Consider the following 121,829-nt stretch of genomic DNA (forward strand, 5'->3'; position numbering starts at 1 on the left):
ATGGGGTGTTATGCTTGGCACCTTCACGGCAACCCGTTCCACACTTACTGAGATTGGCCTTGCTCACTGTGCCTAGGGACCTAAATGAGTTTCCTGTATCCAGTAGCAACAGTTGGACCTGTTACTGGAAGTGAGGTGGTGGTTGAGCTGGTGGAGACTGGTACATGCTCCATGGTACTGCCTCAGAAATGCTTACAACTGGGGAAGCTGTGTTCTCTAACAGAAGTGTCTGAAGTGCTTAGTGTTACCTGTGTAAGAAGTGTTAATAGTGCCAGTTGCTGCTCACTCTGCCTTAAAGGAGAAGTTCACCTTCTGAACAAAAATAATAAATACACAGGTAAAAAAATGTGCATTTATTATTTTTGTCCAAAGGAGTCTGGAAAGCATTGCACCAGCGATCGGTAGATCATTGATTCCATGCAGGTCTCCTGCAGATCTGTCAAAATATCTGCTTGCAGTACAGGGTGTACAGGGTATACAGGGTGTGCAGGGTCCCCATGCCGCAAGTGTCCCTTCCTCCAGGGGGAGGTGCTGCCTCCCTGAAAAATGCTGCTCTAGGCAAATGCCTTGTTTGCCTTTTGGTAAATATGCCGCTGGGTGAAGAGCTTCTGTAGTTGGAGCACAAAGCAGTGACAAGGCTGAGTTTGGATAATTATGATAGTGGAGTAATGGCCTCTATGATGGATGACAGATCATTCTTTGAATGAGACTTTGTGTCACTGCTGTGGCCTTCACAAGTTCCATGATCTGTTTCATGTCATTGGTTGTCAGAGAACCAGAAAAACATCTGGGTAACCCATTCCAAAAGAGTTTGACTTTCAGCCAATATTCTGTATTTCCCCTGAAGGGGTATTTTGTTTGTCGAAAACAGATGCCTGTTATTCACATTTCACACCATTATGGGAAGAAACAGCTAGGACATCCTGTAGTCATCAGATGGAGGGGTACATCAAGCAGGTTTGCTGGGCTAAGGACTAAAGAGAACCTGTCACTTGAGGGAAAGCTCCCAATAAAGCACATACCGGTAATGAAGAGAACACGTAACTCTCCACATGCTCTTGCCATCGACCATCACTCTGTGCAAGAGAACTGCTTGTGGAAGTCTGTGAAGAAAATGACGTGTCTGGGAGTTATAATCTATTGTGTCCCCCCCTGTGCTCTGTGGTTTCTCCCAATGACCCCTATGTGAAAGATGTGTCCCCCTGCTATGTAGGAAGGAACCAATGAGAGTAGTAGAGGACCACTAGAGTGACACACCTAGAAGTGTCTGTTTTAGGGGAAATGCCATCCAGGGCTAATTCTTCAGTGGCGTGGTGTTCTACAATGAGAGCGACAGTAGAGGTAAGTAGCACTGTGTTCTTTTCAGGTAAGTGGTTTGTTGGGATTTTTAATTCATATAATAGAGTCATAATCCCTTCTGCAGAAGTAACAAAAATGTAGTAAAAGAAGAGTGCCATACCAAGCAATCAAAAGTACAAGTGTATTTATTTAATTATAAAACTTTAGATATCATTAACAAACCAACATGTTAAAAGTGTTCAGAAGGCTTCCCTTCATCTGGGCTACAAGAATATGGAGAGTACATGTGTATGATTATTCATATGGTAATATCCAGTGTATGGAGATGATTGATGTGGCCATGGGTGAACACCACCAACATTGCTGGGGGAAGGAGTGCTGCCTAGGAAAAAAAAGGGACAGAAGTACTGCCAAGGAAGACATAGAAAGAGGAGTACTCCAAAAGAGAACACAGGCAGAGGAGTGCTGTTGGGTAGGACTACTGTCGGGGAAGACACAGGGAGAGCAGTGTTGCTTGGGAGGACATAGGGAAAGGATTGCTGCTGGGAAGAACACAGGAAGAGGAGTACTGCCAGGGAGGAAATAAGGGGAAAGATTTCTGCCAGGGAGAACACACGGAAAGAATACTGCCAGGGGACACACAGGGGAAGGAGTACTGCCAGGGGGGACACAGGGGAAGGAGTACTGCCAGGGGGGACACAGGGGAAGGAGTACTGCCAGGGGGGACACAGGGGAAGGAGTACTGCCAGGGGGGACGCAGGTGAAGGAGTACTGCCAGGGGGGACACAGGGGAAGGAGTACTGCCAGGGGGGACGCAGGGGAAGGAGTACTGCCAGGGGACACAGGGGAAGGAGTACTGCCAGGGGACACACAGGGGAAGGAGTGCTGCCAGGGGGGACACACAGGGGAAAGAGTACTGCCAGAGGACACACAGGGGAAGGAGTACTGCCAGGGGGGACACAGGGGAAGGAGTACTGCCAGGGGGGACACAGGGGAAGGAGTACTGCCAGGGGGGACACAGGGGAAGGAGTGCTGCCAGGGGACACACAGGGGAAGGAGTGCTGCCAGGGGGAATACAGGGGAAGGAGTACTGCCAGGGGGAATACAGGGGAAGGAGTACTGTCGATGAGAACACAGGGGAAAGAGTACTGTCAAGGAGGACAAAGGGGAAGGAGTACTGCCAGGGGGGACACAGGGAAAGGAGTACTGCCAGGGGGGACACAGGGGAAGGAGTACTGCAGGGGAAAACACAGGGGAAAGAGTACTGCATGGGAAAACACAGGGGGAAGAGTACTGTCAGGGGGGGACACAGGGGAAGAGTACTGCAGGGGAAGACAGGTGAGGAAGATAGGTGTGATGAGCAGCCTACAGCATTCTAACATCTCCAGTAAGTCCGGTGCTGAGCACTCCCTGCCAGAGTTCCTGGCTCTGATCCTGCTAACCATAGTGTGTTCTCACTCCTGCTGAATTATTCAAAACAGAAAAGAAAATACTGAGCAGAGGAAATGGGAACCCTTCATAATGAGCACAGCAGGTGTGAAGACTTGATAACTGAGCACAGGGATAGTAAGAACCCCTCATAATATCCTCTCTAGGCTGCCTGGACCTTTGTGAGGTCCCTTTCAGCTCTCTTGTCTCTGTGGCTTCCTGTAGGGTCCCTTTCAGCTTTTAGGTCCTTTGAGGGGGCCTATTTGACCCTGATTGGGGCTCTTCAACCCTCCGTGGTTTTCATTTTGGTTCTATGGCCCTTGGTTGGGTTCCCTTTGGTTCTCTCTGAGGTTCTAGGAAATTAGTAAAATATTTTTTACTAATATCCCGTACTGTAAGGTTTCAAATCACCCATTCCATGCACCACTCTTTTCTCATACTGAATAAGTCCTTTATCTCACTGCACATTGGTATTCATCACGCGGTCATAATCCTCCAGTGTGGTGTTCTCTATCTACCCAAATGCTGTGATCCCCCCACAGTTCACAAGCACATCCAGCTGACCAAAGTGACTGACTGTCTCCTCTACAATCTGCTGGACGACCTTCTCATCTCTCAGATCTCCAGGGACCAGGAGGGGCTGCAGAAAAAGAGACATCACCTGACAACCAAGGGTGACACAGGACATAGTAGAGGGAAAGTTGAGGGTCACTAACAAAGGTGACACACAGGCAGGGCTGTCCTAACAGTATCATGGGGCCCTGGGCAAAATATTGCACTGGGGCCCCTACCAGCATGCCCACCTACTCTCAAGAATTTAAGGATTAATAGTTGATAGAATTAAAAATATATTTAGGAGTACTTTAAATAAAATCAATTTAAACAATAATAAAACATTCCCTAAATCAGAGACTAATCAGCACAAGTGCACAGTACAGGGGAGGCAGAAGAGCACAGTATGGGAGGGAGGGGGATCAGGAGGACACAATACTGGGATCAGGAGGACACAATACTGGGATCAGGAGGACACAATACTGGGATCAGGAGGACACAATACTGGGATCAGAAGGGCACAGTACAGGTTTTCGGGACACTGCCCAGAACGCGGCCATCCTGGGACAGCTTAGTTAAAAGCGTGACTGTCCCAGCAAATCAGGGACAGTTGGCAAGTATGATGTAATGCAAAATTATCATGGGGCCCCCATACATCTGGGGTGCCCATGCATTAAGACAACCTTGCACACAGAGGGAATTGATGAGAGGACACTATTGAAGAACACAGATGGAAAACATGCAGAGTACGTATGACATATCACTCCACCTTCATGCCAGAGATCTCTTCGCAGCGTTGGGCCGTCTCCTTCAGATTCTCCTGATTTCTTCCATTTAGGGCCAATCGGGCCCCGAGACCAGTGAAGAGGAGGATTCCAATCCCAGAGCTGGCTCTGGTCACCAGACACACCTTCCCCTGCAGGGACACCACCTGAGGATGAGAACAGAATGGAGCATTAACAGAAGAGGAACACAAAACCTGGCAACTGCTACAGACATTACCTTCATGTGTGGCTATGATGGGAGGACATATATTTCCATACACAGCACACTTTCTGTGCCATTGACTGCAGACATGAGACTAAGTCCCTGGTTCCCTGAGCACACAGCTGCTGGGGCCCCCTGATCTCAAGAGCCCAGAGACAGTCCCCCCCTCCTAATTGCTGTAGCTTGTGTATCCACCTTTGGACATGCTTCCACCCAATCAGGGCTTTTTTTCAGCGGGAACATGGGGGAATGCAGTTCTGGCATGTCCAGCACTGAATAGGGTGCTCAAGGGCCTATTGATACTGCCTACTGTGGGATCATTTGTTGCTGGAGAGGTCTATTGTTGCTGGTGTGGGATCTAGATCTGCAGGATATAGCTGTACTTAAATGAAGTTCCTCTTGGGTTGGGCTTCCTTCATAGAGATTTTCCTGATTAGATCCACATCTAATCATGGAAATGATAAAACGTAGGGCTTACACTGTTATTTTTTTTCAGCTGAACTAGAGAGGTGTTCAAGAACTGATGTCTGATGTCGTATTTTTAAATGAAAACTGATCAAAGTATAAAACAAATTAAGAATAACAAATGCTTTTTCTTTGGAAATGTGAGGTTATTTTTTTAACCACTTGAGCACCTGAGCATTTACCCCCCTTAATGACCACGCCTCTTTTTGCTACTGCACTAATTCAACTGATAATTGCGCGGTCATGCAATGCTGCACCCAAACAAAATTTACGTCCTTTTTTTCACACAAATAGAGCTTTCTTTTGGTGGTATTTGATCACCTGTGCGCTTTTTATTTTTCACGCTATAAACAAAAAAAGGCCAAAAATTTTTAAGAAAAACAATATTTTTTACTTTCAGCTATAAATAATATATAGTAAACTCAAAGTTAGTTATAAATTTAGGCCAAAATGTATTCTGCTTTTGGTATTGTATTCTGTATTTTGGTAAAAAAAATCCCAATAAGTGTATATTGATTGCTTTGTGTGGAAGTTATAGCGTCTACAAACTATGGTATAGATACTGCAATTTACGCCATTTTTCTGCTATACAGCGCTGCACTAGTTTAACGGACAATTGCGCGGTCATGCAATACGGTACATAAATGAAATTTACATTTTTTTTTCCCCACAAATTGAGCTTTCTTTTGGTGGTATTTGATCGCCTGTGCGGTTTTTATTTTTTGCGCTATAAAAAAAAGGCTGACAATTTTGAGGAAAAAAAAACAATATTTTGGACTTTTTGCTATAAAACATGTCCAGTAAAAAAAAATGCAAAAATCTAATTTAGTCATAAATTTCTGCCAAAATGCATTCTGCGACATGTCTTTGCTACAAAAAACCCAATACGTGTAAATTAATTGGTTTACATGAAAGTTATAGCGTTTACAAATGGCGGGAAAGATACTGGGATTTTTAATTTTTATTTATACTAACAATGGCGTCGATCAGCGACTTTTGGCGGCAATCAGCGACATATGGCGGCGACCAGCGACTTATGGCAGGACTGCGGGACAGCGGCGGACATTTTGACACTGGGGGGGAACTGACTTGGGGTCACTGACATCCCCAGTGACACCAATACAGTGATCAGTGAAAAAAAACCACTGAAACTGTACTAATGTCACTGGGGAGGAAGGGGTTAACATTTTTAGAATTTGGAGTGTAAGGGGAGTGTTTTACTAGGGGGCGGGGGTGTGTACTGGACAGGGGGGGGGGAGGGAGGGGGGAGCTGATCGAGGGAGAGAAACTCTGCAGCTTCTCACAAGCTGCCAGAGAACTGACACAGAACAGGGCTGTGTGTAAACAATGCAGCCCTGCTCTGTGTTAGCGACAGCGGCAATCACGGGAAAACGGCCGGTAAAAACATGCCATGACCCGTCGGCTGACACCCGCGCGCGCCCCCTACCTGTTTTGAAGGCAGCCGTTTTAAAATGTGCTTTTGCCTACGAGCGCCGCCCTGCCACCGTTTATATGCGGTGGCTGGGTGGCAAGTGGTTAAACAAAGTGCGGCAATAAAAGCAAATCATTTATGTCCACAAAATTGGCAACTCATAACAGTAGTAGTCAAATGAGCACTTGGCAAAATCGTGTCAACCGCTGTGCAACTCCTGGCTGGTCCCGCTGCAGGCAGGTCTCTAATGCACTGTCTCTGGCTGTGCTGGTGGTCCCCAGCCTGCAGCGGCCCTGTCCAGCTTTCCTAGAGTAGCCGCCTGTCTCCTGGAATCTCCTCTATGCTCTTGAGACTGTGCTGGGAGACACATCAAACCTTCTGGCAATGGCACGCATTGATGTGCCATCCTGGAGGAGTTGGGCTGCCTGTGCAACCTCTGTAGGGTCCAGGTATGGCCTCATGCTACCAGTAGTGACACTGACCCAAGCCAAATGCAAAACTAGTGAAAAACTGAAAAGATGAGTAGGGAAAAAATGTCACTGGCCTCCACCTGAAAACCATTCCTGTTTTGGGGGTCATCTCCTTGTTGCCCGTCTAGTGTACCTGTTGTTAATTTTATTAACACCAAAGCAGCTGAAACTGATGAACAACCCCTTCTGCTCCTTAACTGACCAGATCCATATCCCAGGAGTTTCATTGACTTGATGCTAGACTCTGATTACAAAGTCTTCATTTCATTTTTTGAGCAGTGTACAGTATATCCATTACCTTGCTTTTTTTGTCACTGGAGTACAGGTTTAAAAAGAAAGTGTCATGATAGAAATATGTGAGGTGTCATTGCTGAGCTATGTGCTCCAGAGCCATCATCCTCACTAAAGCATTTGGTGACTCCCTCCTGCCTAGAATGAGCATCTGCATATCAGATTCAATGGCTGCATGTATAGTACAGATCTGAGACTCATTAGCTAAGAATGTCAGCAGAAGAGCCTTGACATATAAGACAGTAATGGGAGCTCCCATACTACAGCCATGACAGGTCCCCTTTAAAAATAAGACCTCTGCGCTGAATAAAGTCATTGGTGACACTTTACACTTCAGGGGACACAATGCACACTGACACTCATACTGCACATAGATATACTACTCACCTGTTCTTGCTGTTCAGCCATATCTTCTCCAATCCAAGTCAGAACTCTGTTAACATTCAGCACTGACCAGCTCTGAAAGAATGTAGAAGCTCAGGATAAAATTGTTTCAAATTGCTTTAGCAAGGCAATTTCTGTGAATAGATAGCAGGAGAACCGGTTCTGCAAGTCTCCATTAGAAGATGCAAACTTACCCATGGGTCAGTCGTGGACATTTCTGGAAAATCAATTGTGGCCATAGGCAAAAGTCAAACAAAAGGCATGTGGAGCTGGGAACTACCATGGGGGATGTGTACCAATGAGAAAATAATTATAGAAAATATCACTGAGCGGGAAAGAGACCCTTCATTTTATGTGACTTGGAGCAGTGGTTCTCAACCTTCCTAATGCCGTGACCCTTTAATACAGTTCCTCATGTTGTGGTGACCCCCAACCATAAAATTATTTACCCAGTAATTATATTTCATGAAGTGTCATTTTACCTCCAATACTGCTGCTTTCAACACAGTAGCTGCTTTTAACAGAGTAGCTGCTTTCTACACAGTAGCTGCTCTTTACACATCGGAAATATGTGTTTTTGGATGGTCTTAGGGGACCCCTGTGAAAGGGTCGTTTGACCCCCAAAGGGGTCACGACCCACAGGTTGAGAACCACTGACTTGGAGGGTGATATGGGAAAAATGACAATTTTTCAGATTACATACTTCCGAGATGCCTTTAAGCTGTATGCAGTGTTATGGAGCAGCACAACGTCTCCGACAGTGTCACTGACACCATATTGTTACATGGCACACATTTCATGTGTTATCATTTATGTTTCTCCTACTCTTTGGCTTACAAACAGCAGCAGCACCCCAGTCTGAATAATTTCAACTTGGAGAAAACGTCTTTAATGAATAGTTTTTGCTGTGACCCTTGATTTTTTTTTATCTAGCAATAGTAGGGCAGAATTCAGCATTTGAAACACAACAAATCTAAAAGCTATTGGAAGGTTTGAACTCAATAAATAAATAAAGATAAACGCCTCAACTTCATAACAATTGTAGAGCACAGGTATACCAGTTTCATTGCAGTACCGCACTGTATTATATCTACAAACTTTAATAAAATGTCAACACACAGTGCATAAAAACACATCAAAAACAAAACCCCACATTTCCAGAGACATAGCATTCATTCTGCTGAATTTTGTAATACTTTGATCAGTTTTAATTAAAACAATATACATTTATTGTAGATACAAATGATAAACTTAATTTGTATTTGCACAATCTAACACAGGGGTGGCGAACAAGTTAGACACAAAGAGCCAAAATCTTAAACTGTGAAAGTCAGAGAGCCACACCACGCAGTGACCTGCCAAAACAGACAAACACTCACACAAAAACACATAATTAAAACCATATTATTCACCATAACACTTTCTTCCCCTTACAAAACAACAATGTGTTCATTTCAAGGTAAGTGTCCACCCTCAACACACACATCAAATCAACTTAGCCAGAGTTAACACATCAACTACCCTGGAGGTTGCTGTGGTACCTGTCTCTCTCTCACTCTAACACACAAGTATACAAAAAAAAATTCTGAACTAATGGACTGCAGACAAAGTACAGGAGATGACCAGAGACTGCAGACAAAGTACAGGAGATGACCAGAGACTGCAGACAAAGTACAGGAGATGACCAGAGACTGCAGACAAAGTACAGGAGATGACCAGAGACTGCGGACATAGTACAGGAGATGACCAGAGACTGCGGACACAGTACAGGAGTTGACCAGAGACTGCGGACATAGTACAGGAGATGACCAGAGACTGCGGACACAGTACAGGAGATGACCAGAGACTGCGGACATAGTACAGGAGATGACCAGAGACTGCGGACACAGTACAGGAGATGACCAGAGACTGCGGACAGTACAGGGATGACCAGAGACTGTGGACAGCACAGGGATGACCAGAGACTGCGGACAGCACAGGGATGACCAGAGACTGCGGACAGCACAGGGATGACCAGAGACTGCGGACAGCACAGGGATGACCAGAGACTGCGGACAGCACAGGGATGACCAGAGACTGCGGACAGCACAGGGATGACCAGAGACTGCGGACAGTACAGATGACTGCTGACCTTTGGGGAGGTGGGGAGCGGGTACCTGAATTTGACAGGTACCCGCTCTTACTTCCGCAGAGTTTTTGTTTGATCTTACCTGTTCCTCGATCCAGCCGCGCGCTGTCTTCCCGGCTTCTGTAATGGCGCTCGGCATGACAGCCAGGTGCCCAGTGCGCATGAGCGAGAAGCACTTGCGCTTTGTGATTGGTCCGGCGGCTTCTGGGATCTGTCATGTGTCCCAGGTACCGCCTTACCATTCACAAAAAGCACCGCTTCTTGCGCATGCGCACTTGGCACCCAGCTGTCATGCCCAGTGCCCACACTACAGAAGCCGGAAGACAGCGCGCCGCTGGATAGAGGAAAAGGTAAAAATAAGAGAAACATGAAACTTGGCAAAGAGCCACAGTATACAAAATATGATAAGAGGCAAAGAGTCGCATTCATTTTGGCCGGGAGCCGCACGCAGCTCGAGAGCCGCGTGTTCGCCACCCCTGATCTAACATAACAATAAATATATTAATATGGTACATAGCATTGCAAAAATATTTAAAAATGAAATAGAGGCTTTTTTTTCAATTTATTTTTTAATGTGATACTAAAAAAAATAAGAAACAAAATGAATAAATATAAAAACAAGTTTAAATATTAACGATGCAAAAATGGAAGTTTAAAAAAAAACAGTAGAAAAATAATAGTTAATGGAAGAAGGGGACATTGAAGTTAAGAGTGATTAGGAAAAATTTGAGGCCAATAAGGGGTTTAAAGAGCAACTTTTTTAAAAAAAACTTGTAATTTTGCTTTAGCTGACATCACATGCAGAAAATCTCCTATCTGAACAATGTTAATAAACACTGTTACTCTGTATCTCTATATCTTCTGTCTAAATGTTGTTACTTTGTATCTATCTCCCATCTGATCGATGTTTGTAAACAATGTTACTTTGTATCTCTCTTCCATCTGATCGATGTTTATAAACAGTGTTATTTTGTATCTCTCTATTGCCCATCTGGTCAAATATTTATTAAAAAAATGTTACTTTGTTTAAAAAAATAACCACATTTCAAAAGAAAAAGCATTTGTTATTCTTAATTTGTTTTATACTTTGATCAGTTTTCATTTAAAAATAAGACATCAGACATCAGTTCTTGAACACCTCTCTAGTTCAGCTAAAAAACAAAAAAATAACAGTGTAAGCCCTACGTTTTATCGTTTCCATGATTAGATGTAGATCTAATCAGGAAAATCTCTATGAAGGAAGCCCAACCCAAGAGGAACGTCATTTAAGTACAGCTATATCCTGCAGATCTAGACTTAGCTACATGCAACAAGCAAAGTCACACATGCTGCCATTCCATAGATCAATGTAAGACTTCCAGCTGAGGCCCCCGCTCCCATGACCCATTTACCACCCATTTCTTGCTAAAGGATTAGTCTGCACCATTACATACCTGTTGTCGTCAACTTTGAAAGCATCCCTTTTAATTGACTTTGGGGTCAGTGTCTGGGAGTCCCTATATTTTTTAAGGGGATTTCCAAATATCAATAAGCCCACTTCCCGCAGACCCCAACAATTCCTAGGCGAGGGCTGTGAGGAAAAGGCTCTTGAAATACATGTCTGATATAAGTTCCCCAAACCTAGCTTAACCTTGAAATATCGTCAAAGTCTTTTTAATAAGTTCCTTTGAATACTGTTAAAGACCTTCTTGACATCTGCCAGGAGGACCAGCACTTCCTTTCCTAAGTTTAATATAATAGTAGCCATTTACCACCAGGAGTTTGCAGATTTCTCAACGAGGAACACCCGGGTAAATCCTGTTTGGTTTTCATGTATCAGGTCTCCAGTTACTGTACATTCCCTAGACACTTTACCATGGCAAGCATCAAAAAGGTTTCATTTTCCTGAAACTATGCACGTCAGAAGAGTATAGTACAATTTTGGAATCAGGGAGTTGTTGTTGGACACATCATTTTTCACATATGTAACAAACAGAACACTATGCACTTAGAACTTTGAACGGATTCCTCATCACTAACCATGGACAGGAGGAAATGAATATTAGAAGAGAATGTGCAGAATACAGACTGACATGCAGCAGACATGGACGGTTATAAAGAGGAATTAAAGATTTATTGATTGCACATATAAACTCAGATGGCTTTATGATATTGTGGTTTTTGCTGTTATCTGTGGATTTATTATGGACAAATAGCATGGCGCCCACCATCCACAGGCATTTTCACTCCAGTGATAAAAGATGCTGCATCTGATGCCAGGAAAGTGATTGTCTGGGCCACTTCCTCCACTTTGCCAGGGCGTGTGCCTCCTGTGAGAGCTTCAGGAACTGAAAGAAAAGGAGGCAAGAAATGAATACCAAGACACAAGTAGAGAAGGAACCAAGAGATCAACGCCAAGACAGGAGGGGAGAAGGAGGAAAGAGATCAATGCCAAGGCATGAGGAGAGAAGGAACCGAGAGATCAACACCAAGACATGAAGAGAGAAAGAGGCGAGAGATTAATGCCAAGGCACAAGGAGAGAAGGAGGAGAGAGATCAATGCCAAGGCACGAGGAGAGAAGGAGGCCAGAAATCAACGCCAAGGCATGAGGAGAGAAAATGGTGAGAGATCAATGCCAAGGCACGAGGAGAGAAGGCAAGAGATCAATGCCAAGGCACGAGGAGAGAAGGCAAGAGATCAATGCCAAGGCACGAGGAGAGAAGGAGGCGAGAGATCAATGCCAAGGCACAAGGAGAGAAGGAGGTGAGAGATCAATGCCAAGACATGAGGAGAGAAGGAGGAGCGAGATCAATGCCAAGACATGAGGAGAGAAGGAGGCGAGAGATCAATGCCAAGGCACGAGGAGAGAAGGAGGCGAGAGATCAATGCCAAGGCACGAGGAGAGAAGGAGGCGAGAGATCAATGCCAAGACATGAGGAGAGAAGGAGGAGAGAGATCAATGCCAAGACATGAGGAGAGAAGGAGGCGAGGTATCAACGCCAAGGCATGAGGAGAGAAGGAGGCAAGAGATCAATGCCAAGGCATGAGGAGAGAAGGAGGCAAGAGATCAATGCCAAGGTACGAGGAGAGAAGGAGGCGAGATATCAACACCACAGCATGAGGAGAGAAGGAGGCAAGAGATCAATGCCAAGGCACGAGGAGAGAAGGAGGCGAGATATCAACACCACAGCATGAGGAGAGAAGGAGGCAAGAGATCAATGCCAAGGCACGAGGAGAGAAGGAGGCGAGAGATCAATGCCAAGGCACGAGGAGAGAAGGAGGTGAGAGATCAATGCCAAGACATGAGAAGAGAAGGAGGAGAGAGATCAATGCCAAGACATGAGGAGAGAAGGAGGCGAGGTATCAACGCCAAGGCATGAGGAGAGAAGGAGGCAAGAGATCAATGCCAAGGCATGAGGAGAGAAGGAGGTGAGATATCAACGCCAAGGCATGAGGAGAGAAGGAGGCGAGAGATCAATGCCAAGGTGCGAGGAGAGAAGGAGGTGAGATATCAACGCCAAGGCATGAGGAGAGAAGGAGGCGAGAGATCAATGCCAAGGTGCGAGGAGAGAAGGAGGTGAGATATCAACGCCAAGGCATGAGGAGAGAAGGAGGCGAGATATCAACGCCAAGGCATGAGGAGAGAAGGAGACAAGAGATCAACGCCAAGGCACGAGGAGAGAAGGAGACAAGAGATCAATGCCAAGGCACGAGGAGAGAAGGAGGAGAGAAGGAGGAGAGAGATCAATGTCAAGGTATGAAGAGAGAAGGAGACAAGAGATCAATGTCAAGGCACGAGGAGAGAAGGAGCCTGCTGGGTGTGCTTTCATACCTGTCTCAGATACATACATTATGCAGCGCTGTGTTCTGGCAGTAGGATGGAGACTTCCTGTCCCACGCTCCAAATAAAATACAGTTGGGCTGAGTCCTGCTCAGCCATTTGCAGTCAGTTTTGTATTCATTGGAATGAATACAAATCTTCCTCTGATTGGCTTAAGCGGAGATAGTGACATCATCTGTCCACCTCTCTGCCTCAGCCAATCAACTTAGAATGACTGAGAAGCACTCAGCCTGACTATTTTGCTCCAGGAGTGGGGCAGGAAGTTTCCTTCCCAATCTTCCTACTGCCGGGGCCCGCTGAGGATACATACAGTGAATACAGAGCACCCAGCAAGTGCAACTGTTAGCACAACAAATCGTTTGTTTGGCCCAGTTGGGTCCAAACAAACTATATAAAAAGGACATTAAACACAGCTTTAAAGCTGAACTCTAGACAAACAGCTAAGTACTCAGATGAAATACATCTTTGGAGACCATTATTCCCACTCTGCAGCTCTGTACTCATTAATATATCATTAAATGTATTTTTATAAATGCAAGAATCTAGAATTGACCTGGTATCAGCCTCTTGCAGTCCCTGTACAGCAGAGCTCAGACTAAGGGAGGCAGAAGGAGCCAATCAGGTGTGCTGCTTTGCTCACATGGTAACAAGGGTCATGCTGAGGGAGGAGCTCATCAGTGTGCTGCTTCTCCTTTAACTGTCCAATCACAGGTTGGGGGAGGGACAAGACCTGTAAGTGTTATTAAACTGCAGAGGATAAATCAGGTCTTCTCCTCAACCAGACAGGGCTGTACTATGCGACAAAGCTGTGTAAAGTGCAGGAGTGGATGAACAGAAATACAAATTCCTTGGCAAGTAGAAATGCTCCCATTATGTATTTCATGTGAGTATTTAGCTGTTTTCCTGAAGTTCAGGGTTAATGGCGCTCCAGGGCTATTATGTGGATGAGAAATGTACACCTAGAATGTCCTGGTTACATTTTGCTGAGGCATTTGGGGGTACTATGAAAAACTAGACGTGCAGAATGAAAAAAAAAAGTTTCAATTTGTTATTTAAATAATTTAATTTAGTTAAATTCATTTAATTTGTTTTCAGAATTCATTTTGTTGATTCAAATTTTCAGAATTTGGTTGAATTCAATTCAATTCAACCAAATTCATAAAATTTTAATTTATTCTGCTTGAAATTCGAATTTTGGAAGATGGTTATTTTCTAATTTATTGTATTCTATTGTTTTTCTAATCCTTTTGTTGTTTCTGTTCTCTTTTTTTGTTCTGTTCTACTCTATTCTTTTCTGTTATTTTATTCTCTATTCCATTTTTTTTCTATTCTATTCTGTTATTTTACTCTGTTATTTTGTATTCTGTTATTTTATTCTCTATTCTATACTTTTCTATTTTATTATTTTCCATTCTATTCTTTTCCATTTTGTTTATTTATTTTTTTTTTTTTATTCCACTCTGTTTTACTCTATTCTTTCCTATTCCATTTTTTTCGATTCTGTTCTTTTCTATTTTATTTTTTTTTTCAAATTCGATTTCATATTTGAATTTTGGGCGTAATTTTGTTTCTTTATTTTATATTAACATAATTTGTTACCATTGTAATATGGAAATTCAGAGACATCCGAATAACAAAAAATTTGTTTGAATTTCATTTCAGGATGAAACGAACCACACAGGTTTGTAAAAAATGTGATTCATGACAAAAGGGCTCCAAACACTTTACAAAAGACATAAGACAGACCAAATAAAATCAGAATGACAGCCCTGGATCCCATATTTTTATCAACAGGTCCCATATTTCTATCATCACAGTTTTTTTTCGTTACATTTCTCAGTCAAACAGAAAAACGGGGCCCAATCATGATTGCTGTCAAAAACTGGAGGCCACTTTCACCAACATGGTGAAGCAAATGATTCTCCCAACACCAATGTTTACAGACCCCATATATCTCAGTACTTTGTCGGACTGCCTCTATCTGAATTCTGATACAAGCTGTAATAATGTGCTCCCCAATCATCAATCTAAAAAAATGGGATGTTGGTCTCCCAGTATGCACAGGGCAAGCTCCTCCAGCTACGTACCTCCTGGTACTGCTCTCCACTCATCCCAGCCCCCTTCTGCAATTCAGTTATGATCACCCCCGGACCGGAAGAGAAGTGGAGGCATTGTCAGCTGGAGCACCAAGAGAAGAATGAACACCCTGTAATGTTACCTCATCTCTCACATACACTCAGGGGCTGACTGACAACTCATGGGGCCCCCAGGCAATAGGGGATCATGGGGCCCCTGTGTCCTTGCCCAAACTCAAAAAAGCCTATGAAAAAGGTACCAGGGGCATCTCATGGGGCCCCCTACTGACCCCGGGCCTTTGGGCAGTGCCCGAGTTTCCAAATGGTCAGTCCGCCCCTGCATACACTATATAGTTAGGTTTTGGTCATTCTACTCACCATAGGATATTGACTCGGACTTGCTTAATGGTCAACTCTAGAGAACAACAAAAACACAGTGAATGTATTTGCCCACATTAACACTTTGTTTGGTATCATTAGTTGTATAGTTTTTTTTTTTCTGTTGATCCTGTCTGCTTTAATAGCTCCTATTACAGGCTGTCATTGCCAAGTTGCTGCCAATCAACTAACAACAGTGTTGTCTGTGCAGACTTTGGGGTTACATACACTTTTCATTAATTCAATGATTACATGCAAGCTGGGCTGCTGTTAGAAACCACGGGGGTCCCATACAGCCAACCTGACAGGGGCCCCCTTAAAAAATACAACAAAAAAAACACAGTTTACTATGCTTCAGTTATGAATGGAGGAAAGGAAGGGGCTGGTTAATGTGAAATATTTATCAGACCCTTCCCCCAATCTCCATCCTGAAGGATCCAATTGTGTGCTTGCAGCTGCCAGTGGGAAGGATAGGAGGGAAGCCGGCACTGTGTGGGCCCAGGCAGCTGGGTGAATCAGATGTGCCCAGGGAGGGTGATCGGTATTGTGGGCAGGGGGGTCCCCTGTATCGCTTTCTCTGCAGCAGCTGAACACCAACAGGAGAAGAATCCAGCTTTCAGATGCTGCAGAAAGAGCCATACAGGGCATCGGTTCCAGTAATTGCACCCCCACCATGCTGATCAGCCTCCCTGTCCACATCCAATTCACCCAGCTCCCTGGGCCCCCTTGTTGTCTGGGCCCCATACAGGAGAACTGGTGGTACCCCCTTATCCACGGCCCTGCATGCAAGAGTAGAGGTGTCTCTACAACTCATGGGGGCCAGTAGCAAAATTTTGACGAAGACCCCCTCTGTGACAACAGACAGTTTCATTTGGGACAATAGTGCAACCGATCGTAACATCAAGGATAAGCATCAGGAGAGTGGTTAACAGTCTAGATCGGGGTGTAATAATTCAATTCAATTGCAGACCATGTAACGGAACCAGAACCCGACCACTCTTGGGTATATTCTGTTATACCGCAACTTCCCTGTCCGAACACCATCCACGGACCACACCCTTGAAATCACTCAGGAAATAGACAGCACCCAGCTCTTCTTAAAACAGGAAGCCAACTCTTTTATTTTACATACACAACAACTTATATACACAGGGCAGAGAAACACAACCAGGAACAGGAAACACATCATCACCCCTCCCCATCCAACCAAGACACAGAACAATGGGCTGCAGCACATGGAAAAGGACATTAGACAGCCATGTGGCGGAGAACAAAGGGCAACACATCAATATACAATAGACATTCACATACACACCCTGTACCCTAACAGGCACAGGGTCACTTAAACGTAAGAATTTGGGGAGATGATACAGAGGTCCCCCCACACCCAAAAGTCACTCCCGTCACAGACCGCATTGCAATATGGTTGCCCCCAAAGAGCACCCCCCCTTTACATCAGATATCAAGAGCCCCTCACCATCAGAACTCAAGAGTCCCCCCACTTTCCCTTACATCATCACAGTGCACCCCTCTTACCTTGTGCTGCTGCCGCAAAGAAGCTGGGGGTGGAGCTGGCAAACAGAAAAATTACAGGGTCTGGAAGAGGACCAGAGGAGGCTGGAGTCAGTAGCCAGGGTCTACTGAATGCTGAGATGAGGGGATGCTGCGGCTGCACCATAGAGAGGAGCGACTTCTGTAGGAGGAGCTCTGTCCTCCTCTTTGCTGCCAATTGGTGAAACAGGGAAGGGGCAGAGACAAATCTCTCTGTAGCTGCATGGAGAACCCCAGGATCTGTAGGAGGTGTTTTGTGTTTAATGGTCTAGTTCAAAATTTGAAAAGAAGGTGTAGTATAGAAGTAGTAGCAGCAGCACACCAGAAGCAATGTTCTATCGTGCATTGCAATGACTCAGAAGACAAATAAAAGATTATGCCACCCTTATCTATAGAGCACAAGAAAACACTCCCTGGTCTGAGACCTAAGGCGCTGGATACGTTGACAACATTTCCTTTGGTCTTGATGAGATGAGGCACCGCCAGTCGAGTGAGATAGAAAAGAGACCTGGAAAAGTCCAGAGATGAGGAGATTATTTTACAATTACACTCACTTCTCAAAAAAATCTAAAAAGGAATAAAAAAAAACACAAGGGGTGTCAGGGCTCCAGGGTATGACCAGAGGTATGTGAACTGATGCAGGGAAACGCAGGCTTCAGATATGTTATAAATAAGACAATTTATGAAAGACTAACAATACAAACGCAGTGCAATACTAAAACATAACACAGTGCAAACGAACCAAACCAAACCACCCACAGATAACAATACATACAATGCAAGCGTCGTCAGGCAGGCCGGGTCAATAACAATCGCGCAGGTAGGAACAGGAGGAGCAGGCAGAGAGTAGTCAGGTCACGAGCCGGGTACAGCAACTAACGGGCAGGTAGGTACAGGGGGTCAGGCAGAGAATGGTCGGGGTCACAAACCAGGGATCAAACAGGAGAAGTCAGCAGAGGTCCGGATCAGGCAGGGTCAGCAACGAATCAGTCAGACAGGGACAGGGACAGGGATGCAGGTAACAAGATACAGGGGCCCATAGAAAAACACACACCAAGGCACAGACTGCAGGTCTGGCCTTCCCTTAAATACACCTGCATAATCAGCTTCAGGTGTTTGGCTGGCTGCAGGGTTGAGTCTCTGATTGCTGGGAGCACCCGCTGGCCAGCCCTGGTACTGCAGCCCACAAGGCAGGTGAGTCCCACCATTACTGGCAAGTCCATTCCTGACAAGGGGAGCTTAATAAACCCAGTCCGCTGGTCTAAGGAAACAAATACCCAGTGACAGGGGCGGACTGACAACTCATGGGGCCCCCGGGCAATAGGGGATCATGGGGCCCCTGTGTCCTTGTCCAAACTCAAAAAAGCCTATGAAAAAGGTACCAGGGGCATCTCATGGGGCCCCCTACCGACCCCAGGCCCTCGGGCAGTGCCCGAGCTTCCAAATGGTCAGTCCGCCCCTGCCCAGTGATGAATGCATTTTAAAACCTTACAGCATTAGAAAATTGTTCATGTAAATGAAATGAGCACAACCCCAATAACAGAAACAACCTTTGTTAGGATGTGACTCTGTGCAGTGCCACTAGTGTAATGACAAACATAGGCTGAGGCTTGTTTAGATATGTAGCCCATATACTGCTTATCACAAATAATTCTGGAACCAGTGTGGATTCTGGTGGAAACTGGGTTTCCCTCACCTGCACATGCTGGTGCCCTTAAAATTGGTGCTGCTGTGCGGGGCATGGCTTTTACTGCTGCAATATTCATTCACAGGGATCTGTGAATGGATAAACTACAAGTCCCATCTGTCACCATGGCAGGCAGACTTGTAGTTCTCAATGGACTTTGCGGGCACTAGGGTTCACCCAGCTGCCTGGGCCCTGCACAGGAGGACTGGTGGTACCCTAGGGTTGCCATCTCATCCCTTTAAACCCAAACACATAATAATGACACAGGTTCTGAGGGTCATTAAATGCAGATAGGGCACTAAGCGAGTTGAATTACCACCTTAATCAGCCCCAGAACCTGTGTCATTAATGGGTTCAGTTTTAAATTGATGAGGTGGCCACCCTAGCAGGCACTGATGAGCACCCTCTTAGTCCACTGACACTTCTTCCAACTTTCTAACACAAAGCTCATACAGAGGTATGGGGAGCAAGTTGGAGGACGTGTCTGCAAGAGCCTGACATTGCACCCAGGATCTCGGAAGCAATGCTCTGCAGGTTCCTAGTTGAAAAAAGTTGTTTTGCAAAAATATGAGCTTTTTTTGTTTTTTTTCCTAAACGTGACCCTACACCCCCGCCCTGCCCAGAATAGGCATCTGCATGTTAGATTCAATGGCTGCATGCTTGTTATAGATTAGTGACTTATTAGGTAACAAAGCTCAGACTGACAGAAATGGGAGCTCCTATATTACAGCCATGACAGGTCCCCTTTAAAAATAAGACATCTGTTCTGAATAAAGTCATTGGTGACACATTAGACATTCGGGGACACAGCTCACTTGTTCCTGCTGGGCAGCCATCTCTGCTCCAATCCAGGTCAGAAGTTTTTATTTTGGTGGGGGTGGGGGTGGGGGGACTTTATTAGTACTCAGCACTAACTTGCTGGAATTTTAATTGTTTCCTGCTAAAAGAATGCAGAATCTCAGGACGGACAAAGGTTTGTTTCTCCATGCTTCCTCTGGGAGGGTTCTGTGAATGGGCAGCTGGAGAACCTGTCTGGGAAGTCTCTGTCAGAAGCTGAAAACTTATGGAGCGCCTCATCCCCAACCTGAACTTAGAGATCAAACTACGCTTTTTAACCCCTCGCCTACCGGGCACTTTCACCCCCTTCCTGCCCAGGACAATTTTCAGCTTTCAGCGCTGTCACACTTTAAATGACAATTGCGTGGTCATGCAACACTGTACCCATATTAATTTTTATCATTTTTTTCACACAAATAGAGCTTTTTTTTAATGGTATTTCATCGCCGAGGGGGTTATTTTTTGCGTTATAAACAAATTATTATCTATTATAAAATTTTGCTAACAGGTAATTTTTCTCCTTCACTGATGTGCACTGATGAGGCTGCACTGATAGGCAGCACTGATGGGCACTGATAGGCAGCACTGATGAAGTGGCACAGATAAGCAGCACTGATAGGCAGCACTGATGGGTGGCACTGACTGATGGCACTGATGGGCACTGATAGGCAGCACTGATGGGCACTGATAGGCAGCACTGATGAAGTGGCACAGATAAGCAGCACTGATAGGCATCACTGATGGGTGGCACGGACTGATGGCACTGCTGGGCACTGATAGGCAGCACTGATGGGCACTGATAGGCAGCACTGATGAAGTGGCACAGATAAGCAGCACTGATAGGCATCACTGATGGGTGGCACGGACTGGTGGCACTGCTGGGCACTGATAGGCAGCACTGATGGGCACTGATAGGCAGCACTGATGAAGTGGCACAGATAAGCAGCACTGATAGGCAGCACTGATGGGTGGCACTGACTGTTGGTTGGGAACAGTGTGAAACTGGATTAATCCGACCATATTACAGTCTTCCATTGATTGACAGTCCATGAATTATGGGTGTAGCACCACTCTCTCCTCTTCTGAGCATTGATATCAGTCATTGGAGTCTTTTGGCTGTTGTAGGGGGGCTGGGGGATATCATCATCTGGAGAAAAAAATTTGTAAGATCTTAAAAAAAAAAAAGTAGCACAAATTATATTTTTTATGGCACAAAACAGCACAAACCTAACACTAACAAATGATATATTTCTTTTCAAGATTTATTAACATGGGGTGTGAAGTGGGTGGGGTTTGATCAAATAAAAACAAACTGTTATAACTAAAAACCATAACAGCGCAAATAAAAATGTTAGCAGCACAAACGCGGCACTAACCAACCAGCCCAGTTTTGTATCTTTTGGCTGTTGTAGGGGGGCTGGGTGACCTTTGGTGACCTTTAATAAATCATTAAGAATGCAAAAACGATAAATGATAGAACGGAGATTTAAACGGCACAAACCAGCACAAAACGCGGCACTAACCAACCAACCCGGTTTCATGTCCTTTGGCTGTTGTAGGGGGGCTGGGTGACCTTTGGTGACCTTTAATAAATCGTTAAGAATGCAAAAATGATAAAATATAGAACGGAGTTTTAAACAGCACAAACGCGGCGCTAACCAACCAGACTGGTTTTGTGTCTTTCGGCTGTTGTAGGGGGGCTGGGTGATGTCATCATCTGGAAAAAAAATGTATAATGTCCCAAAAATAAAAGCACAAATGAAATTTTGTACGTCACAAACCAGCACAAACGTAGCACTAAAGAAGCACGTTGGAGTTGTTATTTGTGCTGATCGCAGGGGGGGGGGGCAGCTTTGCTGAGCTGTCAATGTTCTGCACTGTGTGCCTCTCCCTTCCTCCACATTCTTTCTGAATATACTTTCACTTTCACTCTCTGCACTTGCCACCCTCCCCTTTCCTTCCATTCTACAGACGCAGAGAGTGCTGTCCAGACCGCCGTCCAGGCAGGAAGGGGTTACAGAAGGGTATCCAGGTATGATAATGTACGACATACATGTCACCGACATACGTGTCACTTATCGCCAGGTGAAAGCAAAAGAGAGAGAAGAAAAGGGGTGACAGCAGTGTGAGATCCAGACAGAGGAAAAAACCCCAACAGATGAGAGACAGCAGAGAGCTGAAGAGGAAGAGACTGCTGTGGGTAAGAGACAGCAGAAGGCAGGATGGGGTGAGATGATAAGAGAGAGCACAGAGCCAGGAAAGAGACATCCTGCAGGTAGGAGAGAGGAGAGAGCCAGCAGAGGGCAGGAGAGTGACACCCTGCAGGTAGGACAGAATAGAAGACCAACAAAGAGACATCCCACAGGAAGGAAAGAACAGAGAGACAGCAGATGGTCAAAAAGTGAGATCCTCCAGAAAACAAAGTTAGCAGAGTAGCAGCAGAGGGCCAGGAAAGTGAAAGCCTGCAGGGAGGAGAGAGGGGAGACAGCAGAGGGCCAGGGAAGTGAAACCCTGCAGGGAGGGGAGAGAGAGCAGAGGGCCAAGAGAGTGACCTCCTGCAGGGAGGAGAGAGAGAGCAGAGGGCCAAGAGAGTGACCTCCTGCAGGGAGGAGAGAGAGAGCAGAGGGCCAGGAGAATGACCTCCTGCAGGGAGGAGAGAGGGGAGACAGCAGAATGCCAGGAGTGTGACCCCCTCTAGGGAGGAGAGAGGGGAGAGAGAGCAGAAGGCCAGGAGAGTGACCCCCCTCTAGGGAGGAGAGAGGGAAGAGAGAGCAGAGGACCAGGAAAACGACCTCCTCTAGGGAGGAGAGAGGGGGAGAGAGAGCAGAAGGCCAGAAGAGTGACCTCCTCTAGGCAGGAGAGAGGGGAGAGAGAGCAGTGGGCCAGGAAAGTGACATCCTGCAGGGAGGGGAGAGAGAGCTGAGGGCCACAAGAGTGACCTCCTGCAGGGAAGAGAGAGGAAAGAGAGCAGAGAGCCAGGAGAGTGACCCCCTATAGGGAGGAGAGAGGGGAGAGAGAGCAGAGGGCCAGGAAAGTGACATCCTGCAGGGAGGGGAGAGAGAGCTGAGGGCCACAAGAGTGACCTCCTGCAGGGAAGAGAGAGGGGAGAGAGCAGAGAGCCAGGAGAGTGACCTGCAGGGAGGAGAGAGGGGAGAGAGAGCAGAAGGCCAGAAGAGTGACCTCCTCTAGGGAGGAGAGAGCAGAGGGCCAGGGGAATGACCTCCTGCAGGGAGGAGAGAGCAGAGGGCCAGGAGAGTGACCTCCTGCAGGGAGGAGAGAGGGGAGAGAGAGCAGAGGGCCAGGAGAGTGACCTCCTCTAGGGAGGAGAGAGGGGAGAGAGAGCAGAGGGCCAGGAGAGTGACATCCTGCAGGGATGAGAGAGCAGATAGATAGCAAAGAGTCAGGAAAGAGACACCCTGCGTGTAGGGGAGAGCAGAGAGACAGCAGAGGGCCAGGAGAGTGACATCCTGCAGGTAGGCGAGAGACAGTAGAGACCAAGGACTGCAACGTCCTGAAGAGAGGAGAGAGCAGGGGAAAAGCATAGGATCAGAAAAGTGACACCCTGCAGGAAGGGGAGAGCAGAGAGACAGCAGATCGCCAAAAAAGAAAATAAGACAGTAAAGTGACAGCAGAGGGACAGAAAAGAGACATCCTGCAGGAACGAGAGAACAGAGAATAGCAAAGAATCATGAAAGAGACATCCTGCATGCAGGGGAGAGCAGGGAGACAGTGGAGGGCCTGGAGAGTGACATACCACAGGGACAAGAGAGACAGCAAAAGCCCAGGAAAGAGATATCCTGCTGATAGAGGTAAACAGAGAGACAGCAGAGTGCAAGGAGACAGATCCAGCAGGGAAGAGAGAGCAGAAGGCAAAGAAAGTGACATCCTTCTTGTAGCAGAGAGGAGAGACCACAGAGGACCAGGACCAGGAAAGAGATACCCTGCAGAAAAGGGAGAGCAGAGACACAGCAGAAAGACAGAAATAAGATATCCTGAAGGCAGCAGAGAGCAGACTGGCAGTGCAAAGCCAGGAAAGTGATATTCTGAAGGTAGGAGAGAGCAGAGAGACATCAAAGGGCCAAGAAAAAAGTGTCCTGTTGGTAGGAAGGTGAAGGCAGACAGTAGAAAGCCAGGAAAGGGACATCCTGTATGGAGGAGAGAGCAGAGAGAGACAGCAGAGAACCAGGAAAGGGACATCCTGCATGGAGGAGAGAGCAGAGAGACAGCAGAGAACCAGGAAAGAGACATCCTGTATGGAGGAGAGAGCAGAGAGACAGAAGAGAGCTACGAAAGGGACATCCGCATGGAGGAGAAAGCAGAGACAGCAGAGAGCCAGGCAAGGGACATCGTGCATGGAGGAGAGAGCAGAGTGGCAGCAGAGGACATGGAACACGATATCCTATATGGAGGAGAGAGCAAAGAGACAGCAGAGAGGCAGGAAAGAGACATTCTGCATGGAGGAGAGAGCAGAGAGACAGCAGAGAACCAGGAAAGAGACATCCTGAATGGAGGAGAGAGCAGAGAGACAGCAGAGAGCCAAGAAAGAGACATCCTACATGGAGGAGAGAGCAGAGAGACAGCAGAGGACATGGAACACGATATCCTATATGGAGGAGAGAGCAAAGAGGCAGCGAATGGCCAAAGTAATACAGACTATACAGAGCACAGCTAAGTGTCTGCCTGTTGATTGGGAAATATATTAGATTGGCTGTAATATTTCCATCTGTCCTTGAGGATTCTCGTGTTCCTCGGTCTCATCTGATCATCATTCTGCTACAGGAAGAGGAAACCACTTTACCTGACCACACAGAGTGCACTTCCTCCAGGCTGATATGTGATAAAGTACAGCAAAGTGCTACAACCCGCCACAACTACAGACTCCAATAAGAAACAAGATCAGTCATTTCTGATTGGTTGTTATGGTTTACTACACTTTGCACCACTGCTGCACTCTGCACTCCCCTTATAAGATGTGTGGTATATGATAGATTTGTGTGTACTTTAATCTACATGTCTGTTTGTGTTTTGCAGGACAAAACATTTTAAATAGTTACCCTGTATAAGGTGAGATACCCCGAGATGTACATTGTACACACATTGTAAGGACTTGGGGATTCATAGCATAAACCATTCCGGGTGCAATCATACAGTAGATTCCTCATCACCCTCTATGTATGGGGCCTCATCCTCAGCCTGTAGACATCTTGGGTATAGTAGGCCCAGGAAAACCAATTCTATGGCATTTATACATATCGTTGGTCTCCCCTATAGATGGGTCCAATCTTCGATAAGGATATGGGTGCCCACTGGCCCAGCATGAACTGTATTGGGGGCAGTCATAGATTTCTCACCATTGTTTTCCCCTATGAATATGGTCTAATCTGCAGCCTGTAGAGATCTGAGGGTTCTATAGGTCCAGTAGGAGCTGTACTGGGGGCAATCATAGATTTCCCACCATTGTTTTCCCTTATGAATATGGTCTTATCTGCAGCCTGTAATGATCTGAGGGTCCTATATGTCCATCAGGAGCTGTACTGGGGGCAATCATAGATTTCCCACCATTGTTTTCCCCTATGAATATGGTCTGATCTGCAGCCTTTAGGTATCTGAGGGTCCTAAAGGTCCAGTAGGAGCTGTACTGGGGGCAATCATAGATTTCTCACCATTGTTTTCCCCTATGAATATGGTCTAATCTGCAGCCTGTAGGGATCTGAGGGTCCTATAGGTCCAGTAGGAGCTGTACTGGGGGCAATCATAGATTTCCCACCATTGTTTTCCCTTATGAATATGGTCTTATCTGCAGCCTGTAATGATCTGAGGGTCCTATATGTCCATCAGGAGCTGTACTGGGGGCAATCATAGATTTCCCACCATTGTTTTCCCCTATGAATATGGTCTGATCTGCAGCCTTTAGGTATCTGAGGGTCCTAAAGGTCCAGTAGGAGCTGTACTGGGGGCAATCATAGATTTCTCACCATTGTTTTCCCCCCTATGAATATGGTCTAATCCGCAGCCTGTAGGTATCTGAGGGTCCTAAAGGTCCAGTAGGAGCTGTACTGGGGGCAATCATAGATTTCTCACCATTGTTTTCCCCTATGAATATGGTCTAATCTGCAGCCTGTAGGGATCTGAGGGTTCTATAGGTCCAGTAGGAGCTGTACTGGGGGCAATCATAGATTTCTCACCATTGTTTCCCCTATGAATATGGTCAAATCTACAGGTCGTAGGGATCTGGGGTTCTGAGAATGAACTAAACATAGATTTTTCTTCATTGATCTCCCCTTATGGATGGGGTCCGATCTGAAGACTATAGGGAACTGGGGGTCCACTAAGCCCAGCATGAACTGTACCAGGAGCAATCATAAATCTCTCATTGTTCACCCCAGGAGGTGGGGTCTAATCTACAGACTGTAGGGAACTGGGGGGTCTGAGCATGAACTGTTCCAGGGGCAATCGTAGATTTTTATCAGTGTTCTTTCCTATGGATAGAGTCTACTCTGCAGTGTGCAGGGAACTGGGGGTCCAATAGGCCAGTATGAACCGTACCGGGGCAATCATACATTTCCCATTGTTGATCCCTGTGGGTGGGATCTAATCTTCAGACTGTAGGGATCTGGGAGTCAGAGCATGAACTGTACTGGACTAAGCAGCACATATCACCTTGTACATTATTATTGGCTTCCCATGTGTCTTAAAAGCTGTACATCTAAGCAGGTACGTTGTCCAAGCCCAGCCTTCGATCTTTGATAATCTGTGAATTGCAGGTCCTGGGACAGGTCAGAGGGGGCGTTTTTTCCCAGATATGTTTTTATTGTTTTTTGTTATTATTAATGAACATATACAACATGCAAAAACATGTCTGGTCTACATCTCCTGGTATCAAGGATACAATGCTGAATAGGGATGAGTTGTGCATGCCTGGGTTTGGTTTGAGCAGGACCTGGTGACTAAAGTTCATGTGCTGAATCTGAACCTCATTGAAGTCAACATGAGCTGAATGTTTTAAAACAGTATTGCCCATTTTACAAGCTCATAGGCAATAGAGTGCCAAACAAATGGCATGGGGGGGCTGGTCACTGCCATGGATTACATGCTAACCCCCCCCCCCCTTGCCTTGCCAGTTTGCATGCTCAAATAAGGGTCTGGTATGGATTTTTGAAGGGGGGTCCATGCTTTTTTTTTTGCCTAATTTTTGCATGGGGTCCCCCATTAAAGTTCATACTTGACCCAAATGGCCTGGTATGATTTTAGGAGGAATCCCATACCATGCTTTTTTACCTATCCCCACCCCTTTGCCTACATGGGTGGGAATTCCTGGCCTTGTAAGTGAATGGGACTGCTGATGCACCTGGTTGTTGAGGATTCGGCAGTGCCTGCACCCACTGGTGTCCTTAGCATCCACTGAGTGCAGAAAGCAAAAATAAGACCACTATTATATATGATGTTCAGCTCCCACTGAATGGGTAAATGGATGAATGGGTAAAAGTGACTGTATTAAATCACATGGTACAAAGCAGAGCAACCTACCAAATATCGTTGTAGTCAAGAGATAAAATGTTTCTCTGCTTGTCATACAACCTTTAGTAGATAAAACTCATCCATAGAGAACTTGTATGAACTCAAAATTATATTTCCGTCTTAAAGTCTAACATCTAACCACTACCCATAGCAAGGCTTGTATAGATAATAGCTCGGAATTACAGGATCATAATGTGTTGTCGGTTTGGACAGCATTATATAATTAAAACATTTTTATTGATCTCTAGTTCATTTTGGGCATTTTATCACTGATATCTGGAGCTCCTCATGGATCAGTTCATCAAAGGTCTGTGATGATATTTTTATTTTAGAAATTGTTTTATTACTTACTTTAGTATCATTATTTTATTTTGTGTTTATTTCTTTATTTTATTATAATGATTCTTGAGAGTATTTATATTATTCTTCTTCTTCTTCTCTTCTTCTTCTTCTTCTTCTTATTATTATTATTATTAATAATAATAATAGCAGTAGTAGTAGTAGTATTATTATTTGATAATTACAAATATTATTTATTATTTACTGTATATTGAATAATATGCATTAGTGTATTTTTATTTGCATTATTATTGTTATTAATATTATTATTATTATTAATCTGTATGTTTGGGTCAAACAATAGGTCTTTAGTAACTAGAGTTTCTGTCTTTGATTCGGAGAAAGTAAAAGGTGTTGCAGTCACTTTTTTATTATTAAGATTTATGTACCCCCAACCAGTTAAAATAAAAAGGCAGAACAGGCTGTCATATTCACTGTCAATCTGAAGTTTCCCCTGCTGCATTGTGTCCTCCAGTCTTTCAGGTTTCATGACTCTGGGAATACTGAGAACACACTATGGGGGTCAATTTACTAAAACTGGAGCTCCCAGAATCTGGTGCAGCTGCACATGGCAGCCAATCAGCTTCTAACCTCAGCTTGTTATACAGAGAGAGAGGGAGTGGTGAAGGAGACAAGCCGGGCAAATGGGAAAGAGAGACAGAGAAAGGTGGAGAGTGAGCGAGGAAGACATAGAGAGTCAGGAGTGGGGAGAGAGCAAGGAAGAGAGAGGGAAAGGAAGGGTGAGGCTTAAAGAGGTAGAGAGCAATAAAGCAACAAAAAAAGAGAGAATGAGAAAAAGGGAGCAAGAAAGAGAGGGATAAAGAGGAAGAGAGATGGTGGGGAGAGAGGGGGGAAGAAAGAGGGTGATGGAGAGAAAGAGAGCAAGGGAAAAGAAGACAGAGAGAGACGAGGGTGAAGGGGGACAGAGATTAGAAAGAGAAGGCGTGAGCGAGAGAGAGAGAGAGAGAGAGAGAGAGAGAGAGATGGAAACAGAGTGAGAGAGAGCGAAGAAGAAGGAAAAGAGATGGAGAGAGGGAGAAAATGAGATTGTGAGGGAGAGGAAAAGTGAGAGAGCACAAGGGGGAGAAAGAGAGCAACAGCATGAGGAGGAGGGCTAGAGAGAGAAAGAGAGCAAGAGCATGAAGAAGAGGGCTAGAGAAAGAAAGAGAGAGAGCGTGAGGAAGAGGGATAGAGAGAGAAATAGAGAGAGAGAGAGCGTGATGAAGAGGGATAGAGAGAGAAAGAGAGAGAGAGTGTGAGGAGGAGGGCTAGAGAGAGAAAGAGAGCAAGATCATGAGGAGGAGGGCGAGAGAGAGAAAGAGAGAGAGAGCGTGAGGAAGAGGGATAGAGAGAGAAAGAGAGCAAGGGCATGAGGAGGAGGGATAAAGAGAGAAAGAGAAAGCGTGCAGAAGAGGGATAGAGAGAGAGAAAGAGACAGGGATAGCATGAGCAGGAGGGATAGAGAAAGAAAAAAAGCGTGAAGAGAAGGGCTAGAGAGAGAGAATGCGAGGAGGAGGGATAGAGAGATAGAGAGGGATAGTGTGAGCAGGAAGGATAGAGAGAGAAAGAGAAAGCGTGCGGAAGAGGGAGAGAGAGAGAGAGAGAGAGAGAGAATGCGAGGAGGAGGGATAGAGAGATAGAGAGGGATAGTGTGAGCAGGAAGGATAGAGAGAGAAAGAGAAAGCGTGCGGAAGAGGGAGAGAGAGAGAGAGAGAGAGAATGCGAAGAGGAGGGAGAGAGAGAGCACGCGGAAGAGGACTAGAGAGAGAAAGAGAGCGTGAGGAGGAGGGATAGAGAGATAGAGAGGGATAGTGTGAGCAGGAAGGATAGAGCGAGAAAGAGAGAGGGAGTGTGAGGAAAATGGAAAGAAAAGGCTTGGAGCGAAAAAAAAAAAAAAAGTTAGTTGAGTTTTAAATTAGAGAGGGCTCACCTGATTCGTAGTGGTATGTTGCTGGGAGGGGTCCCATGAGGTTAAGGGGGGAGTGGTGAGGCACAAGGGTCCAGTCGGCGACATTGCAGAAGAAAGAAAGCTTCTCACTCTCCCTCCCCATCATTTACTGTGTTTTTGCTGTAGTTGTCATGGCAGCCTGGTGGTGGTTGGTCTTTGGAGGAGGAAAGAATTCTGAATATGGAATGGTTCAGGAACCATTGATGGTATGGGGACCTTGGTACATTCTTGTTTACGAGAAATAAAATGGTGGTCACTGCAGATAATTAGGATGGTCTCCGAGCCGGTGTGTTGTGACTGGGGGCCTAAGTTTAAAGGATAAGTTCACCTTTTAATAAAAAATAATAAATGCACATTTTTTTGTTACTAATAAACATGTGCATTTGTTATTTTTGGTTGCAGCAGCCTGAAAAGCATTGCACCAGTGATCATCAGATTGCTGGTGCCATGCATGTCTTCTGCAGACCTGTCAGTGTATTTGCTCGCCTGTACAGGATGTATGGGGTGTATGGAATGTACAGGATGTATGGGATGTACAGGGTGTACGGGGTGTACAGGGTGTTCAGGATGTACGGGGTGTACAGTGTGTACGGCATGTATGGGATTTACAGGGATGTACGGGGGTGTACAGGATGTATGGGGGTGTACGTGGTGTACAGGGTGTTCGGGATGTATGGGTTGTATGGCATGTATAGGATATACAGGATATACGGGGGTGTACAGGATGTATGGGGGTGTACGGGGTGTACAGGGTGTATGGGATGTACAGGGTGTAGGGGATGTACGGGATGTACGGAATATACGGGTTGTATGGGATGTATAAGGTGCATGAGGTGTACTGGATGTACGGGATGTACGGGATATATGAGCAAGCAGATATATTGACAAGAAGATTCAATGAACTACCACTGCACTCCACAGCTGCTAAGGCTTTTGGGACTTAGTCTATCATTCACAGAGGACTGTGAATGAGTGAGGCGGCCGTGTGGGGGGGAGAATATCCCCCGTTAGCTGTCAAAGGTGGTAGTGGAGGCCGGTCTGATCATAACATGTTACAACCTGAATATGGGTGTAATATGTAACATGTTATGAAAGGTGAACTTATCTAAACAAAAGGTTTTCCACGGGGAATATAGGTTGTGTTTGTTGACGTCAAAGACCACCAAGCTTTGTTTCTGTTTCTATTTCAAGGAATGTTATGTTATTTAAATTTAATTAATTTATTTGTGAATAAAAGGCTGCAATGGCAATTTTGACTCCAAATCTGGTTCTGTTCCTTTATTGTATATTTGGGTTGGGGGGGATGGCCTAGCAGGCTTGGGGTTAAGGTTGGAGGGTATCTATTCTACACTTGTCATGGAAAGAGAGAGAGTGTGAGGAAGAGGAAAAGAGAGAGGGAAGAAGAGGGAGGGAAGAAGAGGGAGAGAGGGAGGGAAGAAGGGGGAAAGAGAGGGAAGAAGAGGGAAAGAGAGGGAGAGAGAGGGAGAGAGTGGGAAGTAGAGGGAGAAAGAGAGAGGGAAGAAGAGGGAGAAAGAGAGAGAGAGAGAGAGAGAGAGAGAGAGAGAAGAATGAGAGAGAGGGAACAAGAGAGAAAGAGAGGGAAGAAGGGGGGAGAGAGACGGAAGAAGAGGGGGAGGGAGAGAGAGAGAGAGGGAGGGGGGAGAAGGAGAGATACAGAGAGGGGGGAGAAGGAGAGAGAGAGAGAGAGGGAGAGAGAGAGAGAGAAGGGGAGAGAGGGAACAAGAGATAAAGAGAGGGGAGAAGAGAGAAAGACGGAAGAAGAGGGAGAGAGGGGGGAAGAAGAGGGAGAGAGGGGGAAGAAGAGAGAGAGAGAAGAGGGAGAGAGAGAGAGGAAGAAGGAGAGAGGGGGGACAAGATAGAAAGAGAGGGAAGAAGAGGGAGAGAGAGAGATGGAAGAAGAGGGAAGGGAGAGAGAGAGAGAGGGGGGGGGGGGAGATACAGAGAGAGGGAAGAAGGAGGGGGGGAGAAGAGGGATAGAGAGAGAGAGAAAGAGAGAGAGAGAAGAGGGGGAGAGAGAGAGGGAGAGAGAGAGAGGGGGGGAGAAGAGGGAGAGAGAAAAGGAACTCATAATAGTAGTCAGGCATGAATGAATACAGAGGCATAGCATACACACACACTGCAATGTTTCTGCTCCAGTTGTTGTTCCTGTTTTCTTATGTTGCCCCTTCAGTTGCATTATGACTATTTTATTGTTATATTTCCATTCTAGCTAAATTGGGGCCCATCCCACTTCTCTATGTAAGTACCTGTTCGTACATTTACACCCAGGAAAGGCATAGTGCCAGACAATCGACTTGCAGCTATGGGATTAGGGATCAGTCTATGTAAAAGTTCAATGTCTTCCTTAGCACAGGAAGTGAGATAAAATTGCCCCAGCAGGTTCTCTTGCTGACATTTGTTTGCTCTTCTCTACTTCACTGTTGCCTTAGTTTTTGTTAAAGATGTTCACAAAAGAAATATTAATTATTATTATTATTATATTATACAGGATTTAAATAGCACCAACAGTTTGCGCAGCGCTTTACAAAATGAAGGCTGACATTACAGTTACAATACAATTTGGTACAAGAGGAAACAGAGGGCTCGTTAGAGTTTACAATCTAGGAGATTAATTTTGTTTCTATTTCATTTGATAAGTAACTAATTTAGTTTCATCATAATCGTTATGTTGGAACGATTTATTTTTAAATGATTCGTTATTTCGGGAAAGTATATATTCATTGTTCTGAATCAATTCATATTTTCAGAAGTTCTGTTATTCTTTTGTTATATCTGAAGATTGGCTTTATTAGCTTTTACATATTTAATGAATATGTATTCATTCATTAAATTAATTCCCCCATTCCCAACTGACCTTGTTTGTTGGATGTCACATATACAAATTAAATGAGGTGAAATGGGTGTCATGTGGAGTGGAGAGACATAAGAGGTGGAGGAATATAAGGGACATGTAGGGTGGAGGAACATAAGAGACAATAAATGGAGGGATTTGGGGGCACGTGAGGTGGAGAGTCATTAGAGGTAGAGGAACATAAGAGACCTGAAGGGTGGAGGGACATGGGGGACATGCGAGGTGGAAAGACATAAGGTGTGGAGGGACCTAAGGGGCATGGAGAGTAGAGGAACATAAGAAGCCTGAGGGGTGGAGGGACATGGGGGACATGCGAGGTGGAAAGACATAAGGGATGGAGGGACCTAAGGGGCATGAAAGGTAGAGGAACATAAGAGACCTGAGGGGTGGAGAGACATGAGGGACATGTAAGGTGGAGAGACATAAGGGGTAGAGGAACATAAGGGTCATGAGGACTAGAGGAACATAAGAAACCGGAGGGGTGGAGGGACATGGGGGACATGCAAGATGGAGAGACATAAGGGGTGAAGGAACATAAGGAATATGAGGGGTAGATTAACCTAAGAGACATGTGGGGTAGAGGAACATAAGAGACATGAGGGATGGAGGAACTTGGGGTACATGCAAGGTGGAGAGACATAAGGCATGAAGGAAGATAAGGAAGATGAGCGGTGAAGGAATACAAGAGACATGATGGATGGAGGGACTTGGGGGACATGCAAGGTGGAGAGACAAAAGGGGTGAAGGAAATAAGGAACAGGAGGGGTAGAGGAACCTAAGAGACATGATTGATGGGGGGACTTGGGGGACATGGGATTGCAAGGTGTAAAGACATAAGCAGTGAAGTAACATAGAACATGAGCGGTGAAGGAATATAAGAGACATGGTGGATGGAGGGACTTGGGGGACATGCGAGGTGGAGAAACATAAGGAGTGAAGGAACATAAGGCACATGAGGGGTAGAGGAGCCTAAGAGACATGATGGATAGAGGGACATGGGGGACATGTTCACTATCTTTTACATAAACTGTATGTTTCATTCTGCAGGTACTCGTCATATTCTTCCTTTCTTTGTGGATCTTCTTTTCTATTGGTGAAAACTCTCTCATGTATTCTGTAAGTATCTAAAATATTATATTTCCAGCAGTAGGCTTTTAAAACAATTGTGAGCAAAAGAAGATCTGTAGCTCAAACAGCTCAACACACACTGCAATGTCAAGAGGTCATTGATCTGCCAAGTGATATAGATGAACTGTTGATGATGGCCAACAAATAGAACATTGGTTGTGTTCAAAAAAATGGTAACTATATACAGTATAGCCAAATCTGATTACAAATGAAGGAACATAAGAGACCTGAGGGGCAGAGGGACATGGGGGGACATGTGAGGTGGAGAGACATAAATGGTGGAGGAAGGTAAGGGACATGAGGGGTAGAGGAACATAAGAGACCTGAGGGGTGGAGGGACATGGGGGACATGTGAGGTGGAAAGACATAAATGGTGGAGGAAGGTAAGGGACATGAGGGGTAGAGGAATATAAGAGACCTGAGTGGTGGAGGGACATGGAGGACATGTGAGATGGAGAGACATAAATGGTGGAGGAAGGTAAGGGACATGAGGGGTAGAGGAACCTAAGAGACCTGAGGGGTGGAGGGACAAGGGGGACATGTGAGGTGGAGAGACATAAATGGTGGAGGAAGGTAAGGGACATGAGGGGTAGAGGAACATAAGAGACCTGAGGGGTGGAGGGACAAGGGGGACATGTGAGGTGGAGAGACATAAATGGTGGAGGAAGGTAAGGGACATGAGGGGTAGAGGAACATAAGAGACCTGAGGGGTGGAGGGACATGGGGGACATGTGAAGTGGAGAGACATAAATGGTGGAGGAAGGTAAGGGACATGAGGGGTAGAGGAACATAAGAGACCTGAGAGGTTGTTGTACATGTGGGACATGCAAGGTGGAGAGACATAAGGGGTGAAGGAACATAAGGGACATGAGCGGAGAAGGAATATAAGAGACATGATGGATGGAGGGACTTGGGGGACATGCGAGATGGAGAGACAAAAGGAGCAAAGGAACATAAGGAACAGGAGGGGTAGAGGAACCTAAGAGACATGATGGATGGGGGGACTTGGGGGACATGGGATTGCGAGGTGTAAAGACATAAGGGGTGAAGTAACATAAGGAACATAAGCATTCCTGTCATCTACTTTGAGCAGACCATGAAGCCTTATACTCTTTTGGACTTAAAATTAGTGGGAACCTCCATAGTGACCTTTGTGCTGCAATAGCCTGAACCCTCTCAGGAAGTATGATGATTATGTAACCATTGGTCCTATGCAACCACCGTGGTACATCCCCCTGATGAAGATTTGCACCAATAATTGAAACGTGTCGGGGTTTTCATATGCACTATTAGGCTCCTGTGTTTCACTCTGGTTTTCATACATGGCTATGGCCAGTCTCTATTCTGTTTTTATGCGCTGTGTTTTTTAAAACAAATGATAATAGATGTTTAATTTTTACATTTTGTCTGATGTTTTCTGGTGCCTTTAAAATCCCAGTTTGTTTGCTATCCTTCTGTTCACTTATAAACAATGACACCTCCGCTGGAATATGGCAATAAGGAATAAAAACATCCACCAAATTCTATAAATGTTGTCATTAAAGATGCCCCCATACATCGTCTGGTGATCAGCATTAGGCATGTGCAGCTTCGTTAGTCAGAGATTTGGATGTATCCGAATGACACAAACCTGGAATAGCAAAACAAAATGTTGTCCTAAATTCAACTCCAACTCCAAATTGAATTTGAATTGAATTAAAAAATTAAATCTAATTCGAAAACAAATTTGAAATATAAACATATTGCCGACTATTGCTGATTCCTTCAAAGAGTATGTGCATTAGTGTTAGAAAAGAATAGAATTGAAAATAAAAGAATGGAATAGAAAATAATAGAATAGAAAATAATGGAATAGAAAAGACTATAGCAGAAAAAAATAGAATAGATTTGAACAGAATAGAATGAACATATAAGTCTTCCCAAATTCGAATTTCAAAAACCATAGAGTAAAATAGAAAAGAATATAATAGAACATAAAAGAATAGAATAAAATAGAACATAATGGAATGGAATAGAATAGAATATAAAATAATAGATTTGCATAGAATAGAAAAGAGTAGAATAGAAAATAAATGAATAGAAAAAAAACAGAATAGAAGAAAAATAGAAGAAAGATAAAAAAGAATAGAAAGAATATAGCTGTCTTCCACAATGGAATAGAATAAAACAGAATAGAATAGAAAATAAAATAATGGAATAAATTAGAATAGAAATTAAAGGAATAGAAAAGAATAGAAAAAAAATAGAAAATAATAGAATAGAAAACAAAGGAATATGAAAGAATAGAACAGAAAAAAATAGAATCAATTTGAATTGAATAAAATAAAATAAAATAGAAAGAATATAGCTGTCTTTTGAAATTAGATTTTGAAAAGAATAGAATAGAATAAAACAGAATTGCATAGAAAAGAATAGAGTAAAACAGAAGGGAATAGATAAAACAAAATAATTGAATTAAATAGAATAGAAAATACAGGAATTTTAAAAACCAGAAAAGAGTAGAATAGAATAGAAAATAAAGGAATAGAATAGAAAAGAGAAAATAGAAAAGATTAGAATAGAAAGAATATAATCATCTTTCAAAATTTTAATTGAAAATGTTTAATTTTGAATGGAATAGAGCCAGCCATGCTTCAAAATAAATGCGTATCAGTTAGATTTTTTCTAAAGTGAATGCGATTCCAATTTCATTTGAGTTCTTTGACCAGGGGCGGACTGACAACTAATGGGGCCCCCAGGCAATAGGGGATCATGGGGCCCCTGTGTCCTTGCCTAAACCCAAAAAAGCCTATGAAAAAGGTACCAGGGGCATCTCATGGGGCCCCCTACTGACCCCGGCCCTCGGGCAGTGCCCGAGTTTCCAAATGGTCAGTCCACCCCTGGCTTTGACTTCACTGAAAAAATTTGAATCCGGTCAAAAACGGATAAACGAAAATTCCAAAATGAAACAAATGTTTTTGTTCTGCACAAGTCTAATCTGCATTTTTAAACATGACAGAAGGAGTCGTCATGATGCTGGTCGGCGTGATCCCTCAGAATGTCTAATCTACATCTCTCCTCTTCCTCACAGCTCTCTGTGATAATTACAATCCTCCTGAAAGGGTCCCTGCTGTCCCATTGGGTGATCTTCAGATGTGTGAGTATGTCTCCAGGATGGTGGTGGGACCAATATGCCCCCCGGTGGGAATCTGGAACTCAAAGAAGCAATAAATTGTGAGAAATTGACAAAACCTTCCCCCATACAATAGAAGGCTCACTCATCTCCCTGGTATCATCCTGCTGATCCATGGCTAGGGGTGAGCGAAATAGAGAGTTTATCTGTGAAAATCGAGTTTTCTCTGCAGTCTTCTGCCATATACTGTGGGGGAAATGCCTTGGAGCCAATGAAAAGTACAATTAACCCCTTCAATACCAGGCACTCACACCCCCCCCCCCCCCCTTCCTGCCCAGGCCAATTTTCAGCTTTAAGTGCTGTCGCACCATGAATGACAATTGTGCGGTCATGCAACACTGTATCCATGTGATATTTGTATCATTTTGTGAGACAGAGAGCTTTCTTTTGGTGGTATGTAACCAACACTGGGGGAGTTTCATTTTTTGCTAAACAAATGAAAAAAGATCGAAAAATAAAAAAAAACCAATGCTTTTCTTAGTTTCTGTTATAAAACTTTGCAAATAAGTAATTTTTCTATTTCACTGATCTGTGCTGATGGGCACTGATGGGCGCTGATGAGGCTGTACTAATGGGCACTGATGAGGTTGCACTGATGGGTGCTGATGGGGCTGTACTGATGGGTGCTGATGAGGCTGTACTGATGGGAGCTGATGAGGCTGTACTGATGGGCACTAATGAGGCTGCACTGATGGACACTCATGAGGCTTCACTGATGGGCACTCATGAGGCTGCACTGATGGACACTCATGAGGCTTCACTGATGGGCACTCATGAGACTGTACTGATGGGCGCTGATGAAGCTGTACTGATGGGCACTAATGAGGCTGCACTGATGGGCACTCATGAGGCTGTACTGATGGGCGCTGATGAAGCTGTATGGATGGGCACTAATGAGGCTGCACTGATGGGCACTCATGAGGCTGTAATGATGGGTGCTGATGAGGCTGTACTGATGGACACTGATGAGGCTGTAGTGGTGGGTGCTGAAGAGGCTGCACTGATGGGTACTGATGAGGCTGCACTGATGGGTACTGATGAGGGTCACTGATGGGCGCTGATGAGGCTGCACTGATGGGCACTGATGGGTGCTAATGAGGCGGCACTGATGGGCGCTGATGAGGCTGTACTGATGGGCACTGATGAGGCTGTACTGATGGGCGCTGATGAGGCTGCACTGATGGGTGCTGATGAGGCTGTACTGATGGGAGCTGATGAGGCTGTACTGATGGGTGCTGATGAGATGGTACTGATGGGCGCTGATGAGGCTGTAGTGATGGGCACTAATGAGGCTGCAGTGATGGGCACTCATGAGGCTGCACTGATGGACACTCATGAGGCTGCACTGATGGGCACTCATGAGACTGTACTGATGGGCGCTGATGAAGCTGTACTGATGGGCACTAATGAGGCTGCACTGATGGGCACTAATGAGGCTGTACTGATGGCGCTGATGAAGCTGTACTGATGGGCACTAATGAGGCTGTACTGATGGACGCTGATGAGGCTGTAGTGGTGGGTGCTGATGAGGCTGCACTGATGGGTACTGATGAGGCTGCACTGATGGGTACTGATGAGGGTGCACTGATGGGTACTGATGAGGGTGCACTGATGGGCGCTGATGAGGCTGCACTGATGGGCACTGATGGGTGCTAATGAGGCGGCACTGATGGGCGCTGATGAGGCAGCACTGATGGGCACTGCTGAGGCTGCACTGATGGGCACTGATGAGGGTGCACTGAAGGGCACTGATGAGGCGGCACTTATGGGTACTGATGAGGCTGTACTGATGGGCGCTGATGAAGCTGCACTGATGGGCGCTGATGAGATGGCATTGATGAGGCTGTACTGATGGGCATTCATGGGGCTGCACTGATAATCAGTGTAAATGTGTGCTGTCACAGGATTGTCACACAATGACAACGCTGAGCAAAGGAAAAGCCAATAACTGCATTTATTTACATGTGATCAGCTGTGATTGGACACAGCTGATCACATGGTAAAGGGCCACTGTGATTGGTCATTCACTGGGATCTGTGAGGACACTTGATATTTTAGAACAACTGAAGTTAAAAAAAATTAGTTTAGTGGCTTTCTAAGATACGATGGGCTTTACACGACTTTGGAAAGGTATGGAAGCTTCTTTTACGTACAAAGGACCTGGTCATATGACAAAAAAAACGGGTGAGCCACGTTTTACCATCCTCAGTCCCTATGCCCTTTAGCTGCAGAGGCAGCAGCCAAGGGTGTAAATGTGGAAGGAGGAGTTATATGTCCCCTGTGGCTTTCGCAGGGTGCTACCATCCACCAACCATGAACAATTCAGGTGAGTTGGGCCACTCTTCAACCACCCAGCTACCGCAGACAATGCATGCAGTTGCAGCGGGCTAGTGTGGGATGCAGCATCTCCTCACCACCTGCTTTAACCCCTTGGTGGCTGTACAGCACATGGTTGCAGGGCGCTTTGTAAATACAAAGTTAAAGCAAAGAGCAAAAGTGAAATTCTGTGTGAAACTGGGCAAGTCTGCCACAGAGACATTTGACGTGAGTCACCACAATTATGGCGATGCTGCAATGGGCCGTTCGAGGTGTTTTGAGTGGCACGTGTGCTTCAAAAGTGGAAGAACATCACTGGAAGACAAGAGATCAGGAAGAACTTCAATGAGCTCAACCCCCGAAAATATCAAAACGGTTCGGCAACTTGTGCATGATGATGGTTGGAGAACAATCCACAACCTTGCTGCCATTGTCGGTGTGTCATACAGAACGGTTCAGGCAATCCTCAAGTGTGATTTGAACATGCCCCATGTCACTACCAAGTCCGTCCCCAGGATGCTGACCCAGGAGCAGAAGGAATACCACATCAAAGTCTGCTAAGAACTCTCTCAGTGTGCCATGGATGACCTGTCCTTCATGTAGAGGATCATTACCAGTGACAAAGCCTGGGTGTATGGGTACAACCCTGAGATGAAGTAACAGTCTTCACAATGGAAGAGCCCAACATCTCCGCAACCAGAAAAGGCAAGGCAGGTCCACAGCTCGACTAAGTGCATACCCATCGTCTTTCTCAACATTCATGGCGTTGTGCATGGAGAATTCATCCCCAGGGGCCAGACCATCAATAGAGAGTTCTACTGCCAGGTTTTAAGGCATCTGAGGGAGGACCTTCAGTGGATCTGTGGTGTGCAAAAAACTAGATGTTCCACAACGATAATGCACCTTATCAACAAGTTCTCCTCTTATGTGAATTTCTCACCAGAATTAACATGATATTACTTCGACACCCACCCTACTCGCCAGATTTGGCTCCTGTGGACTTTGCCCTCTTCCCGAAGATGAAGATCAAGTTCAAAGGAGATCCAGCATAAATTGTAGAAGATGCTTGCCACACGTGGAAAAGAAGGCTTTCTTGGACACATTCCAGAAGTGGCAGGAACGCTGGGAGCGCTGTATTGCTCTGTAAGGGGGCTATTCTGAAGGTGATAGTGTGTAAATGTAGATAAATAAAGTACTTTCTTGTAAACAGAACAAGTCTCCAAACATTTTATCAACACTTCCTACAAGATGTAAATTCTAAAAAGACTAAAAAAAAAAAAAGGAAGTATAGTATTAAGATAGATGCCAGATAAAGGTGACTTGTTCTTACAATTATATTTCTTTAAGTTTTTTTTTTTTTTGCCCTCAGTGGAAAATGAAAGAAATGTTCTGTTTTCTGTCTGAACTTTGATCGATTCATTTCTTTTGTATTTTGATAAGCACATTTATCTTTTCCAGAGGCACATTGCACCCGCTTGTGTCTACGCTGCATATCGTACTGCTAAACGAACACTTGTGTTTTTGCTGCATTGCAGTTAGGTGAATGCAGATTTGATCATTACTGTTGTAATAGTACATATTATGCACTTAAGCTCCAGGCAAATGGCCAATTCCCCAGATGAAACAAATACACTCACCGGCCATTTTATTAGGTCCACCTCCTAGTACCGGGTTGGACCCTCTATTGCCTTCACAACTGCCTTCGTTCTTTGCGGCATAGATTCCACAAGGTGTTGGAAACGTTCCTCAGAGATTTTGCTCCATATTGACATGATGGTGTCATGCAGTTGCTGCAGATTTGTCGGCTGCATATCCATGATGCAAATCTCCCATTCTACCACATCCCAATTGTGCTCTATTGGATGGAGATCTGGTGATTGTGGAGGCCATTGGAATGCAGTGAACTCATTGTCATGTTCAAGAAACCAGTTTGAGATGATTTGAGCTTTGTGACATGGAGCATTATCCTGCTGGAAGGAGCCATCAGAAGATGGGTACACTGGCACCTGGCATGGTCTTCTGCTGCTGTAGCCCATCTGTTTCATGGTTAGATGTCTTGTGCATTCAGAGATGGTATTCTGCATACCTTGGTTTTAATGAGTGGTCATTTACTATCACTGTTCTCTAGCCGGTCTAAAACCACTTTTGACCTAAAGGGATGCTTTTTGGACGCCATGGAAGTCAGACATATCTTTAACAAACACTGGAACATTTTAGCTAATGACCCAGTTTTAAAGAGGATTTTACCATCAAAACCAGAAATAGTTTTTAAAGGAGCACCCAATGTCAGAGATAAAATAGCCCAAATATTATCAACCCACCTAACCAAACTGTTTGGGAACCTCAAAGGATTTTACAAGTGCCCGGTCTGTGTCTTAAGCGGAAACAAACTGCCGAAAATCACGGCATTTACTTCGAATGTTACCAATAAGAGTTACCAAATTGACACATTTATCACATGCAATAGTAAATATGTGGTATATCTCCTTGAGTGCTCCTGTAATAAACAATATATATGAAGAACCACAAGAAAAATGAGATATAGAATGAGAGAACATGTTTACAATATCAAAAAAGGGTACAAAGAACATCCGTTGTCCAAACATTATAGGGACGTGCACCACAGAGATCCACACAATGTTACTTTTGCCTTTCTATCACTTTGCCTTCATTTTTTGTGGCATAGATTCAGCAAGGTGTTGGAAACATTCCTCAGAGATTCTGGTCCATATAGACATGAGTTACTGTTGCCTTTCCATCATTTGGAACCAGTCTGCCCATTCTCCTCTGACCTCTGACCTCAACAAGGTATTTTCCTCCACACAACTGCCACTCACTGGGTATTTTCTCTTTTTCGGACCATTCTCTGTAAACCCTAGAGATGGTTGTGCATAAAAATCCCAGTAGATCAGCAGTTTTTTTAAATACTCAGACCAGTCCATCTGGCACCAACAACCATGCCACGTTCAAAGTCACTTAAATCCCCTTTCTTCCCCATTCTGATGCTCGGTTTGAACTTCAGCAAGTTATCTTCACCACGTCTAGATGCCTAAATGCATTGCATTGCTGCCATGTGATTGGCTAATTAGCAATTTGTGTTACCAAGCAATTGAACAGGTGGACCTAGTAAAGTGGTTAGTGAGTGTACAAGACCTATTGAACCTGCCAATGGATTTGTATATCTTTTCATCCAGTCCTGAGATTTACACAGCTCTGACAAATGGCACAGCTCTGTCTGGCAGGGCAGGGAACCTTATTTATCCTTGGTGCGGTTCAGTAACAATTACAGATTTGAGCCCTCCCCCAGCCTGGGATTGGACAGTTAAAGGAGAAGTAGCACAGACTTGAGGGATGGCATTAAAAGCCGTAGTATTGTAGGAGGAGATAGACTGCCCCTTGTTTAGTCTTTTCATGCACCAGGAAATGGAATGTCAATGATACAGTCATGCCGTTGTTGTATTGTAGACATGGCGCCTGCTGTGGGTAATACTTGGGTCCGGTGTGATAATACTGCAAATATACATCATCGGTGAAGAGCTCCACATCTCGACCTTCCCCTTGGTGAGGACCTGTTGGCCATGTACAGGGTGTTCTGTCATGAGGACTATCTAGTGATATAATGCTGTTCTCTTATATCTCATCCTGAAGGTTTTTCTGGTTCCATTATCCACCATTACTGGCATCTTCCTATTACCGCTGGACACCAGGAGCAGTGTGAGTACACCGCATGGCAAATACAAATGAGAAATGAACTGAGTGCACTACATGGAGATTAGTACATCTTCGAGCAGAATGAGGATTATAAAGGAAGTCCAGTCAAGAAGATACAGTTTATCTTTAAGGGAAACAGCAAAGGGCACCAACTAAGTGCAGGATATAGGAATAGACCTTATTATAAATAACAAGGAGCAATTCACAAGGTGCACAGGGATAAGAACATGTCATCCACTCAGTGTGGTTTGGGGTTAAACCTCAGTGTGTCTTCAGGAGACAGGAAGCAGATGCAGCTATCAGGAGCTGTTTTGGACACCAGAAACCATAAATCCTGGAGCCACCCTGGAGTGCATGGGCTGCGCAGGACCAGACTGTAACTGCTCCTTTTTCAAGCCTCAACAGTTACACTCTGAAACATGTAGCCACCCCCCCCCCAACACTGCTGCCTTCCCAAGTGCAATGTTGAGTCCTATGCAACTGATGCACTACAGGGTGGCTTCAGGACTTCTAGTTTTGTTTCTGGTGTCCTACACGGCTCCTAACAGCGGCATCTGCTTCCTGGCTCCTCTTATTCTTGTGCATTTTGTGAGTCACCACTAGTTAGTTTTAATAATGTCTTTTCCTATATACTGCACTTAGTTGGCGTCCTCTGCTGTTTCCTTTATATATCTCTGAGATTACTTCATTCCCACCGAGGAGCTGCCATGGATCTATTTGGACCTGCAGACTTTTTAGTGTAATCCTACACACCCACAGCACATTCACATGTATGGTGATGTTGTAGCCTAACTGTATCTCTAAAATATTAGTGCGGCACAAAAATGCATGATACAATTTCATAAACGCATGTAAATTGAGCGTATAGGTGAATAAAGTGCAACAAAGTGCAATATCAATATAAATTGTATAAATAATTCAAATGATGTAAAAAGCAATAAAAGGAGTTCGTAGAATTATTTGTGAATATTAAAACGTCTTTTGTGCAAAGATATCCTCTGAAGTAGTGCCTATATTTGGCACGTGAGGTTATCCGTGAAGTATAATGGTGCAAGAACTTGTGAAAGGAAATCCACCCTTGGGACGGATGTACACTCACCAGACCATAAATAATAATGCCCATGGGTTATACTACATCGCACATCTGGGGGTGCAGCGGTATGCTGGCAGCTACAGGATCATCCATCCATCCGTCAAGGAGGGTGCCTGGTTGTCCTGGGGAGGAATCAGCTCAGCCACAGGAGCCAGAAAGGTGCTTATAGTGTAGTATTTTATTATAGTAATGATAGCAAGTAACATAAAAGTATCCACGTGGAGTAACATAAATTAATAGAATAAAATACCAAGAAGCCCGACACTCCTCCGCAGTGGCGGCTAGACTTCAGCAATAGGGCTCCACCCAACGTGTTTCGTGTACTAACACGTCCTCAGGGGCACACCCATACTTGCTATCATTACTATAATAAAATACTACACTATAAGCACCTTTCTGGCTCCTGTGGCTGAGCTGATTCCTCCCCAGGACCACCAGGCACCCACCCTGATGGATGGATGACCCTGTAGCTGCCAGCATACCGCTGCACCCCCAGATGTGCGATGTAGTATAACCCATGGGCATTATTATTTATGGTCTGGTGAGTGTACATCCGTCCCAAGGGTGGATTTCCTTTCACAAGTTCTTGCACCATTGTCCTTCACGGATAACCTCACGTGCCAATTATAGGCACTACTTCAGCCGATATCTTTGCACAAAAGACGTATTAATATTCACAAATAATTCTACGAACTCCTTTCATTGCTTTTTGCATCATTTGAATTGCTTATACAATTTATACTGATATTGCACTTTTTTGCACTTTATTCACCTATACGCTCAATTTACATGCATTTATGAAATTGTGTCATGCATTTTTAGAGCTGCACTAATATTTTAGAGATTGCAGTTCTGGGACTGTTACCTATATCCTGAGTGCTAGCTGTTAAACTTTTACTCATATCTATATATATATATATATTTATCTTTTTAATAATGTATACTTTTCAATTAGCGCTCGCTCTATTATCTTTTTGAATACTAACCAGGGGCGGACTGACAATTTGGAAACTCAGGCACTGCCCAAGGGCCCGGGGTCAGTAGGGGGCCCCATGAGATGCCCCTGGTACCTTTTTCATAGGCTTTTTTGAATTTGGGCAAGGACACAGAGGCCCCATGAGTTGTCAGACCGCCCCTGATACTAACTCTATCCCTGCCTGCACCATTCTCAATAATTTGCTGCGTTTCAGTTTATCTGTAGCCAGCTTTGGTTAGCATAGTCATAACAAACCCAATGGCAGTTTTTGTCTGTGACCCACCGTGGAAATTCCCTTCCTATCCCTATAACACAGCAGAAAGTCAGAGGACATTGCCCTAATTTGTGGGGAAATCATCCTTCATATAGTTGTCACCCAAAAATGTTGTGCCCATTGGAAGATTTTCTCCTACCTCCGGTTATGGTAACAACTTTAAAATTTTGTATTTTCATAAAATTCTTTCACGGTGATAAGGGTCACCAAGACTAACATGGTGGGTGAATCTACCCAGTAAAGTCATAGTGAGAAAATAAAAATCTGACAGGGGTTCTAACCCTTCCACACTCTATTTAAAACTGAAACAAAAAGGTAACATTGGTCGGTGTGCTCCTTTAAGTGATATGTCACATTCTTCTCGCCATTCACTCTGGCTGTGCAGTCTCCGGTCATCGGAATCTTCTCCCGGTGCTCAGAGTATACCTGGCTGTCGGACGTGCTCAGAACTACAGGAGAGGTGGTTCCATTCTACATCACCAACAACAACTCCTCGGAGTTCAAGGTCCGGGTCTCAAAATGTTCCTTTGCCATATTGTATCACTCCAAGACCAGGGGGAGGCTCAACATCACCGACGTCACCGACTCCCTCTATGACAACGAGGTCACACACATGTCAGAAGCCTTGGGTGAGTTCTTATACATTTCTATTTTTTATAAATGATCATAAAAAATATATTTTTTTAAATGTAAATGAATTATTATTTAATTATAGTTATAAATTGTAGTATTAAATACCAATAATGATTGTCTGATTTAAAAATGAGGTAAAGTGTCAGTAAACCCAAATGTATTTTTTGCATCATTGGCTCTAAGATGAATTGCTCTTTCTGTACGCTCAACATTTCTTTCATTACTCTAGTCTTAGAGAGTCAGAGTCAATAGACAAACTATTGATAGGTTGCCAGCGGGAAGTATTGATAGTATAATAGATAAGTATGAGTTTAAAAAAAAAAACCTCTTAGATGGGCATCTTAGTGCACTCAATATACAGGGATATGGGATATGATCTATGAGCACACATGGACGGGTGTCTTTATTTAACCTAACAAACTATGTAACTATGTAACTATGTAAATACCTGGTTGATTCTGTCATTTCCTTCTTCTTTCTTATTCGGATTGGTCATGCTATTTCAGCCGATCCTCCATCTTCAGTATTGCCACTCTCTCTCTCTAGTTTTCCTTTGGAAGGAAGCCATGTTCTATTCTGAGGCCTTACATTATATTAAAAAAAAACACATCCTCGGTTTCCTTTTAGACATTCATGCTCCTCCCTGCTGGGTATTTCAGACATTAGCTGTGCAATCTGCTGATCACTTTATTAGAGTGTAATTAGGCAATTGATGAGCAGATTACACAGTCAAATTAAGCCAGTAGCACCCAGTGCACAGCAAGAAGGGGCATGTGCATATAAAGCAGGGGTCTCCAGACTTTCTAAACAAAGGGCCAGTTTATTGTCCTCCAGACTTTAGGGGGGGGGGCCTGTGGCCACTGTAAAAAGAAATTGTCCTGGCCAGGGGTGGACTGACCATTTGGAAACCCGAGGGCCCGGGGTCAGTAGGGGGTCCCATGAGATGCCCCTGGTACCTTTTTCATAGGCTTTTTTGAGTTTGGGCAAGGACACAGGGGCCCCATGATCCCCTATTGCCCAGGGGCCCCATGAGTTGTCAGTCTGCCCCTGGTCCTGGCATCAGTGGGAGTAAACATTGCATCTTTGGTATTAGGAGGAGGAATAATGTGGCTTTACTGGTGTCAGTGGGAGAAATAGTTCCCCATCACTGGTGTTAGTGGGAGGAATAGTGACCCATCATTGTTGTCAGTGTGAGGAATAGTGCCCCGTCATTGGTGTCAGTGGGAGGAATAGTTCCCCATCACTGGTGTCAGTGGGAGGAATAGTGACCCATCATTGTTGTCAGTGTGAGGAATAGTGCCCCATCATTGGTATCAGTGGGAGGAGTAGTGTCCCATCATTGGTGTCAGTGGGAGGAATAGTGCCCCATCATTGGTGTCAGTGGGAGGAATAGTGCCCCATCATTGGTGTTAGTGGGAGGAATAGTGCCCCATCATTGGTATCAGTGGGAATAATAGTGCCCCATCATTGGTATCAGTGGGAGGAATAGTGCCCCATCATTGGTGTCAGTGGGAGGAATAGTGCCCCATCATTGTTGTCAGTGTGAGGAATAGTGCCCCGTCATTGGTGTCAGTGGGAGGAATAGTGTCCCATCATTGGTATCAGTGGGAGGAATAGTGCCCCATCATTGGTATCAGTGGGAGGAATAGTGCCTCATCATTGGTGTCAGTGGGAGGAATAGTGCTCCATCATTGGTGTCAGTGGTAGGAATAGTGCCCCGTCATTGGTGTCAGTGGGAGGAATAGTGCCCCGTCATTGGTGTCAGTGGGAGGAATAGTGCCCCGTCATTGGTGTCAGTGGGAGGAATAGTGCCCCGTCATTGGTGTCAGTGGGAGGAATAGTGCCCCATCATTGGTATCAGTGGGAGGAATAGTGCCCCATCATTGTTGTCAGTGGGAAGAATAGTGCCCCATCATTGGTGTTAGTGGGAGGAATAGTGCCCCATCATTGGTATCAGTGGGAGGAATAGTGCCCCATCATTGGTATCAGTGGGAGGAATAGTGCCCCATCATTGGTATCAGTGGGAGGAATAGTGCCCCATCATTGGTGTCAGTGGGAGGAATAGTGCCCCATCATTGGTGTCAGTGGGAGGAATAGTGCCCCATCGTTGGTGTCAGTGGGAGGAATAGTGCCCCATCATTGGCGTCAATGGGAGAAATAGTGCCCCATTGTTGATGACAGTAGCAGGAATTATGTCCCATTGTTGGTGTCAGTAGCAGGAGTATTGCCCCACTGGTGTAAGTGGGAGGAATAATTTCTTGTATTAGTGGAAGGAAAAGTGCCCCAAGGGTTGGATAAAGGCAATCGGGGCCACAGTTTGGAGACCACTGATATAAAGGAATGACAGGTATGTGTTCTTTCTCATAATGCTCAGCTTTTTACATCACTGAAAGCTAAAAAAAAGAACTTTGGAACATTTGATTTCGCATTATCGCAACACAATTGTGTTTGATTCCTGATAATGGGGATGATTCAGTATTTTATTGAGAGTTTTTTCTGCCTGGACTTCATCTTTAAATATCTTTTTCTCCTACCCTTTCCAAAATCTTTGGATCACTGCTGTGATCTTTGACATCTCATGACATTTTTATTTCATCACACAGGTAAGGAGAAGGTTCTGGTTGTGGTGGATGATGTGGACGACAGCAGCGATAAGGAAAAGAGCAGAATTTTTGAAAGCCAGCCGACCATCCGTAACCAGACCAGGGGCCTCTATCTCTTCACCAGGGAGGAGAAAGAGAATAAGGAACGGCTCAAAGAGAAGATGAAACCCATCCTGAATACACTCACTCGGGGTAGGTCTGAGGAATCCTCCAGTGCTGAGGTTGGGAAACATGAGAATGTGCTGAAGGCTATGGCGAATGGTAGTGGAGGGTCTTTGGCTTGAACCTAGACATAACATATATGTAAACGTTTGTAGGTCACCTCACAAGGGTCCCATTTATTTCTACAGTTCCACCAGCAGACTAGTCCTGAGAACTGAATGTTGTCTTGTAAAATGTAGCATAATAGACTAATTTTTTCTGAATATACTGTACTTTAATATTTCTGTCAATATGGGAATCATGTAATATCTGTTGGCACCCAGTTATGTTGCCTATGTCAAGGCTTTAGTCTTGTTGGGCCTTCAGGGACTGATTTCCAGAAATGGGTTGCACAGAAGGAACTCTTAGAAACATTATCTAGGGCTTACAAGAAGGTTAGAAAAATGTTAATCTGCTAAAGTCGAACCCCACAGCAGCATGTGATCAATCCCAAGGTGTTAAACTAGGACCATGTTTAGTGTCTATTTCCTGGTCCCTAAAGCCAGCAACAATTTGGAGCTACATTCTACTCATAACTCTTCTCAAACTCACTGCACAATGAGGTCTGATGTTCTGCTGAGTGCCATTGAGATGCCTTAGGCTCAAGAAATCTTGAATCTCAAAATCTGACCCATCTGGCTATTCAGGAAGAGCTAATAACTGGCTAGCTCTACATTGTCATTATTCCAGTATAGGCTATATGATCCATGCCTTGGCTCTGGTCATGTTACCAATGAATGCCGTCTGCAACTCCCTCCTCACTGGCCTGCCTCGCCGCTGGCTATCCCCGCTTCAGTCGATCCTGAATACGGCTGCCAGACTCATTCACCTTTCGAACCGCTCCGTTTCCGCCACCCCCCTCTGCCAATCCCTCCACTGGCTTCCGATTGCCCAACGGATCAAATTCAAAATCCTAACATTGACGTACAAAGCTGTCCACCATACTGCCCCGAACTACATCACTGACCTAATATCCAAGTACCGCCCAACACACACACTCCGCTCCTCACAAGACCTCCTTCTCTCTAGTTCCCTGGTCTCTTCCTCCCATGCCCGCCTCCAGGACTTCTCCAGGGTGTCACCCATCCTCTGGAACTCCCTGCCCCAACCCATCAGATTATCATCTACTCTCCTCTCCTTTAGGCGCACCCTGAAAACCCATCTCTTCAGGGAAGCCTACCCCACCCCCTGCTAACTTGACAACCTCCTCCACTCTTCCTACCACTCCATTCCCCACAGCTATCTCCTCCTGTGCCACTATCCCCTCCCTCCTAGATTGTAAGCTCCAAGGAGCAGGGCCCTCGCACCCCTCATGTTTTGCATTGTATTGGTATTGTTCTGTCACATGTTCTGTCCCCCTTTGTAATGTACAGCGCTGAGCGAACTATTGGCGCTTTATAAATACTGTATAATAATAATAATAATAATAATAAATGCTGTTAGATCAGATTCCAGCTATTGCTGTAAAGGGAATGCTCTTCGGCCTTATTTGTTTATCATGAACACCAAACCTTAGCCAGTAGTAGCTGGTCACATTCAACTGGACTTGTTCTGTAATGTTGGAGTCATTTATATACAACCTCTTCAGTTCTAATGTGTTCCAGAAACATGTCCCAGCATTTGTAGCCACCTGTCTAGCTCAGTCAAAATAATCCAATCACCATGGAATGTGTATAATATCAGCTGGCTATAATTACATGATCCCCTCCCATTGTGCCATGGAGTCTGTAGCAGGTGTTAATCATTCAATTTACATGGTTAATGGTGTGAATTGTTGCCATAATGTCAGGGTAAAAAATGTTAAAATACTATATGTGGGAGACAGGAGGTGCCAAAGGTCCCTAACTATTGCGATTGCAAACCAGATTTCAATCATTCCAAAATGTGCACCTCGCTGCTTGTAGGTAGGTAGAGTCTACAGTCTCTATTGCAGGTGGCACTTGTCCATAACGGCAATGCAGCTGGAGGAGGAAGTCGAGAGAAACTGGGTTGACCCTGGCAGCCATCTTGGGTCATGCAGAGTCTTTTTAAGTCCCTGCCTCCGGGTTTTGGTACTCATTTTGGGAGTGGCTAGTGTAGGGACCAGAGACCCATCAGTCATGGACAGCACTGGCAGTAAGGAGAGGTTCTGGAGGAGTAGGGAAAGAGTAGGACTGATGACTGCAGCTTCAGAAAGATTCGCTTTGGGTTGGACCGGCCAAGTCACATTCTGCTCTCCTTGTCAGATGTTGTCTTTAGCTCAGGACTACATACTACTACACTTCTCTCTACTCTGGACTGTTGTAAGTGTCCTGGTCAGGTCTTCTTGTACTGTTTTACATGTTCTGCAATATATTGTTTTTGACAATCTGGAACTCTGTGTTCCCTGCACTCCAAACTTTACATGATACTTTTTTTTTCATTGTAGTAAGTCCAATGTAAATGGTATGTAAGGAGATTTCTAAAAATATACATTTTGTTTTCCTTCTTCAGCGTCATCCAGTTATCTGATATTAGATGTGGTAAGTATAGCAGATGTGGTGAGTACGTACAGAGCGAGTCTATAGGCCAGATTATATTGTGTATTTTTTAGAGTGTGTTCTTGATTAATATTCCCATATTGTGGATCATCTTTCAGTTTCCTATGTTTTTTTTTACAATGGTAGACAAGGCAACTCCACTTTTATTGTTGTTCTAGTTACAGTCTCTTTCATAGGAGCTAATCCATCCGAAACAGGGTGATCTTCAATGACTGCTATCATGGGACTATAGAGGGTTCGGTTTGTTACAGCTCTGTCCTGAGGTTAGGGAGAGATTAGACTCCAGTGGTGCTGGAAAGCCCATGCCTTGTCCTGATTTAATTAAATCAAACAACCATTTTAGGTGAAGTATCTCAATATGTAGAGAATTCCTGAAAAGGGGCATCTTGGACATCTTTCTCTCCATGTCCATTTTTCAATTAATTTTGTTTCCTATTCCACAGGTAGGGATTCTCATCCTGTATGTGCCATGGATTCATTATTACAGCAGTGTTTATCACGTGAGTAAATGTTTCAGTTTTGTATCTGCTACACAGCTGGGTTCATACAGTTCCATGGTTCCAAAGTACTGAACTGACAGCAACCAATCAGAAATCTGTTCACAATATATCAAATTAATTTCTGGGCTACTAATCTTAGCACATTATTTTTGTCCACTACTCTCCTCTAAAGAAAAAAATATACACGGGATGGCCATGAGTCAGTTGACCCCTGACCTGACCATCATACCTCTATGAGCTTGTTGGACATTTTCATTTCAGAACTATGGCCATTAATATGGAATTGCCTCCCTTTGCATCTTTATCCTTTGGGAGTGTGTGCACTTTTGTGAGGTCAGGTGCTGATGTTGGATGAGAAGACCTGGCTCACAATCAGCATTCTATTTCCTTCCAGAGGTCTTCAGTAGGGTTGGTCACACCATGTCTTTATGGAGCTGGTTTTGTACACAGAAGCACAGTCACCTGGAACAGAAAAGGGTCTTCACCAAACTGTTACCACAAGGATGGAATAGCACAATTGTCTACAATGTCTTTGTATGTTGGAGTATTACCAGTATCCTTCACTGAAATCCCTGAATTCAATCATTTGGAGGAGGATCTGCATACTTCCCTCAGACCCTCAGAAATGAGGAGTCTATTCCATGGTCTTCCTTTCCTTCGGCCAAATCCTCAATATCAAAAAATAGCTTAAACTGGTTGTAAAGGCAGAAAGTTTTTTACCTTCCTGCATTCTATGCAGGAAGGTAAAAACATGTATGCAGCAGCCCTCCCTAATACTCAGCTGCGCCCCCTCTCGGTTCAGCGATTTGCACGAGAGCAATGGCTGACTTCTTCTCCTTATTAGCTAAGACAGCAGCCATTGGCTCTGACTGCTGTCAACCACAGCCAGTGTGCCAATAATGAGAGAGCAGCTGATGAGGCCAAGCAACAGCTCTATGTGTCTTATGGACGCATAGAGCTGGGCTGGAGAGCGAGCACGCACCAGTGCCCCAATAGCAAGTGGCTTGCTAATGGGGGCACTGGTCAAGGGGGAGGAGCCAGAAGTGGAGCCAGGGGGACCCAAAAAGAAGAGGATCAGAGCTGCTCTGCACAAAACCATTACATAGAGCGGGTAAGTATGACATTTGTTATTTTTTAAAAAGCCCAAACTTTAGTACCACTTTAAGTGGAGATATCTCAGTGCCAGAGTGCTCAAGAGATGTAAGATCCTGGACTACTTCTTTATCATCCACCAGATGCAGAGTTCTCACTTCTAGGCATGGTAGCCTTTTAAATACAATAAATATTGTATATACAGTAAATAAAACCATATTGATACAATGTAAATATATCATTTTGTCTCTCTGTGTATAGGGCGCTATATTGATATTATCTAATATTGATGGTTCATTGCTGCTCTATAACTTCCTACTTCCCTCCAGCTTGGTGAGTAAATATAATAATGATATAACTTGTTCTTAAATGACCAGAATTGAGTGGATTTAACATATACAGTCAGATTGAAAGTACATAATTGTAGTTAAGTTATGCTTTTTTTAGGGTGGGGGGATTTGTGCTACTAGGGATGATCGGGGGGATTTGTGCTAGGACTGAGGATTTTGAGGGAAAATGGGATGGGGTTGTGCTAGGATTGAGGATTGTGCTAGGAGGGTTTTTTTTTCTTTAGATTTGTGCTGGAGAGAGAGGATTCAGGCTAGGAAAATGGGGGAGGGGCTCATACATCTGGGGGGAGGGGGGCATTTAACAATTTAGCACCTTTGCCCTGGGCTGTAGATGACCTTCTCCCAGCACTGCTTGAAATCGGTAAAGCTACAGAGTTAAAGTAGATGTAAACCTGAACAAAAGGTCATTTGCTCTGTGCACCATGTATCTTAAACCAATACGGAGATTTTTTTCCTCGTAATATCCGTTTTTCACCTTTTTTTTATTCATCCCTTTCCCCATCTCTGTTTCTGATCTCCTCCAGCCTCCTTCAGCCACTTCCTATCTACATGCACGCACCGCAGTTTCAGTTGCACAGCCTTACTATAGACTAGCTTCCTGTGCAATTTGTACTAGTTTGGCCACTTTTAGTTTTCACCAGAGGAGCATGTGACAGGGTGACAATGCAGGATCACAATTAGGAGATACTGTAGGTGTCACCTCATAACAGCACGGTTGGCAACATCTTAAAATAATTAGGAAGGGCATCCTGAAGGGAACACTATTGGACATGGTCAATAAAATGGACGTTACCTCCTGGCTTATGGCTTGTAGTGTGGCACCCTTCCCCCTTTGCTTTGCTATATTTTAGACAAAATAGGGCCTTGGAGTACACGAAGAGAAAGTGGCAGTAAAATAAGCCCCATGGATGGTGTCAGTGGCAGTCCTCTAGTACATCCTCCAGGATATGGACGCTGAAGGACAATGCCCAAAACCCCAGGACCCCAAAGATCCAAGACACTTGGCAACTATTTAACAGGAATGCACGATCAAAGACCTTCATGGCAGAACCACCAATTAGTATTTCATTGAACACTGCATATGTAAAAGGATTAAAAATGACTTTCGAAACTACAATACTATATTAAAGCTTCCATGAGATATAAGTGATTGGGTTTACAACTACTTTAAATACATTTATACCTTCTCTTTAATTGATCTGATTAAACATGTTTATACTAACATAATATTGAGGGAACACCACTCTTTTCTTTCCTTTATGGCATATTTGTGATTCCCAGTCTGGCACTGTGCTCCCGCTCACCTATCCTATAGACCGTCCGAAACGTGTGCCCCGGGGCTTGAAGAAGGTAGGTTGGCCCCTGTGCAGTATAATGATGGTGCCATGGATAGATTGTGGTCCTGCAGGTTGCTATAGACATTATGCTTTATCACAGTCCAATATGGGTCCATGGGAATGTAGCACTACCCACTTGGGGGTTGCTGTTGAATTTGGGTCCCCCTATAAACCCGCACAGCCAGTCCGTTAGCATTTTTCACACAGCGGTCATCCTCAGAGAGAAATCAGACATTGAGCGTTGGTTTTGTTCTTTTATTTAGGGGATTAAACTTGGATGGGGTAAGGGGTGTATAGGATGCCCAAAAGTACTGAACTCTGAGGACAAACTTCATGAGCTATTCACAGCTTTTCCTTTCCTGATGCATGGTCTCTGCTGGAATTCTAGCCAGCAACTCCAGTTGTAATATCCTTGTCCCCAGATGAACTTCTCCTCACCCAGCAGCCTGGTAACGTTCCTTCCTGACCAGGGGATCTGGATCCTGTTCCTTTAAGTAAAGTGCACAGTCACTAGAAGGGAGCTAATCTGGTTTCCCACCAGAGAGCTCCTTCCACTATATGCACAGGGGATTATAAAATGATCACACTAAACAGCTGTAGCACCCCTCAGGTTTAGCTAGGGGGAGCTAGACAGGTTTTTAGTTAGAGGCAGGATAGCAGCCTGGAATGAGTCAGCCTGGGTATGAGTCAGCCAGGTAACTTTACATCAGGGCTGAGAGCTCTGCAGGTCAGTATCGTTACAAATCCCGATATTTACTGCACTGAGAGGCAAGAAAAACCTGATTTTAAAAAAATGGTTTGTCCACATTATAACAATTGTTACTATTTGCAAATTCCAAAGGTTGAGTCTGATAGTGCCAAAAGCCAAAGGGCTGAACGGCAAATAAATAATAAACAAAGAGGGAGATAATCCCCACTGAACCTAATACTTAACTTTCTGTACTGAAAGCCCAATTCCATAAAACTTGGGCTTGAACCCAAGTGGGGCTTCACCCATAGTGCAAGGGTGAATTTCTCATTTACAGTAGGTCTAGGGAACATAGAAAAGAAGATCTACTTACCCGATCTTCTACTGTTCCACACTCACCGGTCTAAGCTCCTGTCATCACCAACACCAAATGCAGTAATGGCACTGAGGGAAAGTCCACAGTCAGAGCATGGGGGGGCGCCATCTTCCAGAGGAGTACATAAGTTTTTTTTTTTTTTTTCTTCCAAAAATTTTTATTGAAATACAAGACATTTGAGATTAAAGACAGGTACGGAACACATTTTGCATACGTATAACTGAAGCAATCTCCCGTAGCGCAGACGGGTATTCAGACATGTAATTGAAGTATGCAGTAAACATAAACAGGAGATCACGCTACCCAGTAAACAAAGTAAAATAACAGGTTCGCACATATGAATGGTAAGCAATAGAGGTATAGAGGATGCAAGTGTCGGGGGTAAAAAGCGCTTAAGTAAGAGGAGTACATAAGTTAAGTGCCCAGAGTTGGGGTTTTAATTTTTAAAATTTCAAAAGTAAACAACCCAACAAAAGAAAAGACAGTATAAATGGATTGTATTACCTTTATTATGCAGGAAAGCCTCTTCTGTGCTCCTCTCTGATTTACTTTCTCTGTGTTACTGCATCTTGACATTTTTATTGTAGTACTAGGATCCTCGAACTGAGTCTGAGTCTCCAATGAGAATGCACATACTGGCCACTGATTGGACAGGAGGATGGTAGTGGGCAGGGTTTAGTCATGAAGTCAGGAAAATTCAGGCCCCAGTAGTAATATAAAACAAAATCACAAGCGCAGATGAGGCTCCCTAAACAAGGAATAATTGACACCTTGTGTACTTTTAGGCAGGACTGTAATTGAGTCCAGGTTAACTTTAAAGCCAGTCTGTACAGCATGGAGGCGGTCATTGCTGAACCCCTTGGGGAAAAAAAGCTGTATCTGGCGCTACTGGCATAGAACAAGTATGTAGGCAGTGAATCAGAACTCTTTATCTGCAAATGGATTCATGAAAAAGGTAAGACCAACGGGTAAACCTGACAGTCACGCATCAAGGAGATCAGTGTTGGCATCCTCCATATTATTCTGTGTCATCTCTTGGGTTCAACAATCACATCAATCAGCTAAGCTGCTTTAAAGTCAGCGCTAGGGAGGGGATTAGGGGAGGGGCCTCTGAAGTTAGAAATTACTGTTTTTCCCCACAACAGCCAATTGGATTCAAGCTTTCATTCCCCAGTAAAGTTTACTCTCATTGGCTGCCCTGAGACAATATGGACGGTCTTTACTTTGGAGACTCGGATAGACAAGGTCTATCGTATCAAATGGTAGAACTGGTGTTAGTGAGACGCTTTATCAGTTGTTACAAGAAGTAAATCTTTAGATCCAAATGAATAAAATATATCAATATTGAGAAAAAAAAATCATATTAAAATGAATAACAAATTTCTTTCAGGGCTCCTCAAAGACAAGCCTCCTCGCTCTTCTGTTGGTGATGGTGTTGGAATTGTTGGCTATGTATTGGTATCACTCCGGCAAGAAATATGTAAGTGTGGGATATCTCTGCGTCATTTATTAAGTATACTTTTCATTCTCTCAGTAACAATTTCTCTTTTTTACCTTTCTCATATAAAAGGTCGTATTTATTGCGCAGTCGGTTTCCCCATTCCTGTATGCTGCGCTGTTATCATTAACAACCACGAGTGTAAGTAAATCACCATAAAAGGTGCAAAATGATGGCACAAGTAATAAGTGAACTTTCCAGCCCTGCAGGCTGTTTTGCAGAGATTGGATATTTTCATTTTTATTTATTAAAAATATGTAACAAACAAAATCTTTAAACACACAAAGAAAAGACTCCAGTGGATTGCATGAACAATGGTGACTTGGATTGTAAAGTCCCTGAAGACTACTGATTTCAGGTTGACGTGTTTCATGGGAAACCCACTTCCTCAGGACCTCAGATCTCCACCAATAAATAAGTCACTATAATGGATATCCATCCCGTATGATAAAAGAGAATGGGAGACACACAGGAAAAATGGGGAAGGAGGGCAACAAACTGAGGAGGGGGAGGGTGCCTGGTGCATGTATAGCACTGGAAATAGGAAAAAAGATTCCAAAATAAATCCATTAAATAAGAAAAAAAGCATTTGTCCTCACAGATCTACATGGCCAGGGCTATACCCCCTGCCCCAGAATACAAACAGAGCTTACCATTAAATGTACCATTCAGAGCAGACATATAAGAATTTGGACTGCCAAAGAAAGTTTCATAAGTCCTCATAAGATGTATAGGGAACCGATATAGATGCCTGAGCCTGCAAGGAGAAAACCAAGCAGACAGCCTGTATTAAAATTGCTACAGGCATACCTCGGTTTACAAATTTAATTCATTCTGCATGACTTTTCGTATAGCGAAAAATTTGTAAACCAAAACGCTGTTTCCCATAGGAATGCATGGACAACCAATTAATCCGTTCCGGAGGTCAGAAAAAAGTAACCACTACTAAAATACTAGTACTCCCCCTGCCCACAGACCCCCACAACCACCGGCCAGGGTTGTGGGGAAGAGGTCCTTGTCCCCATCAACCTGGGGACAAGGTGCTTTGGAGGGGGGGAGCCCCCTCTGCCCAAAAGCTCCCCCCATGGTGAGGGCATGTGGCCTGGTATGGTTCGGGGGTGGCGCTCACTCATCCCCCCCCTTTCCTGACCTGCCGGGCTGCATGCTCTGATAAGGGTCTGGTATGGATTTTGGGGGGGACCCCCAACACCATTTTTTTTACATTTTGGCATGGGAGTTCCCCTCAAAATCCATACCAGACCCAAAGAGCTTGGTATGGATGGGAGGGGGGACCCCACGCCATTTTTTTATTTATTGTGCTGGTTTTTAAATGTAATTACGGCTTCTTTTTTTTTTTTTCACTATAGCTCAGAAATTCAGCTGTCACTTTCCCCCAACTAAAAGAAGGAAAGTTTTCTTTTAGTTTATTTCCCCGAGTTAAAACAAACAATGTCTCCTTTAACACCGGGGAAAGTGACAGCTAATTCTGTGAGCTATAGTGAAGAAAAAAAAAGCCGGAAATTGCATTTAAAAATCAGCACCGATATAAACTTCGTATTGCAAAAATTATTTTTTTAAATTTGCAAACCAAGGCATTATTTTCAATGGGTTTTCATTCGTAAACTGAAAATGATGTTAACCGAGGCGTTTGTAAACCGAGGTATGACTGTATATGTAATCAGGTTATCGAATAACTCTGTAAGGTTACTAGAAACTTTGATCTTCTCACCGAGCATACAGCTTCCCTGGGTCTCTCCAAGATGGCGTCCAAATGATCTGGAGCTATTCCCTGAGCTGCAGTTTGTGTTCCGGCTTAGAATGCGTCAGGAAGTAGATTGGAAGTGATGTTGGTGCTCTATTTTTTATGTTTTAACCTGGACGTTCAAAAGAGCTACTTTTACTGTTTGTATGTATGCATGTATGTATGTACTGGTATGTATGTATGTATGTACTGATATATATATGTATGTATGTACTGGTATATATGTATGTATGTACTGATATATATGTATGTATGTATGTATGTATGTACTGATATATATGTATGTATGTATGTACTGATATATATGTATGTATGTACTGGTATATATGTATGTATGTACTGATATATATGTATGTTTGTATGTGTGTACTAGTATATATGTATGTATGTACTGATATGTATGTATGTACTGATATGTATGTATGTATGTACTGGTATATATGTATGTATGTACTGGTCAGGGGTGGACTGACAACTCATGGGGTCCCCGGGCAACAGGGGATCATGAGGCCCCTATGTCCTCGCCCACACTCAAACCACACCAAACAAAGCCTATGAAAAGGTACCAGGGGCAACTCATGGGGCCCCCTACTGACCCTGTGCCCTCGGGCACTGCCCGAATTCCCAAATGGTCAGTCCGCCCCTGGTACTGGTATATATGTATGTACTGGTATATATGTATGTATGTATTTATTCTGCTGGAAAGCATGTTGGGGATCTTTGTATTAACAGGTAAGGTGTGCAATCAATACCTTTACCTGCAAGTGAACTCATCTATCTAATAGAGTGGAAAAGCTTTGCCAATATTCAGATGTTTTCATATCTGCCAAAGGGAGGATCTCAGATTACATTTAGAACCAGTACAGGAAAGGGGCACATGAGTAGGATAATCCACCAAGCAATACACATATTCTCCAGCACTCAGTCCAGCTAATCAGCAGAGAAAACCTAATTCCACTTTATGAACAGTGACGGAGGTTTTTATTCCATGCATCTGCACATACACTTGAAACCACTCAGCCGGGTCTGTCAGGTCAAGGCTCCTCTGAAAAATGCCGTCCTAAACTATCTGAGCTTCCAACACAGGGTGTACTGTTTAGTGCCTTCACCATGTTTGACAGGTTGTCTTCTTTTGTGTGCTGGTAGAGATACTATGCTTATGTGTTTAATACTTTAACTTCACAACTTTTTTTTCTAGGCAGCACCCTAATACTGGAGGCAGTGAAGAGGACAATATGAGCATCGTATAAGAGGCCAGAACCGGAGCAGACTCCAGAATCCACTCTGGTGTAAAACCAATGATGAAGTCCTGGGTGATGGCTTTCTCTGAAGCATGGTGCTTTAAAAGGACCAATATACACCTAATATACTGATCTGTCTCCCTTCCTTTCCCTTTCCCCCATCTTTCCCTTGCTTTCCCTTCCCCATTTTTTTTCTCTCTCCCTCCCGCCAAGATCTCCACTTTGTCCAAGTACAGCCTGAATTAATCTATCCTCCCTATCCCACAATGTGTCCACAAGGGCTTTTTTTTATTATATCTTTTATTAATCCACAAGGGCTTATATCCATGATTCCCCCTCCCCTCCCCCACTGCCAAATAATATTCCCTCTCTTCCCTGGCCTTGTGATTTTTTTCTATGTTGCTCTATAAAGGGAATAACTTATACATTCCGCTTGTGAGTTTATTTTTGTATATGACACAAAGCAGATTGAAGATGTATAATAAAAAATAACTGTGTTTTACAACATTTTCTTGCATGGTGATGTGAACAGCCAGAGCGAATGACTGTTTAATTTGTGTAATGAGAACGTCCTCTAATTTAGCTATAAAAATCAATGTAAACTGTGTGAAGTCTTATCATTTCCATGGTTCCTTCAGGATGTAGATCGAATCAGGAAATGATCGATGAAACAAGCCCAGCCCGTGAGGAACTTCAATCCAGGTATATCCTGAAGATCTAGACTTAGCTACTAGCAACAAGCAAAGTCCCCTATGGTGCCAATCCATGGTGGGTGACCTACAGTTGTGTCCAAAATTATTCAACCCCCACTGAAATTGAGTGTTTTGGCCAGTTTGACATTGCTTTTGATCATTCAGTCATCTTGCTTACATTTACATTAAAGAGGCACTTGTAGGTCAGACAAATATAACATAACAGTTATAATGAAATAACCACAAATGTCTTTTCTGTGCTCACAGCATTATCAGTTTTATTCAACCCCCAAGTGACATTCAATCTTAGTACTTAGTACAGCATCCTTTTACAGTTATAACAGCTTTTAAACGTGAAGCATAGCTTGACACAAGTGTCTTGCAGCGATCTACGGGTATCTTCGCCCATTCTTCATGGGCAAAGGCCTCCAGTTCAGTCACATTCTTAGGCTTGCGCACTGCAACTGCTTTCTTTAAGTCCCACCAGAGGTTCTCAATCGGATTTAAGTCTGGTGACTGCGATGGCCACTCCAAAATGTTCCAGCCTTTCCTCTGCAACCATGCTCTAGTGGACTTGGAGGTATGCTTGGGATCATTGTCCTGTTGAAAGGTCCAACGTCTCCCAAGCCTCAGGTGTGTGACGGACTGCATCACGTTTCCATCCAATATCTCCTGGTACTGAAGAGAATTCATGGTACCTTGCACACGCTGAAGCTTCCCTGTACCTGCAGAAGCAAAACAGCCCCAAAGCATGATTGACCCTCCACCATGCTTCACAGTAGGCAAGGTGTTCTTTTCATCATAGGCCTTGTTCTTCCTCCTCCAAACATAGCGTTGATCCATGGGCCCAAACAGTTCTAATTTTGTTTCATCAGTCCACAGAACACTATCCCACAACTTTTGTGGTTTGTCCACATGGCTTTTGGCATACTGCAGTCGACTCTTCTTATTCTTTGGAGACAGCAAGGGGGTACGCCTGGGAGTTCTGGCACGGAGGCCTTCATTACGCAGTGTGCGTCTTATTGTCTGGGCTGAAACTTCTGTACCCACATCTGACAAATCTTTTCTCAGTTCCTCAGCAGTCACACGGGGACTTCTCTCCACTCTACGCTTCAGGTAGCGCACAGCAGTCGAAGTCAGCATCTTCTTTCTGCCACGACCAGGTAGCGTTTCAACAGTGCCCTTTGCCTTGAATTTGCGAATGATGCTTCCTAAGGTGTCTCTTGGTATGTTTAACATCTTTGCAATCTTCTTATAGCCATTGCCCTTCCTGTGAAGAGAAATCACCTCTTCTCTTGTCTTCCTGGACCATTCTCTTGCCTTCACCATGTTTGTAACCACACCAGTAAATGTCTAGAAGGAGCTGAGTATCACAGTCATTTTAAAGCTGCCTAATTGGTGCTTATTATGCTTGATTGCTGCTCGGTGACATCCACAGGTGTTTTCAATACCTGATGGAAAGCACCTGTATGAACCTCTGTTCTTCAGAGTGGTAGTCTTTAAGGGGTTGAATAATTGTGGCAATGAAGAAACCACATAAGAACCATTTACTACTGTATTACATAAACAATTGATGTCATTTTAGTTGCATTTGGGTAGTTACAACGTCCTTGTAGGATTTGATTCTGAATACAATTCCAAATGTACACTATAGTCCCTAAACCCCTTTACAGCATTGGGGGTTGAATAATTTTGGACACAACTGTATGTAAAGTTGACCATAGATGGGTCATTGGCTTTTGTTCAGCCAGCGGGCTGAATGAAAAAAAATTAACAGATTCTTCTATCCAAGCAAGTGAAGCGGATGGAGAAGTCCTCCCCTGGACATTGTATTCTGACAACAGTAGTCTTTGCTGTCAGAACACGTTGATCAACAGCTGCTGCTGATTGGCTGCAGCCACTGATTGACAAAAGTTTTGGGGGCGTGGCCTGGCTGGAGCCTGGGCTGAGAATGTTACATCCATTCACAGTGGATTTTCAGAGATGTGCAGCTTATGGAATACTTTCTCTCCTACATATTTTGACATCTGGAGTAGAGAGGAGAATCTAGCGTTTGACTTTTGTCAAACAGGGACAGCCACACATGGATTACAATTCAGCCATTCCCTGCTGAACTGGACACATTTTTATCCATCTATGGCTAGATTTAAACTTTCAGCTGAGGCTTCTGCATCTAGGTCCAATGTCACTCTCATCAAGGATTGGTTCACACCAACATACACTTGCTGCCATGCTCTTTGGATGCATTCCTTTTAATTGACCTGGGGGTTGGTATCTGGTGGTCCCCTTAATTTTAGTTGAAGTTTGAAAATACCGAAAAGCCCCTGCCTGCAAATCACTACAAACACCGGGCCAGGATGTTGGGGAAGAAGCCCTTGTCCTCACCAATTTAGGGTCAAGGTGTTTTGCATGGGACTCGCCCCCTGGCAAGGTAGCCCCTATATTGAGGGCATATGGCCTGATGTGGTTCAGGAGGGAGGGGGGTACACACTTGTTATGCTCCCCCTTTCCTGGCCACCCAGGATACAAGCTTGAATATAGGTCCTCCCTTTTAGATTGTAAGCTCTAATGATCAGGGCCCCCTGATTCCTCTTGTATTGAATTGTATTGTAACTGTACTGTCTGCCCTCATGTTGTAAAGTGCTGGGCAAACTTATGGCGCTATATAAATCTTGAATAATAACAATAATTTGGGGGAAGCCTACACTTTTTTCTTGTTTTCTTTTTTGCATGGTAAACCACTTTAAAATCTATTTCAGACTGAAAAGGTCTGGTATGGAATTTGGGGTGGACTCCACACCTTGTTTTTTCATGAGGTGGAAGTTAAAATCCATATCAGACCTAAAGGGTCTAGTATGAACCTAAATGAGGGATGCATTTTTTTAGTTTACATTATCCCCACTGTGTGTACATATTCACCTTTCCATCAGCAATTTATTATTATTGTATTATATTATACAGGATTTATATATCGCCAACAGTTTGCGCAGAGCTTTACAAAGTGAAGGTAGACAGTTACAATACAATTTGGTACAAGAGGAAACAGAGGGCCCTGCTTGTTAGAGCTTACAATCCCTGGCTGAATTTGCAAAGTGCGAATGAGTCACTAGTTGTTAGGACACTGGCAGGTGCCAGCTCCCTAACAACCAGGAGGAAACTGTCACAATTAGCAGTGCTAATATTACTCACAGTGTAGCTGGAGATTCATTCAGCCTTTTGCACAGGAGAGTCCATAAACTATACACAGTGCAGTGGTCTCCCGCTGGTCGAATATTCATAGCCTACAGTGTCCAGGCTATTTTTTCTAATGGTGAATGTTAACTCTCAAGATTGAATGTTCTTAGGCTATTTTTCTCTTAGGATCTTCAATTTTTAGATGACTGTTCTTATCTCTGCCTCCTGTAGTTTTCTGCAGGCAGTCAGAATTAGGTGGGACCTGCTGGGTCGCTCCAACAGTGCTGCCTTCTGCACAGATTATGTACAGCACTGTCATGATGTCACTGCTATTTTTACAAGTTGTGACTTACTTAACATATGCTACCTATACCATATACAATTCCCCAAATCATGAAAAATAAATAAAGAATCAAAAAATAAAATAATATCAAAAAGTCTCCATAATAAACAATAATCGCCAAATTCAAATCAGTGTATAAAATCATATACTTGTGTCCTTCAAAAATTATAAAGTCATAAAGTGGTAATTCCAAAAAAATCCTGGTGTTTGAGCCTTCCAAGTGACTCCCACGAACAAAGTAAACCTCAAAAAAAGAAAATTTACATAGTGCGTGATCCTTGATAAACCAATATTTAAACAATACACTGTGTAAAAAACACACATGACCACTGACAGTGAAAAAGTGAGTTAATGTGTCAACTGTGACAGTGAATCAGTGCAAAAACGAACATCAAACAACAAGTGTCAATATCTGTGTATACTTCTATTGTGTAAGGAGTAAATACCATTACCAAATTGAAATAATAATCATGCCTTAAAAATCACCAGGGTATGATACAATTCCAAAGAACGCACTCCAAAGAGGAGATCTTTAAGATGTCATCACAGCCTTATGGATAAATCTCCTTGATGTAATCTGGGTAAAGCAAACCTGTATACTCCATACTCCTTCTATGCATACTCCATACTCCTTCTATGCATACTCCATACTCCTTCTATGCATACTCCATACTCCTTTTATGCATACTCCATACTCCTTCTATGCATACTCCATAATCCTTCTATGCATACTCCATACTCCTTCTATGCATACTCCATAATCCTTCTATGCATACTCCATAATCCTTCTATGCATACTCCATACTCCTTCTATGCATACTCCATACTCCTTCTATGCATACTCCATAATCCTTTTAAGCGGAGTTTTCTTCAAAAAATAAACTCAGGCCACCCACTCTTCTTTAGCCGCTGTATTAAAACTGATGGCTCCCGGTATTTGGTAGGTGCATATCCAAGGAGGTTTGAGGAGTGGAGGAGCTATCATTCTCACCTAGGCAAGGGGCAGGTGGAGCTCTTTTGATGGACCTCTTACATTTTAAGAGATCTTAAAATGCTTTTATGCAGTGGTTAATACTCCTTGGACATCTTAGAGCAATGTGTTAAATGTGAGGATCTTCCACATAGCTCAGCATCTCAAAATTTCCTGTTAAGATTACAATTCTTTTATGGCAGAGGTAAAATGTAATAGGTCCATCTGAAGAGCTCCACCCGCTTTTACAAAAAAAAAAAAAAAAAAGGTACAACCACAAGTGTGTGTTTCTCCTTCATTCAAAGGTGTCCACAATAGGCCTGTTCTTTATATAATAGGATGAATTTAGTTTTATTACAGTTAAAAGGGGAACAGAGGTAATACTTATAAGCACTTATACTTACCTGCTCTGTGTAATGGTTTTGCAGACCAGAGCAAAGCTCACGCAACCAATCATTTTCCAGCAAAAATCAATTTTTTTTGTTTTCTTTCTCTTTTTTTAAAAAAAATTTTCCTCACACATGGCTGAATATACTAAGTGAACTTTGCTTCACCTTATTTACTAATATTCATGCTGCAACATTCTTGAAAGTCGCACTCAATGCTATGGAGTTGATTTACTAAGACTTCATTTGGACAAAAACTGGTGCAGCTCTGCATGGAAACCAATCAGCTTCCAGGTTATACAGTCAAATCTTCATTGGGCAGCACAGTGGCTGAATGGTTAGCACTTCCACCTGGCAGTACTAAGGTCATTGGTTCAAATCCCAACCACAGCACCACCTGCCTGGAGTTTGCATGTTCTCCCTGTGGCTGTGTGGGTTTTCTCCAGGTACCCTGGTTTCCTCCCACACTCCAGAGACATGCTGGTAGGTTAATGGCTCCTGTCTAAATTGTCCCTAGTATGTGTATGTATGAATGTGAGTTAGGGGCCTTAGACTGTACGCCCCTTGAGGGTTAGGGACTGATGTGAATGTACAATATATATGTGAAGCGCCATGTGTAAATATACAATGCTACATAAGCACCTGAAATAATTAAATTGACCAAGTTGAAGATGGAAGCTGATTGGCTCCCATGTACAGCTGCACCAGATTCTGACAGCTCCAGTTTCAATAAATTTACCTTTTTTTATATTTAAATATGCCCGAAAAAGTACATGAGCTCCTTTGGGGCAAAGTGACATGTTTTGGCCCCAGTAGACCTCAATGGAAGTGCCTGAAAATTAGTGTAACATGCTTTTTTGTGCATTTTCTTGCCTGGTAACTAGCTTTCCTAGCCCAAAAAGAAGAAGAATGTGCAAAAACTCCAAAAATGCCTGAATGTGCGCTAAACACACGGTCGTCTGTGAGAGTTAAATATTCTCATTGTGGTATGCTCTTCATACAGCATGTCCTCCCTTCCTCCTCCTCCTCTTGCAGTTAGTTTCACTTTCACCAGAATCTTTTCTTTTGTTATCAGGAGAAGACGGGACCCCAACATTCACAGTAAGTTCAGAGATCCTGCAAAGGGGTAACGGGGGGGGAGGGGTAAGATAACAGATCTGACAGGGAGACGCAAAGAAACAGGCTGGGAGGAAACAACAGATATATCTTCATACAACAGGTACAACAATATGCAACACACACAATATTATACAACGTTCTGCAACAGAAATATTATTATACAACAGATACAAGACAGATAGGAAGAGGAGAGACAGGTGGGGGGGTCTGGGAGGGAACAATAGATATATTATTATACAACAGATACATTGGCTAAGTGGTCAGCACTTCCACCTGGCGGTACTAGGGTCCAGGGGCAGACTGACAACTCATGGGGCCCCCGGGCAATAGGGAATCATGGGGCCCCTGTGTCCTTGCCCAAACTCAAAAAAGCCTATGAAAAAGGTACCAGGGGCATCTTATGGGGCCCCCTACTGACCCTGGGCCCTTGGGCAGTGCCTGAGTTTCCAAATGGTCAGTCCGCCCCTGCTAGGGTCATTGGTTCAAATCCCAACCACAGCACCACCTGCCTGGAGTTTGCATGTTCTCCCTGTGCCTGTGTTTCCTCCCACACTCCAAAGACATGCTGGTAGGTTAATTGGCTCCTATCTGAATTGTCCCTAGTATGTGTATGTATATATGGGACTTGTACGCTCCTTGAGGGTTAGGGACTGATGTGAATGTACGATATACACTACTCAAAAAAACAAAAAGCATACTTTGTAATCAGAGTCTAGCATCAAGTCAATGAAACTCCTGGGATATGGATCTGGTCAGGTAAGTAGCAGAGGGGGTTGTTAATCAATTTCAGGTGCTTTGGTGTTAATGAAATTAACAACAGGTGGACTAGATGGGCAACAGTGAGATGACCCCCAAAACAGGAATTGTTTTACAGGTGGGGGCCACTGACATTTTTTTCCCTACTCATCTTTTCTGACTGCACCTGGACCCTACAGAGGTTACACAGGCAGTCCAACTCCTCCAGGATGGCACATCAATGTGTGCCGTTGCCAGAAGGTTTGGTGCGTCTCCCAGCACAGTCTCAAGAGCATGGAGGAGATTCCAGGAGACAGGCAGTTACTCTAGGAGAGCTGGACAGGGCTATAGAAGGTCTTTTACCCATCAGCAGGACCGGTATCTGCTCCTTTGTGCAAGGAGGAACAGGATGAGCCCTGCCAGAGCCCTACAAAATGACCTCCAGCAGGCCACTGGTGTGAATGTCTCTGACCAAACAATCAGAAACAGACTTCATGAGGGGGGCCTGAGGGCCCGACACCCTCTAGTGGGCCCTGTGCTCACTGCCCTGCACCACAGAGCTCAATTGGCATTTGCCATTGAACACCAGAATTGGCAGGTCCACCACTGGCACCCTGTGCTTTTCACAGATGAGAGCAGGTTCACCCTGAGCACATGTGACAGACATGAAAGGGTCTGGAGAAGCCGTGGAGAACATTCTGCTGCCTGTAACATCATTCAACATGACCGTTTTGGTGGTGGGTCAGTGATGGTTTGGGGAGTCATGGAGGGACACACAGACCTCTACAGGCTAGACAATGGCACCCTGACTGCCATTAGGTATCGGGTTGAAATCATTGGACTCATTGTCAGACCCTACACTGGTGCAGAGGGTCCTGGGTTCCTCCTGGTGCACTACAATGTGCGGCCTCATGTGGCGAGAGTATGCAGGCAGTTCCTGGAGGATGAAGGAATTGATACCATTGAATGGCCCCCATGCTCACCTGACCTAAATCCAATAGAACTCCTCTGGGATGTCATGTTTCGGTCCATCCGACTCTGCCAGGTTGCACCTCAGACTGTCCAGGAGCTCAGTGATGCCCTGGTCCAGATCTGGGAGGAAATCCCCCAGGAAACTATCCTTTGTCTCATTAGGAGCCTCCCCCGACATTGTCATTGACATGCATACAAGCACGTGGGGGCCATATAAACTACTGAGGACCATTCTGAGTTGCTGCAATGACATTTCAGCACAATGGACTCGCCTGCTGCATCATTTTTTCACTTTGATTTCAGTCCTCTGTAGGTCGATCATTTTAATTTCCATTAAACGATGGGACATCCTTACATTCCTAACACATCACCCCGTCCATGTCAGTATAGAGATCCATCAGGAGATTTCTCCCCATTAAGATCTGATGGGTTTTCAAAGTCTTCCTTTAATTTTTTTGAGCCGTGTATATGTAAAGTGCTGCGGAAATTGACGGCGCTATATAAGTACCTATAATAAATGACACTGTTGGCTATTAGGTAAATAGTTCTCATATATATTGTTCATATGATTTTGTTAAGAGAATAAAGTAGCATAACCAATTTAAAGTTGAATTCTGGGACTTACAAAAAAAATTCCCTTGCATGCCCCCCCATCACCCTTGTGATGCAGGGGTCAAATGCATGTTATTTCTAGGGTAAAGGAAAGGCTGTATATGTACAATGCCAGATTTATAGAGGAGGTAGCTGGGGACCAGTCACATATCATGAAGGAAGGCTGCGGGAGCATAGAAAAGGCTTTGCATTGTGGAGAGGCCTCACTTGGTGCCCCAAGTTGGATTTTAAAACTACACGCGCCCCCTAACACTACCCTTTCCACAGGGAGAAAGGCAGACTGACAGCATTGTCACTGTATTACCGGAAATTGAAAAATAACAAATCGGCTGGCAGGATCGACAAGTTATAACACTACTGGGGGACACATCATAATTATAATTTTACTTTTTGCCCAGAATTCCATTTTTCCCACTTGCCCCAAGTTCCATTTCATTTTCTGATGTCCTGCTGGGTAAAAAGCTTGAGGTCTTCCGAAGGCACCCTAGAAAGAGGTCAGGAAACAGAAAATGGCCAATTTATATAATAACTCAGTTGGTATTTTTCTATTTTTTTTTACGCAGACTTGTGTTTCCTAGAACATCTACGGATGACACAAAACGTTGGAATATTCTCCAGGTCCGATGAATCTGACTATGCCTGGTTAATGGACCAGCTAAACGAATGCTGTAACGTTCTTCCATTCTACATATCTAATAACAATCGCTATGACCTGATAAAATCCCTCAACCAATGCCAATTGGCCATATTGTATCACAGCAAAAACAGAGGCCGAATTAATATCACCGATGTCACTGATTCCTTCTACGATGACGAGATATGCCTGCTGTCTAACAAACTTGGTAAGTAAAAAAGCCATCTTCAGGCCTAAACTGTCTGCCCCTGCCCCCCACTATTCATCACAGAGCCAGGATATGTACTCAATGGTGCTGGCTACATTGGCCCCCCACTATTCATTGTGATGATAAGCCACAAATGTGCAATTCAGTTGCATTGACCAACACTGACCTACATTAAGGCAGAAAGAAGAATGTCCCTTCATGCTGTATATGTATTGTGGTCAGTATGGAATTACAGTTCCTTTAAAAACAAATTATCCCCCTTGAAATTTCCACATATTGTCATGTTACAAACAAAAATGTAAATGTATTTTATTGGGACTTTTTGTGATAGACCAACACAAAGTGGCACATAATTGTGAAATGGAAGGAAAAAGATAACTGGTTTTCAAAATGTTTTACAAATAAATATCTGAAAATGTGGTGTGCATTTGTATTAAGCAGCCTTTACGCTGATACCTCTAACTAAAATCTAGAGGACCAATTGCCTTCAGAAGTTATTTAACTAGTAAACAGAGTCCACTTGTGTATAATTTAATCTCAGTATAAATCCAGCTGTTCTGTGAAGCCCTCAGAGGTTTGTTAGAGAACATTAGTGAACAAACAGCATCATGAAGGCCAAGGAACACACCAGACAGGTTAGGGATAAAGTTGTTGAGACATTTAAAGCAGGGTAAGGATATAAAAAATATCCCAACCTCTGAACATCTCATGGAGCACTGTTCAATCCATCATCTGAAAATGGAAAGAGTATGCCAGAATTGCCAACCTACCAAGACATGGCCGTCCACCTAAACTGACAGGAGAGGAGAGCATTCACCAGAGAAGTAGCCAGAAAGCCCATGGGAACTCTGGAGGAGCTGCAGAGATCCACAGCTCAGGTGGGAGAGTCTGTCCTTAGGGCAACTATTAGTCGTGCACTCCACAAATTTGGGCTTTAGGGAAGAGTGGCAAGAAGAAAGCCATTGTTGCAAGAAAGCCATAAGAAATCCCATTTTCAGTTTGTGAGAAGCCATGTGGGGGACACAGCAAACATGTGGAAGAAGGGGCTCTGGTCAGAGGAGACCAAAATTGAATTTTTTGGCCTAAAAGCAAAATGCTATGTGTGGTGGAAAACTAACAATGCACATTACTCTGAGCACACCATCCCCACCATGAAACATGGTGGTGGCAGCATCATGTTGTGGGGATGCTTTTCTTTGACAGGGACAGGGAGGCTGGTCAGAGTTGATGGGAAGATGGATGGAGCCAAATACAAGGCAATTTTAGAAGAAAACCTGTTAGAGTCTGCAAAAGACTTGAGACCGGGGCGGAGGTTCACCTTCTAGCAGGACAAGGACCCAAAACATCCAACCAAAGCTACAATGAAATGGTTCAGATCAAAGTATATTCATGTGTGATAATGGCCCAGTCACAATCCAGACCTAAATCCAATGGAGAATCTGTGGCCAGACTTGAAAATTGCTGTTCAGGGAAGCTCTCCATCTGATCTGACAGAGCTTGAGTGATTCTGCAAACAATGGGCAGAAATGTCCCTCTCTAGATGTGCAAAGAGACATCCCCAAAAAGACTTGCAGCTGGAATTGCAGTGAAAGGGGGTTCTACAAAGTATTGACTCCGGGGGAGGGTGGGGCTGAATGCAAATGCTGCCACACTTTTCACAGATTTATTTCTAAAAAATGTTAATCATTTCTCATTTTCCTTCCACTTCACAATTATGTGTTACTGTGTGTTATGTGTTGCTCCATCACATCAAATCCCAATAAAATACATTGACGGTTTTGGTTGTAACATGACCAAATGTGGAGCATTTCAAAGGGGGTGCATACATTTCAAGGCACTGTAGATAAATGATAGACCTGACCCCTTCCCTTCGTATTACAGGACAAAATAAAGTCATAACAGTCATTGATGATCTGGAGGACAGCAGTGAGGAAGTAAAGCAAAGAATCCTGAGCAGTCAGCCCACCCTTCAGAACAAGACTTGTGACATTTTCCTGTTCACCAAAACAGAGAAGCAAAACAAGCAAAAATTGAGAGAGAAAGTGCGGCCGATAATTGACCTGATCCAAAGGGGTACGTTAAGGGTTCCACAACACGTTGATCAGCCTAAGATCAGCCATGAACCAGAACAAGATACTAAAAATCCACAAATATACTCATTTATGCAGAAAGTGGGCACAGTTGTGAAAGTTGCCTTTCAATTGATATCAGCAGGTCTTAAAGTGGAGCTTTTCTCTCCTTCCCTTCAGTGACAAGATGTCAGTGAGCTCCCATGCTGGTGCTGATGCCTTCACCTGGTCTTCTTCTGGGTTAGGGATCCTCAGCCATGTTGAGTGGCCGTGCCAATGTGATGTAACTCCCACGCATGCGCCGTGTAGTGTACTTTTTCAGATAAACAGGCAGGTAAAAATTTTTTATAGCAATCGAAAAATAGTATGTCTCTTCTGCAATACAAAAAAAACTGCCTGCTCACTCATTTTTATATGTTATGTAAAATTCCACTTTAACCCCTTAGTGACGGAGAGGAAAGCAAATATTAATGCCTGAACACAATTTTTCAACTTTGACATGGGTTAGTAAAGGGGGAGTCAGATCGAGAGAACGCAGAACCTGATCCTCCCCCTCCCCTTCCTGTGTGTGTCCCTGTCCACGTCTTTCTGCCCCCTGCTCTGCTGATAGAATGATATGGTTGGTGAGGAGGGAGAGCTGGGAGAGGAGACACAGACATGGTGAGCAGTGGCCGCACTCTGTGATAGACCTGGTTGGACCGTGGTCGCCGCTTACCTCCAACTGTGCGGCTTGATCATTAACAGGCCCCGGATTTGGTGGCCCCGCCCCACCAGGCAAATGCCCAGTGTGCCCTACGGACAGTCTTACCATCAGAGAACAACCCAAAATAAATTCTCCTGTTCCTGACACCCGCAGTGATACCACCTCTGTGTATGTTATTTGTTATTAGTATCTATACTGCGGCCCAGAAACAATAGCGGCCATTTTGGTATTTTTATCCTACGTAAAACACACTGACACTGACACTAACTGACACTGATAATAATTAAAAAATTGCTTTTTAAAATCCTCTCCAGAATATACTGACCCTGATCTTTGACCCTTACCTTGACCCTATCACTAACCATAACCCTTTTGTTTATTTACATCTTTCTCTCCTGCAAGGAAAGACATATACAGTGTATCTATCTCTCCATTAAGAGGAGAAAAAAAACCAGGGGTAGACTGATCACTGTGATGGCCAATCAGACGCTATAACAGTGATCAGGTGACCACAACCAGGAGTTCCCAGTCCCGATCGTTAGTGCCAGACTTCTCGGGGTTCTCGATAAGAGCCCAATCTCTGTGCTGGGAGTGCACTGTGCGGCGCACTTCCAGCACAAAGACGGGTCCGCATATATGCGGCCCCACGGATACCTTGCATGTATAGCTGTCTTTTTTTATGTTTTGAATGAAGATGATGAAGTGTAAAACTCCTGCCCGTTTCTGTGTCCCCATTGGGTAGATTCACTCTCTTTATTTGTCCAAGTCACCATTGTCACTGAGTCAGAAAGTCATAGGAAATCCAAAATTTTACAGTTGTCACCACTGCAGGAGGAAAGCATAAATCTCCCAATGGTGACACCTGTTCTGTTAACAACTGTCTAAGGCTAGGTTCACACCTATGCAGTTTGCATTTGATCCATTTTTGCACATCATTTTTGACACGCTTTTATTGCGTTTTTTATTATTAATTATTTTATTGTTGCTAGGCAGATTAAAATGCATAAAAAACACAGCAAAAATGCACTCCATGATTTTCTGCAGCATTTCCATTGAATTCTAAAGAACGCAAAACACACGGGGTGAAAACGCAGACATGTGAACGTATCCCATAGGAAATTGTGTTAAATGGAATCCTGTGCGTTTCTGCAAAATGCTGCGGAAAATATGAACCTAGGGTTAGACGCCATTTACCTTCACATTTTAGGGAATTCCTCCATTTTCCTGTTGCAGGAGAGGAAGTGAAGGGAAACATTCCCTATCTTGGTTGGATCAGATGCTTTGGAGGTCAGAGGAGAGATCTGAGGTCTCATAAACCCCATATCTCTCCATAAAGAGGACCTGTCATCCCTTGTGATAGCAATAAAGTTGATAGAAACAATTCAATAAATAATAATAAAAAAAATTAAAGTGCCTCCGTCTCCCGTGCTCATGCGCAAAGGTGAATGCATGTCACAATCCCGCATGCATATGTAATGTCGAAACCACACATGTGAGGTATCACCACGAACATCAGTGTGGGAACAATAATTCCAGCACCAGACTTCTCCTAACTCTAAGCTGGTAGCCTGTAAAGGCTGTTAAGGCATTGACTATGGAGATTTTGAGGTACCACAATTGGGCGACATTCCACGGGCATACACAATTTTAACGTGTGATACAGATATGTCTGGTATCTATGTACATCATCTTTTATATTCTACCAAATAATTGGGTGTGATGTTGTGTTTTTTGTACATTACAATACATTAAAGTGTATTTTTTCTCAAAAAATGTGCTTTTGAAAATCTGCAGTGCAAAGTGAGCAGGAGGTCTGGCCCCCTCCTTCCTCCCGTAGTCTACTGGACCAATCAGGATGCGCAGCACTACCCGCACATGCGCAGTGGGCAACACGCTGTCACAGCCTGGTGCCCACAGTTGAGATGCCGGCGCTGTGGAGGATAGAAGGAGACAAGGGATGGCGTTGGTGAGCACATCGCTGGACTCCGGGACAGGTCAGTGTGTGTTTATTAACAGTCAGTAGTTACAGTTTTTGTAGCAGCTGACTTTTAATAAACACAAAGATGGCGGGAACTCTGCTTTAAGTGATATTCCAGCTGTATGTCTCAGGACTCCTCTCTCTTAGGCAGACCAGACACAATACAAATTCTGAACGACAATACACATCGAAAGTGATCATTAGTGCGGTAGCTGCGACATGCGATTTTCATACTGATCCAACACGTTGGGTTTTTTTTTTTCAGAAAACTAGCCAAATTTCATATCATTAATGGGGGAATTGTATTAATTGACATACAACTGTGCATGACCCAGAAGGAAAACAAAAAAAAACATCTGTAAAGAACAATTTTTCATATACTAGCAGGAAATGATATTGAGCTACTCATTTACAAGAAAGCAGAAATTACAGGAAAAAAATAAATTAAAAAAGCAGGCTGCAGCAAGTCTGCTCGATACATGAGGTGTCAATATGTCTGCAAGAAAAGTGGCAAGAACACACGTCTGTGTATGTTTAATGGACCTCATACTTCATATATCAATCAGAAATGGCAGAAAAAACAGCAAGTCTGCTGAATACAGAACACAGTGTCACTCTGTGAATAAATATATATATATTTAAGAGGACACTCAACACAAAATTATGCTGAACAAGCACATATTTATTGTGCCAAAAAAATTATTTATCTTTTTTTTAATTCTGTCATATATGACAGGGTAGACAATGTTTCTATATGAAAATATGAACATCTTCTTTAGAAAAACACATTTTTATTATACAATTGTACAATAACTGTACATTCCTGCAATAACTGAGCATTTGTCCAATTGCAGCGCAATATACACTATATTGCCAAAAGTATTGTCCCTGCCCTCCAAATCATGTGATTCGGGTGTTCCAATCCCCTCCATGGACACAGGTGTATACAATCAAGCCCCTAGGCATGCAGACGGCTTCTACAAACATTGGTGAAAGAATGGGTCGCTCTCAGGAGCTCAGTGACTCCAAGCGTGGTCCCGTGATAGGTGGCCACCTGGGCAATAAGTCCATCCATGACATTTCCTGGCTACTAAATATTCCACGCTCAACTGTTAGTGGGATTATAACAAAGTGGAAGTGACTGGGAACAACAGCAACTCAGCCACCAAGTGGTAGGCCACGTCACATGACAGGGCCGGGTCAGCGCATAGTGTGCAGAAGTCAATAACTAAAGACCTCCAAACTTGGTGTGGCCTTCAGATGAGCCCAACAACAGTGCGTAGAGAGCTTCATGGAATGGGTTTCCATGGCCGAGCAGCTGCATCCAAGCCTTACATCACAAAGTGCAATGCAAAGCGTCGGGTGCTGTGGTGTAAAGCACATCGCCACTGGGATCTAGAGCAGTGTAGATGTGTTCTCTGGAGTGACCAATCATGCTTCTCTGTCTGGCAATCCGATGGGCATGTCTGGGTTTGGTGGTTGCCAGGAGAATGGTACTTGCCTGACTGCATTGTGCCAAGTGTAAAGTTTGGTGGAGGGGCACAAAGCAAGCAAGCTCCATAAAGACATGAATGAGCGAGTTTGGGGTGGAGGAACTTGACTGGCCTGCACAGAGTCCTGACCTCAACAGGACAGAACACCATTGATATGAATTAAAGTGGAGACTGTGAGCCAGGTCTCCTTCCCCCGACATCAGTCCCTGACCTCACAAATATGCTTCTGGAAGAATGGTCAAACCTTCCTGTCACGTACCTGATAGAAGTCTGAATTGACGAGGTCAGCCTCTCTTGTATCTCCAACCCAAGCCCCACTGATGGTGAAACAGATGGTGCCGAGGGACAGGAGGAACACGAGTGCCTGTGGATATTGACTGTGGAACTTGTGGCTGGTGATGGGCATCCAGTCAGGAACAGAGTTGATGTGGGGACGGCCAGCTGGGGTTACAGATGCACTCCACTGGAACTGCAAGATCTGTGTACGTGGCTTGCCGGAACTTCTGATATGCGTGAGGCCGGAACACACCGTGATAACCGGAGCTGATGTAATGACAGACTGGACAGGCACTCGGCAGGACTGTAGAGCCAGGACTGTAGAGCCAAAACTGGAGCCAGAAGTGTAGTCAATGCAATAGCCAGGGTCAGCAACGCGCAGGCGATGAGGTACCGAAACATCAGACAGGGACATGGTCAGGAGCAGGGGCGGACTGACCATTCGAGCACTCGGGCACTGCCTGAGGGCCCAGGGTCAGTAGGGGGCCCCATGAGATGCCCCTAGTACCTTTTCATAGGATTTTTTGGGTGTGGTTTGAGTGTGTGTGAGGACACAGGGGCCCCATGATCCCCTATTACCCGGGGGCCCCATGAGTTGTCAGTCCGCCCCTGGTCAGGAGGAAGCCAGGATCAGAAACTGATGAGCAGAAGCATAAACAGAATCCAAGAGCAGGTCAATGGCAAGCCGGGTCAGTAACTGATACACACAGGATACAGCAGGAAACAGGAACTTAGCTGAAGACCAGTCAGCACTTACAGAGAATAAGAGCTTCCTTTAAATAGCCTGTCTGGTGCCAGAAACAGTGGGCACGCTCCCGCGTGTGTGCACCCGTGCACGCGCATTCCTGCACGCATGCTTGAGCCTATGCTTATTTCTATTAGTCAGTTGCCGTACAGGAATTCCCTTACACTTCCCATAGACACCCTCCTAAACCTTGTGGACAGCCTTCCTATATGGCCTTCTCTAAAACAGCATCTTACGTGATGTTCATATTTTTGTAGACTTTCTCCCGACAATCATAATCCTTCTTCTGGAGAATAGCAACCATGTTGACCATCTCCTCAAAAGTCATGTTGATGGCTTTCTTCCCTCTTCTTCTGGTTACTCTTCTTGTCTCCAGACTTTCCTCAACCCCCTCAAGCTTCTCCACCTCTTCTATCTCCGTTCTTCAGCAGGAGAACTTGTCATGTGCTCTTTGGTGGCCATAATGTCTTCAAATGGGCACGGAGAGGGAGAGAAGAGGCAGAGTCTGTACAGACTGAGAGACTGCTGACCTGTCAGTGTATTTGCTCGCCCGTACAGGATGTACGGGGTGTACGGGATGTACAGGATGTACAGGGTGTATGGGATGTATGGGGTGTACGGGTGTATGGGATGTACGGGGTGTACGGGGTGTATGGGGAATACGGAGTGTATGGGATGTACGGGGTGTACGGGATGTACAGGATGTTCGGGATATATGGGGTGTACGGGATGTACAGGATGTACAGGATGTACAGGATGTTTGGGATATATGGGGTTTACGAGATGTACGGGATGTACAGGGTGTATGGGATGTACGGGGTGTATGGGATGTACGGGGCGTACGGGGTGTACAGGATGTACGGGATGTATGGGGAGTATAAAATATATGGGATATATGAGCAAGCAGATATACTGACAGGAAGATTCAATGAACTACCACTGCACTCTACAGCCGCTGAGACTTTTGGGACTGTGAATGAGTGGGGGGAGAAGATATCCCGTTAGCTGTCAAAGGTGGTAGTGGAGGCCGGTCTGATCATAACATGTTACAACCTGAATATGGGTGTAATATGTAACATGTTATGAAAGGTGAACGTATCTAAGCAAAAGGTTTTCCACGGGGAATATAGGTTGTGTTTGTTGCCGTCAAAGACCACCAAGCTTTATTTCTGTTTCTATTTCAAGGACTGTTATGGTATTTAAATTTAATTAATTTATTTGTGAGTAAAAGGCTGCAATGGCAATTTTGACTCCAAATCTGGTTCTGTTCCTATATTGTATATTTGGGGTGGGGGGGTGGCCTAGCAGGCTTGGGGTAAAGATTGGAGGGCATCTATTCTACACTTGTCAAGGAAAGAGAGAGAGTGAGAGGAAGAGGAAAAGAGAGAGGGAAGAAGACGGAGGGAAGAAGAGGGAGAGAGAGGGAAGAAGAGGGAAAGAGAGGAAAGAAGTGGGAGAAAGAGAGAGGGAAGAAGAGGGAGAGAGAGAAGAAGATGGAGAGAGAGAGAGAAGTAGAGGGGGAGAGGGAAGAAGAGGGAGAGAGGAAAGACAAGGGAGAGAGAGAGAAAGTGAAGGAGAGAGAGAGAAGTAGAGGGAACGAGAGGGAAGAAGGGGGAGAGAGGGAGTGGGAAGAAGAGGGATAAAGAGAGGGAAGAAGAGAGGGAGAAAGAGAGAGAGAGAGAGAGGGGGGGGGAAGAGAGAGAGAGAGAGAGTGAGAGTGAGTGAGGGTGGGGGAGAAAGAGAGGGAAGAAGAGGGAAAGAGAGGGGAGAAGAGGAAAAGAAAGTGAAGAAGAGGGAGATAGAGGAAAGAAGAGGGAGAGAGAGATAGGGAACAAGAGGGAGAGAGAGGGGGAGAGAGGGGGTAAGAGAGAGGGAACAAGAGGGAGAGGGGGGGAAGAAGATGGAGAGAGAGATGGAAGAAGAGAGAGGGAGAAAGAGAGAGGGAAGAAGAGGGGGAAAGAGAGGGAAGAAGAGGGAGAGAGAGGTGGAAGAAGAGGGAGAGAGAGAGATGAAAGAACAGGGAGAGAGAGAGAGGGAGAGAGAGAGGGAGAAAGAGAGAGGGGAGAAGAGGGAGAAAGAGAGGGAAGAAGAGGGGGAGAGAGATGGAAGAAGAGGGAGAGAGAGAGATGAAAGAAGAGGGAGAGAGATGGAAGAAGAGGGAGGGAGAGAGATGGAAGAAGAGGGAGAAAGATGGAAGAAGAGGGAGGGAGAGAGATGGAAGAAGAGGGAGAGAAAGAAAAGGAACTCATAATAGTAGTCAGGCTTGAATGAATACAGAGACATAGCATATCTCCTAGATTGTAAGCTCCCAGGATCAGGCCCTCCTATCCCTCTTGTATTGAACTGTATTGTTGCTGTATTGTCTCCAGTTATATTGTACAAACACACTCTGCAATGTTTCTGCTCCAGTTTTTGTTCCTGTTTTATTATTTTGTTCCTTCAGTTGCATTATGACTATTTTATTGTTATATTTCCATTCTAGCTAAATTGGGGCCCATCCCACTTCACTATGTAAGTACCTGTTTGTACATTTACACCCAGGAAAGACATAGTGCTAGACAATCAACTTGCAGCTATGGGATTACGGATCAGGCTACTTAAACGTTCAACGTCTTCCTTAGCACAGGAAGTGAGATAAAATTGCCCCAGCAGGCACTCTTGCTGACATTTTTTGCTCTTCTCTAATTAGTTCTTGTTCAAGATGTTCACAACAGAAAAATGTATTTTGCTTCTATTTCATTTGATAAGTAAATAATTTAGTTTCATCATAATTATTATGTTGAAACGATTCCTTTTTGAAACGATTCGTTATTTCGGGAGAGTATATATTCGTTGTATGGAATCAATTCATATTTTCAGAAGTTCTGTTATTCTTTTGTTATATCTGAAAATTGGCTTTATTAGCTTTAACATATTTAATTAATATGTATTAATTCATTAAATTAATTCCCTCATTCCAGACTGACCTTGTTTGTTGGGTGTCACATATACAAATTAAATGCGGTGAAAGAGGTGGCATGTGGAGAGGAGAGACATAAGAGGTGGAGGAATATAAGGGACACGTAGGGTGGAGGAACATAAGAGACATGATAAATGGAAGGATTTTGGGGCATAGGAGGTGGAAAGTCATAAGGGGTAGAGGAACATAAGAGACCTGAAGGGTGGAGGGATATGGGGGACATGTGAGGTGGAAACACATAAGGGGTGGAGGAACCTAAGGGGCATGGAGAGTAGAGGAACATAAGAGACCTGAGGGGTGGTTGGACATGGAGGACATGCAAGGTGGAGAGACATAAGGGGTGAAGGAACTTAAGAAATAAGAGGGGTAGAGGAACCTAAGAGACATGATGGATGGAGGGACTTGAGGGACATGCGAGGTGGAGAGACAAAAGGGGTGAAGGAACATAAGGAACAGGAGGGGTAGAGGAACTTAAGAGCCATGAGGGGTAGAGGAACATAAGAGACATGATAGATGGGGGGACTTGGGGGACATGGGATTGTGAAGTGTAAAGACATAACGGGTGAAGTAACATAGAACATGAGTGATGAAGGAATAGAAGAGACATGGTGGATGAGTGAAAGAACATAAGGGACATAAGAAGTAGAGGAACCTAAGAGAAAAGATGGATAGAGGGCCATGGGGGACATTTGGGGTGGAGGGACATGGGGGACATTTGGGGTGGAGGAACATGGGGGACACGTTCACTATCTTTTACATAAACTATATGTTTTATTATGCAGGTACCCGTCATATTGTTTCCTTTGTGGATCTTCTTTTCTATTGGTGAAAACTCTTTCCTGTATTCTGTAAGTATCTAAAATATTATATTTACAGCAGTAGGCTTTTAAAACAATTGTGAGCAAAAGAAGATCTGTAACTCAAACAGCTCAACACACACTGCAATGTCAAGAAGTCATTGATCTGTCAAGTGAGATAGATGAACTGTTGGTGATGGCCAACAAATAGAACATTGGTTGTGTTCAAAAGAATGGAAACTATATATAGCCAAATCTGATTACAAATGGAGCCGCATAGTGCTGCATGCTAATTTTGGACAGACTGGCCATGTGATTGGTGTGCCCATATGTTTGTTCCCATTTTGCTGGGAAGATGTCTTGTCTTTTCTTTTTTGAATCTTGGCAGCCACCAACTAATTTTTTTTTCATTTGTGGCTGAATATCGATACTACGGAGCATTCCTGTCATCTACTTTAAGCAGACCCTGAAGCCTTATATTCTTTTGGATTTAACATTAGTGGGAACCTCCATGGTGACCTTTGTGCTCCAATAGCCTGAACCCTCTCAGGAAGTATGATGATTATGTAACCATTGGTCCTATGCAACCACCGTGGTACATCCCCCTGATGAAGATTTGCGTCAAGAATTGAAACATGTCAGGGTTTTCATATGCACTATTAGGCTCATGTGTTTCACTCTGGTTTTTATATGACCAGTCTCTATTCTGTTTTTATGCGCTGTGTTTTTTTAAAAAATAATAGATGTTTAATTTTTACATTTTGTCTGATGTTTTCTGGTGCCTTTAAAATCCCAGTTTGTTTGCTATCCTTCTGTTCACTTATAACCAATGGCACCTCCGCTGGAATATGGCAATAAGGAATAAAAACATCCACCAAATTCTATAAATGCTGTCATTAAAGATGCCCCCATGCATTATCTGATGAGCAGCATTAGACATGAGCAGCTTCGTTATTCAGAGATTTGGATGTATCCGAATTAAAATAGTAACACATTTAAACAAACCCGGAATAACAAAACAAAATTTTGTCCTAAATTCGAATCCAACTCAAAATTGAATTTGAATTCAACTAAAAAATTAAATCTAATTTGAAAACAAATTTTAAATATATGCATATTGCCGACTATTGCCAATTCTTTAAAGACTATGTGCATTAGTGTTAGAAAAGAATAGAATTGAAAATAAAAGAATGGAATAGAAAATAAAGGAATAGAAAATAATATATCAGAAAAACATAGAATAGATTTGAATAGAATAGAATGAATATAGCTGTCTTCCCAAATTCAAATTTCGAAAAGAATAGAGCAAAACAGAAAAGAATATAATATAAAATAAAAGAATAGAATAAAATAGAACAGAATGAAATGGAATATAATAGAAAAAATAGAATATAAAAGAATAGAATAAAAAAGAATAGATTTGAATAGAAAATAAATGAATAGAAAAGAACAGAAAAATAAAAGAGACTAGAAAGAATATAGCCATCTTCCAAAATTTGAATAGAATAGAATACAACAGAATATAATAGAAAAGAATAGAGTAAAACAGAAGAGAATAGACAGAATAGAAAATAAAATAATGGAATAAAATAGCAGCGCAAATATAGGAATAGAAAAAAAAAATAGAAAAGAGTAGAATAGAGAATAAAGGAATAGAAAATAATAGAAAAGAAAAAAATAGAATCAACTTGAATAGACTAGAATAGCATGAATATAGTCATCTTCCAAAATTTAAATTTTGAAAAGAATAGAATAAAACAGAATAGAATAGAAAATAAAAGAATAGAATAAAATAGAAAATAAAAGAATATAATAGAAAAGAACAGAAGAAAAATAGAATAGAAGAGAATAAAATGGAAAGAATCTAGCTGTCTTTTGAAATTGGAGTCTTGAAAAAAATAGAATAGAATAAAACAGAATCGCATAGAAAAGAATAGAGTAAAACAGAACATGATTTTGCGAACCCGTGCCGCCTTGTAGCAGTATTTCTGCGCAGAAGCGGTTAAAGATAACAGAAGGAGTCGCCATGATGCTGGTCGGCGTGATCCCATCAGAATGTCTAATCTACATCTCTCCTCTTCTTCACAGCTCTCTGTGATAATTACAATCCTCCTGAAAGGGTCCCTGCTGTCCCATTGGGTGATCTTCAGATGTGTGAGTATGTCTCCAGGATGGTGGTGGGACCAATATGCCCCCCGGTGGGAATCTGGAACTCAAAGAAGCAATAAATTGTGAGAAATTGACAAAACCTTCCCCCATACAATAGAAGGCTCACTCATCTCCCTGGTATCATCCTGCTGATCCATGGCTAGGGGTGAGCGAAATAGAGAGTTTATCTGTGAAAATCGAGTTTTCTCTGCAGTCTTCTGCCATATACTGTGGGGGAAATGCATTGGAGCCAATGAAAAGTACAATTACCCCCTTCAATACCAGGCACTCCCCCCCCCCCCCCCTTCCTGCCCAGGCCAATTTCAGCTTTAAGTGCTGTTGCACCATGAATGACAATTGTGCGGTCATGCAACACTGTATCCGTGTGATATTTGTATAATTTTTTAAGACAAAGAGCTTTCTTTTGGTGGTATGTATGTAAACAACAACGGGGGGGGGGCTAATTTTTTGCTAAACAAACGAAAAAAGTCCAAAAGTTAAAAAAAAAAACAATGCTTTTCGTAGTTTCTGTTTTAAAACTTTGCAAATAAGTAATTTTTCTTCTTCACTGATCTGCGTGGATGAGGCTATACTGATGGGCACTGATGAGGCTGTACTGATGGGTACTGATGAGGCTGCACTGATGGGCTCTGATGAGGCTGCACTGATGGGCGCTGTTGAGGTTGCACTGATGGGAGCTAAAGAGGCTGCACAGATGGGCACTGATGAGGCTGCACTGATGGGTACTGATGAGGCTGCACTGATGGGCACTGATGAGGCTGCACTGATGGGCACTGATGAGGAGTCACAGATGTGTGCTGATGAGACTGCACAGATGGGTACTGATGAGGCTGCACTGATGGGCGCTTATGAGGTGACACTGATGAGAATGCACTGATGAGGTTGCACTGATGTGTGCTGATGGGCACTGATGAGGCCGCACTGATGGGAGCTAACGAGGCTTCACTGATGGGTGCTGATGAGGCTGCACAGATGGGCACTGATCAGGCTGTACTGATGGGTACTGATGAGGCTGCACTGATGGGCGCTGATGAGGCTGCACAGATGGGCACTGATGAGGCTGCACTGATGGGCACTGATGAGGTGTCATAGATGTGTGCTGATGAGACATCACAGATGGGTACTGATGAGGCTGCACTGATGGGCACTTATGAGGCAGCACTGATGGACACTGATGAGAATGCACTGATGAAGCGGCACTGATTTGTGCTGATGAGACGGCACAGCTGGGCACTGATAAGCTGCACTGATGGAAAATAATAAGCTGCATTGATGGGCACTTATTGGCACTGATGGGGCTGCACTGATAATCAGTGTAAATGTGTGCTGTCACAGGATTGTCACACAGTGACAGCGCTGAGCAAAGGAAAAGCCAATAACTGCATTTATTTACATGTGATCAGCTGTGATTGGACACAGCTGATCACATGGTAAAAGGACACTGTGATTGGTCATTCACCGCGATCTGTGAACAAGACACTTGATATTTTAGAACAATTGAAGTTAAAAAAAATGAGTTTAGTGACACATTGGTCACAGAGCACGCCCAGTGTGTTCCCCAGGCATGCGTGGGGAGGGCGGGGTTCTGGGAGGAGGTCTATAAACACCCTCCCAGAACTAGACGGTTGCACTGTAGCTGTCTTTCGGCCGTAGTATGGTTGCAAATCATTAGTGTGGATTTTGGTGGTTTTCTAAGATACAATGGGCTTTACACGACTTTGGAAAGCTATGGAAGCTTCTTTTACGTACCAAGGACCTGTTCATATGACAAAAAAACCTGTGGTTGAGCCGGATTTTACCATCCTCAGTCCCTACGCCCTTTAGCTGCAGAGGCAGCACCCAAGGGTGTAAATGTGGAAGGAGGAGTTATATATCCCCTGTGGCTTTCGCAGGGTGCTACCATCCACCAACCATGAACAATTCAAGTGAGTTGGGCCACTCTTCAACCACCCAGCTACCGCACACAATGCATGCAGTTGCAGCGGGCTAGTGTGGGATGCAACGTCTCTTCACCACCTGCTTTAACCCCTTGGTGGCTGTACAGCACATGGTTGCAGGGCGCTTTGTGAATACAGAGTTAAAACAAAGAGCAAAAGTGAAATTCTGTGTGAAACTGGGCAAGTCTGCCACAGAGACATTTGACGTGATTCACCAAGTTTATGGCGATGCTGCAATGGGTCGTTTGAGGTGTTTTGAGTGGCACGTGTGCTTCAAAAGTGGAAGAACATCAATGGAAGACAAGAGATCAGGAAGAACTTCAAAGAGCTCAACCCCCGAAAATGTCAAATTGGCTCAGCAACTTGTGCATGATGATGGTTGGAGAACAATCCACAACCTTGCTGTCATTGTCATTTGAACATGCTCCGTGTTACTGTCAAGTTCATCCCCAGGATGCTGACCCAAGAGCAGAAGGAATACCGCATCAAAGTCTGCTAAGAACTCAGTGTGCCATGGATGACCTATCCTTCATGTAGAGGATCATTACCAGCGATGAAGCCTGGGTGTATGGGTACAACCCTGAGATGAAGTAACAGTCTTCACAACGGAAGAGCCCAACATCTCCACAACTGAAAAAATGGAGGCAGGTCTCAAGTGCACAGCTCGACCAAGTGCATGCCTATTGTCTTTTTGTTCATGGAGAATTCGTCCATAGGGGCCAGACCATCAATAGAGAGCTCTACTGACTGATTTTAAGGCATCTGAGGGAGGACATTCAGTGGATCTGTGGTGTGCAAAAAAACTAGATGCTCCACAACAACAATGCACACTATCAATGAGCTCTCCTCATACTGTATGTGAATTTCTCACCAGAATTAACATGATCTTACTTCCACACCCACCCTACTCGCCAGATTTGGCTCCTGCAGACTTTGCCCTCTTCCCAAAGATGAAAATCAAGTTCAAAGGTCGCCTTTTGAGATCCAGCTTAAATTATAGAAGATGCTTGACACACGTTGAAAAGAAGGCTTTCTTGGACACATTCCAGAAGTGGCAGGAACGCTGGGAGCGCTGTGTTGCTGTGCAAGGGGGCTATTCTGAAGGTGATAACATGTAAAAGTAGATAAATAAAGTACTTTCTTGTACACAGAGTGAGTCTCCAAACATTCTGATACCACCTCGTATAAGATGTAAATTCTAAAAAGACTAAAAAAAAGGATGTATAGTATTAAGATAGTGACTTGTCCTTACAATTATAATTATTTACGTTATTTTTTTTTTGCCCTCAGTGGAAAGTGAAAGAAATGTTCTGTTTTCTGTCTGAACTTGGATCGATTCGTTTCTTTTGTACTTTGCTAAGCAAATTTATCTTTGCCAGAAGCACATTGCACCCGCTTGTGTCTACCCTGCATATGCAACTGCTAAACGAACACTTGTTTAGCATTTGTAAACCCACTTGGTCTCCAGTTGAGAGACTGTTCATCTCCTGTGGGTCCCTTTCCAATGTGGGGTCACTATATCGATCCTTACAAATCTAAGGAGTGTGGGGTCTCTGTTGTGATGAAGTCTAAAGTGCTTAGATAGAGAATGTTCCTTGGATAGGGACCCACAGGAGACTAGCAGTCTCTCAACTGGAGACCAAGTGGGTTTACGAATTGAGCACCTTCTATCCCATGGGCCATAATATAGAGGTTGATCTCAATTGTTTTATTGATAATAGCTAATTTTACCCTGACAATATGCTCATGTTCTTTTACAGTTTACATTCTTATCCTAATCACGGGTTTTTTACATTTTTATGATTTTTATGATTTTTGTTTCTATATCTTATATCTTTATGTGCGCACAATTCTATTATATGCGTGTGCTTTATATGGACTATTTTAGAATTTATGGGGGTTTTATGTGTTCTTAATAAGGATTATACCTATCATTTATTATTTTGTTACTGTTCAGCTGTATTCATGTCTATTCTGGTCTGTCTTAGCTAGACAGGATCAATATTATCATTTTTATTGCTGATATTACATATAGTGGATTCAATAAGTTTTAGTGCTTATAGCAACTGGCGTTCTTTTCATGGATTCCTTATTTAGCTAATTATACTTTTATCATATTTACTCTGATCTATCTTGACAAGATTGGATTATAACTATTATAATTTTATTGCTGATATTATATATAGTAGATTTAATATGTTTTTAGAGTTTATAGAGACTGGCGTTCATCTTATATGGATCTTTTACCCCCCTTTTCTAACAAGCTAGCTCCATTTTATATAATTTTAGAATATACATTTTATTATTTATCTATTATTACACAACATCTTTATAATGGAATATAAGACTACCGATGACAAATAGCCAGGAACCATACACCAGGAATAATTCACTGTTCAACAGGTAAAAAGTTTTGGGCATAAAATTAGCTAATCTTACATAATTTTGGGGTGCTGAAAACGAAAATGACCCTAAAAAATGTTGATTGGCTCTAGTTTCCATGATATATTCACCCATCTAATGACGTAAGCCATTCAAAATTATGATGCAACTTCAGCTGCATATTGCGCAATTGATACTGGTGACCAATAGAAAATGTCATGTATACTGAGATGATGCAATATTAGCCTTTAATTGCATCACTTCACTGCATAAAAGCTGCAGTATCTGTAGCTGATTGGAGTTCGTCTTTACATTTCGTTTTATGCTTATATAGGCTACTCAGTAATGCCTCCAACTTGTGTGAATAAAGCAGATAATTTCTGCTATATCTGCGGTGAAATAACTTTTATCTCACAAAAAAGGAGGATAACAGGAATGATTAAGAAAGCCTACAACTTGTATTTTGGCTGCAAGATAGGAGACCAGGACAAGAGCTGGGCACCACATATATGCTGCAATTCTTGTGGGACGGCACTGGAGCAATGGTTGAATGGAAAAAAGGCATCTATGCCTTTCGCTGTGCCAATGATTTGGAGAGAGCCAACAGATCATGTTAGTAATTGTTACTTTTGTATGACGCCTCCAATTGTAAAAGGGCTAAATAAGAAGAAAAAGTTATCTGTGCACTATCCAAATATTCCATCGGCAATACGTCCAGTTCCTCATGGAGAGGGGCTACCAATTCCTAAAGCACCAGAATCCTTCGTGGTTGAGTCAAGTGAGGAAGAACCTGAAGCGTGTCGTCACATGCAGTTGTAAGAGATAGCCCTTTCCTCGAATACAAGAGAAAAGCCAAGAGAAGCAAAACCGACACAAACTGAAGACCAAACTAGTGAGAATCCTAAGTATTAACCGTTTCAATACCGTGCAATTTTACACCTTCCTGCCCAGGCCATTTTTCAGGTTTCAGCGCTCTCACACTTTGAATGACAATTGCGCAGTCATACAACATTGTACCCAAACTAAAATTTTATCATTTTCTTCACACAACTAGAGCTTTCTTTTGGTGGTATTTAATCACCGCTGGGGTTTTTATTTTTTGCTAAATTAACAAAAAAAGACCAAAAATTTTGAAAAAAAAACACATTTTTCTTTGTTTCTGTTATAAAAGTTTACAAATAAATAATTGTTCTTCATAAATTTAGGACGAGATGTATTCTGCTACATGTCTTTGGTGAAAATAACCCAAATTAGGATGTATTATTTAGTTTGTAGGAAAGTTATAGAGTTCACAAACTATGGTATAGATCTGAATATTGATCAATCCTGAAGTACTGACAGCCAATCTAATTTCTTGAGGTCCAAGAATGTCAGAATAGTACAGATATCCCCAAATGACCCCTTTTTGCTGAGTAGACAGTCGGACGTACTTCATAAGAGGCATGGCGAGTTTTTTGAAGTTGTATTTTTTTGTCATAATTTTTCCGAAAATGAAAAAATGAAAAATATTATTTTCACTATTTTTTTTTTTACATACTGTCACCAGTGCAGTACAGCGTCATCAAATAACTGGCATGGCGGTGAACAGGGACACTGACTGGTGACAGTATGAAAAAAAAAAAAAATTATATTTTTTTTTAATTTTTTTTTATTTTTTTATTATATTTAATTTTTTATTACATTTTTTTTTATTTTTTTTAAGATTTTTTTTCATATTTTACTATGACCAAAATAGTACAATGTTACCATAGTAACATTGTACTACTTTGGGGAAGTGATCAGTATTTTTTTTTTTTTTTTTTTTTACACAATTTGCTTATAGCAAAGAATTACTTTGCTATAAGCAAGCATTTAGCTGAATGAAATCGATTCATTCAGCTTTTTTTTTTTTTTTTTTTTTTTTGTGCTTAGCTGTGATTTGGTCACAGCTAATCACATGACATGTGCATGTGATTAGCTATGACCATTCACAGCTAGGCACTAGTATACAATGGATGGCATCATGAATGAAGCCATCCATTGTATACAACTATCATGTGACCTGCTGTGATTGGTCGCGGCAGGTCACATGGTACCGGCAACGGGAGCCGGTACTCGGATCTGTCATCGGCCGTGTCCGAGGTGCACGGGCGGTGACAGATCCCGCTGCTGCGCCGCTCTGCAATAGCGCAAACGGCGCATGTGCGGGAGCACGCCAAATGGCGTGGACCCGGAAAGCTGCAGCGCTTTTCAAGCCGCCAAACGGCTATTGGCCGGGCGGCTAATGGTTAAAATGATTCAACTTAGCTTATGGCTATAATTTTTCTTGGTAATCCTATGCAATATATTATGCCATTTAGGCTTTGTTATGTAGTCATATCACTTGCTTTATATTTGTGGAAAGACATCTATCTATATAATTATTGTGCATTATGTAGTCATTACGCCTATAGTAGAAAACTTTCTGTTTACAGAAAAACTAGAGCCAATTGACAAATTTCATTGTTATATTTGAACTCAGAATGTGAAATTCATTAAGAAATGGATCCTTTTGTTTCCAAAACTGGCAAAAAATAATAATTTGTTGAACAGTGTTACCGTTGGTGTAATACTCATTATTGATGCAAGTATCACTTAATTACCACTCTAAGCATAAATAGCAGTACTGCATCATTATGTCATTCATTCTCCGGTTTTAGCCGGTTCCTGGGCGTTAGACATTAGCCTTTCCTGTAGCTGGATACATTTACCCAGCTTACATGAAAAAGATCCATGGAAAAATGGTGCCGATGCGCTCACGCATGTACAATAGCCAATCACCGGCAAAATGGCGGTGGCGCGAAAATACAAGCGCCCAGCCTATGTAAAGCACAGTTAACACATACAAATCAGTGTTGATATTCCTGAAGACGTACGGTCACACGAAAGGCCTAAGGAATCAACACATTGTGACGTTTAGCTGCCAGAGCCATATGCTGGTCCAGCGGCCATCATAACTATTGGTCAGTGTACCTTTTTATTGGACATTTTATTGGAATTCTTGCATTTAATAAATTGATTACTTTTGGCAATATTTTGCTATGGGCATTTTTCTTATGACTCCTTTATGGAGCCTTTAAGTATGCAGACCCTGGGACGTTCTTCACCATCCAGAGAAGGGGAAATCCTGTAATCAGGTGGCTGACCCTACTGATCCTTAAAGGAGTCCTCTGGAACAGACATCACCCAGTTGCTGCAGACCTGCCCTATAGGAGACGGATGCCCCATATGCATACATCGCCACCTTGATGCTCCTGCGTTTTGGATATATTAATGCGCATTATCTATGCGCTTCTGGTAAGCGCATATTTTTACCGTTTGCTTGGAGCACCATAAAAGAAGGATACATTCACTGGCACTATTCATAGCACCTACTGCATATTGAGTTATATTGGGACTTTTGCTTTTATATATTGATATATTTATTTAGCGCTGCACTTTATTACTATTTTCTCTGACCTCTGACCTCAACCAGGCATTTTCCTCCACACAACTGTCACTTACTGGATATTTTCTCTTTTTCAGACCATTCTCTGTAATTCCTAGAGATGGTTGTGCGTGAAAATTCCAGTAGATCAGCAGTTTTTGAAATCCTCAGACCAGCCTGTCTGACACCAACAACCATGCCACGTTCAAAGTCACTTAGATCCCCTTTCATCTCCATTCTGATGTTCAGTTTGAACTTCAGCTAGTCGTCTTCACCACATCTAGATATCTAAATGCATTGAGTTGCTGCCATGTGATTGGCTGATTAGCAGTTTGTGTTACCAAGTGATTGATCAGGTGGACCTAATAAAGTGGTTAGTGAGTGTACAAGACCTATTGAACCTGCCAATGGATTTGTATATCTTTTCATCCAGTCCTGAGATTTACACAGCTCTGACAAATGGCACAGCTCTGTCTGGCAGGGCAGGGAACCTTATTTATACTTGGTGCGGTTCAGTAACAATTACAGATTTGAGCCCTCCCCCAGCGTGGGATTGGACAGTTAACCTCCCTAGCGGTATTCCTGAGTGTAGCTCGGGGTAAAATTTCAGTACCAAGAGCGGTAACCTTGAGCTACACTCGGGCTTACCATGCGGTGTTGCTCAGGGAGTCCCTGCAGCACTTACCTTGTCCTTCGCTCTCACGATGTGTCCCCTGCAGCGTCCCCGGCCATCTCCTCCGGCCGATGCCGGCATCCGGCTTCCGTGTTCCGGTCCCTGTGATGTCGGGACGTACGGGTGCCGGAACCGGCGGGAAATTTGAAATTTTTAAAAAATGTCATTTTTGTAAAAATGATTATTACATAGTAAAACATTGCTGTTTCAAACCATTTCACATACATTTTGTCCCGAGTGCTTTGTCCGGCGCCCTGCCTGCATTTTTACTGTTCTTTCTGCCTGGAAACTGAGAAACGTCCACGGCGTCCAAAAAGCGTCACTTTAGGTCAGACGCGGTTTTAGACCGGCTAGAGAACAGCGATAGTAAATCAGAACCACTTGCAGAATTGAGTGATAATGATTTGTGGGGGAAATTCCTCATCAGACACTGAAAACGATTCTGCGACTTTGCTCAGCGATGTGCGAACTTGGCACTATATTTCACATTTCAGTGTTTTTGGTTTGATTATATTATTGAATTAAATGTATTATTATTATATTATTATTTTTTATGATTATTTATTAAATTGTAATTTATGATTTCGTGTTTCAAGTTTTATCCTCCCCGGGATGTTTACTAGACTCTTGTTTGGACAGATTTCAGTGAGTTATTCCTAAAAATTACAGGCCTACAATAAAAAACTACATATTTCCATGCAAAAAAATGGTACCGCTTTCAGCACAAAAAATCGGAAATAATCATACTGCCAGGGAGGTTAAAGAAGTAGCACAGACTTGAGGGATGGCATTAAAAGCCATAGTATTGTAGGAGGAGATAGACTGCCCCTTGTTTAGTCTTTTCATGCACCAGGAAATGGAATGTCAATGATACAGTCATGCCATTGTTGTATTGTAGACATGGCGCCTGCTGTGGGTAATACTTGTGCCTGGTGTGATAATACTGCAAATATACATCATCGGTGAAGAGCTCCACATCTCGACCTTCCCCTTGGTGAGGACCTGTTGGCCATGTACAGGGTGTTCTGTCATGAGGACTATCTATTAATATAATGCTGTTCTCTTATATCTCATTCTGAAGGTTTTTCTGGTTCCATTATCCACCATTACTGGCATCTTCCTATTACCGCTGGACACCAGGAGCAGTGTGAGTACACCGCATGGCAAATACAAATGAGAAATGAACTGAGTGCACTACATGGAGATTAGTACGTCTTCGAGCAGAATGAGGATTATAAAGGAAGTCCAGTCAAGAAGATACAGTTTATCTTTAAGGGAAACAGCAAAGGGCGCCAACTAAGTGCAGGATATAGGAATAGACTTTATTATAAATAACAAGGAGCAATTCACAAGGTGCACAGGGATAAGAGCATGTCATCCACTCAGTGTGGTTTGGGGTTAAACCTCAGTGTGTCTTCAGGAGACAGGAAGTAGATGCAGCCATCAGGAGCTGTTTTGGACACCAGAAACCATAAATCCTGGAGCCACCCTGGAGTGCATGGGCTGCGTAGGACCAGACTGTAACTGCTCCTTTTTCAAGCCTCAGCAGTTACACTCTGAAACATGTAGCCACCCCTCCCCCCCAACACTGCCACCTTCCAAAGTGCAATCTTGAGTCCTATGCAACTGATGCACTGCAGGGTGGCTCCAGGACTTCTAGTTTTTTTCCTTGTGTCCTACACGGCTCCTAACAGCGGCATCTGCTTCCTGTAGTCACCACTTGTTAGTTTTAATAATGTCTTTTCCTATATACTGCACTTAGTTGGCGTCTTCTGCTGTTTCATTTATATATTTCTGAGATTACTACAGTCCCACCGAGGAGCTGCCATGGATCTATTTGGACCTATGGACTTTTTAGTATAGTCCTACACACCCACAACACATTCACATGTTGATTATGTTGTCACCTAACTGTATCCCTGCCTGCACCATTCTCAATAATTCTCTGTGTTTCAGTTTATCTGTAGCCAGCTTTGGTTAGCATAGTAATAACAAACCCAATGGCAGATTTTGTCTGTGTCCCAGTGTGGAAATGTCCTTCCTATCCCTATAACACAGCAGAAAGTCAGAGGACATTGCCCTAATTTGTGGGGAAATCCTCCTTCATATAGTTGTCACCCAAAAATGTTGTGCCCATTGAAGATTTTCTCCTACCTCCGGTTATGGTAACAACTTTAAAATTTTGTATTTTCAGAAAATTCTTTCACGGTGATAAGGGTCACCAAGACTAACATGGTGGGTGAATCTACCCAGTAAAGTCATAGTGGGAAAATAAAAATCTGACAGGGGTTCTAACCCTTCCACACTCTTTTTAAAACTGAAAAAAAAAAATAAACATTGTTTGGTGTGCTCCTTTAAGTGATATGTCACATTCTTCTCGCCAATCACTCTGGCTGTGCAGTCTCCGGTCATCGGAATCTTCTCCCGGAGCTTAGAGGTGCAGTATACCTGGCTGTCGGACGTGCTCAGAACTACAGGAAAGGTGGTTCCATTCTACATCACCAACAACAACTCCTCGGAGTTCAGGGTCCGGGTCTCACAATGTTCCTTTGCAATATTGTATCACTCCAGGACCAGGGGGAGGCTCAACATCACCGACGTCAACGACTCCCTCTATGACAACGAGGTCACACACATGTCAGAAGCCTTGGGTGAGTTCTTATACATTTCTTATTTTTTATAAATGATCATACAAAATTATTTATTTTTAATGTAAATCAATTATTATTTAATTATAATTATAAATTGTAGTATTAAATACCAATAATGATTGTCCGATTTAAAAATTAGGTAAAGTGTCAGTAAACTTTCTAAACAAAGGGCCAGTTTATTGTCCTCCAGACTTTAAAGGGGCTGGACTGTGGCCATTGTAAATAGAAATTGTCCGGGCATCAGTGGGAGTAAACATTGCATCTTTGGTATTAGGAGGAGAAATAATATGCCTTCACTGGTATCAGTGGGAGAAATAGTTCCCCATCACTGGTGTCAGTGGGAGGAATAGTTCCCCATCACTGGTGTCAGTGGGAGGAATAGTGCCCCATCATTATTGTCAGTGGGAGGAATAGTGCCCCATCATTGGTGTCAGTGGGAGGAATAGTTCCCCATCACTGGTGTCAGTGGGAGGAATAGTTCCCCATCACTGGTGTCAGTGGGAGGAATAGTGTCCCATCATTGGTGTCAGTGGGAGGAATAGTTCCCCATCATTGGTGTCAGTGGGAGGAATAGTGCCCCATCATTGGTGTCAGTGGGAGGAATAGTGCCCCATCATTGGTGTCAGTGGGAGGAATAGTTCTCCATCACTGGTGTCAGTGGGAGGAATAGTTCCCCATCACTGGTGTCAGTGGGAGGAATAGTGTCCCATCATTGGTGTCAGTGGGAGGAATAGTTCTCCATCACTGGTGTCAGTGGGAGGAATAGTTCCCCATCATTGGTATCAGTGGGAGGAATAGTGCCCCATCATTGGTGTCAGTGGGAGGAATAGTTCCCCATCATTGGTGTCAGTGGGAGGAATAGTTCCCCATCACTGGTGTCAGTGGGAGGAATAGTGCCCCATCATTATTGTCAGTGGGAGGAATAGTGCCCCATCATTATTGTCAGTGGGAGGAATAATTTCTTGTATTATTGGAAGGAAAAGTGCCCCAAGGGCTGGATAAAGGCAATCAAGAGTCTACAGTTTGGAGAGCACTGATATAAAGGAATGACGTGTTCTTTCTCATAATGCTCGGCTGCCATGCTTTATCACACACTGAAGCTGATCTCTGCATCACTATTGTGTTGTGAGTGGTGGAGGTACATGGGACACATCACATAACCTCAAGATAAAAGTAGGCAAAAAAGGTTATCTGAGCTTAGAAAATGGTATGAGATTTTTTTTTTTTTACATCACTTAAAGTTAAAAAAAAACTTTAGAACATTTGATTTCACATTATTGCAACACAATTGTGTTTGATTCTTGATAATGGGGATGATTCAGTATTTTATTGAGAGTTTTTCTGCCTGGACTTCATCTTTATATTTAATTTTCTCCTACCCTTTCCAAAATCTTTTGCAGAAGTCACTGCTGTGATCATTGACATCTCATGACATTTTTATTCCACCACACAGGTAAGGAGAAGGTTCTGGTTGTGGTGGATGATGTGGACGACAGCAGCGATAGGGCAAAGACCAGCATTCTCCATTACCAGCCGACCATCCGTAACCAGACCAGGGACCTCTATCTCTTCACCAGGGAGGAGAAAGAGAATAAGGAATGGATCAAAGAGAAGATGAAACCCATCCTGAATACACTCACTCGGGGTAGGTCTGAGGAATCCTCCAGTGCTGACATTGGGAAACATGAGAATGTGCTGAAGGCTATGGCAAATGGTATTGGAGGGTCTCTGGCTTGAACCTAGACATAACATATATGTAAACGTTTGTAGGTCACCTCACAAAGGGTCCCATTTATTTTTACAGTTCCATCAGCAGACTAGTCCTGAGGACTGAATGTTGTGTTGTAAAATGTTGCATAATAGACTGTTTTTTTCTGAATATACTTTAATATTTCTGTCAAAATTGGAGTCATGTAATATCTGTTGGCACCCAGCAATGTCGCCTATGTCAAGGCTCTAGTCTTGATGGGCCTTCGGGTACTGATTTCCAGAAATGGGTTGCACAAGAAGAACTCTTAGAAACATTATCTAGGGCTTACAAGAAGGTTAGAAAAATGTTAATCTGCTAAAGTCGAACACCACAGCAGCATGTGATCAATCTCACGGTGTTAAACTAGGACCATGTTTAGTGTCTATTTCCTGGTCCCTAAAGCCAGCACCAATTCGGAACTACATTCTACTCTTAACTCTTCTCAAACTCACTGCACAATGAGGTCTGATGTTCTGCTGAGTGGCATTGAGATGCTTTAGGCTCATGAAATCTTGAATCTCTTGAATCTCAAAATCTGACCCATCTGGCTATTCAGGAAGAGCTAATAACTGGCTAGCTCTACATTGTCATTATTCCAGTATAGACTATATGATCCATGCCTTGGCTCTGGTCATGTTACCAATGAATACTGGAAGGTCAGATTCCAGCTATTGCCGTAAAGGGAATGCTCTTCGGCCTTATTTGTTTATCATGAACACCAAACCTTAGCCAGTAGTAGCTGGTCACATTCAACTGGACTTGTTCTGTAATGTTGGAGTCATTTATATACAACCTCTTCAGTTCTAATTTGCTCCAGAAACACGTCCCAACATTTGTAGCCACCTGTCTAGCTCAGTCAAAATAATCCAATCACCATGGAATGTGTATAAAATCAGCTGGCTATAATTACATGATCCCCTCCCATTGTGCCCTGGAGTCTGTAGCAGGTGTTAATCATTCAATTTACATGGTTAATGGTGTGAATTGTTGCCATAATGTCAGGGTAAAAAATGTTAAAATACTATATGTGAGAGACAGGAGGTCCCTAACTATTGTGATTGCGAACCAGTTGTCTTTTAGTCCAAAATGTTCACCTCGCTGCTTGTAGGTAGGTAGAGTCTACAGTCTCTATAGCAGGTGGCACTTGTCCGTAACGGTAATGCAGCTGGAGGAGGAAGCCGGGAGAAACTGGGTTGACCCTGGCAGCCATCTTAGGTCATGCAGAGTCTTTTTAAGTCCCTGCCTCCGGGTTTTGGCACTTATTTTTGGAGTGGCTAGTGTAGGGACCGGAGACCCATCAGGCAGGAACAGCACTGGCAGTAAGGAGAGGTTCTGGAGGAGTAAGGAAAGAGTAGGACTGATGTCTGCAGCTTCAGAAAGATCCGCTTTTGGTTGGACCGGCCAAGTCACATCCTGCTCTCCTTGTCAGATGCTGTCTTTAGCTCTGTATTTAACTATGTACTACTACACTTCTCTCTACTCCGGACTGTTGTAAGTGTCCTGGTCAGATCTTATTGTACTGTTTTACATGTTCTGCAATATATTGTTTTTGGCAATCTGGAACTCTGTGTTCACTACAGCCATGCTGCACCCACCCAACATGCTTTTAAAAAAATGTTCCATTTCCTTAAGCTGTAGGAATACTGCTACGATTTGACCCTTAGAAGTTGCTCTTCTACTTTGGGCCATTTAATTTTTTGGGGATTGTTTTGTCTCCCCAATGTTCAAGTCTTTATATTCTCTACTACCCAGCACTGCATACACCAGGTTACTTCCCTTGTGTTTGGGTGTTGGGTCTTTTGGATGTGCAAGCTTCTCTCTCAGAGTATTGTTGGGTTTGACGGACGTAAGGATGAGATGTTTGTAAACATCTGAGTTGTTCTGAAACTCCAGCTACATACAGGATTAGTGTCTTAACCCATGTGTTTTGCTTTTCCCCTCTCTGCAATGGTTCAGTGTGTTTGTGTCAGGGCTCCGGGTATGACCAGAGGTATGTGAACTGACACAGGGAAACGCAGGCTTCAGATATGTTATAACAATATAATTTATTAACACTAACAATACATAAACGCAGTGCAATACTAAAACATAACACAGTGCAAACGAACCAAACCACCCACAGATAACAATACATACAATGCAAGCGTCGTCAGGCAGGCCGGGTCAATTACAATCGGGCAGGTAGGAACAGGAGGAGCAGGCAGAGAGTAGTCAGGTCACGAGCCGTGTACAGCAACTAACGGGCAGGTAGGTACAGGGGGTCAGGCAGAGAATAGTCGGGGTCACAAGCCAGGGATCAAACAGGAGAGGTCAGCAGAGGTCCGGATCAGGCAGGGTCAGCAACGAATCAGTCAGACAGGGACAGGGACAGGAACAGGGACAGGGATGCAGGTAAAAAGATACAGGGCCCAGGAAAAACACACACCAAGGCCCAGACTGCAGGTCTGGCCATCCCTTAAATACACCTGCATAATCAGCTTCAGGTGTTTGGCTGGCTGCAGGGTTGAGTCTGATTGCTGAGAGCACCCGCTGGCCAGCCCTGGTACTGCAGCCCACAAGGCAGGTGAGTCCCACCATTACTGGCAAGTCCATTCCTGACAGTTTGCTTGACTTTGTGGATATTGGATGAAAGCCCAATCCATGTAGCCAGAATCTTTCAGAGCTCCTGTGTTGTTTGCGTTTTTTTTGTCTTTAGAGCCTGTCTTTATTATGACTATCTCAGTGTTGCAGAGTTTTAATAAACCCCAGTTTGAGTTTCAGGGGGTCGTGAGGGTAAAAGAACAGATATTGGTCCTTGTGGGTAGGTTAACACAGACTTCCTGGCTCCTTGGTGATTGGTTTATGTAATCATAACAAGGTGATTTCATAATTTTCCATACCTTCCATCATTTTCTTGGACAACCAACATCTGCTTTGACACAACCCATGATGATTGGATAAGGGTGTCTGTGCTATTTCTGTGGATATAAATGGTGGGGTACCATCCACAAAGGAAGTGGCTTGGAGAAGCTACAAAACATCTTCAACATTACAGATCAATGTGTCAATACCACTGTAGTAATGATAAACAAACAGAGGGCGCACCGGCCTAGTGCATTATCCTTTAAAATCATAAATGTAATGTAAAAAGGTAAGTGTTATACTCACAAAAGTCATAAAGGTGCACATGAGTACAGCACAAATACTTCGCAAATCATCAGTGTTCAAAAACGATGAAATATCTGAAGGCTGACACGTTTCAAGGACTTAGCCTCTTCCTCAGAGCCAGGAATCAATTAAATTTCACAGCTAGGCTCTGAGGAAGAGGCCATGTCCTCGAAATGCGTCAAACTTTAGATGTTTCATTGTTTCTGTACACTTTGATCATTTGCGGACTGTTTTTGCTGTACTCATGAGATGCATTTGAACCATTATGACTTTTGTGAGTATGACACTTACCTTTTTACATTTATGATTTTAAAGGATAATGCACTAGGCCGGTGCGCCCTCTGTTTGTTTATCATTACTGCAGTGCTTCTAGACCTCCCCAGTCTTGTGAGGGCAGCATGGCAAGTGCAACCCATGAAGGCCAAGTTCTGATTGTAGTCCACTAATGCCTTTGGGGCTACTCCCCAAGTGCAGGAAGATTGTTGTTTTCCAGCTGTTTGTCAACTACCACCACCAATGGCCATACACCATACAATGACCCGGATCAATGACAAACTTCAAAGAACACACCAAAATTTACATTATACTTTTTTTTTCATTGTAGTAAGTCCAATGTAAATGGTATGTAAGGAGATTTCTAAAAATATACATTTTGTTTTCCTTCTTCAGCGTCATCCAGTTATCTGATATTAGATGTGGTAAGTATATCAGATGTGGTGAGTATGTACAGAGTGAGTCTATAGGCCAGATTATATTGTGTATTTTGCAGAGTGTTCTTGATTAATATTCCCATATTGTGGATCATCTTTCAGTTTCCTATGTTTTTTTTTTTACAATGGTAGACAAGGCAACTCCACTTTCATTGTTGTACTAGTTACAGCCTCTTTCATTGGAGCTAATCCATCCGAAACAGGGTGATCTTCAATGACTGCTATCATGGGACTATAGAGGGTTCGGTTTGTTACAGCTCTGTCCTGAGGTTAGGGAGAGATTAGACTCCAGTGGTGCTGGAAAGCTCATGCCTTGTCCTAATTTAATTAACTCAAACATCCATTTTGGGTAGAGTAACTCAATATCTATAGATTTCCTGAAAAGGGGCATCTTGGACATCTTTCTCTCCATGTCCATTTTTCAATTCATTTTGTTTCCTATTCCACAGGTAGGGATTCTCATCCTGTATGTGCCATGGATTCATTATTACATCAGTGTTTATCACGTGAGTAAATGTTTCAGTTTTGTATCTGCTACACAGCTGGGTTCATACAGTTCCATGGTTCCAAAGTACTGAACTGAAAGCAACCAATCAGAAATATGCTTACACTATATCAATTTCTGGGTTACTAATCTTAGCACATCAGTTTTGTCCACTACTCTCCTCTAAAGAAAGAAATATACAGAGGATAGCCATGATTGAGTTGACCCCTGACCTGACCATCATACCTCTATGAACTTGCTGGACATTTTAATTGACGTGACGTTCCCGGAAGTGCTGCGGCAGCCATTTTGGATTCTGGAATCCCTGTGTGTTGGAGGTCTGGAGAGTAACGGTGCACTTCAGGTGTCCCCCAGAGCTACAAAGTGATAGTGCTGGATAGGAGTAGCAAGGGGGAATTACCTGGTGATCGGGAGACCCTCTACACACGGAAAGGGGATCGCATACTGGGCATGAGGAGTTGGATGCTGTCTTGCTGATTTTATCGTTTTTATATGTAAGTGGCTACAATAAATTTTATATATGATTATAATTTACATACTGATTCCTGGTCTGTTTGTGAGGTCCTGAGGACCAAGAGGATACCAATCTAAGGACACTCTGTACATATGTGGTTGATTACAAACTGGAATTTGTTTGTTTTAGGGTAATTATGCACTTTATATATAGTTTGCAGTGATATTTAAATTTTTTTTTTTTTTTTTCTCTCACATGAGTGCTGTGACACTGGAGTGTTTTTTTTGCATGATACACGTGTGGCACTTTAGTTCTGGGATTTAAAAGGTAATATACTATGTTGAGATTTTGTTTTTTGAGGTATTTGAAGAGCACCTGTGATTGATTTGCATCTTCTTCAGTGGAGTAGGAAGCGTCTTCCTATCAAGAAATTGATCTTTGTTTGGACACATTACTTGGACACTTTGCATATTGGGACTTTATTTATTTTTGTTCTTTTATATATATTTGATATTTTTTATTTTTTGGGTAATCTCTTTGGGTTTTGATCTTTTCACTATAATTGTGGGTTTTTGGGTTTAAGTCAATGAATATATATTTTATTAGTACTTCAGGGGAAGGATATTGATATGACTTTAAGGGATGGTTGAGGATTTTATATATATATGTGTGTGCTGATTTATACTTATTCTTCACCAAACTGTTACCACAAGGATGGAATAGCACAATTGTCTACAATGTCTTCGTATGATGGAGTATTACCAGTATTCTTCACTGAAATCCCTGAACTCAATAATTTGGAGGAGGATCTGCATACTTCCCTCAGACCCTCAGAAATGAGGTGTCTCTTCCATGGTCTACTTTTCCTTCGGCCACATCCTCAATATAAAAAAAATAGCTTAAACTGGTTGTAAAGGCAGAAAGTTTTTTCCTTCCTGCATTCTATGCAGGAAGGTAATAAAACTGTATGCAGTAGTCCTCCCTAATACTCACATGAGCCCCTTTTCGGTTCAGCGATTTGCACAAGAGCCATGGCTGACTTCTTCTCCTGATTAGCTAAGACAGCAGCCATTGGCTCCCACTGCTGTCAATCACAGCCAGTGAGCCAATGAGGAGAGAGCAGGGGATGGGGCCAAGCCGCAGCTCTATTTGTCTTATGGATGCATAAAGCCGGGCTCAAGAGTGAGCAGGCACCAGTGCCCCAATAGCAAGTGGTTTGCTATTGGGGGCACTGGTCAAGGGGGAGGAGCCAAGAGTGGAGCCATGGGCACCCAAAAAGAAGAGCATCAGAGCTGCTGTGTACAAAACCATTACACAGAGCAGGTAAGTATGACATTGTTGTTGATTTTTTTTAAAAGCCAAAACCTTATTACCACTTTAGATGGAGATGTCTCACTGCCAGAGTCATCAAGAGATGTGAGAACCTGGGCTTCTTTAACTTCATGGTAGCCCTTTAAATAAACTAAATATTGTATATATATATATATATATATATCCATATTGATACAATGTAAATATATCATTTTGTTTCTCTGTGTATAGGGTGAAATCTTGATATTATCTAATATTGGTGGTTCATTGCTGCTCTCTGACTTCCTACTTCCCTCCAGCTTGGTGCGTAAATATAATAATGATATAACTTGTTCCCAAACTACCAGAATTGAGTAGATTAAACAGTCACATGGGATGTACATAATTGTAGTTAATTTATGCTTTTTATTGGGGGGGGGGGGTTTGTGGTACTAGGGATGATTGGAGGGTATTTGTGCTAAGAGGGTAAATTGGGGGGGATGTGTTAGGATTGAGGATTGTGCTTTTTCTTTTGAGATTTGTGCTTTAGAGAGAGGATTCAAGCTAGGAAAATGGGGGGGCTCATACATGTGGGGGGGGGACATTTAACAATTTAGCACCTTTGCCCTGGTCTGTAGATGACCTTCTCCCAGCACTGCTTGAAATCGGTAAAGCTACAGAGTTAAAGTAGATGTAAACCTGATCAAAAGGTCATTTTCTCTGTGCACCATGTATCTTAAACCAATACGGAGATTTTTTTCCTCGCAACATCTGTTTTTCATCTTTTTTATTCATCCCTTTTCCCATCTCTGTTTCTGATCTCCTCCAGCCTCCTTCAGCCACTTCCTATCTACATGCACTTGCCACAGTTTCAGTTGCACAGGCATACTATAGCCTAGCTTCTTTGCACAATTTGTACTAGTTTGGCCACTTTTAGTCTTCACCAGAGGAACATGTGACAGGGTGACAATGCAGGATCACAATTAGGAGATACTGTAGGTGTCACCCCATAACAGCACGGTTGGCAACATTTTAAAATAATTAGGAAGGGCATCGTGAAGGGAACACTATTGGACATGGTCAATAAAATGGACGTTACTTCCTGGCTTATGGCTTGTAGTGTGGCACCCTTCCCCCTTTGCTTTGCTATATTTTAGACAAAATAGGGCCTTGGAGTACACAGAAGAGAAAGTGGCAGTAAAATAAGCCCCATGGATGGTGTCAGTGGCAGTCCTCTAGTACATCCTCCAGGATATGGACACTGAAGGACAATGCCCAAAACCCCAGGACCCCAAAGATCCAAGACACTTGGTAACTATTTAACAGGAATGCACGATCAAAGACCTTCATGGCAGAACCACCAATTAGTATTTCATCAAACACTGCATATGTAAAAGGATTAAAAATGACTTTCGAAACTACAATACTATATTAAAGCTTCCATGAGGTATAAGTGATTGGGTTTACAACTACTTTAAATAAATCTATACCTTCTCTTTAGTTGATCTGATTAAACATGTTTATACTAACATAATATTGAGGGAACACCACTGTTTTCTTTCCTTTATAGCATATTTGTGATTCCCAGTCTGGCACTGTGCCTCCGCTCACCTATCCTATAGACCGTCCGAAACGTGTGCCCCGGGGCATGAAGAAGGAAGGGTTTGCCCCTGTGCAGTATAATAATGGTGCCATGGACAGATATAGACATTATGCTTTATCACAGTCCAATATGGGTCCATGGGAATGTAGCACTACCCACTTGGGGGTTGCTGTTGAATTTAGGTCCTCCTATAAAACTGCACAGCCAGCCCGTTAGCATTTTTCACACAGCAGTCATCCTCAGAGAAAAATAAAACATTGAGCGTTGGTTTTGTTCTTTTATTGAGGGGATTAAACTTGGATGGGTAAGAGGTGTATAGGATGCCCAAGGGTACTGAACTCATGAATTAACTTCATGAACTATTCACAGCTTCTCCTTTCCTGAAGCACAGTCTCTGTTGGAGTTCTAGCCAGCAGCTCTAGTTGTAATACTCTTGTCCCCAGATGAACTTCTCCTCACCCAGCAGCCTGGTAACGTTCCTTCCTGACCAGGGGATCCGGCTCCTGTTCCTATAAGTAGAAGGGAGCCAATCTGGTTTCCCTGCAGATTGCTCCTTCCCCTATATGCCCAGGGGATGTAGGTGTACTGACTCAGATCCTCTCCTGCACAGCTTGTGGAATGGCTGCTGCTTCCAGGCCTATCATCTGGGCTGCTCCTCCCTTGCCAAAGAGGTGATCTTCTCTCGGGACCAGTGAGTCCTGAGCATTCTCCCTCTCTCTCCACCTAACTTCAGCTCCTGCTCTTCACACTCCTGCCACCACTCCCTCACTCCAACTGCTGCTACTGAGCAGGCTCTAACACCTTTTAAGGGAGTCCAGCCCCATGACAAGCCTCCTGTTGGGGAATTGCTGAGGTCCCTCAAAGGTGCAGCCAACCACTCTTCAAATCCACCCACTGTCTCCAAGGCCTCCTCTGAAAGCCTTAGAGCAGGGGGAAATTCCAGAGGGGCTGGCCTGCACAGCCTCTCAGTCTTCACCAGAATTTGAACCCTCTGGCTATTGCACCTGAGCTGTTATACAGCTCCAGTCTAACCATCAGGGATCTAACTTCACCTAATGTAGCTATGATGTATAAAATTACCCAATGACAGCATAAATGTGCCCCAAAGTACTAGATGACACTTATGCAGCTTAACATTTTTCACAAATGGTACTCCATCCCAAGTTGGCTGAAGTCAGGTAGGCATTTCTTTCACTAGCAACAAATCACCAGTAGCCGGAGACATAGAAAGGCTTCCAGTCTCCCTCTGTAGCCAGATGCAGCAAGATCTCTGTTGCTGGCTTGAACACTGATTAATCTTGATCGGTAGCAATGGAAAGGACATCTCATTGCCTTAGCTACATATTGAATCCACAGGGTCAAAAAGGAAGTGAGCCACATGTGACACAAGAGCTCTATGCATATGGAACAACACAAAATTGTAAACTCGTGGCTATGAATGCAGCCAAGGCACATCTTGAGGGATGGTGGGAATACTGTGTTTGGCATAGCACCTGTGGTGGTGGCTGGCACAGACAAGCAGGGTCCCGGCACATCTGGAGGAATGTTGGAGATGGCGGGTTTGCAATAGCACCATCAGCACATGCAGGGACTCCCGCTAGCTAGCTCCAGCCAAGTGAGTACTGCTTGGCAGGATCTAGGGGGCTTCTGGGGTGGGATGCACCCCCCCAGATTTCAGTTACACATCCCCCAAAAGCCCCCTCTACCCTACTGCCTGGCCATCTCTCATTCCGGCACACTGTATACACACACAGCCTAACCACACATCACATAGTTTGAATCCGATCATCTGCCTGACTTTTTCTGCTCATCAGCTATCTTTATTGTTAGTGTTTTTTTATATGTGGGCCAATACAATTCCTCTTCTTCCAATGTGGCCCAGGAGTGTCGAAAGGTTGGACACCCCTGCTGTAGAACATATTAGTTAAGATGTGTGAATAGTTTTATAGCTCCTCTGGAGTTGCAAAGTCAAAGTATTCTAAATTGGAGGTTAATGGAGGAAAATATTTATAAAATGATCACAATAAACAGCTGTAGCACTCCTCAGGTTTAGCTAGGGGGAGCTAGACAAGTTTTTATTCAGAGGCAGGACAGCAGCCTGGAATGAGTCAGCCTGGGTATGAGTCAGCCACGTAACTTTACCTCAGGGCTGAGAGCTCTGCAGGTCAGTATCCATGCAGACTATGAATTACTGCTCGTTACAAATCCCGATATTTACTGCACTGAGAGGCAAAAGCCTTTAAAAAAAAAAATGGTTTGTCCACATTATAACAATTGTTACTATCTGCAAATTCCAAAGGTTGAGTCTGATAGTGCCAACAGCCGGAGGGCTGAATGGCAAAAAATAAACAAAGAGGGAGATAATCCCCACTGAACCTAATACTTAACTTTCTGTACTGAAAGCCCAATTCCGTAAAACCTTGGCTTGAACCCAAGTGGGGCTTCACCCATAGTACAAGGGTCAATTTCTCATTTAGGTCTAGGGAACATAGAAAAGAAGATCTACTTACCTGATCTTCTACTATTTCACACTCACCGGTCTAAACTCCTGACATCACCAACACCAAATGCAGTAATGGCACTGAGGGAAAGTCCACAGTCAGAGCATGGGGGGGCGCCGTCTTCCAGAGGAGCACACAAGTTAAGTGCCCAGAGTTGGGGTTTAATTTTTAAAATTTCAAAAGTAAAAGACCCAACAAAGAAAAGACAGTACAAATGGACTTTATTACCTTTATTATGCAGGAAAGCCTCTTCTGTGCTCCTCTCTGATTTACTTTCTCTGCGTTACTGCATCTTGGCTTTTTTATTTTAGGACTAGGCTCCTCCATCTGCAATTTGAGTCTCCAATGAGAATGCACATATTGGCCACTGATTGGACATGAGCATGGTAGTGGGCAGGGCTTAGTCATGAAGTCAGGAAAATTCAGGCCCCAGTAGTAATATAAAACAAAATCACAAGCACGGACAATGCTTCCTAAAAATTGAATAATTGACACCTTGTGTACTTTTAGGCAGGACTGTAATTGCGCCCAAGTTAACTTTAAAGCCAGTCTGTACAGACTGAAGCATGGAGGCGGTCATTGATGAACCCCTTGGGAAAAACTGGCATAGAACAAGTATGTAGGCAGTGAATCAGAACTCTTTATCTGCAAATGGATTCATGAAAAAGGTAAGACCAACGGGTAAACCCGACAGTCACGCATCTAGGAGATCGGTGTTGGCATCCTCCATATTATTCTGTGTCATCTCATGGGTTCAACAATCACATCAATCAGCTAAGCTGCTCTTTAAAGTCAGCGCTAGGGAGGGGATTAGGGAGGGGCCTCTGAAGTTAGAAATTACTGGTTTTCCCCACAACAGCCAATTGGATTCAAGCTTTCATTTCCCAGTAAAGTTTACTCTCATTGGCTGCTCTGAGGCAATATGGACAGTCTTTACTTTGGAGACTCGGATAGACAAGGTCTATCGTATCAAATGGTAGAACTGGTGTTAGTGAGACGCTTTATCAGTTGTTACAAGAAGTAAATCTTTAGATCCAAATGAATAAAATATATCAATATTGAGAAAAAATAATAATATTAAAATGAATAACAATTTTCTTTCAGGGCTCCTCAAAGACAGGCCTCCTCGCTCTTCTGTTGGTGATGGTGTTGGAATTGTTGGCTATGTATTGGTATCACTCCGGCAAGAAATGTGTAAGTGTGGGATATCTCTGTGTCATTCATTAAATATACTTTTCCTTCTCTCAGTAACAATTTCTCTTTTTTATCTTTCTCATATAAAAGGTCTTACTTTTTGCGCAGTCGGTTTCCCCATTCCTGTATGCTGGGCTGTTATTATCAACAACCACGAGTGTAAGTAAATCACCATAAAAGGGGCAAAATGATGGCACAAGTAATAAGTGAACTTTCCAGCCATTCAGGCTGTTTTGCAGAGACTGGATATTTTAATTTTTATACATTACAGGTGAAACTCGAAAAATTAGAATATCGTGCAAAACTTCATTTATTTCAGTGCAGCAACTTAAAAGATGAAACTAATATATGAGACTCATTACATGCAAAGCAAGATAGTTCAAGCCGTGATTTGTCATCATTGTGATGATTATGGCTTACAGCTCATGAAAACCCCAAATCCACAATCTCAGAAAATGAGAATATTGTGAAAAGGTGGAATATTCTCGGCTCAAAGTGTCCCACTCTAATCAGCTCATTCAGCCATAACACCTGCAAAGGGTTCCTGAGCCTGTAAATGGTCTCTCAGTCTGGTTCAGCAGGAATCACAATCATGGAAAAGACTGCTGACCTGACAGTTGAGCAGAAAAACATCATTGACGCCCTCCATAAGGAGGGAAAGCCTCAAAAGGTAATTGCAAAAGAAGTTGGATGTTCCCAATGTGCTGTATCAAAGCACATTAATAGAAAGTTATGTGGAAGGGAAAAGTGTGGAAGAAAAAGGTGCACAAGCAGCAGGGATGACCGCAGCCTGGAGAGGATCGTCAGGAAAAGGCCATTCAAAAGTGTTGGGGACTTTCACAAGGCGTGGACTGAGGCTGGAGTCAGTGCATCAAGAGCCACCACACACAGACGAATCCTGGGCATGGGCTTCAAATGTCGTATTCCTCTTGTCAAGCCGCTCCTGAACAACAATCGTCTTACCTGGGCTAAAGAAAAACAGACCTGGTCTGTTGCTCAGTGGTCCAAAGTCCCCTTTTCTGATGAGAGCAACTTTTGCATCTCATTTGGAAACCAAGGACCCCGAGTATGGAGGAAGAATGGAGAGGCCCAAGGACCCTGAGTATGGAGGAAGAATGGAGAGGCACAAGGCCCCCGAGTATGGAGGAAGAATGGAGAGGCACAAGGACCCCGAGTATAGAGGAAGAATGGAGAGGCACAAGGACCCAGAGTATGGAGGAAGAATGGAGAGGCCCAAGGACCCTGAGTATGGAGGAAGAATGGAGAGGCACAAGGACCCCGAGTATGGAGGAAGAATGGAGAGGCCCAAGGACCCCGAGTATGGAGGAAGAATGGAGAGGCACAAGGACCCCGAGTATGGAGGAAGAATGGAGAGGCACACACTGCAAGATGCTTGAAGTCCAGTGTGAAGTTTCCACAGTCTGTGTTGATTTGGGGAGCCATGTCATCTGCTGGTGTTGGTCCACTGTGCTTCATGAAGTCCAGGGTCACCGCAGCCAACTACCAGGAGATTTTGGAGCACTTCATGCTTCCTTCCGCAGATGAGCTTTATGGGGATGCTGACTTCATTTTCCAGCAGGACTTGGCACCGCCCACACTGCCAAAAGCACCAAAACCTGGTTCAATGACCGTGGGATTACTGTGCTTGATTGGCCAGAAAACTCGCCTGACCTGAACCCCATAGAGAATCTATGGGGCATTGCCAAGAGAAAGATGAGAGACATGAGACCGAACAATGCAGAAGAGCTGAAGGCCGGTATTGAAGCATCCTGGTCTTCCATAACACCTCAGCAGTGCCACAGGCTGATAGCTTCCATGCCACGCCGCATTGAGGCAGTAATTGCTGCAAAAGGGGCCCAAACCAAGTACTGAGTACATATGCAGCTTCTACTTTTCAGAGGTCCGATATTGTTCTATGTACAATCCTTGTTTTATTGATTGCATGGAATATTCTCATTTTCTGAGATTGTGGATTTGGGGTTTTCATGAGCTGTAAGCCATAATCATCACAATGATGACAAATCACGGCTTGAACTATCTTGCTTTGCATGGAATGAGTCTATCTCATATATTAGTTTCACCTTTTAAGTTGCTGCACTGAAATAAATGAACTTTTGCACCATATTCTAATTTTTCGAGTTTCACCTGTAAATATATGTAACAAACAAAATCTTTAAAAACACCAAGAAAAGATGCACGTAGATTGCATGAACAATGGTGACTTGGATTGTAAAGTCCCTGGAGACTACTGATTTCAGGTTGACGTGTTTCATGGGAAACCCACTTCCTCAGGACCTCAGATCTCCACCAATAAATAAGTCACTATAATGGATATCCATCCCGTATGATAAAAGAGAATGGGAGACGCACAGGAAAAATGGGGAAGGAGGGCAACAAGCTGAGGGATGGCGGGGGGTGCCTGGTGCATGTATAGCACTGGAAATAGGAAAAAAGATTCCAAAATAAATCCGTTAAATAAGAAAAAAATCATTTGTCCTCACAGATCTACATGGCCAGGGCTGTACCCCCTGCCCCAGAATACAAACAGAACTTACCATTAAATGTACCATTCAGAGCAGACATATAAGAATTTGGACTCCCAAAGAAAGTTTCATAAGTCCTCATAAGATGTATAGGGAACCGATATAGATGCCTGAGCCTGCAAGGAGAAAACCAAGCAGACAGCCTGTATTAAAATTGCTACAGGCATGCCTCGGTTTACAAATTTAATTCCTTCTGCAGGACTTTTCATATAGCAAAAAATTTGTAAACCAAAACGCTGTTTCCCATAGGAATGCATGGAAAACCAATTAATCCGTTCCGGAGGTCAGAAAATAGTAAATGCTACTAAAATACGAATAATCCCCCTGCCCACAGACCCCCACAACCACTGGCCAGGGTTGTGGGGAAGAGGTCCTTGTCCCCATCAACAAGCCCCTCTGCCCCAAAGCACCCCCCCATGTTGAGAGCATGTGGCCTGGTATGGCTCGCTCATCCCCCCCTTTCCTGACCTGCCGGGCTGCATGCTCGGATAAGGGTCTGGTATGGATTTTGGGGGGGACCCCAACAGCATTTTTTGTTTACATTTTGTTGTGGGAGTTCCCCTCAAAATCCATACCAGACCCGAACATCTTGGTATGGATGGGAGGGGGGACCCCACACCATTTTTTTATTTATTGTGCTGCTTTTTAAATGTAATTACGGCTTCTTTTTTTTCTTCACTATAGCTCAGAAATTCAGCTGTCAGCTTTCCCCCAGCTAAAAGAAGGAAAGTTTACTTTTAGTTTATTTCCCTGAGTTAAAAAAACAATGTCTCCTTTTAGTTTCTTAAAAGAAACAAAGTCTCCGTTAACACCGGGGAAAGTGACAGCTAATTCTGTGAGCTATAGTGAAGGGAAAAAAAAGCCAGAAATTGCATTTAAAAATCAGCACCGATATAAACTTCATATTGCAAAAAAAATTTGTAAACCGAGGCATTATTTTCAATGGATTTTCATTCGTAAACTGAAAATTACGTTAACCGAGGCTTTTGTAAACCGAGGTATTACTGTATATGTAATCAGGTTATCAAATAACTCTGTAAGGTTACTAGAAACTTCGATCTTCTCACCGAGCATACAGCTTCCCTGGGTCTCTCCAAGATGGCGTCCAAATGATCTGGAGCTATTCCCTGAGCTCCAGTTTGTGTTCCGGCTTAGAATGCATCAGGAAGTAGATCAGAAGTGATGTTGGTGCTCTATTTTTTATGTTTGAACCTGGGCATTTAAAAGAGCTACTTTTACTGTTTGTATGTATGTATTGTAATGACTTTTGGGACTGTTTATTAAAAAATTTATATTATCCCAAATTTGGGAATCCCAGCTGACTGTTAGGGGTTAACATTCTAGAGTGAATTTCAAGTGAGATTCCAAGAGGTTACCACACACACAATGAGTGGAAGAAACTGGTCTAAGAGACAATGAGAGTCAAACACCACTATTTGGATGTCTGCAGGTGAGCATATAGGAGGTCTGAAAGTGACAATGGTGAGAGGAAATCCTCATTGTCTTATCTCTCCCAAAAGCTTGGAAAGTGTGTGATGACCAAACAAACTTCTTGAGATGTCACAATAGCTATTGAATACTGAGGTTTAACTCCAGTCCAGTCTGTTTACCCAACAATGGATGAGGTTCTCCTCACATTTCCTTGAACTGTATACACAGTATAGGGTGAAACCTGGGTCATTTAAAATAAGAGTTTGGGATACATGAACTGAGACATTATCAAAAAGCATATTACCAACACCTTTTTATCAAGGGAAATCTATTCGATAAGGTTTGGTATTGCATCCCACTCAGCTAAGTTTAAAGTGATGAAGAAGAAGATGATTTGTGAATTGGGGTAAATTTTATATTTCCAAAAAGAAATCAGCTATTCCAATACAGTTTAAATATCAGGAAAATGAGAAACCAAATGTATTTACATCTTTCTATGGTCCTTATCCAAGAGTTAGTAGTGAAATCAACTATACTTGAATAGGGCATATATTTGATACATAAAGACATTTTGTTTCTATCAAAGGATGAGTCATCATTAAGACCACCAATTCATTTGTGATACCGGACTGTCCCCAGTGGACAGGTGAGGAATATCTCTAGGTGCGCACACTTCTCAACCGGCCAATCAACAAGCCTGTTGGGAGGTCCCTCGAAACAAAGGTCTTAGATGGTTTAAAAGACCAGACACCTCAAAAATCCAGGGATCCATGAATCCATCATTCCATCAATCAAGAAGCCATCGATTCATCCATCTGAATCTGATCTGATTTTCTTCCAAGATTCTGAATTTCCTCCAAGCTTCCAATCTTCTGATCTGCTAAAACTTCTGCAACAGCTTCTAAGACTGCTGTAACTTCTAAATTATCTCTTATCTACCCTGTTGCTACTATATACTGCACTATACCTCACTTGCTACCTGCGGCCATTTTGCTGAGGACTTCCAGCTGCCATTTTGAAGGAAGAGATTTCCACCAGAGACGCTGATGCTCAGTTAAATTCTGGGAGTGGTGAGACTGTGCTAGAATATTGTAATTTTCTTTGATATTTCCAATTTTCTAAAGACTTATAACATTTTATTGTTAGGAATGTATTAAGGTCCTCTAAATTATCATTAACATAACTGTTTGAATATTGTATTGAGGTTATATATTACATACTAACTAATTTGTGGTGTTGTGTGGTGCAAATTATCAGAGATACTTTCTTATTTTTCTATGGCCACGAAAAATGAGAAATAATCCCTCAAAATTTGATATTTTCCCTTTAAATTGAAATGATATATTGTATGATCCCATATCAAGATTAGCATATTATATTTTTGATTGTGTGTAGGAGTATATATTCATCACCAGTTTTTTGCGTTTGTATTAATATATATAAATTTTGTACATAAATAAATGTATTTATTTATCAAAAGGCAAATTTTGTGTATTTGGTACGAATCATACTGGTAAAAAGGACTCAAGGTAAATTATTAAGTGGTGATCAAATTATTAAGCTGTCCAAATTATTGGTTCATTAAATATTTGCCGTATTTTAACGGGTGGAGGCACTGCGATATTTTGTTTAAGGGAGAGGACACCGCCCTACATATTTAGAATAAATTATTACATAAACCACCACAGTATGTACTGGTATATATGTATGTATGTATGTACTGGAATGTATGTATGTACTGGTATGTATGCATGTACTGGTATATATGTATGTATGTATGTACTGGAATGTATGTATGTACTGGTATGTATGCATGTACTGGTATATATGTATGTATGTATTTATTCTGCTGGAAAGCATGTTGGGGATCTTTGTATTAACAGGTAAGGTGTGCAATCAATACCTTTACCTGCAAGTGAACTCATCTATCTAATAGAGTGGAAAAGCTTTGCCAATATTCAGATGTTTTCAGATCTGCCAAAGGGAGGATCTCAGATTACATTTAGAACCAGTACAGGAAAGGGGCACATGAGTAGGATAATCCACCAAGCAATACACAAATTCTCCAGCACTCAGTCCAGCTAATCAGCAGAGAAAACCTAATTCCACTTTATGAACAGTGACGGAGGTTTTTATTCCAAGGATCTGCAAATACACTTGAAACCACTCAGCCGGGTCTGTCAGGTCAAGGCTCCTCTGACAAATGCCGTCCTAAACTATATGAGCTTCCAACACAGGGTGTACTGTTTAGTGCCTTCACCATGTTTGACAGATTGTCTTCTTTTGTGTGCTGGTAGAGATACAATGCTGATGTCCTTAATACTTTAACTTCACAACTTTTTTTTCTTGGCAGCACCCTAATACTGGAGGCAGTGAAGAGGACAATATGAGCATGGTATAAGAGGCCAGAACAGGAGCAGACTCCAGAATCCACTCTGGTGTAAAACCAATGATGAAGTCCTGGGTGATGGCTTTCTCTGAAGCATGGTGCTTTAAAAGGGCCTATATACACCTAATATATTGATCTGTCTCCCTTCCTTTCCCTTTCCCCCTCTCTTTCCCTTGCTTTCCCTTCCCATCCCTTCCCTTCCCCATTTTATTTTTCTCTCCCTCCCACCAAGAGCTCCACTTTGTCCAAGTACAGCCTGAATTAATCTATCCTCCCTATCCCACAATGTGTCCACAAGGGCTTATATCCATGATTCCCCCTCCCCCACTGCCAAATAATATTCCCTCTCTTCCCTGGCCTTGTGATTTTTTTTCTACGTTGCTCTATAAAGGGAATAACTTATACATTCCGCTTTTGAGTTTATTTTTGTATATGACACAAAGCAGATTGATTTTTCATAATAAAAAATAACTGTTTTACAACATTTTCTTGCATGGTGATGTGAACAGCCAGAGCGAATGACTGTTTAAATGGAAGGCATTGTGTAATGAGAACTTCCTCTAATTTAACTATAAAAATCAGTGTAAACTCTGTGAAGTCATCATTTCCATGGTTCCTTCAGGATATAGATCGAATCAGGAAATGATGAAACAAGCCCAACTCATGGGGAACTTCAATCCAGGTATATCCTGAAGATCTAGACCTAGCTACTAGCAACAAGCAAAGTCCCCTATGGTGCCAATCCATGGTGGCTGACCTATGTAAAGTTGACCATAGGTGGGTCATTGGCTTTTGTTCAGCCAGCGGGCTGAGCGAAAAAAAATTAACAGATTCTTCTATCCAAGCAAGTGAAGCGGATGGAGAAATCCTCCCCTGGACATTGTATTCTGACAACAGTAGTCTTTGCTGTCAGAACACGTTGATCAACAGCTGCTGCTGATTGGCTGCAGCCACTGATTTCCAAACATTTTGGGGGCGTGGCCTGGCTGGAGCCTGGGCTGAGAATGTTACATCCATTCACAGTGGATTTTCAGAGATGTGCAGTTTATGGAATACTTTCTCTCCTACATATTTTGACATCTGGAGCAGAGAGGAGAATCTAGCGTTTGACTTTTGTCAAACAGGGACGGCCACACATGGATTAAAATTCAGCCATTACCTGCTGAACTGGACACATTTTGATCCATCTATGGCTAGATTTAAACTTCCAGCTGAGGCTCCTGCATCTAGGTCCAATGTCACTCTCATCAAGGATTGGTTCACACCAACATACACTTGCTGCCATGCTCCTTGGATGCATTCCTTTTATTTGACCTGGGGGTTGGTATCTGGGGGTCCCCTTAATTTTAGTTGAAGTTTGAAAATACCGAAAAGCCCCCTGCCTGCAAATCACTACAAACACCGGGCCAGGATGTTGGGGAAGAAGCCCTTGTCCTCACTAATTTAGGGTCAAGGTGTTTTGCATGGGACTCGCCCCCTGGCAAGGTAGCCCCTATATTGAGGGCATATGGCCTGATGTGGTTCAGGAGGGAGGGGGGTACACACTTGTTATGCTCCCCCTTTCCTGGCCACCCAAAATGCAAGTTTGGATATAGGTCCTCCCTTTTAGATTGTAAGCTCTAATGAGCAGAGCCCCCTGATTCCTCTTGTATTGAATTGTATTGTAACTGTACTGTCTGCCCTCATGTTGTAAAGTGCTGGGCAAACTTATGGCGCTATATAAATCTTGAATAGTAACAATAATTTGGGGGAAGCCTACACTTTTTTCTTGTTTTTTTTTTTTTGCATGGTAAACCACTTTAAAATCTATTTCAGACTGGAAAGGCCTGGTATGGAATTTGGGGTGGACTCCACACCTTGTTTTTTCATGAGGTAGTTCTTAAAATCCATATCAGACCTAAAGGGTCTAGTATGAACCTAAAGGGAGAGATGCATTTTTTTGGTTTACATTATTCCCACTGTGTGTACATATTCACCTTTCCATCAGCAATTTATTATTATTTTATTATATTATACAGGATTTATATATCGCCAACAGTTTGTGCAGTGCTTTACAAAATGAAGGTAGACAGTTAAAATACAATTTGGTACAAGAGGAAACAGAGGGCCCTGCTTGTTAGAGCTTACAATCCCTGTGTCAGGGCTCCCGGGTATGACCAGAGGTGTGTGACTGACGCAGGGAAACGCAGACTTCAGATATGTTATAAACAATGTAATTTATTAACACTAACCATACAAACATAAACGCAGTGCAATACTAAAACATAACACAGTGCAAACAAACCAACCAACCACCCACAGATAACAGTACATACAATGCAAGCGTCGTCAGGCAGGCCGGGTCAATATCAGTCGGGCAGGTAGGTACAGGGGGAGCAAGCGGAGAATGGTCGGGGTCACAGGCCAGGTTCAGCAGGTAGCGGGCAGCGTGGTACAGAGGGTCAGGCAGAGGAGAATGGTCAGACAAGCCAGGGATCAGAGCAGGGTCAGCAGAGAATCAGACAGGAACAGAGAACAGGAACAGGATACAGGGCCCAAGAGAAACACAACACCAAGGCAGAGTCTGCAGGTCTGAATGTCCCTTAAATACACCAGTATAATTAGTTCCAGGTGTTTGACTGGCTGCAAGGTTGAGTCTCTGATTGCTGGGAGCACCCGCTGGCCAGCCCTGGTACTGCAGCTCATAAGGCAGCTGAGTCCCACTATTGCTGGCCAGTCCATTCCTGACACCCTGGCTGAATTTGCAAAGTGTGAATGAGTCACTAGTTGTTAGGACACTGGCAGGTGCCAGCTCCCTAACAACCAGGAGGAAACTGTCACAATTAGCAGTGCTAATATTACTCACAGTGCAGCTGGAGATTCATTCAGCCTTTTGCACAGGAGAGTCCATAAACTATACACAGTGCAGTGGTCTCCTGCTGGTTGAATATTCACAGCCTACAGTGTCCAGGCTATTTTTTCTAATGGTGAATGTTAACTCTTAAGATTGAATGTTCTTAGGCTATTTTTCTCTTAGGATCTTCAATTTTCAGTTGACTGTTCTTATCTCTGCCTCCTGTAGTTTTCTGCAGGCAGTCAGAATTAGGTGGGGCCTGCTGGGTCGCTCCAACAGTGCTGCCTTCTGCACAGAGAATGTACAGCACTGTCATGATGTCACTGCTATTTTTACAAGTTGTGACTTACTTAACATATGCTACCTATACCATATACAATTCCCCAAATCATGAAAAATAAATAAAGAATCAAAAAATAAAATAATATCAAAAAGTGTCCATAATAAACAATAATCGCCAAATTCAAATCAGTGTATAAAATCATATACTTGTGTCCTTCAAAAATTATAAGGTTATAAAGTGGTAATTCCAAAAAAATCCTGGTGTTTGAGCCTTCCAAGTCACTCCCATGAACAAAGTAAACCTAAAAAAAAGATAATTTACATAGTGCGTGATCCTTGATAAACCAATATTTAAACAATACACTGTGTAAAAAACACACCTGACCACTGACAGTGAAAAAGTGAGTTAATGTGTCAACTGTGACAGTGAATCAGTGCAAAAACGAACATCAAACAACAAGTGTCAATATCTGTGCACACTTCTATTGTGTAAGGAGTAAATACCATTACCAAATTGAATTAATAATCACGCCTTAAAAATCACCAGGGTATGATACAATTCCAAAGAACGCACTCCAAAGAGATCTTTAAGATGTCATCACAGCCTTATGGATAAATCTCCTTGATGTAATCTGGGTAAAGCAAACCTGTGTACTCCATACTCCTTCTATGCATACTCCATACTCCTTCTATGCATACTCCATACTCCTTCTATGCATACTCCATACTCCTTCTATGCATACTCCATACTCCTTCTATGCATACTCCATACTCCTTCTATGCATACTCCATACTCCTTCTATGCATACTCCATAATCCTTTTAAGCGGAGTTTTCTTCAAAAAATAAACTCAGGCCACCTACTCTTCTTTAGCCGCTGTATTAAAGCTGATGGCTCCCGGTATGTGGTAGGTGCATATCCCAGGAGGTTTGATGAGTGGAGGAGCTATCATACTCACCTAGGCAAGGGGCAGGTGGAGCTCTTTAGATGGACCTCTTACATTTTAAGAGCTCTTTTATGCAGTGGTTAATACTCCTTGGACATCTTAGAGCAATGTGTTAAATGTGAGGATCTTCCACATAGCTCAGCATCTCAAAATTGCCTGTTAAGATTACAATTCTTTTATGGCAGAGGTAAAATGTAATAGGTCCATCTGAAGAGCTACACCCGCTTTTACAAAAAAAAAAAAAAAAAAAAAAAGGTACAACCACAAGTGTGTGTTTCTCCTTCATTCAAGGTGTCCACATTAGGCCTGTTCTTTATATAATAGGATGAATTTAGTTTTATTACAGTTAAAAGGGGAACAGAGGTAATACTTATAAGCACTTATACTTACCTGCTCTGTGTAATGGTTTTGCACAGAGCAGCCCCAATCCTCCTGTTCTCAGGTCCCCTGCTGGTGCTTTTGGCTCCCCACCAAGTGCCCCCATAGCAAACCACTTGTGCTCTCTCCTGAGCTGGCTCCATAGAAGACACACAGAGGTGGTTCGACCCTGCCCCCACTCCCTCCTTACTGGCTGTCATTAACAACAGTGGAAGCCAATGGCTCCTGCAGCTGTGTTTGCAGCTATGAGTAGAGAGAGAGCTGGGAGAGCCGCTGCTCTCATACAGAATGTTATATTCAGATCAGGCTTAGGTAAGTATAATGGTGGCTGGGGAGGGAGCTGCATGCAGAAGGTTTTTTTTACCTTGATCCATAGAATGAAATGAAGTTAAAAAAAAAACCTTTTGGCTTAAAAATCACTTTAATCCAATTTCTGCCATGTAGACAAAAGAGAAAGTGATGTTTCAGCATTGAGGGGAATTTTCTGTCACACAATTATTCCTGATGGAAAATATCTCTTCACTTTCTGTTCTGGTGAAAACTCAGAATATTCAGATTTCCATCAGTTTCTGTCTCAGTGACAACACCAAGACACACAGAGATGATGCCTTTACCTTGGGGGAACAGCAATAAAGCCATGGCAGAGGTTGTTAATTCTTCCTCACTGCATGTAAAATATAAAAAAAGGTTTTGGCTTTAGATTCACTTTGATGATGTTGACTATCCAAATGTCAGCAACATTCTGTGAGTCCAAAAATATACTGACAATGAGTAGTATGAACTTCCCATCATTACTGCACACAGGGCCGTCTAGCTGCAGTATGTCCCTCCCCATGCTTTAGTGCATCCAGGAGGGTCAGGTGCAGCATCCAGCACTGCTTCAGGAGGGACAGGTGCAGCATCCAGCACTGCTTCAGGAGGGACAGGTGCAGCATCCAGCCCCACTTCAGGAGGGACAGGTGCAGCATCCAGCACTGCATCAAGAGGGACAGGTGCAGCATCCAGCACTGCTTCAGGAGGGACAGGTGCAGCATCCAGCACTGCTTCAGGAGGGACAGGTGCAGCATCCAGCACTGCTTCAGGAGGGACAGGTGCAGCATCCAGCCCCACTTCAGGAGGGACAGGTGCAGCATCCAGCCCCACTTCAGGAGGGACAGGTGCAGCATCCAGCACTGCATCAAGAGGGACAGGTGCAGCATCCAGCACTGCTTCAGGAGGGACAGGTGCAGCATCCAGCACTACTTCAGGAGGGACAGTCACAGCGTCCAGCACTGCTTCAGGAGGGACAGGTGCAGCGTCCAGTCCCGTTTCAGGAGGGACAGGTGCAGCGTCCAGCCCTGTTTCAGGAGGGACAGGTGCAGCGTCCAGCGCCGCTTCAGGAGGGACAGGTGCAGCGCCCAGCGCTGCTTCAGGAGGGACAGGAGCAGTGTCCGGCCCCGCTTCAGGAGGGACAGGTGCAGCATCCGGCCCCGCTTCAGGAGGGACAGGTGCAGCGTCCAGCACCGCTTTAGGAAGGACTGCATTTGGGGTGTCATTAACTTAATATTGGCACCTGCTGCAGATCACAACGCAGTGCATTTTGAATGCGGTAAAGGAAAGAAGCGCACAGAATGCAGGTTTCCAGCACCGCGTCTGGTGGGAACTGGCCCTTAATGAGTCCTAAATGAGTAGAAGCTGATTATTTGGGACTGCTCCCTGAACCTAGAAAATAGAGTAAAGCTGATTTCACTCAACCAATTATGTTCCAGCAAAAATCCATTTTTTTGTTTTCTTTCTCTTTTTTTTTTAATTTTCCTCACACATGGCTGAGTATACTAAGTGAACTTTGCTTCACCTTATTTACTAATATTCATGCTGCAACATTCTTGAAAGTCGCACTCAATGCTATGGAGTTGATTTACTAAAACTTCAGTGGGACAAAATCTGGTGCAGCTCTGCATGGAAACCAATCAGCTTCCAGGTTATATAGTAAAATCTTCATTGGGCAGCACAGTGGCTGAATGGTTAGCATTTCCACTTGGCACTACCAAGATCATTGGTTCAAATCCCAATCACAGCACCACCTGCCTGGATTTTGTATGTTCTCCCTGTGCCTGTGTGGGTTTTCTTCAGGTACTCTGGTTTCCTCCCACATTCCAAAGACATGCTGGTGGGTTAATTGGATCCTGTCTAAATTGTCCCTAGTATGTGTATGTATGAATGTGAGTTAGGGACCTTAGATTGTACGCCCCTTGAGTGTCAGGGACTGATGTGAATGTACAATATATATGTGAAGCACCATGTGTAAATTGACAACACTATATAAGTACCTGAAATTAATAAATAAATTGAACAAGTTGAAGATGGAAGCTGATTGGCTCCCATGTACAGCTGCACCAAATTCTGACTGCTCCAGTTTCAATAAATTTACCCGGAAGATTTCCTTTTTTTATATTTAAATATGCCCTTGAATATGCCCAAAAAAGTACATGAGCTCCTTTGGGGCAAAGTGACATGTTTTGGTCTCAGTAGACCTCACTGGAAGTGCCTGAAAATTAGTGTAACATGCTTTTTTGTGCATTTTCTTGCCTGGTAACTAGCTTTCCTAGCCCAAAAAGAAGAAGAATGTGCAAAAACTCCAAAAATGCCTGAATGTGCGCTAAACACACATTCATCTGTGAGAGTTAAATATTCTCATTGTGGTATGCTCTTCATACAGCATGTTCTCCCTCCCTCTCTTTCTCCTCCTCCTCTTGCAGTTAGTTTCACTTTCTCCAGAATCTTTTCTTTTATTATCAGGAGAAGATGGGACCCCAACATTCACAGTAAGTTCAGAGATCCTGCAAAGGGGTAACGGGGGGGGGGGGGGGTAAGATAACAGATCAGACAGGGAGACGCAAAGAAACAGGCTGGGAGGAAACAACAGATATATCTTCATACAACAGGTACAACAATATGCAACAGACACAATATTATACAACAGATATAAGATCAGATAGGAAGAGGAGAGACAGGTGGGGGAGTCTGGGAGGGAACAAAATATATATTATTATACAACAGATCGGGGCAGGCTGACAACTCATGGGGCCCCCGGGCAATAGGGGATCATGGGGCCCCTGTGTCCTTGCCCAAACTCAAAAGCCTATGGAAAAGGTACCAGGGGCATCTCATGGGGCCCCCTACTGACTGTTTATGTGCGCTCCCCTGTTAATGCATTCAATTCCACCAGAATTCTGGCCAATAGAGTGTGATAACTCTAAGCACAGGAAAGCACATAAATGCGCATAAACGTCATTAACACACATGAAAAAATGTGTTAGCTGCTGCTAAACTCCTGTAGGAGAAAAGGCATCAATAGAATACAGTGCGCATGAAGCCAAAACAAGGTACAACAATACAATACAACAGATACATTATAAAGAAGATACAACAATACACAACAGATACATTATAAAGAAGATACAACAATACACAACAGATACATTATAAAGAAGATACAACAATATACAATACAACAGATACATTATAAAGCAGATATGATCATATACAACAGATACTTAATAAAGCAGATACTACAATGTACAATAGATTTTGTTTATTATGTTACCAATAAAAGTGAATAGATTTTGTTATTTGGACTGTGTTGGGTTCCCTAAATGCCATCTCTTCTCTTTTGCTTTCAGTTTGATGTATACAACATAGGCTGGGATTAGATGAGATGACAGTTTGGTCTGAAGCTAGGTTCAGACCAATCTTTGGATGTTCAGATGAACGCTGATACTACTGTCTGTTTGGATCCATGTGCTGCGGGAGCCGGGCATCATATGTAGAAGCAATATT

General features: G+C 43.3%; 2 protein-coding genes across 7 annotated transcripts; both read left to right on the plus strand.

The window, feature by feature from the left end:
- Positions 1 to 21,703: 21,703 nt before the first annotated feature.
- Positions 21,704 to 114,049, plus strand: LOC149451947 (uncharacterized). 6 transcript variants are annotated; one of them, XM_089689900.1, is made up of 17 exons: positions 21,704 to 21,817; positions 24,817 to 24,849; positions 27,552 to 27,610; positions 31,821 to 31,849; positions 33,510 to 33,578; positions 36,661 to 36,726; positions 42,544 to 42,639; positions 42,727 to 42,792; positions 45,518 to 45,761; positions 48,369 to 48,560; positions 51,042 to 51,070; positions 51,532 to 51,588; positions 52,942 to 53,013; positions 54,312 to 54,380; positions 56,822 to 56,911; positions 57,002 to 57,070; positions 113,536 to 114,049. In XM_089689900.1, the coding sequence occupies exons 3-17, from the start codon at positions 27,592 to 27,594 to the stop codon at positions 113,581 to 113,583; spliced, it is 1,215 nt and encodes a 404-aa protein (XP_089546026.1). In that variant the 5' UTR covers positions 21,704 to 21,817; positions 24,817 to 24,849; positions 27,552 to 27,591; the 3' UTR covers positions 113,584 to 114,049. The 6 variants fall into 6 exon arrangements, with proteins under 6 accessions (XP_089546026.1, XP_089546027.1, XP_089546029.1 ...); XM_089689901.1 differs by lacking the exons at positions 56,822 to 56,911; positions 57,002 to 57,070 and adding exons at positions 107,119 to 107,208; positions 107,299 to 107,367; XM_089689903.1 differs by lacking the exon at positions 113,536 to 114,049 and adding an exon at positions 59,890 to 60,439.
- On the plus strand, positions 66,542 to 100,239 carry LOC149451948 (uncharacterized). Its single transcript, XM_089689895.1, has 12 exons — positions 66,542 to 66,598; positions 69,499 to 69,777; positions 71,659 to 71,850; positions 79,524 to 79,552; positions 80,783 to 80,848; positions 82,886 to 82,951; positions 92,302 to 92,397; positions 92,485 to 92,550; positions 93,805 to 94,054; positions 95,508 to 95,699; positions 99,621 to 99,649; positions 100,111 to 100,239. Exons 2-12 carry the CDS (start codon positions 69,525 to 69,527, stop codon positions 100,237 to 100,239), a joined length of 1,368 nt encoding a protein of 455 aa, XP_089546021.1. The 5' UTR covers positions 66,542 to 66,598; positions 69,499 to 69,524.
- Positions 114,050 to 121,829: the final 7,780 nt, after the last annotated feature.

This window comes from Staurois parvus, unplaced genomic scaffold (genome assembly GCF_062004578.1).
Source record: "Staurois parvus isolate SC_StPar_1 unplaced genomic scaffold, SC_StPar_1.0 ptg000503l, whole genome shotgun sequence".
Classification (NCBI taxonomy): domain Eukaryota; kingdom Metazoa; phylum Chordata; class Amphibia; order Anura; family Ranidae; genus Staurois; species Staurois parvus.

Excerpts from the sequence above, each read along its gene's own strand:
- LOC149451947 (XM_089689900.1), top strand. Across the intron at positions 36,727-42,543 it reads ATTGGGTGATCTTCAGATGT|ACATGGCGCCTGCTGTGGGT; the intron begins GTGAGTATGTCT and ends GTTGTATTGTAG. Across the intron at positions 51,589-52,941 it reads ATTACAGCAGTGTTTATCAC|GGCGCTATATTGATATTATC; the intron begins GTGAGTAAATGT and ends CTCTGTGTATAG.
- LOC149451948 (XM_089689895.1), top strand. The coding sequence starts at position 69,525 with ATGACACAAAACGTTGGAATATTCTCCAGGTCCGATGAATCTGACTAT. Across the intron at positions 71,851-79,523 it reads AATTGACCTGATCCAAAGGG|CTAAATTGGGGCCCATCCCA; the intron begins GTACGTTAAGGG and ends TTTCCATTCTAG. Across the intron at positions 92,551-93,804 it reads CGCTGGACACCAGGAGCAGT|TCTCCGGTCATCGGAATCTT; the intron begins GTGAGTACACCG and ends CTGGCTGTGCAG.